This window comes from Monomorium pharaonis, chromosome 8, assembly GCF_013373865.1.
Source record: "Monomorium pharaonis isolate MP-MQ-018 chromosome 8, ASM1337386v2, whole genome shotgun sequence".
Lineage (NCBI taxonomy): Eukaryota > Metazoa > Arthropoda > Insecta > Hymenoptera > Formicidae > Monomorium > Monomorium pharaonis.
Window position 1 is genome coordinate 17,441,712 of NC_050474.1, and position 121,896 is coordinate 17,563,607.

Below are 121,896 nucleotides of genomic sequence, written 5' to 3' on the forward strand. Positions count from 1 at the left end.
TTCTAGTTGTAATTTGCACAATAACGTACTTTTACATTTCATTTCTGACATCAAGCACTGAAAATGGCTTAAAGGAAAGCCGAAACAAATTTACAACACATCGATTTAGTTTAATTAAGTTGTGACACAGCGGAAAATTGTTAAATTGTCCTTATTCTCGCGCACCGATAACCGCATTGATTCTCCACGGTTCTACTTCTTGCGTATTAAATTTTGTAATTATATGGAGTCCTTTCTAATTTTGTTTTTTTAAATTTTAGTTTTTAACATTTAAACACTATAAAAATAATATTCTGAATTTTTTTAATTATATGATTGTTGACATTTTTTTCTCAATTAATAATAATTCTTAACAAAAGTTATTGGTATTAATACGTTTATCTATTAAAAAAAATTTATAAATTAAATTTAACTATTTTTTATCTTGCAGTCACTTATTCACGTATCAACTGTATATGCGAACTGTTTTGTAAACCATATTGAAGAACGGTTCTACTCATATCCTATTAATCACAAAAATCTTATTATGTTTACACGTAATTTATCCGAAAATATAATCAAAAAAAAGATATCTAGGTATGTGTAATATGCAATATAATAAAAAAATTAAATGTATTAATCTAAATAATTACATTATTATTTGTGTAGAATTATGTCACAATGGCCCAATATTTATACATTCACGAAAGCAATTGCGGAAGGACTTATCAGAAATGAAAGCGGAGACTTACCAATCGGAATATTTCGGCCTGCAATAGGTAACAAAATAATTAATTGTAAAAATTAACAGATTCTTTAAAAATTTGTTAATCTATCAAGATTTATGGCTAAACCCGCGAGGTTAGCAAAACAATAAGAATCAGAAAGAGAAAAAGAGTATAAAAAACGTGTCTGACATAAAAATCACTTTTCAAAAATTAATTTTGCACATGCTGTAAACAAATTATTAAAAATTGTATAGAAAAAGTACTCCTATTGATTTACAAAAAAAAAATTACTAAAGAAACAGGTATAACTTCTTTATATTATTCTCCGTTTATCCAAAAAAATGTTAAACAATATAAAATTTAAATTTGTTTTTGTTTAATGGCTAGATAAAATCAGCTAAACGGATATGAAGTAATCTTTAGTTTTAGTCTCTAAATTATTATTTATTTTAATAAAAAATCTCTTTAATATGATAATAATGGAATGCACACATCAGAAAATAATAGTATAATGTAAAAATTGCCCAAAAATTATAAGTTTAAAACTTTTACAAAAAACTTTATTATAAACTGTTATTATGTATACTGAATGTAGACTGAATTATGTATACTTTCTATATGTTTAATTCTATATATTCAATTTTTATTTTTATTTGCATATTGATTCAAATTAAAAAAGAAACATTTTTTGCTCAATTAAATTATTTTAAAAACTGTGATTAAAAAAAGATTTTTTTAATATAAATATTTTGTTTGAAATATCCTAAACCGTTTTACTCTTCAACAACACCTTTTCTGCAATTCTAAAATTATCTTGATAAAATATTTATAACTTTTTATTCAAATAAATTTAAAATATAATTATATTGATCTTATATAAGATACATTCCTGTATAATTTATGTAATTATTGTTAAATAATTTGAAGTCATCTAACATAGCACTAATTCACGCACGCACGCACGCATGCACGCACGCACGCACTCACGCATGCACGCACGCACGCACTCACACACACACACACACACACACACACACACACACACACACACACACACACACACACACACACACACACACACACACACACACACACACACACACACACACTTATGTACGCATATATAATATTATTCTTCGCAGCATATCTTTAGTATGTCTATTTAAAGTATATCCTTTTTCAAACGATGCATATATACAATTATAGTAAGTTAATTTTCTGACCGATAAATGTTTTAAACATATTGATAAAGTTAAAATCGATTATTTGATCTACAGAGGATCTTGGTGTGAATATAATTTTTCTGTTATTTTTTTTAGTTTGTATAAACTGCGCGCCGACAATTTTGTTTCAAAACACATGATAAAAATATTTAAATATTTATGTGAAAGAGCTTCAAACATATGAATATTAAAAACAATTATAATTAAAAACCAAACTAATAAAACGAGCAATTTTGTCATTTAATCTTATTTTATTACCTACATATAGAATCAGTCCTTAAATTTTCTCTTATCTATTGTTAACCACTTTTTATATATAAATCTGCAAGAAAAAATAATCAAGATTTCTTATAGTTTTATCTAGTGCCAATGAGCCACTCGTTGGATGGATCGACAATATGTATGGGCCACTTGGCATTACCGTAACTTCATTACTTGGCTTAACAAGATTTCATCATTGTGATCCCAATGTCAAGGCAAATATAGTGCCAGTTGATTTCACCGCAAATGCATTAATTGTTAGTGCTTGGGATGTCTTTAACCAATCTAGGTACAATCATGTACTAAACAATGCCACTATTTTACGCATCAATTAATGCAATTAATTTGTATACAATCTTACTTTCATTATTTTAATTATTGCACAGACAATAGCAAACTATAATATAATAAACTATTGAACAAAATTAAAGGAACAAAGGTTTGAAATAACGTCAAGTTCGTAAAAGTTGAGCAAAAAATCTGAATGTTTTATATGACGTTCGGAGCAAACTGAACTGTTTTCTTGAAGTGTCGGCAATATTTTGATTGATTTTGTTTACATGCGCAGGTTTGATTTAGAATGCCGCCGGCAAGAAAGAGAGCGGTCGATGGACAAGAGCGTCAAAATTTTATTTGCTTTCAGCTTTCTCGTTATCATTTGTTTAGTTTGTGTTTTCTTTTTTTCAATTTTCCCCATTTCCGTGTTTCGTGAGTCATGTTTTGTTTCTCATTTGCGTTGTTTTTTGTACAGACGCATTGCCTTAGAGCAATAAATTTGTGTTCATAATTTTTTTGTTTTAATTTAACAATGTTTTGTTATCTCACAAACAACATAAAAAACAAAAAATGGAGATGTGAGAGAGTACATGGAAAAGTAATGTATTTTCAGGGGAAACAAAAAGGGCAATTAGGAACAAAAAGAACACAGACGAAGAATTAGCTGGAAGAGGCATGAAAGCAAAAAAAAAGATGCACATGGAGAAAATCTAAGGAGGAAAAAACCTAACACAAAGAAGGGATGAAAACAAGATGGCTGAAGAAAGAACAGGAATTTTTTTAATCTCAAATGCAAGTTGTGCCCAAAAACGATCACCTGTAGCTTGGCGCAACCACGACTCACTGTCCGATTAAAGAAGTAGCAGGTAGAGATTAAAAGGGGTGAATTTCGTGCGTGGTTAGGGAGGAATACCAGAGACCTCTACGGGCGCAGTTCGGCCCATTTCCAAATTTTCCAGACGCATGGAGACACCTGCGAGGGCTGATTAGTGTTAGGGGCAAAAAGGAATAAGGTATCAGAGCACACTAAGGACACCCTACGGGACACTTACCGGCTTATTGTTAGTCAATTTTCAAATTTTTTTCAGGCCGTTTTCCGCATTAGATTGCTTTGTACTTTCCAAACTGCAATCTTGTAACTTTTATTTTTGACAAGGAATTGCTTCGAGGGGCGTAACTCCGAAACTACTGGACTCACAGCAGGAAGACTTTGCAGGGGTCAAGTTGACACTTCGGGCTACATCATATAAAAAATTCAGAGTTTTTGTTCAACTTTTACGAACTTGGCGCTATTTCAAACTTTTGTTCCTTTAATTTTGTCCAGTAGTTTATTAATTTTACACACAACTGTTTCATTATAATTTTTTTATTTGTTATTGCATATTTATTTGTATTTAAATATTTATAATATGTAATAACAATAATAATACATAGAGTAGTCGAGCAAAACATTTTATTAAAATAAAATTGACAATAAACTTCTATTATTATATCAAGATGAGTACTTAAATATCTTAAATATTAAGGTATTACTATAATTGTAACACGTTGTAAATATTAATGTGATTGTAACACTGATACATAAAAAAATATAATGCATAATTTAACTAAATTTTAATGGATTTTTAAGGAGAGGCAGAGATACGTTAATTTATAATTTCGTATCACCAATTGATGGGCCTACTTGGAATGAATACACTCACACATTTCTCGACATAAATAAAACATATCCCTTGAGAAATGCCATATACATACCCTTAATGATTCACTTACGATATAAAGCATCCTATAAAATTTGTACTTGGCTTGGTCACTTTCTTCCGGCTTTATTAATGGATATTGCAAGCATCTGTATAAATCGTAGCCCAAGGTATCAGAAATATAAATATTACATATATTTAATAGACTAATAATTAATGTATATTTCTAATAGTCTACGTCTATCTAATCAAATAAAATCACAGTTATAATATAAAAAGTTCTAGTAATTTCTCATGTATTTCAGTATGTGCAAGTTGTATACAAAGATCGACAAATTTTCCAAAGCAATCAAACCTTTTTGTAATAAAGAGTGGACTTATTCTACTGACAATGTTCATGCAATGTGGGATCGTCTCGATGAGAAGGATCAACAATTATTTAAGTTTAACATGATAGAATTTAACTGGGCAAAATATTTTATCGATCAATATCAGGGCTTACGCCTCTACATAATCAAGGATGATGAGAGTACTCTAGAAATTAGCCGTATTAAATATAAAAGGTAACGAATATTTTTTTTTTAATTTTTAATTACTTCTATTAGTTTAATTTTATTATATATAAACAAAACTTTTAATTTCAGATTTTATTGGATACACCAAATGATAAAAGTTGTATTTGTTTTTGCTGTCTTTTGGATCATATTAATTATATTTAAGAAACTGTTTATATAATGGTAACATTAACATATTTATTATCTTATCACTTTGTTTTACTTTTGCTTTATGACACATGTAATACATTTATCATTTATGCATTTCTTTTTTTTCTGCAATTGCAATAATTTAATAAAATAGTAAAATAATAATTTAGCTATTAGATCAATATGTGAATAACATAGGAAATCAGTTTTCACTTAAAGCAGATCTTGATATTTAATCTCTTGCAGACTAATCTGGGTCATGTCAACGATTTTTTTAATTTTGAATTATTAGATGGATGTTGGATAGAAAAGATCGACTTTTGTAATTGTTAATAATAAAAATTTATCAGTCGAATGACATCATATTTCGATCCTTATTAAAGAATTCTCCCGCACCCACCCCGTCAGTAGAGGTGGAAAATCGCAAACCCATATGGTATAGTACAAGCTTGGACGTCGTTTTAATCAGATAATTGTTTTAGTTAATGTTACGATAAACTTGTAAAATTTGATTAGTGATGTCCGTTTTACACTATGCGCATCTGGGATTCACCACTCTCTTTCTTTTGCTTACAGAGTGTATGAGCGCAATGATATCATGTGTGCAATGTGCATGTGTGCAATAATGTCACGTGTGCAATGTGCATGTGTACAATAATGTCATGTGTGCAATGTGTATGAGCGTATTAATATCATGTGTGCAATGTGCATGAGCGTAATAATATCATGTGTGCAATGTGCATTTGCGCAATAATGACATGTGTGCAATAGTGTCATGTGTCCAATAATGTCGTGTGTGCAATGTGTTAATATTATCTCGTTATCTTATGTGTGCAATAATGTCATATTAAAAAACAATTTAAGAGGATCCTAAAGTCATCTGTTTTGCCGACATTCTGTTCAACCATTTAGTTTCAAATTGAATTTACAGAATTGAAAATCCTTTTACACAATTAAAGTACGTACACAAATAAACCCGAAAACGATTAGATCAAGACCAAAAATGCAAAAAAATGTTTAAAGTTTATTTGTTCATAAAAATACTCGCTTCAAAATATAAGTTGTGTAATAAAAGTTATTTTAGGGTTACATATAACATGTAACATGTGTGTGTTTATTGTATATATAGTATATATATAGACGCTTAATCTCTTCCTACATACATCTTATACAATAACACAGTTATATTTTTTATAAAATCACTTGTAGTATGTTTTTAATGTTGTTTGTAGTTTTGGTTTTATTTAACGCAGACTATCGCACAGGAACACTCTGATCATCGTATAAAAATCTAAGGCATAAATTGAAACATTGGAACATAAAGAAAGTGGAGATTAAAACAACATAATTATTGCTTTTTTCTCCTTTTTTCACAAAAATATTTATAAAAATATTTAATTATTAATTTGACTTTTGTATTACATAATGTCTTTATATATTTATTAAAGGATCAGTATGTGTTTTTTAAATTATTATTAAAGAAACTTTATAAAACTATTTATCTAAATGTTTTTCAAACATCACACATATCATTAATATTATTAATTAACTTTCAGGTTCCCGATTTGGATACTTGCAAACAAAAGTTGGACTTGTAAGTCTTTTGTCGAAATACAAGTTCAAGCTTCATTCTCGGACTCCGGTCCCGCTTACTTACATCTGTGATTACAGAATAATGGGGTACCATATAGATTGCTCTATTCCCAACAGTTTCCAGCGCACAGTACTTTTATTTAATTCTATTTGATGGCTTGTATCTGCGACAAGTAAATTTCGATTTAAAATCTTTAAATACATATTGTTACGTCCAGCCTTATAGGATTTAACTCTTTATTCGGTAGGAAGGATATTTCAGGGAGAACAGGTAAGGCAGGGAAGAACGTAACAAAACGTGTAAAATTCCCGTAGGCACACAGTTTAAGAGAGGGTATGTGCCTCGGGTCGAACGCACTTTTTATGACTCAAAAATATAGGTCAACGTGCCGATAGGGCCGCTATAACCCGTTTCGAGTCGTACGTCCGTCGGTCCAAGTTTCGAGTCAACGAATTGAATCGCTTTAACTCGGGATCGGACCAGATGCAGTCTTTGTTCGGGATAGAGGTCGTTATTAATTAAAATAAATGATAAGGTTTCACATAAAATTAACAAAAGTATTTATTCTAATAACAAATAAAAATGAAAATAAAAAGAAATACAAATAAGCGCCGAAGTCGTGATTTGACAATTTTGTAATAACGGTATAATTAAATTTAAGACGCATAGTGAGTATGAATATAGTTGTACAAATATTAAATAAGTATATAGTGGGCGGAGAAAGGGAAACAAAGAGATTTTTGTTTTTAATTCTACAGTATTAACGGTAAACGCGGAGCAAAGAAATAGACAAAGGGTTTATTAAATGGTTAGATGGGGTAAACATGGATGGATAAAGCATAGCGGGAGAGAGTGGGGGTGGAATGTCTTTGGATTCAGGGGAACTTATGGGAGAGTAACTTGAAGAAGGAGGAGATGAACTAGAAAAAGAATATGTTGGGAATATCTGAGGAACGTGTTCATGTTCTTCAGTAATTGGAGGCAAAGAGGAAGGTCGAGGAACATTAAGTTCTTCGAAGGTGGTAGCTGGAGAGGAGGGTCGAGAAACACTAAGTGGGAAATTATTTATAAAATAATAGGAACGTGTCTTAAAAAATTAAAACGGAAGGGAGTAGATGAGTAACGTAAAAACAAAGAAAGAAATTGTGATTGTAGGACTTACTCATTACTGGTTCTCGAATAAATCCGTTGGAATCGAAGGGATTTTTGACCGAATGGAACGGCACTAAAGTTTACTTGCGCACTGATTCTACATGATTACTAACTAACTCTCTTATTAACTAAACTGACTAAAAACTCTAAACGTAACTGAACGTAACTCACAACTAACTACTTTCAACTAACTGATTATTACTGACCATTATTACTACTATTACTACTATTACTAACTGACTATTACTGACATTATTACTGACTGCTACTAACTATTACTGCTATTCTCATTACTGACTATCTCTTCAAGATTTGGTATTATATATACAGAGTCTTACAGAGGGAGGATTCAGATGTGGGTGGTTCAAATATTCTAACTGATAGGACTCTTTTTCAGGATTGTGTGGTGGGTGAATTCTAAGTTTTCTTATTGGAGAAATAGTTTTTCCTTTTTGACCAATCATACGTTGAGTACTCTGTCGAAAGTTTCTCTGTTTCTTCCCACATTCTTTCAATTTTATCGAAGGGATGCGACCTATCGCGTAGGTTATCTTCCCTTTGGGTTTAAGAGATAAATAATTTTTTTTATCGTGCTAGACGTGCTACGGTATGGGTTGCAGATGGAGGAAACGGTTATTTATTTTTTGCTTATGTTTTGATACTTTATTGCTCATTTTTTGTGAGGAAACGTGAAACTTTGCTTAGATCCCATGTTTGTTTTTGAATTTCTATCTTCAGAATTTATTATTTGTTGACTCAATATTCAAAAGAAGTCGGAATTATCTACTTGGTCGTTTCGTCCATCTATGTTTGTCATTACGTTTCTAACAGACTAATCATAGACGCATAAAAAATTATCGGAGACCGTTGAAACGGAATTTCTTTTGTAAATTATTAGTTTTTCTGACGAAGGGAAATCGTGGAGTCTGCCGGACGTAACAATATTTTAAAATTTGTAAGGAAAGAATATTGAATTTTTTCTACTTTCCAACAGAGTAAACTTTCTTCTAAAAACATTTTTTAATTTGTATTTTTTTGGTTGTCTTTTTATTGTTTTTTTTTCATCATTTAGCCAAATCGCTCGCGATTAATCAGTCTATCTTTACTTGTGCAAATTTAATTTTACGCTGTTTTTCAACAATATTAGGTATTCGACGGTCAAAAATTTTCAAAAACGTAATATAAAACATATATAAAAACATTTAAATATATATATATATTATATTATAAAACAATAAATTATAAACTTTTAATACTGTCAATAAAATAACTTTGAAGATACATATATTCATTCAGACGAAATGTTGCATAATTAATAAAGTGAACGAACTTACCTTAAGTAAAGTTCGATTATAATTATAATTATGCTGTCTTGTCCGGATAGAATATTCCCTCCTCCTCTTCTCATTAATCAGATTTGTTTGCTTTAAAAGAATAAAAATGCGAGACGCCGCTCGCATAGCCGTAGAAGACGATATTCCTTCAAATTTCTTTTATCTTTGAATAGCCTGTTGAGGATAGTGCAGCGGAACGCTACTACATATATCTATCCAGACAAAACAGCATAATTATAATCGAATTTCACTTAAGGTAAGTTTGTCCAATTTATTAAACATATTCTATGAATTAAAAATATATGTGATTATATATAAACAATTTTTCTAATTTCTTTAAACTTAACTATTTTGTAAAAGAAGCAATGCAAAAATTATCTTTTTAATTAGTTTCTATCTTTTCAGTATAACTATCTTTTATTTTATATTAAATAGAAATTTAACAAAAAAAAGAAACTAATATAAATATACATGGACATATTTTATGTACATATATTTTATATGTTTTTATATAAAAATTATTTTCCGAGTAAAGAGTAAAAAAATAAATAAAAATTTAATTAATAATATTATTTATTTAGTAACAATTAGTAACAATTTAATTAAATTTATACATTTTTAAGAATAATTTTTCTAAAAAGTTTTTAAAATAAGTGCATTGTAATAATTTTGTCTTTATTAAAATTAAAGAAAAAATTTTACAACATTTGCGTAACTTTTAATTTGTAATAAAAAAACTAATTAATAGCAAATAATTTTTAAATACTCCCGTCAAAATTATTATGTAAATTATTAATATATTTATTCACGTGTGTGACTAATACGCTTTAATTATTCTTATATAAATCATATAAAAACTGATATTGATAAAGAATTAAAACTCAGTTTACAGATGAAATCAATTTCACATAAAATCGCTTTTAAAATAAAACAATCTGAAGCGTAAGAAGGAATACGTATTGACGTAGATGGTTATAGAGATTGTAAATTCGCGGATTCGAACTCAGCAGCTCTGCGACTTTTTACTGCATCGGGATTACTCCCGCACTGCGCACTGGTCGCATCAGGATATATTTCCCGCATCACCCGCACCAAAAGAAAAAAATTGCTCTGGAATCCGGCACTGCCATGATTTTTGTAAAATAAAGTGTTTTTTTTAATGTTTTTATTATTTAATTTGTAATAGTGTAAAAATTCGTTAAATCATTTCCGTGGTATAACAAATAACTAATTTTTTCTTTTCAATTATATACCTTAAATTATATTGGAACCTAGGCCGGATGTCACGCTTAATTCGCATTCGGTGAAACAAGAAATAGGTGAGAAAAAAAGAGAGTAAAGGAAAGAAATTTCATGTAGATTTTTATTATCGGCTTAAAACTGACTCAACATTAGTTGCCAAGTCTCTAATTAATTGTGAACTTTACTAACCAAGTATATGAATAATGGGAATATTCTGGAGTGACAACTTCGATCCAATAATCGAGTACTTATATACGGCTAAACATGGTAAACAATGTTGGGTCATTAATAATTTTTGTCGTTTTTTGAAATTTGAATTGTTTCTAAATATCTATATGCATTCTTTAGCGACTGGGATAAACTTTAAACGATGCGGATTTAAAGGGCGAAACACTAAATCAACTCCCGTTCGAAGGTCTTTTAAATAATCCACTGGTTCTACGTAGAAATTGTGAATCAGAGAGGCTATCATTGCCTTCATCTCTAATAGAGCAAATCGTTGACCTATAATTTTAAGTTACATGTAAGTATTACAATTTATTTATATGAAAGGATATCAAGGATAAACATCTTACCGATACAATTACGCGGTCCAGCACTGAATGGTATATATGAATAAGGATGACGATTTCTTATGTTATCAAGTAAAAATCGATCTGGATCAAATATTTCTGGATTTGGCCAAAAATTAGGATCTCTGTGTACTTCTAATATATTCAGATGTATTATTGTTCTGGCAGGTATTATATATGAGTCTGTAAAAAAGTTTTACAATAAATAATATAAAACATTAATTAACAGAAAAAATATAATCTAACAATTAGAAAGTTATTTAAAATTTCAGAGATACATATTTAAACTTTTTGATACATGTAATTAATTTGTTCACAATGTTGTGTGAACCACAAAAAACAATTAATTGAAAATATGAACATTCTGAAAAATATATACGTCAGGGGATTAACATTAGGTTACGTACTTAATTGTATATCTTCTGAATTAACTCGGGATACGAAAAAAACACTTGGGTACATACGCAACGCTTCTTTTATACATCTCTCTAAATATTGCAGATCTTGCAGGGACTGCATGGTAAGATTTCCTTGATTCTCCTTCATAATAGTATCAACTTCTTTTCGAACACAATTCTGTATTATTAATGTAAATTTAGACACAATTGTTTATTGTGTACTAATATTTTATGAACAAAGAAATAAAATTGTAAAATTTCTACGTTTAATTTATAGACGTTTCGATTAATATTTTCTAAGACAATACACGAATAATATATACTTAAATAAAATATATATTTAACGTATTTATAGAGGAACATTACTAATACTAGCATACATGTATTTGGTATTTTGTAGATTATATTTTTTAAATAAAACCTAAAAATAAAACTTTGAAAAGATGCATAAACTAACTAAATTAAACTAACTAAAAAGCGTCTTCAATGATATATATAGCAAATAGTATCTTATACTTTTGAAGTATTGTTTCAAATTTTCCATAATTAAGAAAGAAGCTCTTAGCTCGTTGGTTGAAAATTCTACTTTAACACTGTTTTTATGCGTATAAGTACAATTAAAATTATGATCAAAATAATTTCACAGCTACACAAAAAAAAGTGATCTGTCCAGACTCATGTATTCCTATGGATTTTGGTCTGCTGAATCCAAATCTGATGTCAGAATTGGTAGATTGGTTCGCTGTTTCGAGAAAAACATCAACGAAAGTATTTGTTTTGTAGATTTTCGAGCTTTTTTGAGGTTTCCTCGAAACAGCGAACCAATCCACCAATTCTGATATCAGATTTGGATTCAGCAGGCTTAAATCCATAACAATACATAGGTCTGATATACAGGCCAGACTACTTTTTTGTGTAGCTGTGCATAACCACATACGCAAAAAAATGTAGTTTGACTTGTATATCAGATCTATGTTATACTCTCTTATCGATTATATAACTAAGTTTCGATAATATTCATTTTACCGTTGCTTATTAATTGTTAGGGAAAAACCATTTAGATAATCTTACAAGTGTGTTAAAGCAATCTGAAGTGACATTTTACTGAAATATCTTTTTAGAAATGATACACATGAATTCTAAGTCTGATTTTCGTAACATTGGACACCATAAATTCAATATGCACACATCTTACGAAACATACCTTACGAACGTATCTTACGAAGAACTTGATAAAATGAGTTTTAAAAAGACGTAATAGACAGTGACACTACTTTTTTTTTCTTTTTATATGAGTTATGAGTCTGAACCAAATACAAAAATTAAAATTTACTTCAGGATCTTTGTTTGATAGAACTACCTTAAATGTACTGTCTTTTTTCAATAAATATTGTAAAAAATGGAGCTATGATCAACTTGAATTTGACATATGTTATTAAAGTCATTGGCCTGAATAATAATTTCCAAGAGATTTTAATTGTTTTTCCGTGCTTATGGCACAAAACAAATTCTTCCACATAGATTTTGCTTTTTGCACACCCTTCATCTTACACATGTATTTTATATGACACGTATATTTTATTTTATCATAACAATATAATAAGTCAAGATCAAGTAGATAGCGCGGCTCCGTTTTCATCAATACTTACTTCTTTTTTATAAAACGCTCATTCATAAAAGGTACCTGAATATCTTTGTGTTCGGCCAATAAACATAACGTAAAACATATCCCCATTGATACAGTATCATGACCCTGTAATTATATTGCTTGTATTTATACATATATAATATCTAGGCACGGTTGGGAAAATTATTTTGTAAAAGTAACTATGTTACAGTTACAGTTTTTTTATTGTAAAAGTAACTAGTTACAGTTACAAGTTACTGATTTTGATAAATAACTTCTTACAGTTACAGTTGTCTAAAAAAATTAAAAGTTGTAACTTTTTAGTTACATTTTTCTGAAATAAATGTACATTATGTTAAATATAAGAAATAAGAATCGTGCAGGTTTTAGTAACTGTTTTATATTATGTGTTTAATTATGTGCTTTATTATTTTATGTACACTAAATGAGAATTTCATAAAGGTAAAAGACTAAATTATATGTTATTGTTATTAGAATTTAATGAAATATAATGCTACGTCAATTGTCATACATTAATTCATAAATACATTCTCTTCGTCAATAAAATTTTAATAAAAATTCTTAATAATTTTTAATAGAATTTGATATGCATATATATCATCGTTAAGAGGGGATACTGGCTAAGGTCAAAATTTTCGACAACATTTTTTCGCCATAATTGATAGTAAAACTATTCAAGAATATACTCGTGAAATTTTAGAGTCCAACTTGAAGTATTTCAGAAGTTATAGAATAGAAAGTGAGTCAGCCTCGCGTAGGTATACAAGCGCCCGACCGGAACGGATCACGCGCTCCGCCCTTCGACGTCGAAAAACACCTCCGAATATACGAAAATCTTTCGAATGAAGAGCTTTGGACTAGAAGTTTAGACGCACACACACAAAATTCTAACGAAGCTTTTAACTCAACAGAAATGTGGAATATCTAGAACATTAGAATTCGTGATTTAAAATTGTACATGTCGCCTCCTATATAGCTGCAGGCATCTTCAACGAAGGATATGTTCCCACAAATTTAAGCGTATATTGACAAGATACTTTCGTCACGAATTTATCACGACGTCATTTAACAACAATTTACCGATTCATCAAAATTTTTCTTTATATTACTTAAGTATGTAATACAGTATCGTCAAAATTTTGGAAAGATTAACTGCACTTCTGTTTATTTCAAAAATCTGTAAAACTCCTTTTTTAAGCTTTATAAATCAGAATCCTCCCTTAAAATGACCTCGTCGTGGTGCCATTATAGTAAAGCTACCGATGCTAAACGTACGTTCTACAGAACTCGGAATACCTGTGTTATATTTAATAAAAAGTTTCTTAATTGTAGTGTAATCATTTAGCATAACATATTAATACTGCAATTATTCGATTTTAGAATCAATATAATTCTTCTTGTGTAGACTCAATTTCTTTCAGGTTGTTTAAAAATTTTAACCCATGTTCCCCCCAAAAGTAATTATTAAAGTAACTATCAAAATATGTAGTTATTAGTTACCCCCAAAAATGTAACTAACAATAAGTTAAGTTATAGTTACAAATAGAGAAAAGTAACGATGTTAAGTTACAGATACCCCAAAAAAATTAATTGTGACTTAATTAGTTATAAGTTATAATTCGTTATTTCTTAACCTTGCATTTAGGTAATGCAATAAGACAAATGTAAATAAAAATGAAGAAAGGTTTGTACAAGTGCATACCTCAAATGTAAAAGTATCGACTTCCTCTCTAATATCCAAATCAGTTAAAAGATTTTTTTGAGATGCCAGTATTAAAAGATCCAACATTGCAAGTCGTTTTTTTCGAACTAAATCAAATTATAAAAATCTTATTACAATCTTATTACATAATTCTTGTTTGTTTTACTTTTGTTAAGCAATATAAAATTAAAGTTTAATTTACATTACAAATATATTTAATTAACGGCAATGATATGTCATAATGTAAAATATTATAGTATTTAAATTCTATTAAAATAATAATATTTAATATTAGGTTATTGAATTTAAAATATAGCTTTGGCTGTCACGTACTTGTAGTCTTTTCATCATCTACCATTGTTTCTTCGTCAAAATTTCTCAAATATTGCCCATTGGTGCTTTTATGATAATCTTTTCTTTCTGCAATAATCTACACATATCAAACATCGGTTTTGTAAATTGTGTAAATGCTGAAGATGTTTTTATCAACGCTTACAAATTATATCTTATTATTCTTTTATATAAAAATTAAGAGATCTTTACCTTCTTAACTTTTCAGCACAATATAATATTAGTAAAAAGTATTTAAGAAGATAACATTTTTACCTTTTCGGTAAATCCGTGTAATATGTTCAGGATCTGTTTTTGTTCTTTACCTGTTGGTGATAATGAGAATATCCAGTCGGCATACAACCATGGCCTAAAAAGTCTAAATCGTATTACAGAATGTTAGGCATGTGAATTTAAAAATTCGTTCAATTTTGTAAAATATTTTCTTTTAATCTTAGCTTGCCACATCAATTTTAATTACCTTGACAAGCCAAAAATTGATATTTTAAACAAAAAATTTAGAATTCTGTAAATTTAAGCTTCTCGAGAGAAATATTAAGAGTTTTCTAGTTAATCTTTCAGATTTTGGATTAATAAAGCATATAGTACAATATATGGTATATAATTTTTACAAACTTTTTTACATATCTATAATTGTGAAAGAGTACGGACTTTTCGGGAAAAAAAAGAATCTTTGAAGTTTCATAGTATTTATACATGTTAGTACACAAAAAGCGAGAAATATTACATTGAATTTAACAACGCGTATATACTAAAATATACTTTTTAATTTCATATTATATGAAATTCAGTAAAATTATATTTAATAAAAAACAAAATAGTACCTCAAACACCGAAAACTTACATGTACCAGCTTATGTATACTTGAATCTACTTTGTGAACTTTTATACTACTATAACATAATTAAATTTGGATGCATTGTTTGGTATTATACTGTTATAATATTTCTATTCGTTTAATATAGGAATGTTAAAAACTTTAAACAAATTTTATATTGAAGTAAACAATGAGTCAAATATGCAAACTGTTAGTTGCATCGACGTAAAGTAATGGATTCTGCGATAGCAGAGAAAACATGTCCGAGAGAGAAAGACAGCGATTAGTAGGAATATGAAGACTAGAACCAGGAGACCGATCTCTGTGGTTTTGAGTGAGGCGAAAATCTGTTAGAAATGTAGTACCAAATGGTGGCGCTGACAATGCTGATACACCGGGATACACCGGAATATTGGTATAAGAAAACTGAGATAAGTACTCTAAATGTAAAAATTGCTAAGATTTTTATTATAAATTTACATTTATAAAATTGTCAAATATTTGAGTTCTTACAATTATTCGTCATTATACTTCATATTGTTTCCGGTAAATCATTGTCGCCACCATTTGGTACTACATTTCTAACAGATTTTCGCCTCACTTTTAGAGGCAAAATCAGGCTTAGTTCGGTCTTCTGGTTCTAGTCTTCATAAGTAGGAGTTAAGCGCTGTCGATCTCTCTCTAACCAGTAGCATAGTGGGCGCTAGAAAGAGAAAAAAATTGACTCATACCACGTCTTCTCTTTATCTTTCTGCTGGACACTTTTTCAAGAACTTTTTGCAGAGATCGCGGAGTTCATACTTTACGTCGATGGTTAGTTGTTGATGGGTGCTTTCTAGCAATGTGCACAGGCGACATTGTGTAACACAGGGTACAAACGAGTGCTTTCCAACAAATTGACACAATCGTACTATTAGCTAAAGCTAATTGTAAGTTTGACTCCATGTCATCACTCCAGATACCAACATTTTAAATTTTTGCATTTGGTATCACCTATTTTTATGTAGATAGAAATATATAATGATAGCAATTTCGAATTTCAGTTAAACGGTTAAATTATTTGCATTAAATATTTCTGAAAAATATAATTTTTGAGTGATTACAATTCCGATGTGTTTTTATAAAATCTTTTTGTTAATAAAAAACTAAAATTAATAAGATAAATAACACAATTTTATTAAAGATTGGTTTCTAAATAATGGAAGATATTAATGCATACTTTATTTAATTATTTATTACAACTGTAAATGTATATGATACAATAATCAATATACACTGGCACAAAAAAAAAACAAGACAAAAATTTTGACCGAATTTTTAGGCAATCTTTAAAGAGATGCAACTTTGCAAAAAATCATCCAAATTACATGTACTTTCTTTTAAATTAAGAAGACTTTACTTTAAAAATCCCTAGGCGAAAGTTTGATTTATTAAGTGTGAACCTTTTGTATCGCATAAAAACATGTTTTTTTTTTTTTATTAAAAAAAAGTAAAAGTTTGTTATCATTTTTCACAAGTTACTCGTTAAAATCTTGCTAATTCAGATTCTTAAAGTTTATTTTTTTTTAGGCAATTTAAAAAAACATGTCAATACGATGTTTTTTGTTGATTGCACACGAGTTTGAAATTTGCACTGCATTTTAGGGTATTTAACAAATTAATATAATATTTTTTTTAATATCATGAATTTTGAGTATCAATATAATATTGCACATTGATTTTATTCGTGTTTAACTTAATCATACCGCCGTCATCAGAGTGACCCGATATGCATCACGTAGAGATTGACAGTCGGATTTTGCACATCATGTGGCTCTGAAATTCATCGGTAGAAATTTGCACTTAATACTGATCTGAATATAACGAATAGCTGACGCGCCATTTTATTGAAGTCAACAGAAGCTTGTAGCAGCCTGCTCAGATCACACATAAATATACACATATTCATACATAAAAAATAAGTTTGGTTTTCATGCGATACAAAAGGTTCACACTTAACAAATCAAACTTTCGCCTAGGGATTTCCAAAGTAGAGTCTTTGCCCTTTAATTTTAAAAAAGTACATGTAATTTGGATGATTTTTTACAAAGTTGCATCTCTTTGAAGATTGCCTAAAAATTCGGTCAAAATTTTTGTCTCGGTTTTTTTTTTGCGCCAGTGTATATTGATAATTTTACTATTAATTATTACTATTTTTTACACACGTTAACCATGTTAACTATTAATATTAAATATTACATACTGTTATAATAAAAAATTTACATAACTTTAATAATTAATGATTATATAATTTTCCAATTACAGCAATAGAAGGATTTATTTGCAAATACTGCAGTGCTATTTCAGCTTTTATTACTAACCAAATGTTAAATAAATAAAATAATTTATTGTAAACCACTGTATTTCTTATTTAATAAGACTTATTGGAAAAAGCTCAATTTATAAAAAATTTTTTTTGAAATTAACTTACACCACAAATCCTTTGATAATTACTACTCTGCTCTTTAGCGGTAAAATAAAGCTAAACAGCGTTCCAGCTACAACTCGACATTGTGTAACATTGTATCACACAGTAACAACAATGTTTCATAGCTGGAAAACACCCAACTTAAACAATATGCGTAAGCAATATGCATAATATAATAAATACAATTATTTGTTTTAATTTATTCAATACTAATCTATATATTTATTACGTCAATTTAGATATATTAATTATTTACTGTAAATTACCTATGAGCACAAAGTTCTCCCATTCTGTAAACCGCTTTTCGATACTGTTGCTGAAATGCACCCATTCCTTGCAGAGAAGTGCCCATGGCAGTTTCTAAAAAATTTTAAGTTACATTCCCACCCTAAAATCACATATCGTGAAAGCTTAAATTTGTTCTTGCTACTAATTTGCCATTATTCCGTGCTTGGAAAGATTTTTTTCTGTTTTTCTCATAAATTTTCAGCTAGCAAAATAACGCAAACTTTGCCGCAAACTCAAACAAATCTTTGCAGCAAAATTACGAGACAAACGTACAATATGATAGCAAATTTGTGGCAAGAACAGGGCAAATCTTATCAAAGATCGACAAAAATGAAATATTGGACTGATCAGTTTAATATCATATAGTGTGAAATCATACTTGGTTCTCTGTTCTCGACGAGCCTCTTTTATTTACTTACAAGAGAGCCTCGCGAACCCGAAAATTCTGATTTTAATGAAACTTGGCATAAGTGTAAAGCGGGTAAATACATGAATTTAGAAATTATAAGTTGGTGCTTATAAACGGTTTAAAGGGTTGAAACCATCCTTTAAAAATTTAGAGTTTTTGCCTTTTCTCGATATATCTCGTAAACCAAACAAAATATAAAAAAATGTTTCATACAAAAGTTTTACAGTATAAGTACCTCTAGTTAACTATGTTATTTATTTTTCTAAAAAAAATTTTTTTTAAAAACAAATTTTTTTTTGCAAAAAAAATTTTTGGAAAAAAATAAATAGAATAGTTAAATAGAGGTATTAATGCCGTAAAACTTTTGTACAAAACATTTTTTTGTTTTATTTAGTTTACGAGATATATCGAGAAAACGCAAAAATGTCTCAACTTTGAAGCGTGCTTTCACCCCTTCAAGCCGGTTTTGAACCAAAATAAAACATTTCTAAATTAATGTATTTACCCCTTTACATTTATGCCAAGTTTTATTAAAATCAGAAAATTTTCCGTTTGGGCTTATAAATGGTTTGAAGGAGTGAAATCCTTCAAAAGTTGAGATATTTTTACTTTTTCTCGATATATCTCGTAAACTAAACAAAATATAAAAAATGTTTTATACAAAAGTTTTACAGCATAAATACTTTTATTTAACTACGCTGTTTATTTAAAAAAAAAATTTTTTTTTAATTAAAATAAATTTTCAATAAAATTGATTTTTATGTATATAGCATTTATAAAGTAATTATACTATCTTATACTATGTTTTATTTATATCATCTATGTGTATATTACGAATGTTATATATTATCTATGTTATAATACATTTATATCTGCATCCCTGTATGTATTAGTTTTCATCTAACAGGTGCGCAATATTAGAGTAGTCACGTTGCTTTCACACAGTTCATCAAATGATAAGTCATTCACTACATTTGTTATAATATCTTTTATCACATCACGTAATTGTATTTCTTTTTCATTTATAGGCGTTGGTGGAATATGTGTAATTTGATATAAAATAATTAACATATTAAGAACATTCGCAACATTTATGTGTAACATTATGCTTTGCATAATTAAAAACAATCTAAGAGAAAAATCAAACACACGTTAGACGTGGTGTATTGATCAAGCATACGTTAGACTTTATACTAATGTGAAAATGACGCGTAACATCATTAATAAAAATATCAAACTTTGATACGTGATTTCCATTTTATACATATATGATATATACCGTGACATGACGAATATAAAACTTGAATGTGAATTATGTGACGTAGACAAAATAAACTGTGTGAAAGCAACTCTAAGTGACTACTCTAATATTGCGCACCTGTTAGATGAAAACTAATACATACAGAGATGCAGATATAAATGTATAGTATTATAACATAGATAACATACACATAGATGATATAAAGAAAACATAGTATAAGATAGTATAATTACTTTATAAATGCTATATACATAAAAGTTAATTTTATTGAAAATTTATTTTAATTAAAAAAAATTTTTTCTTGAAAAATAAACAGCGTAGTTAAATGAAAGTATTTATGCTGTAAAACTTTTGTATAAAACATTTTTTTATATTTCGTTTAGTTTACGAGATATATCAAACAAAGGCAAAAACTCTAAATTTTTGAAGGATGGTTTCAACCCTTTAAACCGTTTATAAGCACCAACTTATAATTTTTAAATTCATGTATTTACTCCCTCTACATTTACGCCAAGTTTCATTAAAATCAGAATTTTCGGGTTTGCGAGGTTACCTTGTTAGTAGATAAATCCTTTTCACGAGAAATATGCTATCTCGGGGTAGATAGTGAAGTGGTCCTTGTTAAAACCCAATAATGCAACTCTGTTATATGCATAAAATATGCGTCATACTATTTGCAACAAGCCTTGCCAGCAAAAGCTAAGCTGTTTGCAAACACACCTTGTCGCAATTTTGCTACAAAAGTATGCTCGACAAGTTTTACTTTGTTCTTGCTACTAATTTGCCGTTATTCCGTGCTTAGCAAGATTTTTTTTGTTCCTTGCCATAAATTTATTGTCATGTCGTGTGGCAAAGTTTGCTCTGTTATTTGCGTAAATTTTGCATTTTATTGTGCCGGAACAAACTTTGTGATTTCTCTACGTATCATTTATGTACAAGTCTTTTTCTATTATTTCTAGCATTGTGTGGTAAAAACTTTAGTCTTAAATTTGCTCGAAACTTTTATAAGACAAAGTAAAGAACAATTACTTGTCATAAAATTGTTGTCAAAATTGAAACAATCTTTGTTGTAAAGCTATCACGATATGTAATTTTAGCAGGCTTGACAGGTTGGATTTATTGTCATGTTGTATGGCAAAGTTTGCTCTGTTATTTGCGTAAATTTTGCATTTTACTGATTTGGAGTAAACCTTGCCTTACACTTGTCGCAAATGTACTATTTTGCTGTGTACATACAGCAAGATTTTCGCTAGTTTTAAAACAAATTTGTTATTAATCCGTGCATAACAAAATTTAGCACTATTGACGTAAAGTTTATGTTACACCGTAATTTGCATCATTTATGATTTCTTTACGTAATATTTATGTACAAGTCTTTCTTTGTAATTTACAATATCGTATGATAAAACATTTTGTCGTAAATTTACGCGAAACTTTTACGAGACACAAAGCGAAAGACAATTACTTGTCACAAAATTGTTGTCAAAATTGAAAAAATCTTGCTGTAAAACTTTAACAAAATATGATTTTAGCATGCCTAGCTAGCTGAAATTGTTTTAATGTAATTACATATTTTTAAAATATCTTTTATTATAAAAATTAAATAATTTTTAATATCCATGTTTTGTATAAGAATTATATAATCTATTTGTATTATATTATTCAAGATAGAATATCTGCATAGATTTAAGAAAATGTAGTACCACATATTGCGTTCAATGTATGTTCACTAATAAACGGTACTAAATCTTTTGTAACAATGCCTCCCGCATTTTTCAATGATCTTGTCATACTTTCGCCCTCTTCGACTAAAATTTCGACAAATTGCTTTAATATATTAAAATGGAATGTAGGAGTTAATATCTTTCGCCGTGAATGCCACTTGGAGCCTAAAAAAAGAAAACATAATGTACAATCGTGTTATAATGTTACCACTAACATAAATGACGTTTACATATAATGTACAATTTTTTTGTTTTTTTAAATTTACTAGACCACAACATTGCGCGCGCTTCGCGCGCGCCACTTAGCATTTTTATATTGAACATTGCACTTTTTTTTCTTCTGTAATATTACTCTCACACACTTTATCATATTTAATGCCCTTCTCTATCTCACGCTCTTTCTCCCACTCTCTAAATTATTAATTATAATATTAATGATATTAATTATATTATTTTCATATTGTTCAATATTACTCTTACACTTTACTTTCTTATTTAATCCTCTTCTTTATCTCTCACGCTCTCCCACTCTCCTCCCTCCACCCCTCTCTCACTCACTAAACACAAATTAGTGATTATATTATATTTTCATGTTTCTTAATATCACTCTTACATACTTTATCTCCATACTTAATCCCCTTTAAATAAATTAAAAATTATAATATATTATATGTAATGTTACCTGTTAATTTTCAATCAATTTTCAAAACTTTCACTTTCTGGCGAACTCTTTAGAAAATTATTGTACGCGTCCGGAACTATAGGAAAACTGTGTTAAAATAAATAAAATTCTCGATATTCGATTAGCATTTCCCGTCAACCCTCAAAATTCAAGTTTTCCGGAAAATATAATTGTTTAAAAAATGTTTTAATTAATTATATCACCTGAATTCTATAGCAAATTATTGTACGCGTCCGGAACTATGTGAGAATTACGTTAAAATAAATAGATCAGTCGATATTTGATTAGCATTTCAGGTCTAGCTTTAAAAATTCAAGTTTTCCGGGCAAAATAATTGTTTAAAAAATGTTTTTATTAATTATAACACCGTAACTTTCCAAAAACTATTGTACGCGTCCAGAACTATATGAAAAATGCGTTTAAATAAATAGAACTGTTGATATTCGATTAGCATTTCACGTCTAGCTCTCAAAATTCAAGTTTTTCGGGTGAAATAATTGTTTAAAAAATGTTTTAATTAATTATATTAACGGAACTCTTTAGAAACTTATTGTACGCGTCCGGAACTATATGAGAATTGCGTTAAAATAAATAGAACTGTCGATATTTGAACAGCATCTCACCTTTAGCCCTCAAAAGTCAAGTTTTTCGGGAAAAATAATTGTTTAAAAAATGTTTTAATTAATTATAACACCGTAACTTTTTAAAAAACTCTTGTAGGCGTCCAGAACTATATGAAAATTACGTTAAAATACATAGATCTGTCGATATTCGATTAGAATTTCAGGCCTAGCCCTAAAATACAAGTTTTTCGGGCAAAATAATTGTTTAACAAATGTTCTAATTAATTATTTAACCTGAACTTTATAAAAACATATTGTACGCGTCCCGAACTATATGAGAATTACGTTCAAATAAATAGATCTGTCGATATTCGATTAGCACTTGTCGTGTAGCCTTAGAAATTCAAGTTTTTCGGTCAAAATAATTGTTTAAAAAATGTTTTAATCAATTATATTATCTGAACTTTATAGAAACATATTGTACGCGTCCCGAACTATATGAGAATTACGTTAAAATAAATAGATCTGTCGATATTCAAATAGCACTTGACGTGTAGCCTTAGAAAGTCAAGTTTTTCGGGCAAAATAATTGTTTAAAAAATGTTCTAATTAATTATATCACCTGAACTTTATAGAAACATATTGTACGCGTCCCGAACTATATGAGAATTACGTTAAAATAATTAGATCTGTCGATATTCGATTAGCACTTGTCGTGTAGCCTTAGAAATTCAAGTTTTTCAAGCAAAATAATTGTTTAAAAAATGTTTTAATTAATTATATCACCTGAACTTTATAGAAACATATTGTACGCGTCCCGAACTATATGAGAATTACGTTAAAATACATAGATCTGTCGATATTCGATTAACACTTGTCGTGTAGCCTCAAAAATTCAAGTTTTTTGGGCAAAATAATTGTTTAAAAAATGTCTTAATTAATTATATCACCTGAACTTTATAGAAACATATTGTAAGCGTCCCGAACTATATGAGAATTACGTTAAAATAAATAGATCTGTCGATATTCGATTAGCACTTGTCGTGTAGCCTCAAAAATTCAAGTTTTTCGGGCAAAATAATTGTTTAAAAAATGTTCTAATTAATTATATCACCGGAACTTTATAGAAACATATTGTACGCGTCCCGAAATATATGAGAATTACGTTACAATAAATAGATCTGTCGATATTCAAATAGCACTTGACGTGTAGCCTTAGAAATTCAAGTTTTTCGGGCAAAATAATTGTTTAAAAAATGTTCTAATTAATTATATCACCGGAACTTTATAGAAACATATTGTACGCGTCCCGAACTATATGAGAATTACGTTAAAATAAATAGATCTGTCAATATTCAAATAGCACTTGACGTGTAGCCTTAGAAATTCAAGTTTTTCGGGCAAAATAATTGTTTAAAAAATGTTCTAATTAATTATATCACCGGAACTTTACAGAAACATATTGTACGCGTCCCGAACTATATGAGAATTACGTTAAAATAAATAGATCTGTCGATATTCAAATAGCACTTGACGTGTAGCCTTAGAAATTCAAGTTTTTCGGGCAAAATAATTGTTTAAAAAATGTTCTAATTAATTATATCACCTGAATTTTATACAAACATATTGTACGCGTCCCGAACTATATGAGAATTACGTTAAAATAATTAGATCTGTCGATATTCGATTAGCACTTGTCGTGTAGCCTTAGAAATTCAAGTTTTTCAAGCAAAATAATTGTTTAAAAAATGTTTTAATTAATTATATCACTTGAACTTTATAGAAACATATTGTACGCGTCCCGAACTATATGAGAATTACGTTAAAATACATAGATCTGTCGATATTCGATTAGCACTTGTCGTGTAGCCTCAAAAATTCAAGTTTTTTGGGCAAAATAATTGTTTAAAAAATGTTTTAATTAATTATATCACCTGAACTTTATAGAAACATATTGTACGCGTCCCGAACTATATGAGAATTACGTTAAAATACATAGATCTGTCGATATTCGATTAGCACTTGTCGTGTAGCCTCAAAAATTCAAGTTTTTTGGGCAAAATAATTGTTTAAAAAATGTTCTAATTAATTATATCACCGGAACTTTACAGAAACATATTGTACGCGTCCCGAACTATATGAGAATTACGTTAAAATAATTAGATCTGTCGATATTTGATTAGCACTTGTCGTGTAGCCTTAGAAATTCAAGTTTTTCAAGCATAATAATTGTTTAAAAAATGTTCTAATTAATTATATCACCGGAACTTTATAGAAACATATTGTACGCGTCCCGAACTATATGAAAATTACGTTAAAATAATTAGATTTGTCGATATTTGATTAGCACTTGTCGTGTAGCCTTAGAAATTCAAGTTTTTCAAGCAAAATAATTGTTTAAAAAATGTTCTAATTAATTATATCACCGGAACTTTATAGAAACATATTGTACGCGTCCCGAACTATATGAAAATTACGTTAAAATAATTAGATCTGTCGATATTCGATTAGCACTTGTCGTGTAGCCTTAGAAATTCAAGTTTTTCAAGCATAATAATTGTTTAAAAAATGTTCTAATTAATTATATCACCTGAACTTTATAGAAACATATTGTAAGCGTCCCGAACTATATGAGAATTACGTTAAAATAATTAGATCTGTCGATATTCGATTAGCACTTGTCGTGTAGCCTTAGAAATTCAAGTTTTTCAAGCAAAATAATTATTTAAAAAATGTTCTAATTAATTATATCACCGGCACTTTACAGAAACATATTGTACGCGTCCCGAACTATATGAGAATTACGTTAAAATAAATAGATCTGTCGATATTCAAATAGCACTTGACATGTAGCCTTAGAAATTCAAGTTTTTCGGGCAAAATAATTGTTTAAAAAATGTTCTAATTAATTATATCACCTGAATTTTATACAAACATATTGTACGCGTCCCGAACTATATGAGAATTACGTTAAAATAATTAGATCTGTCGATATTCGATTAGCACTTGTCGTGTAGCCTTAGAAATTCAAGTTTTTCAAGCAAAATAATTGTTTAAAAAATGTTTTAATTAATTATATCACTTGAACTTTATAGAAACATATTGTACGCGTCCCGAACTATTTGAGAATTACGTTAAAATACATAGATCTGTCGATATTCGATTAGCACTTGTCGTGTAGCCTCAAAAATTCAAGTTTTTCGGGCAAAATAATTGTTTAAAAAATGTTTTAATGAATTATATCACCTGAACTTTGTAGAAACATATTGTACGCGTCCCGATCTATATGAGAATTACGTTCAAATAAATAGATTTGTCGATATTCGATTAGCACTTGTCGTGTAACCTTAGAAATTCAAGTTTTTTGGGCAAAATAATTGTTTAAAAAATGTTTTAATTAATTATATCACCTGAACTTTGTAGAAACATATTGCACGCTTCCCGAACTATATGAGAATTAAGTTCAAATAAATAGATCTGTCGATATTCGATTAGCACTTGTCGTGTAGCCTTAGAAATTCAAGTTTTTCGGGCAAAATAATTGTTTAAAAAATGTTTTAATTAATTATATCACCTGAACTTTATAGAAACATATTGTAAGCGTCCCGAACTATATAAGAATTACGTTCAAATAAATAGATCTGTCGATATTCGATTAGCACTTGTCGTGTAGCCTTAGAAATTCAAGTTTTTCAAACAAAATAATTGTTTAAAAAATGTTTTAATTAATTATATCACCGGAACTTTACAGAAACATATTGTACGCGTCCCGAACTATATGAGAATTTCGTTAAAATAAATAGATCTGTCAATATTCAAATAGCACTTGACGTGTAGCCTTAGAAATTCAAGTTTTTCGGGCAAAAGAATTGTTTAAAAAATGTTTTAATTAATTATAACGCCGTAACTCTTTAAAAAACCATTATACGCGTACAGAACTATATGAAAACTGCGTTGAAATAGACATAATTGTCAATATTCGATTTGCATTTCACGTCTAGCCCAAAAATTCAAGTTTTTCGGGCAAAATAATTGTTTAAAAAATGTTTTAATTAATTATATTACCGGAACTCTTTAGAAATTTATTGTACGCGTCCGGAACTATATAAGAATTCCGTTAAAATAAATAGAACTGTCGATATTTGAACAGCATCTCACCTTTAGCCCTCAAAAGTCAAGTTTTTCGGACAAAATAATTGTTTAAAAAATGTTTTAATTAATTATATCACTGGAACTCTTTAGAAAATTATTGGACTCGTCCGGAACTATATGAAAACTGCGTTAAAATAAATAAATCTGTCGATATTCAATTAGCACTTCACGTCCAGCTTTCAAAATTCAAGTTTTCCGGGCAAAATAATTTTTAAAAAAATGTTTTTATTAATTACAACACCATAACTTTTTTAAAAACTATTGACACACGTTTAATCGGCATCGCGGAAAAGCGACAACAATACTTCGAGAGATGCGAGTATTGATGCCATGCCCTTTTTTAGAAAGGATTCTTACTTCTCCCCCCCCCTTTCTCTCTTTCTCTCTCTCTCTCTTTCTCTTCCTCTCGTATATTTTTTATTTGGCTCTTTTTTCTTTTTCCCTGATTTCTTGTAATTATTTCAATCAGCTATCAAAAGTGACAGTTTGACAGCTGAAAATGACACGAAGTAGTTTGACAGCTGGAAATGACACGAAGTGAAGAAAGTCACGACGCACTTAACAACGAGATAGCGAGATAGCCAATCAGCATCTCGGAAAAGCGGCAACAATAAATTCGATTCGATTTAACATCTCCTTTTTTAGATAGGAACTAGAACATGCACGCGCTTCGCGCGCGCCAACTGTTATTTTTTTATTTGTTATTACACCCTGCATAAAATTACTATTGCATATAACATATATACAACTCGTTTATTTTTTAAACATTTCGGCCTTTGAAAAAAGGTTACATAGCTTAATTACATAATAACATAGGACTCTTAATGACTATTTACGCTTTTCTTTGTCATTTCTCGTCTTTAATACATTTTTCATCCATTTTGTACCTATATCTACCTCTGATAACATTTTCCTAACAGAGAAATTTTGTCTTCGCAATTCTGTAAATTCTTCTAATATTGGTTCTAAAGTCTCTACTTTTAAATTGTATAGCCTACACTTTTTCCTTTTTCCAATATCTATTCCCTAATGCCTCGTTTCCGCACTTAAATCTCGCTATCATAGACTAACTCCCTACTCTTATTTTACCCCACTAAAATATACAAAAGCTTCTCATCTATTTTTATTTCTTTGTACACTCTATTATATTTTGCCCATATTATTTTTTCATATCTTCCTTGTTTTTGTTCGTCTCTGTTTATCTTTCTAACCCTTCCAGTGAGAAATAACCATCAAATCGACATCAATTTGATTTGATCAATGCAATTTATATCAATTCTCCCTTAATTTGATATCAATTTGATGGGTTATTTTTCTAACTAAGTTATGTATATACATAAAGTTTTTTTATAGAATTCCTGATAAGTTTCAGAAATAGTTCCGTTGATTTATTTAAAAAAAATTGATATTTGAAAATATGAGGTGCTATTTTCCCCTGGCACCTCATTAATAAAAATTGAACGTTTTAACAGCAGTTATACTTGCACCCGTAATAGTTCTAGAGTTTTTGATAGATTTTAACAATAGTTCTGTATTCTACATTAAATATATTTAAACAATTTTTTAATTATACGGCTGGCACCGCACTAAAAAAGTAAACTACCATTTTATAGCGAGTTCCAGACGATTACATAGTATTTTTCAATAGTTCAGCAATAGTTCCAAAGCTTTTTGCAGGTTTCGTCGACAATTCCGGTCTTTAAGCATGTTTAAACAATTTTTTATTTGATCCTGTCTCGCACTATCAGATATGAATACTACGCTATGGTATTTAAACTTCAGCCAATTTTATGGTATTTGATAGGTATGTGTTAGTAATGTAATTGACATTTTTTAAATTTTAGAGTTGGGTTAGTTAATCTAATTTTTAACTAAGTTAATGAAATTTAATTGATTATGAAATGAATTCTATTATGTTAAAAGTTACGTAAATAAATACTAATTCTATTAAATTTACGTTAAGATTAATTTGTTTCTAGTTAAAGTAAAAGTTAATTTTGAGAAACTTTTTTATATTAAATTAAAAAGTCATATGATTTGTTTAAGTTAAATTACCAACATAATTACAATATTATTTGTCAAATATATTTAATTTTAATATAATATTTTATTTGTAAATCAACTTACAATGTCGCTCTATTGTTAACCAGTAATTCATGACATGTATAAATACTTATCCTTAGAGGTTTAGAAAGAGGTTACTTATAAATACCATTGTTTGTCAAACGAACTGTCGATAAAACCTACAAAAAGCTTTGAAACTATTGCAGAAATATATTGGAGAATGCTGTGTGGTTGTCTGGAACTCGCTATAAAATTGTAGTTTACTCTTGTAGTGCGGTGCCAGCCGTCTAATAAACAAATCGCCTAAAAATGCTAAAAACCGGAACTGTCGACAAAACCTGCATAAAGATTTGGAACTATTGCAAAACTATTAAAAAATGCTATGTACTCGTCTGGAACTTGCTATAAAATGGTAGTTTACTCTTGTAGTGGAGTGCCAGCAATCTAATAAAAAAAATTGTTTAAAAATATTTAAAGATCGAAAATGTCGACGAAACCTACAAAAAGCTTTGTCACTATTGCAGAACTATTGAAAAATGTTATGTACTCGTCTGGAACTCACTATAAAATGGTAGTTTACTCCTGTAGTGCGGTGCCAGCCGTCTAATAAATAAATTGCCTAAAAATGCTTAAAGACCGGAACTGTCGACGAAAACTGCAAAAAGCTTTGGAACTATTGCAGAACTATTGAGAAATGCTATGTACTCGTCTGAAACTCGCTATAAAATTGTAGTTTACTTTTGTAGTGCGGTGCCAGCCGTCTAATAAAAAAATTTTTTTTAAATACTTAAAGACCGGAACTGTCGACGAAACCTGCAAAAAGCTTTGGAACTATTGCAGAACTATTAAAATATGCTATGTACTCGTCTGGAACTCGCTATAAAATGGTAGTTTACTCTTGTAGTGCGGTGCCAGCGGTCTACTAAAAAATTGTTTAAAAATACTTAAAGACCGGAACTGTCGACGAAACCTACAAAAAACTTTGTCACTATTGCAGAACTATTAAAATATGTACTTGTCTGGAACTCGCTATAAAATTGTAATTTATTCTTGTAGTGCGGTGCCAGCCGTCTAATTAAAAAATTCTTAAAAATGCTCAAAGACCGGAACTGTCGACGAAACCTACAGAAAGCTTTGTCACTATTGCAGAACTATTAAAATATGTTATGTATTCGTCTGGATCTCGCTATAAAATTGTAATTTATTCTTGTAGTGCGGTGCCAGCCGTCTAATTAAAAAATTCTTAAAAATGCTCAAAGACCGGAACTGTCGACGAAACCTACAGAAAGCTTTGTCACTATTGCAGAACTATTAAAATATGTTATGTATTCGTCTGGATCTCGCTATAAAATGGTAATTTACTCTTGTAGTGCGGTGTTAGCCGTCTAATAAAAAAATTGTTTAAAAATGCTTAAAAACCGGAACTGTCGACGAAATCTGCAAAAAGCTTTGGACCTATTGCAGAACTATTAAAACATGCTATGTACTCTTCTGAAATTCGCTATAAAATGGTAGTTTACTCTTGTAGTGCGGTGCCAGCGGTCTACTAAAAAATTGTTTAAAAATACTTAAAGACCGGAAGTGTCGACAAAACCTGCAAAAAGCTTTGAAACTATTGCAGAACTATTAAAATATGCTATGTACTCGTCTGGCACTTGCTATAAAATGGTAGTTTACTCTTGTAGTGCGGTGCCAGCCGTCTAATAAAAAAATTGCTTAAAAATGCTTAAAGACCGGAACTGTCGACGAAATCTACAAAAGCTTTGACATTATTGCAGAACTTTTAGAAAATGTCATAAAGTTGACTGAAACTCGCCAAACAGTGGTACTTTACTCTTGTGGTGCAATGCCAACAGCCAAATTAAAAAACTGTTTAAATATATTTAATGTACAGAACTATTGCTAAAATCTATCAGGAACTTTAGAACTATTACGGGTGCAAGTAGAACTGCTGTTAAAATGTTCAATTTTCATTAATGAGGTGCCACTGGAAGTTAGCACCTCATTTTTTTAAATTTTATTTTTTTTAATATTTTATGTATTCGTATGGAACTCGCTATAAAATGGTAATTTACTCTTGTAGTGCGGTGCCAGCCGTCTAATAAAAAAATTGCTTAAAAATGCTTAAAAACCTGATATGTCGACGAAACTTGCAAATAGCTTCGGAACTATTACAGAATTATTGAAAAATGCTATGTACTCGTCTGGAACTCGCTATAAAATGGTAGTTTACTCTTGTAGTGCGGTGCCAGCCGTCTAATAAAAAAATTGTTTAAAAATGCTTAAAGACCGGAACTGTCGACGAAACATATAAAAAGCTTTGAAACTATTGCGGAACTGTTAGAAAATGCCATAAAGTTAGTTGAAACTCACCAAAAAGTGGTACCTTACTCTTGTAGTGCAATGCCAACAGCCAAATTAAAAAACTGTTTAAATATATTTAATGTACAGAACTATTGCTGAAATCTATCAGGAACTCTAGAACTATTACGGGTGCCAGTACTATATTGTTACTCCATCGCTGTTAGAAGGATAGAGAAGAGACGTTGAACCCCACGACAGTAACACATATTTATCAAGTAATTTTTAATTATTTTAATTATCTTTTTTGCCAATACATTAAATATAATTATAATTCTTTTTTTTATTTGTATTAATTAAAAAATTAATATATTGTTATGTAAAATGTATATTTTTAATTGCAGGTACGTTTAACTGAATACCATATCTAATTGTATATAATTGTATGTGGCGCCATATATAATGCTGTGTTAGTAGTGCATTTTGTATATAATTATATATAGCATTATATACAACTATATAGTCATATATAGCCATATATATTAATGTGGCTAATCTGGGTCCATATATAATCAGATATAGCACCATATCTAATTTTATATAATTGTATGTGACGCCAGATATAATGCTATGTGAGCATCCTATATATAATTATATATAGCATTATATATGGCGCCATATACAATTAGATATGCAGACTTGCCCGCTAGTTAGAGCGCGGCGCCGTTGATAGGCGGCGTAACTGTTTAAATATATTTAATGTACAGAACTATTGCTGAAATCTATCAGGAACTCTAGAACTATTACGGGTGCCAGTACTATATTGTTACTCCATCGCTGTTAGAAGGATAGAGAAGAGACGTTGAACCCCACGACAGTAACACATATTTATCAAGTAATTTTTAATTATCTTAATTATCTTTTTTGCCAATACATTAAATATAATTATAATTCTTTTTTTTATTTGTATTAATTAAAAAAATAATATATCGTTATGTAAAATGTATATTTTTAATTGCAGGTACGTTTAACTGAATACCATATCTAATTGTATATAATTGTATGTGGCGCCATATATAATGCTGTGTTAGTAGTGCATTTTGTATATAATTATATATAGCATTATATACAACTATATAGTCATATATAGCCATATATATTAATGTGGTTAATCTGGGTCCATATATAATCAGATATAGCACCATATCTAATTTTATATAATTGTATGTGACGCCAGATATAATGCTATGTGAGCATCCTATATATAATTATATATAGCATTATATATGGCGCCATATACAATTAGATATGCAGACTTGCCCGCTAGTTAGAGCGCGGCGCCGTCGATAGGCGGCGTACTCTCTCAGGAGCAAAGTGCAGTCGATCGGCTACATAAAGATCACTCGTAGCGTGGTTAAGGCAAGCAAAAATTAGCTTCTTGTTCCTGTCTGATGTGGAAGAGGACTGCCACTATTTTTATGATTTACTCATTAGAAATATCTATATATGGTTATTTATATATAAATATTTATATATCTGTATATGGTTACATACAATCTGATTGTATATAATGTTAATTATATATAATCATATATGATTGTATATAATTATATGTGGTTGTATATAATTATATATGGCTATGTGGTTATATATGTTTATATATGGTTACATACAATCGTATACGATTGTATAATGCCATTTTTTTATATGATTGTATATAATGTCATTTGAAGATCTGAAGAAAATAATGTTATTGAACTTTTACGAGAAAGAAATCTTGATATCTCAAAATTGAGTGTACCAATTTATTTGGATTGGTTGCAATTGAAAACTCACATTAATATTATCTCATGAAAAAATAATTTAGATATAATTATATATAATTATTTTTTCTCGGAAAGATGCATATATAGACTCAGTTGTTCTTATTCTTTCATATATGAAACTATATATGACTTTATAGGATTATATATATATCTATATATGATTACTCAACTTCAATAGGTACAATCAGATATGACCTGATATTATTATATATAATCATATAAAGCATTTGCATTTCTTCAGATATAAGCCGGCAAGAACAATGGAGTCCATATATAAAAATATATATAAATATATATAAATTATATATAAATTATATATAGTGCCCATAAATAATTTATATATAATTATATATGCTGGTATATATAAATCATATATAATTACATATAATTATATATAACGTCATATATAATTATATCTAAATTATGTTTTCCTGAAATAATATTAATGTGAGTTTTCAATTGCAACCAATCCAATTAAATCGGTACACTCAATTTTGAGATATCAAGATTTCTTTCTCGTAAATTCATTATTTACATTATACATAATAATTTTGTTTTAGTAAAATGAAATTGTATGTAGGCACATTGTAAAGCCTCTTGAATGGCAAACTGGATTTACATGTGTGTATATTACATATGAATCTGATCTGAAGAAAATAATGTTATTGAACTTTTACGAGAAAGAAATCTTGATATCTCAAAATTGAATGTACCGATTTAATTGGATTGATTGCAATTAAAAACTCACATTAATATTATCTTATGAAGAAATAATTTAGATATAATTATATATGACGTATTTAAATATATTTGATTGATTTTATTGATCTTTCGACTGATTTGTGAATGTATATGTACTTAACGTTTTTTTCTTACTTTTATAAGGTTTTGATAGAATTTATCTTCTTTTTGTAAAAATCAAGTGATAGTGTTCCTTACATAATTTTATTTAAATTGATTTATTTATTATACATTATTCATTTTTTAATTATAAACATATGTAGATGTACATAACATTATTAATATTTATATTGAATATACATGTATACGGCAATCATATTTGTTAATGCACATATGTTTAAATTCTAATAACAATATTAGTAAAAACACAATATAAACACAACAAATAACATTAATATAAATAAAATTATATATGTATATACATATATACAGGGTGACAGCTAACTGGCAGCCAATCTGTAATAGATAGATATATATAGATATACTAATAGATAGATGTATAGATATACTAATATAGAAATAAACATAAATATATATATATATATATATATTTACGTTTATTTGTATATTAATATATCTATTAGTATATTTGTATACATCTATCTATTAGTATATCTATATATATATATATATATACATATATCTATCTATTACAGATTGGCTGCCGGTTAGCTGTCACCCTGTATATATGCATATACATATATAATTTTAATTATATTAATGTTATTTGTTGTGTTTATATTGTGTTTTACTAATATTGTTATTAAAATTTATACATATGTGCATTAACAAATATGATTGCCGTATAGTCATGTATATTCAATATAAATATTAATAATGTTACGTACATCTACATATGTTTATAATTAAAAAATGAATAATGTATAATAAATAAATCAATTTAAATAAAATTATGTAAGGAACAAACTATCACTTGATTTTTACAAAAAGAAGATAAATTCTACCAAAATATAACCAAAATATATTTTTACCTTATAAAAGTAAAAAAGAAACGTCAAGTACATACACATTCAAAAATCAGTACAAGATCAATAAAATTAATCAAATATATTTAAAAAACTTCGAAAAATCCTCCAAAGAATAAAAATTTATTCGAAAATTATTTAAGAAATGAAAATGTTTACCAATTATAAATATTGAAACAAAAACTTAACATGTTCGAGTAGCATTAATTATATTCTTGTATACTTATCAATATCAATAACATAATATTTATACCTTCTTTTTTCTTATCTTATTTTAATCCTGATCCTTATCTTGTTTCCCGTTTCTTTCTCTCTTTCTCTCTTTTTTTCGTACCACACAATTTTTTTTTCTTAATTTTATATTCTCAACTGCGAGGTTATTTAATTCGCCATACAATATTTTTAGCAGTAATGCCTGTAATTGTCAACTATATATTTAAACTTATTATAATAAGAACTTAATTAATATACATACATTTACATAACAATATATCAATTTTTTAATCAATACAAATAAAAAAAATTATAATTATATTTAATGTATTGGCAAAAAAAATAATTAAGATAATTAAGAATTACTTGATAAATACGTGTTTCTGTCGTGGCGTCCAACGTCTCTTCCTTACCCTTCTAACAGCGATGGTGATACAAAAATGGTTATATCATAATATTATTATATTAAATTAAATATGTCATAATATATTGTATTAAATTTCAACTTACTTTGTTAAGCATCAGTTAAACGTATCTGCAATTCAAAACAAATACTCTCTGCTATTTTATAATCTTCCAGTCTAAGTAATTTTTTCCCGGTATTTTTCTTGCTTCTTTTTGTGTCTTTCCGTCTCTCGTTAAACAGTCAAACTGTCAAAAACTGTCAACTATAAACTGTCAAACTTCACACACGAACGAAGCGAGTCAAACGCGAGACAGCCAATCGCGATCGGAATAAAGAGGCAACAATGCAATTGCGATTAGCAGGCAACTTTAGGGTTACATGGCTATTTTATAAGAGGATATTAAAAATTAATTGTCAATTAGTATTAAATATTAAAAAAATACTTTTATGCTTATTAAAAAATATTTAATTTCTTTGACTTGAATGTACAAACAAACAAAAATCACGTTTAATAATTTCTTCTAATAATAATATGCAGTATAGTAATAAAAAAAGGGGGCTTCGCCACTCCTCTCCCGCACCCTTCCGTAGGGGTGCCTTGGAAAGTCGCATACCTATGTCACGCTATGTGGTACAGTACAAGTGGACGTCGTTTCAGATTACTGTTTTAGTTAATGTTAGGATAAATTTATAGAATTTGACTGGTGATGTTTTACACTGTACACATTTGAGATTCACTCCCTCCCTCTAACTTACAGAGTGTATGAGCGCAATGATATCATGTGTGCGTGTGTGCCATGTGTTAATATTGTTTTTTTATTTTATGTGCGCAATAATGTCATGTGTGAAATGTGTATGTACGCAATAATATCATGTGTGCGATCCTACTCTTATACCTTAATTATTTTCGTGTGTGCAAACGAAACTGTAGACAATCGGAGTGTAGGCAATCGGGAATGTAGGCAATCGAGCAGCTCTGCAAAATTTGTGTGCAAACAAAGCTGTAGACAATCGGGATTGTAGGCAAATGGGACCCCTCCCCCTCTAATTGTTTCGCGTCAGCACGAACTATCTTCACTACGCTTGGTGTCAGCCACTTGATTGGTGTGATTTGATACACGTATACATACGTTACGATTACGATTGTCATGCATAATTGAGTAATCACAATTCTATACAATTGAGCAGTTACTGAGTAAATATGAAGAAACAGTTTTTGAATAATAAGGTTTATAACTGATCTAGAAATGACAATTTTACAAATACAATAATTGGTGTATATTTAGACAAAAAAGTGACTTTTTTTTTAAAAACAATAATTGTTTGAGATGTGTCGAAGTGTTATAGAGTCAATAATTGATCATTGATAATTTAGATTTTAGATCCCAATTATTGATCAATAACTAAAAATTTGTATGGTGTTTTACTTTTTTTAAGGTCAGATTTGATTAAAAATTGATCATGTTGTTTTCTATGTCATGGAGTAAACGTAAAATTGCCGTTTCTCCACGATTTGCTATCCGGACAATAATGTTGTATATTTACTACTGTACTTGAGCACTGAAGTGGCGTGCAAATTAAATATGAAAATATTATAACACACTAAAGTAATTGTTATGATAAAGATTTGTTGCAAATAAGATAACAATGACAGCGTTACAAATAAAGTATTATTTTTAATCTTTATTATTATTATAAAGTATATACTTTTTTTATTTATAGATACTAATATTACGTTACCTCCACTAGTAAGAAGACCCATTCCTAACCAAGGATGTAATACCTCATACAATCGACTCTTATCGATGTCTTTTGTACTACTTAGTATTACCTAATAAATTATGAAAAGTATTATGATAAATACTATAACTTAATAATCTTAATAATGATAATCAATCTCTTTAAAATATCTTAACATATCACTACATTTAAACTATTGCTTTTCTTATAATTATAAAAATTTTCTTGTAAAATATTTTTTGTAAATAATCAAAAAATTTTTACATCTTTAGTTTATACAGAGATAACAGATATTGAATTTAATTTTTTTATATTTTATTACCTCCAAGTCATCAGGATGTCGAATAGATACAAGACAATAAAGAAACATCCACGCTTTAAAAATAGGATAATATTGAGTAGATAAAGTAATTAAATTTTTCCAGATTTTCTCTGAAAATTTGTGCAAGTATATCAAATATTAAGAATAAAGAAAAATTACAATTAGTTTAATTTAGAATTTCACATGTACTTTAAACTGATTTTTTTGCACTTTGGTTAGACCGAAAAGAAAACAAACACAATCAATCAGAAAATAAAAATGAATAAAAAATATTGTAAAATTCTCTCTTTCTTATATAATTATTCAAAATATTATGCACAGAGGAACATTAATATTTACATAATTTTAAAAATTTGTTTATTTATAAAAATATGTTGAAAGTTTTAACTTACCTCGTGAACATAGCGCTAAAAATAAATTACCAATAATTGGATAACCTGACGGTCCTGGTATTTTATGGTATAATCGTCCATATAGTCCATTGTGCACGTAATAATGACACGCCAAATATACCACAGGAATAAATAATAATAATATAATAATAAACATTCTTGTAGTAATAACTGTTTTATTCGAGTTCAATTTCCTACTGTCTCGTACTTTTTCAGTCTGGAGATTGCACGTAAAAAGTATTTTATATCTATTTACGATAAATAAAATAAATATGATATGAATCTTATAGTTATCTTGATAAGATTGATAAATTTATGTGTAAACACATTTGAAAATACTGTCCAACTAAATTCCAACCTGGACTAGATAATTCTTATATATTTTTTTTCGTTAAAAAAATATCGTAAATAAAATTGCCCTTTTTTAAGTTTGATCTTATAAGTGCCGATAATAGAGAAGTTATTGTCTTAATGAACTTAATAAGTTTATCTAAACACATTTGACAAGTAATTACTTGTGTTTTAAAACACAACAACATCAAAATACGTTAATTAAGAAGATATAAAAATATATAGTAAATATATTCTTTTTATTTCTAAAGTAAAAAGTGTATGAATGACTAAAAATTATATACATTTTACAAAAAATCTAATTGTCCTTTTTCTCAATTAAAAGAATTTGTTAATTTTATGAAGCAGTTAACATTATATAAAATGTGTTTAAAGTATTTATTAATTGTTATGTAATATATTTATTAAGTGTTATGTAATTACGTTTCGTTAATTTATAATTAATTTGGATAAATATTCCCAATAAATATATTCCTTACTATGCAAAGTTTTGTGACAAACTGATGCTTTCTCAAATGCGTTCGCTTATATTCTAAATTATCTGTTTACATGTTTTTTTTTTGCAATTCTGTTGATAACCATTGGACCTATGGATGTCTGGGCTGGCGCACAGACTTCTACATAACACGAAATGCATAATGCATAAAAGAATTAACCAATCAGAGGTTTTTATTTCTATCCTGGAGAGAGAAATAGACAACTCTGATTAATTAATTCTCTTATGCGTCATGCACTATGTGTTATGCAAAAGTTTATGCGGGAGCCCTATCAGTTGGTGTGATCTTGAGATATATACATACCATCGGCCACTTCATCGACGTAAAGCATGGACTGTGTAATCTCTAAAAAAAAGCTCTTAAAAAGTGTCCGGCAGAAAAACAAAAAGGAGATATGGTCCGGGTCAATTTCTATCTTTGTCTAGCGGTCACTGTGCTACTGGTTAAACAGAGACAGCGCTTGACCAATTGCTGGTCTTTCTCTTTCGGTTGGACATGTTTTCTCTGCCATCGCGAAGTTTATCCACTTAATCCCACTAACACATGAATGTAGCCTATTCGTGCGCAGAAGCGATAATCTGTTAATTTCAATGTCACGACAATTCTGTCAGTATAATTACATTAATAGTCGATAGTGGGGATTCCAAGATCTGTCACACATTCTCATTTAAATTAAAAACTCATCATAATGTTTTTCTTGTTTTGCTACTTGAACTTTTTTCGCGATAAATAGTAATGAATACAAGTCTAGCTTAAGATACAAGTTTCAAGTTCACATATTAAGAATTCTTGAATTTTATATCAGCTACGGTCGCTATTTATTATAACTGAATTTTATTTCAAGACCGTCTCAACTAATAACTGAATCCTTTTGTATCGTCGGTTTTCCCAGAGAAAATGCGTTTTACATGGAAACGGTTTTTGGAAATGTTAATTGATTCGAAATCAACTATCAAAATTAAAATTTAAAAGGGTAAATTTAGGATGGCGGTCATAAAGTACTAAAATATCGATAAATTTCAAATATGAGCCCGGATTAAGGTTTTTTTGTGATTACTAATTACAAACCAAAGGCAAGAAGTATAATTCAAAATAGCGTATTTAGAAAAATAAAAGTATTACGGAAGTCTGAAAGACATTGTTGCTTGCGCATATTTTGAATACAATAAAAACTATTACAATATTTATTACAATAAAATTTTAATCTTTTTTTATTTCTTTTACAATTAAATAAGATTTTAACTAAAAAGTCAATTTAATAAAATTTTGACATAATATATGATTATTCTTTATTACCAAAAAGATGAATTTTTTGCAAAGTTTACATTATATCTTTTTGAAAACGCAAGATTTCAAAGTGTGCAATAATTTATACGTGTAGATTAAACTTTCCTTTTTAAAACAACAAAAATAAAAGTCGGTAAGATAATTTCTTTAAAAGTTATGATAATTTCTGTAAGAGAAGCATATATTCCAGACGTACAAAAAACGCTAATACGGCTTTGTAATTGATGATATATTCAAATAATAATTGATTTTTAATATAAGACTCGACTATAATTGGTATCAAAGTCTTGAATTGGAAAACAATTCATAATTTCATCATTTTTAATCTTTTCCATGCTATGACAAATAACTAATTTTTTATTTTTAAATAATAAGGACATGTTATATAAGTAAATCATACATGTTTTATAAGTGTACAAAAAAAATTCATGTTTATTTTGTAACACTTAGTTGCTCGAGACGAACATAGTCAGGCTGGCCGAATATTGTAGAGTGTCTATATTTTATGGTATGAAGCGCCTCCCCAGGGCGATAGAGAGAGGAGATGATTATGGCGTACACCGTAATAAGAGAGAAGTTTCTCGTAACATAAGTTTAAAAAAAAAATATATATATATATATATATATATACGTGAAAAGTTGTTTGCTTGTATATTAAATATAATTAAGACGTCTTAAATAACATATTTAAATAAATTATTAAATATTTGACATTTTTATCGATTTACTTCTACTTAATATTATTTTTTTTAATGTTCCTTATTTATTATTATAATATATTATATGAGATGATAATGTAAGAAGAAGATAATAATAAATGTGAATTTTAAGCGACAATTAAAGAAATAAATGATACAATACCACGAAAGAATAGGAATTTATAGAAACAAATGCAAAATGCAAAATAGATGTATTATATTGCAAATAGGTAAAATATTTGATGAAAATACGACATATTAACAAGAAATTAATCATTCAAATTGGTTCATATGTGAATTGAGCAAAAGCGTTGATTTAAGAACATAATTCTGCGACGAGAAGTGAATTTCATAAATTAATTAATTATTGCAGAAATTCCGAAGAATAAATACTGACATTTCATAACATTCTCTTCTTCATTTCACCGAGTATTTGGTCATATACAAGCGTCTTCACATCCTTAGCCCATATGTAGTCTACATGATTAAATTTCTTGTTCGCTATTAAGGTTTTCCCGGAAGGATTGCTCAGCTCGCTGTACAACTTTTCTACATCCTACGAAAGAATTATAGTGTAAATAAAAATGTTCGCAGAAAAATGAACATATTATTTTACTTGACACTTTAATACCGAGATTAATCAAAGAAACTTAATTTTTTTAACTTTGTCATTACAATTAATCATCAACAGAAATCACTATCATGATCAAATGCAGCATTAGAAGTTCAAATAAAAAGGTATTCTAATTGTTCTGATAAATACCGAAGGTATTCGAGATAAGTAAATTGCTATACGTAGGGAAATATACGAACCTTGACATTCGATAACCAATCGTTTTCACTGTAATATAAGTGAACTGGAACTTTGACCTTGCTCAAATCATATTTCGCTGGACTTAATGAGTCGTATAATTTTTTATTACCGATTAATCCATAATCGTACTTTTGAAATCTTCCCGGTGAAATCATCCTTCCTGTTATCAGATTTTGATATATGTTTACAACTCCTTTTTCTCCTTTCGTATATCGTAAATTTTAAAATATGTGGTATTAAGATGTAATTTTTTTTTTATCTTGTAAAATAATATATAACATTCAAGTGGTGCTATGGATCAAAGAATTAAAGTTACAAGGTTCCTTTTTTCTTCATTTTACTATTTGATTTCGCTGGTATATCTTTTTATCTTTAATATATGTTTTTCTTCGTGTTCCTAATTTGTTTTATAATTTTACACATATACACAATATACCTTTTAAATTTATTTATTTAAGTAATATAAATTAAATTAAAAATTATTTAAAATGATTAAAGTATTTCTTAAATATATGATGTTTAATAAAACTGTTTAATAAACTCGAGAAAGTTAAAATACAATTACTAGACTGATTCTGCTAAAATATTTCATAAAGAACAGTAAATAAAAGTTTAACGTGAACGATGGTACGCAATTATATTTTATAAATTATTAAATATATAACAATGTAATACTTAATTTCTAGCCATTTTCAAAAAATTCAAAAAATAAAATAAATAATAAAAAGACCTATGTATACAGAGGTCTCAAAATTTTTCATCTCAAGCTTTACTAATAAGAAGATTAAATGTCAATTAAATTATCAAAATTGATTGATTTTAGATGACAATCACCAAACTGAATAGTAAAGTAACATGAAGTTGTTAGTTTACTATCTCAAACATAATAAAAATCTTTATCAGATTCAAACGTGTTTGGCTATTTATTAACAATTAAGGTCTGAAAACGCTATGTTTACTCTAAAGCATTCGCATAAATTTGATTAAGTAAGATAAAAAAATTCTAACAAATACTTCTGCGCGATTACTTTTTGCCAAAATGTAAAAGTGCGAGGAGAATCTCTAAGCTGTTAAAAGCTCAATGCTGTTAGAAAAATATTTATTAACAATTAATGTCTAAAAGCACTCCGTTTACTCTTGAAAAAGTTATGATCATTTGCCATATTTTATTATTGCTAGTTTGTTAAATTTTAAGTTTTTTTACTTTTCTTTATTCTGTGTAAAATTTCAAATATTTACTATAATATTTGTCATTCATGCAGTTTATTCAGAACTTAAAAAATTTTGTAACTTTAACCTTGTAAACCATTGTTATCTAAATGTTACATATAACTTTTACGATATCGAAAACTTTATGTCTTAATATCAAATTTTTCAAAATCCGCGAGATGCAGAATCTTCAGTTTGCTCTTGTTAAATATCTTTGTATACAACAATAGGGGAAAATCACATAGGGGCTCGTTAGCACAGTTATAATAATTTCAGTACTCAAAATTTTAACAATTAATTATTATAATTATTAGTAAACTTGATAACTTGATAATAAAACAAATTGGCACATTATTAAGATGTAAGTTACCTATACCACAAACTTCATATTGAATTAATACAAATGTAATAGAAATACAAAATATATAGATATTAAATATATTACATACACATTGATTTAAATTATTCTATTATAACCAATTAATTAATTAATACATATACAAAATTGTCAACTAGCCTCTTTTGTTAACAAGCCCCTATCTTCTCTATTTATTATATTGTAAAAATACAGAACCTCTATATATGTCTACCAAATTTATTGATATAAATTTACCAGTTTTGATGAGTTGCGCATAATGCATAAGTTGCTTTGCGGATGTACTAGCAGGAGCATGTCCTAAGATCACCGGTATAAGAGCCTAAGAGATCACAAAAATATAAATATATGTAATAAATGATATTAATTAATATAATAATATTACTGTTACGGGAGAAATCAGCTTAAAATTTAGGATAATTAGATTAATTAGGATTAGATTTAATTAGTTTGTATTAGAGTAAGGAACATGTTATTCGAGCGAGAGGTTTCTTTTATTACATTTTTTTTGTTTGTAAATAATAGTTTTTTCTTAGTTGTAAGTGTGTTGCGTTGATTAAATCGTTGATTTAATTGACGTATGTATATAGCGTTTGTACAGAATAGAATAGTTAACTTATTGTTAACATACATGTGTTGCGAGAGACCGATTGGATGGTGAATGCAGGAGAGCTGTGAGAAGCAATGCATTGTAAAGGCGTGAAGGAGGGACAGTGTTCACGGTTTCAAAAGTCATTTTTGATTGACAAGGAAGCTGTCCGATGTCTCTTGGCACGAGTCGCATGGACTCGTGGCCGTCAAGCCATTTTTGCAATCAACGACCTCGTGGGTTTAACAAACTCGGTGGTGAAGGTCGAAAGCGTGCACGGGGACCCCAAAGGGGGAACCCGGGGCCGTTCAGGCTACAGAGACATCGGCGGCGCGACTCACAAAAAACCGAAGGAAAGGGTAGAAAAGTCGAGAAATTGACCGAAAGGCCCTTCCTCCACGTCTAAAAACACCGTCAGGCCAAAAAGTGTGTGTGAGCCGAGAGAGGGGATATTGCGTTAGCAAATCGGACGAGCCCTTGCGTGGGACGTTGCGATTTTCGGGGACAGATGTTCGACGACTGCGGAGACAAAAGGTACGATCCTTAACCAGACGCATTCGAATTCTGAGAACGTCTCTACTTGTAAGCGTTGCTTCATAAAGTTGCAAAATATTAAATTTCGCTTGTCTTTTCCTGCCCACAATAATTACAAGTATAAGTATTGAATTACAACTAATAATTTCTAATTAATGTCTAAAGATGACGTTGCGACATAATATAATATATGTGCAAAATCTTGATAATACTAATATAGTTGAAAGTAATAAAAAAAAAATCACTCAATGAGTGTAAAAATAAATTTCTAAATAATATTTACTTACTGCATACATTTCTAATTTTTTTGCTTTTTATATTATGAAAAATATAAAAATATATGTCTTATTAATAAATACTTATGTGTAAATATACAGGGTGTTCCTAAACTAGCGCAAAATATTTTAAGACCCAAATTCTTAATTACAAATAACAGAAATAGACTAGACCGACTAGAATTTTGCGCACTTAGAGATGCTAGTGATAAAGATGCTTCCATAAACAAAATGATTTTGACAATAATGTCTTTGTTCAATAAATTATTAAAAAACATAAAAGCTTTATTAAGAAATTTATTACATAAAAGTTTAAAATGTTCTATCTGTCATTTATGATATTTAAACTCTTTTTATTTAAAAACAATTATATTATTATTTCGACATTTTCGTATTTGAATTTTCGACTTAAAATGTTATAAAGAATTTATCATTAAAACATTTTGCACCAATTTAAAAACACTCTGTATAGTTAAAGTTTTTTTTTAATTTTATAATATTTTGGTTCATCATATTTCGTTCATGACCATTTTTAGCTAAAAATCTATAAAAAGGTTGTTTAAATAAACTTAATATAAAATAGATTAAAATTATAATTAACAAAATAGTAACTTTTAATTATAAGTACAAAAACCTTTTTGATTAAAAAATTAAGTTTACAGCTGTCATTTGTTAAAGTTTTATTCTATTTTCAATGTTTACCTAATAGCAACAAACTTTAAAAAATTTTAATTTAAGTTTACCATGACCAGAATATCACTTCAACTATATATCATGTATTTATAACTTTTTATTTATAAAAGATATTAAGAAATTTTTTTTAAATAATTATATAAATATCTCTTAAAACTTTACTTTCACCTTTTTGGGAGACTAAAGCAGATTCGTTAACTTTTTAGAATTTTAGTGACAAAATAGTTTTAAACATTTAATTGTTGCAACTAACTATACATATAGCAATAATAGAAATAACCTTCTTTTACATTTTGGACTCATCGAACGATACTATAAATTGTATAGTTTTGTTTGTAATAATTAAAAATATCAACACGTAGAGCATAATTACGTACCTGTCCCAGTATCAGGACAAGTGCGCTAGCAGCTCGGGGCAAGTCAGCATTACATAAAATACATACAACTGTGTACTATAAAAAATGTTAAACTAAAAAATTATAAACATTTAATTGCTGCAACTGACTATACATATAGCAATAATAAAGACAACCTTCTTCTACATTTTGGACCCATCGAAAGATACTATAAATTGTATAGTTTTGTAATAATTAAAAATATCAACATGTAGCATGACTGCGTACCTGCCCCAGTATCAGGACAAGTGCGCTAGCAGCTTGGGGCAAGTCAGCATTATATAAAATACATACAACTGTGCACTATGAAAAATGTTAAACTAAGAAATTATACAATGAGATACCATATACAGTGTTTAAGTGCTTAAAATTTTATTTAAACTTTGAAACTAAGGAAAATAACACATTTTATGTAACATACTTGATATGCGCAGAACAAACTTGAAAATATGAAATAAATATAAACATATTATTATATATTAATATAAATTAACATATGCGCACAAAAATATGAAATAAATATGAACATATTATTATATATTAATGTAAATTAATATATACGCACAACAAACATAAAGTGTGCACCAGAGTTTCAGTGCTGCCAAAGAAAAATTAGCAAACCTCCGAAAATTGGAGATAAGTACTTTATATTAAAAAACATGTTTTCGATTCTAATCAAATTGTTTTTTTTTTTTTTGCAAGAAGTATATACACTAAGAAAAAAAAACGAAATTTAAATAAATATTTCTTGGAATAGTGCTAATAACATTATTTTATAGAAAATCAATAATATTTATTTAAAACAAGTACTAGTTTTCTATAATTTAGAAAATATTACTTGTTTAAAATTAATATTATTGATTTTCTATAAAATATGTTATTAGCACTATTCAAAGAAATATTTATTTGTATCTAGCAATTTTTTTTCTCAGTGTAAACACAACGATTTGAGTATCTACGCTTGCTGCGAATGTGTCCCAATCTCCTTATTCAGTTTGTCGCAAAAAATTAAAAACAAGTACGATTTTCGTACAATCTGACTCTTTTAATATCTGTCTTTCTATATGATTATCTATGTGATTATCTAGCTAAATAATTTATAACTTAAAAGCCACCTATATGGATAAGTTACCGTAGAGATTTTGTCATTCAAATATAGATGATGTTTTTCTTCTAATTAGCGGAATTTTACAAATTCATAAGAGTTTTTAATAATAACAAAGATATTTAATAGAAACTCTGACATAATTATTTAATAGATATTTAGCTGAGATGTTATTTTTTGCAATAATTTTTTCACTGTTTTTTCTAGGATTTAAGTAAGGGAAAAATCTCATAGTTGCTTATTAGTATCAAAAGATATTAAATTGCTGGGCAATTTAATTTTTAATTATTACTTATTCCAGCAAAAAACTGTGTTTTAAGACTAACAAATTTATCGGTGCAATACATGCTGGTAATTGTAAATTTAAATGATAAATTATACATCACAAACATCTAGTGACACGTAGTGGCAATATTAAATATATGTATATGTATTTCTGATATTTAATAGATCTGTCGAATCATGGATTTGGGCCACGTAGAAAATATATTCTATTTATGCTGGACGATGTAAAATGTGTCTATGAGTAAATATGCTGGTGTTATGTACATACCGGATCAAGTTGTTCAGGGTTGAATCCAGTCAGTAGGAACATTACATTCGAACATATCGGTTGGGTAATAGCTTTCTCTGAGCATATTAGCTGTGCAGCTCCTTTTACGATGTCGTTGTCAAGATTGAATTCGTAGAAACCGACTAATTTCCATAAATACTGCAATGATACATTGAAACCATCAGACAAGGAAAATATTTGATTGTGAGATCAAAGCCAATTCTTTTTTTTAATCCAGGAATCATGTACCTCCCCGAAAAGCGAGAACTGTGACATTAGTTGCAAAAGAGGACTTTTCATCCTGCCAGAGTAAACAATCGGAGCCATAATGTACGCCTCCTCGATGTACTTCTGATATTCAGGTAGTTCTGTCGCCATAACGAAAAAGGCAGTAGTGCCTTGACTATGTCCTATGTAGAACATTTTTTTAAGGCCAGTAGTCTTCACAATGTGGTCTATCGTCGCTGGAAGATCAATTGTACCGATCTCATGCCAACTATAACATGTAATAGGATAATATATGCATGAATTATTGCATTTACGTTCACAAAGACAAGGTATTAAAGATCAAAAACATTACTTTTGCTACATTTTAGCTATTACTATCATTTTTTACAAAATAAACCATTAAAACGATCTGTTTTTACAATAAATATAGATTTAAAACAAAATGTTTTTATCAGTATTAAGAGGATGCTAAACAGCCCGTCAAACTTGATCAAGGTTGATAACGTAGAGTCATTCATTTATCCTGGTTCATAAAAATATTTGCTTCAGAATACAAGTTATGTAGATTATACGTACAAATGAATGGTACACCGCAGTTTGGAATAGATTGAGAAATAAGACTATATTCGTCGATTTAAGCGTTTTCATAGATTTCCAGTGAAAGCGCTTAAATGAACAAAATTTGATCCAATACATAACTTTTTTTTACGGCTTGTAATCGTAATTTAACGAATATAGTCTTATTCCTCAATTTATTCCGAACTACGGTGTATCATTTATTTGTTCGTATAAGCTACATAACTTGTGGTGTGTGTATTTTGAAGCAAACATTTTTATAAATTTTAGTATAAGCTCTAGATATTGTCATCTCATAATGCTAAATACAATTATAAATATTTCTTATAATTATATCAATGATATTATAGAATTAACGAGTTCTAGTTAACATATACGTGCAATTAAAATTTCTGTTTAAATAAGGATTAAAACTTTTTGTCTTCAATAATAAATAATAAGAGAATGTTAACTGTTGACAACTGGCAAATAATTTTTTATTAAAAAACTTATGTTTAAATTTAAGTGTTATTAGTCTTATTACACGTTAGACTAAAGATATTAATTATTTCTATGTTGCAACTTTATTTATACAATATCTGTGTATTTAAATTTTATTTTTGTGTGTTGTGAATGTTGTAATTATTTTTTTGTTTTCTTTATAATTTTGATATACATATAAGTATATACATATAAATTAATACTAACCTAAAGTTCCAATAGTCTTTTTTCTTAATTTTGCTATCTGTGTGATTACGAGCATATGTACTGCCACGTGCATTACCGAGCCACACGTCATAACCTTCATCCGCCAGAATAAACGCTAACAACATCAGAATGTAAATAAAGACAAATTCGAGCGAGTATATGTAAAAACTAAAGTAAATGAAAATTGATAAAATATTAATGTCATTTTTTATAATTAATTTGAATATATAATGTAAAAAATTCGAATTTAAATTCTAAAGATGTAAAGACAAATTTTGCAATATATTGATAAAATATATACAACATATTATATAACAAATATTTTAATGTCTTGCTTTATAAAAAACTTAATATTTTAATAAATAAAAATAAAATAAGAATACTTCCATACTTTATTAAATACACAATATTATTAAATTTATGTTTGTCATATCATCAAAACATAAAATTAATTTTTTTTTCTTGATTCTTTTTATCTCTTGAAAAAATAACTTGATAAAATAAATATTACTTTTTTTTATACCTAAACTTTTCTCACGACCAGAAATAGTAAAAGCCGCTGAGTTACACATAATGCCGTGCATCACAAACACAATAGGTTTTTGCACATTTGATTTGGTAGAATTCGATTCGGTAGCTGGTCCTGTTATCCGATGTAGTTCTAAAGTGTAACCATCGGAAGTAGTTACTTTATGCATCTCTCCATTGTAGCCGTATTTGCTTATCAATTCCATCTGTAAAAAAGAACAACAGCTTTTAAATTCGTTTATATCATAGATATAAATATCATTAAAAACGATTAAAAATATAAATATGATTGAAAATAACGAAGTAGTTTTACTTACCGTGGTAAGTTTTGCATCCTCAGGAGCTGTAGGTAACTGATTTGGAAGTTCTGGTATCTGTTCTAATAAATTTAATTTCTGTATGTTATCTATTAGATCATCTAACAAATTAGCATTTATGGATGCCAGGATAGAGATGAGAAATATTGGTAGCAACATGGCTGTGCTCAACGAGTTCATTGCTGGCTGATGAAATAAAAAGAAATGAAGTGGATCCCCTAAAAGCACAGCTGATATATATACAGTGTTTATGTCGTATGCATGATGAATAACGTCAGAGTGTTTGAGGCTTTAGTTAATGCCATCTGTTAATTTGTCATAATTTTTGCTTCAATAATGAATAACGATCGGCGTAGTAAGCCGTAAATGACATCGTGAAAAAAAAAATTAAAAATACATGGGCTTTATCGTCGTTCAGATGGATCGATTGTTTACTTACGAGATGATACGGTTTTGTTAATTTTACATACAGGTACAAACAGATACCCGAGAAACGAGCTGTTATTTGGCGTTAAGTTAAGTGTCATCAAAGGTGTCATTTTGACGTCAGAGTACAACAAATAACGTGAGCTTACTACTGGGTAAATGTGCACATTTATCTTTTATCAGACTAATAATCTAATAAAAAAACTAAAGACTAAAAGAATGGCCTTTTAATGTTACGTCAAAATAAATCGAATAGCTGTATTCTTTACAACCCTTAATTTAAAAATTGCCAAAGTAAATTCTTAATATTAAGCATACGACTCAAAATTTCGAGATTGTCTAAGATTAATAAACTAAAATTTATTAGACTAAAAAATTCAAATCAAAAACAAGTAACACGTTAATATTTATATTTATATTCATTCACTTTATTTTACCCATAGAAAAATTTAAATTAAAGATAAGAATATATTAAAGGCCAAATAAGACGTCACACTACATAAGTGGTAAAAGAAAATAAATGTTTCAATAAATGTTTTAATTGTGTAAAATTTTTTTGCACTTGTATAAATATCCCATTGCGTTTAAAGTTACAAAAATAGAAACGTTATTACAATGCTTCTATTTATATAAATTTGAAGTATTAGTTTTAATAAAATTAAGTTGCTTTGTCCTGCATGTTTATTTACAAATTTAATTAATAAACGCGCAATTAAATTTCTTTCGTTAAAATAACGTGTAATATATATAAAAATATGATGTATTATATTAAAAAATCTGGATTTTATTTCATAATCAGTCAAAATGTTTTATATCTCACATATTCTTTTTCAGCCAAATTCTAAATTTAAATTTCCTGATTAAACGCAGTTTACTTAAAATTAATTGCGGTTAAATGATTATAATTATAATACTCATAAATCTTACAAGTGTTTCGATGTTATTGAGGAAAAATTAATTTAAAATTGCGTAAAGAATTTCGATCAAAAACATTCGATTATTTTGGCACAATCTTTATACGTCAAAAGGTATCGTCTATATAATTATGTAAGACTTTGATTCGTTGCGTGTTATTTACAATTATTTATTGGCTGGAATTAATGTCGGCACCTGAGAAAATGAGAAAAATTTAATGTCAAAATGTTAATATTTTTATCTTTAAACATGTGTTATACGTTTTATTATTACCGAATAAAATGATTTAATTCATAATTATTGTACCTATCTTTTGCTAAACCACTATCAAATAATCATGTTTTTTTTAAATAATATAATGATTATGTTTGTACATTAATTACAGCCATTACAGCAATTACAGCCAATATAAGAACCAATTATAAACGATATTTGCTTTATCTAAATAAGAACATTTTTCTTTAAATATAGATATACAGAATATTTTATAACATCTGAACTTAACTTTAAAAATAAATTTAGGACATAGAAAAGATATTAGAAAGTTCATATATACTAAAAACTAATTCAAATATCAAAATATAAATAATTCTTTGAATATTGAAACAAAGGAAAATACTAAGCATTTATTTGTGCATTTTATTATGTTATAATTTTATTAGGATAATATTATTAAAATAATAATTATCTAAAATTATAAAATTATAAAATTTATTTGGTAAGTTACGTTTTATAAGTTTTAAATGTCTATTTTCTATCTGTTATATAACATTAATAAATGTTGCCCCACAGTTCTATTGGGAATTTGAGCAGCATGGAAGCAACAACGGCAGAAATGATGTATGGTGAGACACTCTGATTGTCGGGTCAATTTCTGAGTCGACAGATGGCGGACGACAGGGATGACGCTACCGATTTCGTGAAAGAACTCAGAGACAAACTCAACGAATTACAACCGATACAAGGATCACGGCACTGAGAGCGTAAAACGTTTGTGTACAAAAATCTATCAACAGCTGATCGAGTATTCGTTCGGCACGACGCACCAAAGTCGATACTCCAAGCACCCTACAACGGGCCGTATCTCAGTGGTCAGCCGCAGCGAAAAGAATTTCGTCGTGTTCATTAATGGCAAGAATGTGACTATTTCCATAGATCGAGTGAAACTTGCGTGTAGAACACAAGGAAAATATGCCCGAGCGGAACAAAGAGGTGCGAAATAACAACTCAGAACAAAAGACGAATGAATCGACCGCCTCAAGACCTACGGAAACCAGGACGAGAACAAGTAGAAGGGTCCGTTTCCCGGAGCGTTTTCAGGTAGGACTTTACCCAATCAGCAAAACAATATTAAACAATATAAACTAATATGTAAAAGTTTGTGCGTGGAGATTATGGAACTCAGATTCACGCAAGTGGTTTATAACCTTGAATGCAAACAATGTAACTTTTAACACGTCAAATGCATGCACACATTACCTTAAATATTAAATTTAATTATATTATTTAAAAGCTATATACAAGCCCTTGAAATTACAATAAAATTAAAAAATTAATATCTAATATATTTTTTAAGATAACAAAGAATACACAACTAAAAATTTTTAGACTGCATGTAATACTGAAATGCAGTTTTAACCTTCTGCAGACCGACATACATGTTTTTGGTCGACTTTTAAATTTAAGAGATTTTTTTTGTCAATGATACGTGGTTGAATGGCGAAAAAGGTTGTAACACTGTCGAATCCATAAATGGATCTAGAAAAAAATGACAACCCTTAATTACAGTTTTTTTACTAAATACTGTTAGATATTATTAAAATAATTGTCTAACATCATTGTAGAATTCGTAATTATCGCTAAACGCTATACTGTGTTTAAGTTAATAGTCCAGTTTTTAAGTATTATTATTTTACAACAATTATGCAAACTTCAAAATTAAATTTTTTTAAATATTAAATAATATTAAAGTGCCGACATTCTTACGAAATCTGTTCAAAGAACAAATACGATCTACAAACAACAGAATTACTTATCTTTATTATCATTGATAATAATTACGTTAATAATTATTATTAGTAATAATTAGTAATAATAACGTCAATCGTCAGAAACGTCATCATTTAAAAAATTCCAACAATAGATTGTGAGAAAATATCAATAAGCATTGACAATAACCTAAGATAACATTAAGAATGCAAGTACAAGCTTAAATATGCCACATTTTTTGCTATAATTGAATTTTAGGATTTAATTATGTTTTTTTTTGTCTCTCGTGCCATCGCATTGCATTACATTGCACATAATTTTTGCAGTTTATTGCGTTTATGTAATGGACATTTACGCATACAGTGACACCTGAAAAACATAAACCTAAATACAGGTATATATGCCAGGCACATTCAGATTCTCTGTTAGAGCGCCCCACTCGATACGTTCAATAACCAATTGGAGATGACTGCAAATAATCCAACGCTCTTTTACCTTCTCAGTGCCGTTGTTGTAATCATTCCGTTGCAATTGGATGCACAATTGTCACCGAAACGATACCGCAGTGTTTACGGCAATGACGTTGGCGGACACGAGTTAAAAAATATATTAGAGCTAGGCTTTGGAGCCTTAAACTTCGTACAACAGGGCCAACGTTATATGAATCAAGAGATATCAGATACAATCCCACAGTTCGGAGCCGTGTACGACTTCATAGTAATTGGCGCCGGCACGGCCGGTGCTACGATAGCCGCGAGACTGAGCGAGATTCATCAAGTTGAGGTATTGCTGATCGAAGCTGGATCTAACGAGAATTTGGTCATGGACATTCCGCTTTTAGCTTACACGCTGCAACTAAGCGATGATATTAATTGGAAGTACAAAACAAAATCCTCTGATAAATACTGCCTCGGTATGACCAACAACAGGTGTAATTGGCCTAGAGGCAAAGTACTGGGCGGTAGCAGTGTGCTAAACTACATGATTGCAACCAGAGGCGCTGCTGAGGACTATAACCGATGGGCTGAGATGGGAAATGAAGGCTGGGCTTACAAAGACGTTCTCAAATATTTCAAAAAGCTGGAAGCGATAAAAATCCCAGAGCTAAAATCGGACAATATTTATCACGGTACTCGAGGACCATTATCTATCTCTTATCCACCATTTCATACGCTAATAGCAGAAGCTTTTTTAAAAGCTGGCGAGGAGCTGGAGTATCCACTGTTGGATTATAATGGGAAAAATATGATAGGGTTCTCGTATGTCCAGACCACAACCGTGAATGGTACTCGTATGAGTAGCAATAAAGCATATCTACATCCCGCAAGAAATCGCCGGAACCTTCACTTGACACGCGAAAGCATGGTGAGGAAAGTGCTGATCGATCGTCGTACGAATCGAGCAATTGGCGTGGAATTTATCAAACATAATCAAATTATCCACGTGTTTGCAAGCAAAGAAGTGATTTTGTGCGCGGGCGCAATCGGATCACCACAATTATTAATGCTGTCCGGCATTGGTCCGGCTAAACATCTTAGCGAGCTCGGGATTGATATTGTTCAGGACTCACCAGTTGGCGAAAATCTGATGGATCATTTAGGTTATGGAGGGCTGACATGGACAATAGATGAACCGGTAAGTCTCAAAATGTTTGACATCATAAATCCCACTCATCCATATGTAAAGGATTTTCTAACGCGACGATCAGGACCACTTACGATCCCGGTTGGATGCGAGGCCTTCGCTTTTATCGACACTAAAAATTTAAAAAACCGGAACGGTTTGCCGGATATTGAACTAATACTTATCGGTGGTGGAATAAAAGGAGATATTCTTTATCCGACCGTAATGGGTTTCAACAATCGAATGCGTCAGATATGGAATAAATATAACAACAATTACACTTGGAGCATACAACCGATCTTGTTAAAACCAAAAAGCCGTGGACGGATAAGACTACTGGCCAATGATATTAATGTTAAACCCGAGATCGTTGCAAATTACTTAGACGATCCAGAAGATGTAAAGACGATAATTGCTGGTATTAGAGCTGCAATAAGCATCGGTCAAACAAAAACTATGCAAATATTTGGTTCACGACTATTAAACGATACTTTACCCGGATGCGAAAATTACAAGTATGACTCCGACGATTATTGGGAATGCGCGGTAAGGACGGTGTCTATAACCTGCTATCACCTTTCTGGTACTTGCAAGATGGGATCGAGAAAAGACCCGACTGCTGTTGTCGATCCTAGATTAAAGGTATTTGTTGAAAAACTCACTATGTAGTGTTATTCTTAAATTTGAAACAAATATTCCTATTATATTAACAGACATATATGTGTGCGCGTGTGCACGCATACACGACACCACACACACACACACACACACACACACGCGCGCGCGCCGTATCAGACGCACATTTGATACAAAATTAAAAAATTTATGTATATTACAGGTAATTGGTGTTCAAGGACTACGAGTAGCAGACGGTTCTATCATGCCCGAGATTATATCGGCGCACACAAACATACCTATCCATATGATTGCCGAGAAACTGGCAGATATGGTCAAAGAAGACTGGAAATATTTGGACAAATCGCGAACGTAATTTATTGTGATATCGTATCAATAAAGAAAATAAACTTTAATAAAAGTATATAATTTATAATGTATAAAAGTAAAAATTTAAATCAGTTTTCGGGAAACAGACATTGCGAAAATACTTCTATAATTATTATTATAAAACGGTTAATATTTAGACAAAATAAATTAATGTCTTTTTAAATTAAATTAAAGTTAATAACTTATAGAATTAATTTAGTTAAAAGTTACAAGAATAAAAAACTAATTTATTCAAAATTTGCGTTAAGACTTAAATTAAATTTTAATTTTGAAAAGCATTATTTATATTAAATTAGAATAATATAATTTTTTAAAATTAGTTTATTTTAAATATCACAATAATTACAATATAGATCATCAAATAAATTTAACATTTTATTGGTAAAGTTAATTTATGTGTAAAATAACTAAGTTGCAATTTTTTTATATGGAAACGTATCTTTGTTTTTAACGTAGATAAGATACTTCATAGATTTACGTATTTTTTGTTTTACAAATTTCTAACTTAAGAAACACATTAGTAAGGTAAAGTTTAAAAACCTAGTTAGACATTATTTAAAAGTAATTAACAAGAAAACCCACGAGAGTATTCCCTTATAATTTTGGTAAGTTTTTAACATGTTGTAATCTAGATCAAAATAAAGAACACGTATTTTTTATACATGTCTTTTCGCACTTAGAAGAAAAAACACACCGTAAAAAAAAAAGTTTTTTCAAAGCAAATATCATGAAAACTGTAAGGAAAAAAAAAATGTTTTTCATAAGAGTTGAACAGCTTGAAAAGCACATTACTATTATAACTTTTCAAGTCATTCAACTGTTATTAAGAATATTTTTTTTATCTCTTATAGTTTTTATGATATTTGTTTCAAAAGAAAAGTAGCAATTTTTTTTCAAATGGTATTTTATTCCTTAAACGTTCGAAAGAACACGTATAAAAAATATACATATATCCGTTATTTTGATCTAGAGTACAATATATTAAAAACTCATCAAAAATCGAAGAACATTTTTGTGAGTTTCTCTGTAAGTTAAATTAAAAATAATTAACTATTTAATTATTTATTGAACTATTTACTTAACTATTTATTTTTAACTTATCGTGTAATTTTTAACTTTTTAACTAGTAATTATCCAACACTAATATTTGTAATAAACTTGGTTTAAATGTGATAACATTTTTTAGATAATTTAATATACAAAGGGACTTTACCACGCACACTGATAGAAAAATATGTTGTATTTGTAACTGTAATTGTATAGTAAAATAATTATAATTAGGAATAACATTTTTATAGTAATTATTACTATAATATTAGGAATAATAACTATATATTTATGGTAAATGCTTATAATGATCATTATATGGTACAACTAACTGTGTAAAAATCTCCATTTTGGTTATAGCAATCATATCATAAGTTGCATAAACTAATATTATGGTTATGAGAACTATAATATAGTTTAAACCAACATAAATTTATAGTCCATTATTTTACTATGCAATTATAGTTACAAATACAACATATTTTTCTATCAGTGCAGTCGCCTCTACCACAGATTTCAATAAAATTGTTTATCTGAATAATTCTTAGTAAAAACTTTTTATTACCCAGATAACATAGTGTTTTCTTAAAGAATTCATAAAGTAGTCTTCCTTTTTGAACAGTAATTCCTGAGGAATTCATAGAAGAATACTTTAAAAATAACGTAGGAAGTTACATGCACCATGATTCGAATTCCTCAGGACTTCTTAAAGTATTCATATAGAATTACTTGTTGGAATTTCTCAGAACTTCTTAAAGTATTTATTAGGACTTCTCCAAGTAGATAAACGGAATTAAAAAATTTATTTTCAAGATTTCTGATAAATGTTCCGATTTTTATAATATTGGAACGTTTCTCAGAAAAATTTAAAAAATAAAAAATTCTGATTAATTTTGTAAGAGAAAAAAGATTATATCATGTTTCAGCCAAGCCATAGTCGTACCTGTTAAAGCATGTTTAATTTCTGTAAAAACGGTCACCCATTCAAGTGTTAACCATCGCCAACGTTGCTTGACTTCGAAGACCGTACGCATCCTAACGCCCCGTGATGATCCATGAACTCTTCTTGTTTATGCATACATATTTATCAATATTTTGTTTTGTTAATTATATATAGCGCATTTCGTGTATAAAAGTATAAATTAGCATTTATTAAGCAATATATAATTATAAAAATGTAATTGAGATTATCCAAATACTCGAGTAATTTCTGATGAATACTCAAAGTATTCCAAATAATAAATCGCGAGGTATTCATTGCAATGAACTCTTAAGGAATACTTCAATGTGAACTCATTGCGGCTAATTCCTCAAGAATTCTTTATGTATTCATTTTTCTACTTCGCCAAGTATTCTTTAAAATAACTTCTTTAAGAATTTCTATTCATCTCTGTGTTATCTGGATAAGCAAATGAAAAAAAGCGTATTTTCAAGAAAACCGAAGTAATATAACATGTGTGTTATATTACAATTATATTATTGAGTGGGAAATTACAACTAACAAGCACGTTATATGTAATTTTGTGTTGGCTGGGAATGTTATTGAATAAAGTATTTATGTACCATATGGATTTTTGACTTTTTACGCGATATTCACCAACATCTCTTCCTATTTACAACGCGTGAAAGACGCTGCTTTACCAAAATACAATTAACATATACATCTCTACAAAAGATCCACGCTGTTCGTTTTCAATGTTTTTGCATTATCTAAATAGCGACATAAAATTGAGGGGCAAAGCCCCTCCCCCTGTACCCCCTTCCCGTATTTTTTTCTAACCTAACTCAAACATTTCAAATTCACTATTTGATCACAATTTCAAATCTAATGTCGCAAACCCTTATGGTAAAGTACAAGCGTGGACGTCGTTTTGCTCTGTAAGCAGGAGGGAGTGGAAAGTTGCAAACTCAGCTGATATACTCCTATACTAAATAATTATGTGTCTTATTTATGAAACTTTTTTTGTTAATAACTTTTTAACGAATCACGAGCTAAAATCTTTTCAAGGTCACTCGGGAGGATGACAACATATGTCAAGGCCAAGGTTATCGGGTCGGTCCCTTGACCGGTATGTTTACCTTCATTGAATATATCTCATGTATATTCTATGTATTTACATTAAATGTATGTATGTACATGCGATATACATTGACGTAGATACATTTATAGATGTACACAGAATATTATATAATTCGTACGTAACATTTGTATATGCATCCCAATAAACATTAAAAAATCCAATGTATGTTTTATGTATGTCTTATGTATATACATATACACAGTAAAAAAATTTGTGTTTTCTTATTAAAAAATATTTTGGTTAAAATTTTTCTGTCAAAATTTTACATATTTGCTTATTACTTTAACATTTGTTAACATATTGCTGTTGTGTTAATTTAAGTGAGGTGTTAAATTAGAATAACTGAAAAAAGTGTAAAAGTAACATAATGTATTTTTAATTTTACATAATAAATATTTAATTAAAGTTATATTTATTATATTTTGGTTGAAATTTTTATTCTGGAGTGTAAATTACTTTGTCTTTGTCTTCTTACATCTAAAATCATAAACCTTACAAAAAACCTTATCAATCAATTAATTTTATGTTGGACTGATTTGCCTCAATTAACTATACACACAAAATTTTTATCGATGATCCTGGGACAATCGAGTGGATTTTGTTTGCCTACATTCCCAATTGCCTACAGCTTCGTTTACACATAAATTTTGTAAAAGTGCCCGATTGCCTACATGTTACATGTTACATGTATTATGTTGCTATTAACATATGCTTAATATGTTAAATTAACAGAAAAATTTTTGTGGACAGTTTGGGACAGGCAACATCTGTTAAATTTAACATAAATTTTTTTACTGTGTATGAATATTTCATATTAAATGTAAATATATACAAAGAATGTGAAAAGTATTCTTTTCACTACCACCGCTACGTGGCGTTTTCTTGTGAATGAAGTGCACTTTTTAGTGAATAAAAAGGGTTCACCAAGCTTTGAATGCGAAAGCAAGATTTTTTCATCAACATATTATACTAGACTGATATCAGTATATAAAAAGGATCAAGAAAAATAAAGACAGAATTATGAAAACTTTTATTTAAAAAATAATATGTTTAAATTAAATTAAATTTATTTTGAATAAAATTGACAAAAAGACTCATTGAGAGAAGAATTACAATACGAGCACAGTATTGAACTAATATGCAATACATATTTTTTTAATATATCGTATAATTAATGTAATATATAATTACTTTCTCAATAATTGCTAATATTTAGAAAAAAAGCAGAAAGTTATTAATAATTATAGATAACTTTTCTAACAAGGTCTTAAAAAACCTTTTTAATAATTTCTTAAAATTATAATACTCCTACAAGAAAATATTCCCAAGTATCACTCTAATTTCCAATTGAAATTTCGCTCTCTCATAAAGAATTTCTGATACTAAGACAAAAAAATATTTTTGACATATTTAATATTATTATAACCTCATGTGCAGTATACAGCTAGTCAAACTTGATCGAGGTCGATAATGTAGAGTCATTTATGCACATCGTTAACCAAATTTTGTATGTATTTCTTTTGTAGATTTGGAAATCCTTTTCCAAAATTAAAATTTATGTATTAATGTCAGCTTATAAATTGAATTTCATACTAAAAATTAAAGAAAAATATTCAGATTGCTCTTTTTAGACACGAAATTTTCGTACTCATTAAACTTTTTTATTAGAATGTCTACGCTCAATCTGAAAGCGTAGTATTGTTCCTAAATGTTTGCTCTACTTGGGCCCAGGCTTGATTTGTGCGTACAAGGTCTAAAATTTTTACATCAGACACATTTTGTTACGAGTTGACGCCAGAAACCGACAATTAAAAAATTTTTTGTCGTTTTTCCTACAAAATTGTTTTGGCCTGGCTTTGTTATCATCTATACTTTAATTCTGGAGAAGGATTTTTAATTCTGTAAATGCAATTAAAAGATTAGTGAGAAATAAAATTATCGGGACAACTTTAGCATCCCCTTAAGATTAAGTCAATAATTTCTATTCTTCGTCCTCGGATTAAATAAGATTAACTTATTATCTTGAAACAAATGTAACATATATCAATTTAAGCTTATTTTAAGAAACGTCGTCGTTATTGTCGTCGTCGCCCGGCATCTGGGACAGATAATGAGGATTTGTACTGTTGCTTCTCGTGCAATAGATGGGTTATGAGTTGGCACGGACACGAATATTGACAAAAAGTGCGTGATGACGTGCGCAAGATTAATGGCCCGTTGGTTTTTAGTTTCTGACGTATGTTTATATATGCATATTACATCGTAGAAGGAAAAAATTTGAAGATTAGTATAACATTATGTGTTATACAATCAAATAAGTACATTACACAAAATTTTCATTTTTTTATAGAAATAAGTATTCTGAGATAAGTTAATACTATGTGTTGTGTTTTATTTTTATTACATTAAAAAAAAAGAGAAGGAAGAAACTTTATTTGGAATTAAAGTAAAAGAGAATAGATACAAAAAAAAAGAGTGGACAAGAGAGAGAGAGAAAAAAATTTGAAATAGTTAAAAAATAATAAGAAGGAAAAGTAAAGAAGTAAAATAAAATTATTTACACATGTAAAAAAGTTATAATTATTGTGTGCTAAAAAAGAGTGTTAGTGTTAAATGAGAGAGAGAGAGAGAGAGAGAGAGAGAGAGAGAGAGAGAGGGAGAGAGAGAGAGAGAGAGAATAACATTATGTAATATCTACACATGTATGTATGTATAGATATACATATAAGCATGTATGTATATGTGTGTGTATATATTATATATATGCATGTGTGTGTGTGTGTGTTTATCTCCCCGCCCCCCCTCTCTCTCTCTCTCTCTCTTTCTGTGACAGCAATGAATGACTGATAACAAATTAATGCTGACACGTTACTATCAAATTGCCGTTGTTAAACGTAAAATTTATATGTTGGTGGAGTTCAACCACCATAATGTTGTCTTACTTTGTACCAAATTAGTCTAAATTAGTTGCTACAATGATTGTTAATTATTGCTACATGACTGCCAAGACATTTAGCAATCAAAGTATTTACAACATTACAGCTGTCATTAAACTGGAATTATCTCGTTCAACAATAATAAACGTATAGAGGAAAGTCATTTATATTGAATTCGCTTTCTTAAGTGAGCTCCCCTTATTTCCCTAAATTAAATATTGCATTATATGAATACTTATAAAAATATCATCTGCTTATATAATTAAAAGAAATAAAAACCCATAGTTTTGTACATTTATAATTCATATATTCAGCTTTTTCTCTACTACAATCAAAAGCTTTATAAATAAAAATAAAATTTGTACAATATTCTGTTGTAAATTTCATAGTTTAAACAATAGTGAGTATATTATTGGTAATATTACATCATTTTACATGTTTATAGCTGTCTAAAGTCATTTTGTACATATTTTTCTCTTTTGTATTTTTTCATAATACATACAAAACATAAAATCCTTGTACCTAAACTACAATGTAACAAAGTTATTTTTGTTTAACAAACAAAATATAAGGATAACAATTTATTGTGTCACATTGAGTCCTTCTATGTCCCTTGTTAAAAAATATCCAATAACATCTGCTTATAATTGTAAAATCATTATTAACCTGTCTGGCTCGTTACTTTTCCTTTTTTTTGTTGTTCAATATATTAAAATATACCTTTTTTGTTCAGTTTTACAGTTTATTTTATAATTATATATATAACTTTTTTTTACTATGGCTGTATCTAAATTTACGCCGTAAATGTTATCATTACCGTTTAGTTCAGTCAGAGATCCACTTTTTTAAACACCCTTTTCGGCTCATATTGCAAAGACATTAATTACTACAAAATGTGTAACATTATTTATAGTTTTAAAAGAGCCGCTTTTTTTCAAATCGCTGGAAAAAGAACCAAAAGAAACCCGGGTTTCTTTCAAAAAATTGGTTTTTTTAGAAAACATTACTGCTTGCTGTATATATGCGAACAGAAATGCCTGACTATACTAACTATACTAATTCCAAGAGGTTTCTGAGTGTATATTTCTCTTTTCACATGTTTTCGTATTGGAAAAAAAGACACATTCTGAACTAGCGCAGTTAGTGTAACCAGACGTTATTGTTTACGAGTGTATGTTGCGCAAAGAATACGATAGCATCTCAAATATATCAGTAAGTGGTTTATGTATGACTACAAATTAAAACTAATTTTAACACATTATCTCGGGTTTTAACCAAGAACATTAATTGCGAATGAATAACTATAATTAACACGTGCCGAACCAAAATTGTATATAATTAAATGGGCAATCAGTGTAAATCATGCTAAAATAATTGATTCGAGTTTTTTTCTCAATTTTAAATTAATTTTTTTAAAACATCAAAACACTTAAGAATAACGATGACAATATTATAATTAAATAAATTAATAAAATAATAAAATAAAATAATAAAATAATAAATATGTTAATTACAAGTAAATTGCGTTTTTATTGGAATTTAATTTGAGATTTTATTTTAAGGATATGCGATATTAAATATTTGCACTAATTGAAAAATAAAATCCAAGTTTCCAAATTTTTCAACATGGTACATTTATATTTTACATAAATGTTACATTTATATTTTACATGTTGTTTTGCCTCCCAAAAATATGTATTCTGTTATGTGACAGCATTGTTCGTCATATCGATTGCGAAAGCTCAATACACGTGAGACTTAGAATATTGTACAGTGCTCCGTTTTCTCGTCTATGTTTATATTTTCTATGTTTTCGACCGACGAACGTGAGTATGCGAAATCGGAGCAGGAGTCGTTACTTGTAAGCGTGCGAGTACGGATGTAGACTCCATGGATTCTCAGAGGAATCAAGAATAAAGTATTCGATCTTTTCAACTATAATATCTTTCTCATTAATTCACTACGACACACTACACTATTTTTATCGATTTCGGACACATGTGGAATATAGCAGCTAGATATTATTAGAACTCAATTTCAAATTTATATGTATAGAATGTATTACAAACCGTAATCGATAAAAATTGATATTAATTGTAAGCACATGCACAATGATATTTATACAGGTGTAATAAGCTTTTTCATTTAAAACAAAATTCACGGAACGCCTATTTTCTTTTGTTATCGTGTGACGTCTTATTCGATTTTTTATATTTTTACATTTACTACATAAAATATTTAATCAACATAAATATAAATATTTGTGCGTTACTTACTTTAGATTATTTATTCTTATAGCTTATTAATTTTAGACAAACTCTCTGTGTCTCAAAAATATATAAACTAGTTCGATATATCTTTGATACTATGGATTTGTTTTGGCAATTTTGAAATCAAAGATTGTAAATGATACAACTATTTGCAATTTATTTTGCAGTTAGACATATTTAAAGGGACGGGTTTTGGATATTAATTTTATAAATTTTACTGAATGGTATTTTATTTGCCTTATTATTTTTTCTTTTTTAAATTTAATTTTAATTTGTCCCATTTTTAATAATATTTACCAACGTTTCTCATGTAGGCAATTTTTCTTTTTTAAATTGTTTTAATTTCTTTTCCTAGAAAAATAATCATATTTTGTATAATAACAATAGCAATATTAAAACTCTACGTTTTGTTTTTAATAAGTCTAAACTTTCTTTAAAAAAAAAAAGTTGTGATTTACAAAACTTAACAGTTTCTTTTTCAAAAAAAAAAAATATATATATATATATATATTTTAAGAAAAAAATCTAATCGCAAAAGTAAATTTTAAGACAAAGAATTGTTACGTATGTGTTAAAATTGTAAACTTCTCGATCCTTTTAAAATATCTCTAGACATACTTGTGCTTAAAAGATCAAATTTTTTTAGCGTTTACTACTTTTATTAAATTTTTAATCTAATAACAAATTAATGCACACATATTCAAATGACATTATTGTCATTATTTTAAAATAAAAAAGATAACTTTGACAACATTTTAATGCCAAAATGATGACAAATAACGTCAGTAGATTACCTGGGTGTTCTGTATGCACTTATATGCGAATTGTCTGTGAAATACTTCATAAGCAAATAGCCAATCCGCTTGCAAAGCGATAAGACATGGACCTGTATCTTTTCTTCGCGATTTTAATTATACCGATCATTATTCATTAGTGAAGCAAAAATTGTGATAAATTAACATGGGACATATGGATAAGGTCACATAAAGCCCAAGAACTCTGACGTTACTGATACACACATAAACTGTATATACATATAAATATGCCTTAAGTTTATTTTACTTTTTCTGATTTGATCGGCCTATGTACAAGAATCTCAAACCATGTTGCTGCCGATATTTCTCATCTCTATCATAATATCCACGAACGCTGGATGGTTAGATAGCCTGACAGATAAAATACCAAGATTAAATTCATTAGAACAAATACCAGAAATCTCGAATCTGTTACCTACAGTTCCTGAGGATGCACAACTTACCACGGTGAGTGAAATCACTTAATCCTTTTTTAAAAGTAAATTTAAGAAATAAATAAACAGTAAATTGTAGAAAAGTAATTTTTATTATATTCAAAATATGTATTTTTTAAATAATTTTTTTTATATTTCTTTTGTATTTACATTAATAATAAACAAATTGTTGACACACAGAAAATAAATACATAAAATAAATAAATAAAATATTTTTTTATTTTTTAAATTTTATACAGGTTGTTTTATAGTATGTATATATACATAAAACAGTCAGTATTTTAAAAATTCAGAAATATAGTACTGTTTACATGTTAAAATATTAGTAGAATTATATATGTATGTTTGTATATCTTAATACTGATTTACTGTAACTGATTTATAAATTTGTTCCATAAAGTTGTTATTTCTTAAACTTATTTCAAAAAATATGTTTATATTTTAATTATTTTAAATATTTTAAATCTTGCGCGCACATACACACACACACACATACACACACAATCACACACACACACACACGTCAATACATTTAAAAAATTGTTTTGATAAATTTTTATTAAATTTATATTTTAAGTTAAATATTAATATTATTATAATTAAAGTTTTATAAATTAAATAATTATTATTATACATTATATAATTTATATTATTATTATTATATACAGTTGGATCTGATAAAGAAATATGGTTATAATGGTGAGTTGCATAAAGTAACTACTTCCGACGGCTACATTTTGGAACTACATCGGATAACAGGACGAGCTAATTCCATTGATTCAAATGTACAAAAACCTACTGCGTTTGTGATGCACGGTCTTCTTTGTGATTCATCAGTTTGGGTAATTTCTGGTCGTGAAAAAAGTTTAGGTAAAAACCATGATATGTAAAAAATGATAACACTTTATTTTGCAAGTAATAAAAAATATTGTTGCATAAATGTTATTCATATACATTAATACTTAAATATAAAATGGCTTTCTTTGATTAAATATTAAGAAATATTTAAAAAATATTAAGAAAAATTAAATTACCTATTCTAATTATGCAACAAAAAAATTAACAGTTTTATGTGTATGCGTAAATTTATTTTTATTTATTTATTTATTAAATAAAAGATTAAATAATTTCTTAAAGTAAAATATTAAAAGGTTTTTTTTACATTATGTTTAACACTAACATGCTTTAATTTAAAACTGACAGCACAATTCTTACATTATTTCGGAATTTAAACTTGCAATTTTTATATTGTATTCAAATAAAGTTAAAAAGAAAAAAATTTTTCTTGTATTTCATATTGCTATTGCTTCTAGCGTTTATTCTGGCGGATGAAGGATACGATGTATGGCTCGGCAACGCACGTGGTAACATGTATGCTCGTAATCATACAAAACGCAGAATTAAAGACAACGATTATTGGAATTTCAGGTGAGAATTGATGTAATGTAATTGCAAATGTGTATATCATAAAAGTAATGCATAAGTAAAACATGAAATAATCACGACACATTCGCACACTAAAGATATATAAAATTGAAATTATCGCAGTATTATTACTGTATCATAGTAACCTCATTGAGTAATAAAATTGTACTGCAAAAATATTAATACTTTCAATCTATAATAAGGTAATAGAAGCTTAAGTTTAAACTTTAAGCATATAGGTCACTTGAACACAATTGTTTTATCTCTTTAACTAGCGTACTAATCATTCTGACTTCTGAAGAATATGATAAAATTTCGTAATAGTAATGACATAATTGCAACAGGTGTTCATAATTATATGATTATGACAATGTCTATATAAACGTAGATAAATATAGATAACAGCAATAAATCAAAGTAAAGATAAAAATCTTTTTGTGTGTTTTACATTTATTTATCTCCATCTTAAGACCAAGTGAGGATTAATTTCTTTTCAATAATAGTATTGAACTTTGCAATTATTGATCGACTAATAATTACAAAAATTGAAAACCGTGTTGATAAAATATTTTTCCTATAATTTCAAGATTTTATCAAAAACTCAAGATAAAACTTGGTTAAAGAAATAAAGTGCTAACATATTTTCGTAGAAATAAAATTGTTCTAAATAATAATAAATAAAATTAGTTATTATTCTTTGTGATTTATTAAAAAATAAATAAGAATTTAATTAAGAGAAAAATGTTAAATCCGTATCTATGTTAAAAATTTATTTTATTAATAATATCTCATTAAAAAAAACATTAATTATCTTTGATTATTCGATTACGACGTTTATTATTCGTTAACGACCACAAGAAACATTTTTCAATATATTACTGAGATTATGTAAAAATCAATACCTTTTTTTTTTATAATTAAAAATATAAAAAATAAGAAATTAACACATTAGATATGAAATAGTCACAAATATCAAACTGCTATTTTTTTTTAAGTTTTACCTTGAAAAAAGTTGGTTATCAAATTTCTAACAGATGCATTAATTAGTTTCTTTATTCCAGCCGTGTAATCAATTTTTTAAAAGATAAATATCGCGCAGTAATAAAATATTTTGTTTTAAATATTTCATAAATTGTGTGCTTCAAATTTGTTTCACACGCACTGTATTCACAATGATTTTTCATGAAAAAATAATTTGCTGGACAAAGATTTGGCTTAAATATACTGAAGTAATCGGTGAAATGTTTATTTTAGAGAAGTCGTATTACATAGATGGTATAAAAAATTTAGAATACCAGAATAAGTTTATCGAATTAAAAGAGAACAATAATTATATTAAAAATAACAAAATGCTATAAATCATAAATTTTCGTTATCAGGCTGACTTTTTAAACTACCTTCGTATAAAAGCTGCATGCATGTACAAGATCGATAATAATTTATATAATAATAATTAAAATATTATAGCAAGAATATGCTATTTTCTGATCTTTAATATATTTTTTTAAAGCAAATTATGAATATTTCTATTATATATTGTAGTTGGCACGAGATTGGCACGCGTGATCTTCCAGCGATGATAGACTACATAGTGAAGACTACAGGTCGTAAAAAGATGTTCTATATAGGACACAGCCAGGGTACCACTTCCTTTTTTGTCATGGCATCGGAACGACCTGAATATCAGGAATATATTGAGGAAATGTACGCTTTGGCTCCAGTCGCTTACTGCGGTAGAATGAAAAGTCCCTTTTTGCAGTTGATAGCACAGTTTTCCGTTAGCGTTGACGTATGTGTTATAACTCCTAATTAAAAAAAAATTACTTCTACTGATCTCAAATATTTCTAATGTTTTTGACAATCTTCATGTGCCATTATAGCTTTTCTGGAATATAGTTGGCTATCACAAATTCGATCCTAACATCGACCTCTTAAATGCAATTGAACAACTGGTGTGTGCGGAAAAAGCTGTTACTCAAGTGGTGTGCTCAAACGCTATGTTCCTAGTGACTGGATTCAACTCTAAACAACTTGATCCGGTATGCCTTTAATTCCAGTGTATTTACTCGTAGCATATATTATTTTTCAAGCTTTTACTTGTTTTATTTTTAAGCCTCTTATTTCAAATTCAAACATTTTTTAAATTATTCTAAGTAAGATGATTAAATTTATCCTTCGACTATATTACTTTATGTTATATTATTTTATGTTACCTTCGAACTGTAAATCGCGCCGGATGCAATTTTTTTATTTTAAGGTAAAGAAAAAAATTCATGAAGTATCTGTTAACATTATAATTGATAATGTTATAATGTCATTTTGTTATACAAAATTGCTCATTAAATATTTTATTTTTAATAGATTCTGGAATATAAACAAGAAAAAAGATGATTTTTACAAAAATATATTACTTCTTTTTCTATACAGAGAGAAAAAATATTTTTAAAGTTTTTCACTTTAATTAAAAAAAAAAATAGTGTTAATCGGTATCTGCAAAAAAAATTAAATTATTTAAAGTGTGTGTGTGTGTGTGTGTGTGTGTGTAAAGTGGATAAAGTATAGTATATTATAATATAGTAGTTTAACAAGCAATATATAATAATTGTTTATGTAAAAATTCTTACTACAGTATTTTTAATTACAGTAATGTTAAAACAGGATTATGCAACATTATTATTTTAATTTTAATTAACTAGGAATAATTATTATAATTTCTATTAAATTTATAACAACATTTATATTTATTTATTTATTTATATTTATATTATTATCTTCTAGGCTCTTCTACCTGTAATCTTAGGACATGTTCCTGCTAGTACAGCCACGAAGCAACTTATGCACTATGCGCAACTTATTAAATCTGGTAATCTCCTAATAATAATTTTATCATTACTACGCCTATTAATAATAATTTTTACATATATGCACTGATTCTTTTATCACAAAACTTCTATATAAAGATACCTAAATACAAAAGCATAAATACCCGTGAAAAAACATTTTATATAGATTTAACGTAGATTTAATATAAATTTTATTAAAATTAAATAAGATACTAATAAGGTTTTAATAAAAATTTTATAAGAATTTATAAGATTTTAATAAGAATTTTATATAGTTTAATATATAATAAATATTTCTTTCGTTTGTATGTATAATAATATATAATAAATATTTATTTTGTTTAATTCTTATAAAGACATTTAATAAGACTATATAATACTTAATATAGATCTGTACATAATTAAAATTAAATATTTATACAGTTATAATTAAAAACCGAGTTCTTATTAAAAAATATGATAATATTATATATATTTTAGCCACTGTAGAATATATATACCAGTGTAAAATAATGCAAATAATCTAACTTGCACATAAATTATGTATAAAGATCTGTCTACAAACACGCGCATATTATATCGCATATAATATCGGAATATTCATCATACTCTCATTATATTCTTTAAACTCATAATAATAACAATAAATTTGTCAACAGGAACATTTTTGTTACCGGGAAAATTTAAACAATACGATCATGGAATACTCAACAATAAGAAGATATACGGCACATTAAATCCACCGACATATGATTTGAGCAAAATCACAGCACCAGTCCATTTGTATTATAGTGAAAATGATTGGTTATCAAATGTCAAGGTTCGTATATATTTATATACAACAATTTACTTATTTTAAATATCTCTAATGCTCAAGTTAATTAGAAAATCTTTGTATTTATTGTTTTAATCACAATTGCCAGTGTTTTACCGACTTTTCTAAAATTGATGGAAATATACTACTATCCAATTTAAAAAACATTAATAGAAAATGTCTATATGCTTCTTAATAAAATAATATATTATGTAACAAGGGCGTAAAATCGACTTTTGTGCAGGAGAGTGGACCCGCACGTTCACACGCATGAGTGCAAAAGGCCGTTACGCCCATGTTGCATACCATATTTTTTGTCACACATCGATATGTAGTTTCTTGAGATTCTCGGCTTGGATTCTCGGAAATTGACAGGTCAGCCAAAGTTAGGCTCGCGAAAGCGACGAAATGTCATAGAGTAGGGAATTTTGGCTAAAACGTGGTCATAAATCGAGAAATTGTCAAAATTGCACAAAAATCGATTTTACAGTCAGTTTATTTTGGGGTCATTGATTACGAATCCGACGTGTAATTTTTAGAAAACAAAATAGCGGCCTCAATGATGGAGCGAATCATCAAATACTTATTCAAATTGATTGAAAATTAATATCAATTTTTGAGCTTGTTGATTAAAAATTAAATTCAAAAATAAGAAAATGTTAAATTTGTGTACAGGCAGAATTTATTGTTACATATTTTTTTTTACTTATAAACTAATTCGAATTGGAATCGGAATCCTCTTCAAAATCAGTCGAAGTTACGTCTGTATCCGAAGTTACGTCTGTATCTGGTCTTGACAGTAATTCTATTGCTTCAGGCGACAATTCCTTCACTTTTTTTTTAGGTAATTTTCTTAAACTTAATATATAAGGATTCGACGACACCAACAGCCAATTCAAAACATCCTCCATTGTTTTTTCACGTGAACATTTTTGTGAGAATCTCTCTCGATATTTTTTAATGGCTTTATTCCTGGCTTCCTGTGCTTCCTCCGATAGTTGTCCAATTGGTAAAAGAGCGGAAGCTATTACCTGAGGTGAATTAACGTGAATTAACAGTTTATGAACTGTAGTTGACATATTGTACCACGGATATTCAGATACAAACATCCTCGCGGTTTCTAGAGCATATTCCTTGTAGTCATTTACATTAACATTGTACCCAATTGAAATGGCTTATAGAATTATATGGAATCTTTTAATAATCTCTCTTCGTTTAAACCAGTTATTAAAGTAGTTATTTCGGATTTTGCGAAAAAGCATCGAGCAATATTTTCGTCGTTTGTGCCATATCCAGGCTTCGGGCGATCTACTATAAGCCCCAATTTAATTTTTAGACCTTTCTGAATGTTTGCTTTGCGTTTGCTAACTAGTTGTTTCTCGTCCTCTGCCTGTGCTTCGCACTTTTTGAGACTGAGTTTGTAAGAAAGATGCAATAAGCACTCAAACATACGAATCCATGCATGCAACGTGGACATCCCAAAACGTAAATTGGTTTCATTTACTTCTCTTTTCAGTATTTTGTCAATATCGTTAAAATCTTTTGATGTAGCACCACACAGATAGCATTTCAAAGCAGAAGTTGCAGACGTGACAGCATTACACACTTTTTTGTCAATCACGGTAAACAGCATTCGATAATTGACTGTCACTTCTACCATGTATCACGATTTTAAGTGGTTCTAGTACGGTAATCTGCTGTTCGATAAACTCCACTTCATTTACAGTAGGTTTTACACTCTCATTGAGGAACTGTAATCTGATAGGTCGACAGAAGCGAGGAGACGAAGGCCTCGGATTTTTCCAAATAATATTATTAAGTGCTTTGTTACTTTCGACAAATTCAAGTTGTAAAAGAACAAACGATGCTAAAAATATATTTACATCTGAATTACCTTCGTCACTAAACTCTTGTTTATATTCGCTTTGACCGGACCTTTCGTCGCATCCTCATTTACAAATTAATTCCGCTTTAATAACTGTTTTTATATCCAATGATTTTAAAGCTTCTCTCTCAGTAAGAAGAAGACGTCTGCATGTGTGATCTAATAAATCTTGTAACTTTATATCTGCACTATTTTCAGTAATAGTAACACTAATCGAGGTAGATAACATAATTTCTTGGCCGCTCGCACTGCTTCGTAATTCGGATATAATCGACAATTATTTTCCTTCATCGATGACCTGATGACATTGTATTGTTTTCTGGTGAGCTTAGCTTCCACCATGATCGAGAGAGCTAAATCTGCAGATAGTGTAGTTTCGACTTTCGCTTGGAATGCCGTTCTGTAACGTGAAGCTCTCATTGGTGAGGTTGTTGTAACATCTTTGACAACTTGTGCTGGATCTAAATTTCCGGAAGAGCGAAGGCTCATTTGCGTTGCATATGACGGGTCTTCTGTTGCAAAACTTCGACGGAGTTCTTCAGTTTTCCGCCGTTTTGATCGCTCACTAAAAGAACTAAAGTCCAGCGAGAAACGACCGCGGATGCTTAATTTATTTGACGTATCTGGGTATGTAGGAAACGACATGTTTTCTTCCAGCTACTTCTCGTTTTTTTTTTTAAGAAAGTAATTCACATTCCTCTTCGCCTCTTGCCATTTTATGCGCAGTTTGGAGAAGAGTTTGGACATAACGGATTTGGCATCCGAATGAATTTGAATGGAACGGTTACTGCGTTTAGACAACTCTTGTTCTAAATGTTTAATTTGATTGTTAAACACGTGGCTTAGGCAATTCTGCACGATAAAAAATATCTCTCTTCTTGTATAAGTTACTGATAGCTGATTTCTAGATTCTGTAAGAAATGCACATTATATATCATAATATATTATACAAGATATTAGTATTATAACTCAAGATAAATTCAAATTCTGAATACCGATTCTGAAAATTTTGTTCGTATTTAGTAAACACCTTATATAAGACTTCAGCTACGTTAACTTTTACGTAAACCGGATTTCAAACACAGTCTCTCTCTATTGTTGTGAGCAAACCGCGTACAGATGGAGCTAAGTGGGACTACCTGAGATGTCGAACACGCACCACCGGGATCTTTTTGAAACGTATACACTTTTAAAAAAATCGTACAAGGCTAGTAGATATTAGTAGCTGATTATTGTAAATTTTAATTGCTGATAGTAAAAAAAAAACGAACACGGGATCTCGCGGGATATACAACTAAAAGTTCTACACGAAGTAAATGTTAATTTAGAAAAATAGAAGTTCTTTAAACTGTTGATTACGCGTTGTAAAAAACACGGTAGGCGTTGTTTAAAAAATATTAATAAGTAAAATTCTACATACCTCCAGGAAGAGCATCCATTTTCCAAAACTTAATTATCACTTTTATTTAAAAAGTCATTAACGTTCAAAGTAGACTAAAAATATATATGAAACGCGTGAGAGACGTGTGTTACTGACGAAGGTCTACTTTCAACTGACATACCTGCTCGACCTAAAGTAGTGGAGATAACGGAACTAAGGGCAACAGAATTCTATCCGGAGCACAACCCTTCATCGATTACAATAAACCCCAAATCTGAACTTCATTTTTAAATTTTTTTATTCTGTTTATATATTTTTTCATAATGTTGTATGAAATATGAAAATATCGTAAAGCAGTAAATCAATACATTTCTCTGTTATTGACAACGAAAAGAGATTATAGACGTGTAATCTGTCTTTTTCATAACATAATTTTATTTCAAATAAATTGTCTATTTTCTTAAACAAATTTCCTTATAGTTCTTAAACTTTTTTATTTCTATTTTTATTTTTAATGTATGAAGAGAAAAAGTTGGTACGACCTTAGATGTGTGTGACTTCACATAATTTTTTTTAAAAAGAAATCTATATTTTTTTGTGTGAAACTTTTGTCCTTCGAAATATTCCTTGAAAATTTTACCTTTTTAGTCCTCTGAAGAAATATCTTGGAGGACAAAAGTTTCACACAGATGATTAAATGAGTCAAACAATGGTTCAGAGACTAGCCAACATAATTCTGCTGGAATAGAAGCTCGTAGCCAGATGAGAAAAATGTATTGCAGTGGCAGAGGACTACATTAAAAAATAACACAAATAATTTCAATTCATCTCTCATGGTTTATCTCTTTATAAAAATTAAATCAGTCTACATATTTACTGGACGTTCTTTGTAGCTATAACTTTGAAACATGATCAGATAGAACACACGTTTTTATGAATTTTTTTTATTGATTTAATATCCTTTATCTGGTAAAATTTATTTTATTTTACAAGAAACACCATGTATATATTTCTTTAAAACATTAACTTTTAAGAAATAAAGTCTAATTATAAGTGGTACGTATTTCCATTCAAAAGTTTTCTTATTATATATAGCATGTATTTCAATCGAATATAATTATAATACAAAAGCATTACAAAAGTAATAATACAAAATAGTAAAATTTAATTAAAATAAAAAATTTAAAGTTAAAAACTTGGCTTTGTTAGACTTCTAAATATAAAAAAATAGTAAAAGATCGTTTAGATTAATTAAATTTATTATCAAAAATGATCGTACAACTTCAAAAAAAATAATATGTATGTAAAAATTAGCTGAGGTAGATAAATGATTAACAAATACTGTAATATGTTTAAATATTGCATTTAATCAATCCACCGACAGAAGCAGAATTTATAAATTCTATACAACAGCTAAAATTCTAGCAGATACATTAATTAGCAATACATTTTGGTTGTGGCATCAAGAAATCTGTCTATATCAGTAAAAAAAATTTTTGGGTGATATTTAAAAATTATTTTTAATGTTTTCTTTATTTAGTCTAGTTAAATTTTTTTACCTTAAAACATTTATATATATATATATACTTTTTTTTTTTTGACATAATTTAAAGATTTTTATACTTTTGCTAATAAAAAAGAAACATTTAAATTAAGAGTTAAATAAGAGAATTTTTTAATATTACTTTTTTAAGAAAAATTAAAAATATTACTATTTGTGGATTCTTTTAGTACATATAACAGTTTTTTTTTATTTTTTATTATTAAAGAGCACATACTTGGCACCCTTTTTTACTATTTTTTAATCATTTTCCTTGTTTACATAAATGTATTTACATGTTTACATAAATTTTTATTTATATTATGGTTCTCTCTTCTATAGGATGTAGAAAAGTTGTACAGCGAACTAAGCAATCCCTCGGGTAAGACCATAATAGCAGACAAGAAATTTAATCATGTAGACTACATGTGGGCTACGGATGCGAAAAAGCTTGTGTACGATCTGGTCCTCAGTGAAATGAAGAAGAAATTATAATGAAATGTCAGTATCTATTCTTCGGAATTCCTAGGATAATTAATCGACGAAATTTAACGAGAGATTTTTGCCTTTCTTGACTGAGTCGACTGCTATTTTGTCTTAAGACAAGACGTTTCCGTCTTACATTATTTGATATATACCGGTTTTAATTATTAGTCTCTTGTAAAGAATCTAGTGTATGTAAGATAAACTATAGATTTCAAACGCGAATATCAAACGCAGCCATAGTCATTTATTATCTAATTTAATACAGAAAATGCATACAGTAATACACTCATGGACGGTATTAGTTTACTGTACGCAATTGTGCATGCATTTGTATTATACGTACAGCTTCTCTTTACAATTTCATGATATTGAATTTATTAAATAAGATTTATTAAAATCAGGACTTGTGCCTTTTCTGTTTTAAATTACGAAATATGAATCCACAAAACTTTATTTATTTATTTTGTCCTTAAAGGTTTAAGACAATCTCGATCTAACCATAATGACACGACAATAATTCAATATTTATATATGATGAAAATCTACTTATGTGACATTTCCGTATAAGAAAACAGAATTAAGACAAAACAATTTTGTTCGAGCTATTTAGAATATATTGACGAGCCTGAGAAGGCCAGCGCGATACTGGCGAGCAATTGTATTATTGTATTATATTTTCGACAAAGACCTCAGTCGGAATCTATCCGTCGAGAGACACACACGCAATAAAGAGCACGTAATTTAAGTAAGATATTCTATTCTACTATCTCTGACGGTATTTTCTTATACTTTAACTGAACGGCTACATTATTCCTGTCCGATCCACTCGAGATAAATGCATTATTCCTAATTTAACAAATTATAACGACGGGAATCAACAAATTTAAAAATCGAAACCACTTATCAACGTGTAATTATGCAAACCGTCACATTCCTTCTTTACATTTAAAATAATGAAACATATAGATAAGGTAAAATAGGATCCTCCATATAATTTATTATATAATACTATTATACATGTATATGTTTAAGTAAATATATATGTTTAAATAAATTCTTCATATTTAATATAATTCAATACATATATATGTACATGTTAATATATATTACATTAAAAGTTAAAGAATCTTTCGCAATTTACAAATAAAAATTATAGAAAAAATGTTTCGTGAGCGTACATGTGTAAAGAGAAGAGTCAGGTAATACTGGTGTTTTATTTTTAAACAGTAGGGAAACCTGCAGCCGATTCTAAATAATAAGAGAGGCGCAACCAATGTAATAGTTACTGATTAGTTGGCGCCATTTTATCTACGAGCAGTGAAAGGGATCTATCTTAGTGCTTTCTGTTTTGAATGAAATATAATTCCAGTGTGAAGTGACTAATCGAATGTCTTTTGCTTTGGAAACAATACAATGTCGATTTTATGTCTTTTCGACATTATTTTTCACTGAAACCGTTTTTTATTATTTCTAAATTCTAAGTACTAAATTTCTAAATCTATGTGTTCGTAAAATTATGGAATACAATAAATATTCTATACTTGAATGTCTTTCTAAGTTGACGCTTATATCGTTAGACGATAGCCATTTTCTCTCCTAGTAACTATATATATTCGTGCAATTGCGCCTCTCTTATTACGATTTATTGTAATGTGATGAGATATGTAGAAATATGTAAAAATGCATGTAACAGTATTCTAGTATCAACAGAAATTATGTATCAACGTTATCTCTCTGTAAAAATATATCGACTCTATATCATTATACTTTGTTATGCTCCTATAACTTAAACTTAAACAAAATCTAAAAAAAATAAAATAAAATTATGAACAAACTATGAAGTGTCTTTTATTAGATGATATATAGCAGTATTTATAATACCGTTTGAAAGATTTTGCAATAACATATATTGCAAATAATAAATATAAACATTTGAAAATTAGGTCTCAAAATTAGTTTTTCTCTTTCCTTTTTCTTTAACATGTTTTTGTATAAAATATTTACAAATTAATGAATATAAGATTTCTTGGAATTTCATCGCGTCTAACGAGCTGATTTCCACTCGTGCGACATAATACGCATCGTTAAGCTGCACGAGTAAAAATTAGCACTCGTTAGACGATAAAGTTTGTAATCGTGGAGTAAACAGAAGATAAGGAAGAAAAGAATTTGATGGATGAAGGTAGAATGTTAAAATACTCGACGACTGTGTAGAAAAAAATAGCTTGAAATTTACACATATACAGAAAGAGAGAGAGAGAGAAAGAGAAAGAGAAAAATAAGAATAGGAATGGTCACATTTTCATAGTATTTTTTTCAAAATAATACAAATTTGTTCAAAAAAGTGAAGAAAGTTTAAAAATGGATCTTTTAGAAATAAAATAAGCTTAAAAAACTTATACATTTTAATATCAATCAGCTGCACTATTCCACAGAATAATGCAGTAATTAAAATTTTTTTATTCTTTAAAATAAACTTTAATTCGTTCATCACATTCGCCATTTTATGTAAAAAAAAGATTTTTTGTAACTCAATTTTCTTTATTATCAAGATGAGTTCAAACTTAAATTTGAGCTTTAGTTTATTTTAATACCATGATTTTTTGTTGACTTATTGATTTTGGAAAAGAAATGGTGATAAAAGTAGCTGGTCTTTTTCTGCGCGTAAGTATATTTGTTTAACAAATATATATATTTGTGCCTTAATTGCTTACTTGTTTCAAATTACTTATAAACTTTTGCTTTTATAATTTATTAATATCAAATAATTTCCAATCAGTTCAACATATCTTTGATATAGCAAATTTAATTTCGCGATTTTGAAGTTAACAAAATTACACTGTTTGCAATTTATTTTTAAATAACATTAAAAGATGACTTTTTTGCAGTTTAGTTCTTTTTTTAAATTGTCAGTTCGATAAAAGATAGCTGTGCACACATAACTAGATAAATAACGTTATTTTTGACATTAAAATGTCATCTTTGTCGACATTTTAATGATAAAATAATGACAAGTAGTGTCAGCTGCTTACATGGATATCATGTATTGTTACAATATATACTTACATGAGAATGATCTAGAAAATATTATATTAATACTAGATTAAAATAAATAAGCAATCTATTTGCATAGCGTCTATGAATCTTTTACTTCTTTTCGCTATGTCAATTAAGACTTACTACGCCGATCATTATTCTAATGAGGCTAGCGAAGCAGAAATTATGATAAATTAACAGATGACACATAGATAAGTTTGCATAAAAATCTAAACACTCTGACGTTATTTATCATACATACAAACGACATAAGCTCTGCATGTACGTATAACTACTGCGCCTTTAAGAATATAATCCTCTTTGTTCTTTCATATTTCATCGGTCTGCAACGATCTTGTCGAGCAATCATGTTACTGCCGATACTTCTCTTCTCTATTCTCTTCTCCGCGAATGCTGGATGCTTGAGTCTGACAGATGAAAAGGTAAACCAAATACCAAAATTATATCCAGAATTAAAACAAATATCAAATATTACGGATCTGTTAACACCTACTTTACCTGAGGATGCACAGCTTACCACGGTGAGTAAAACCACTTCTTTTTGAAAAGTAAAGAGACACAAAATTAACACAAAAAATTCATCTACACTGTACTCAATGTGAGGCAAAGAATATCAGACATTCATGATATATAATAGCAAATTTTACTATTTTAAAATTTTATTAGATAAATATTATTCTTTTAATTATATTGTCTGCTTAAAATGTCTACTTTCTACTTGCAAACGTGTCCTACTGCTTTTTACTATAGAAAAATACGCCGTCAATTAATTTGTCTAAATTCAATAAAATTTTGTATACAGAAATATTTTTTTAGAAGAATAATATACATAATAAAATATTAAAATTATATACCTATGTATATAGTTCTGTAACTAATTTAATAGTGTAAATAATCTCTTTATTATTTTTAGGGTTTTTAATTCAATACTAAAAATATGACTACATATTATAAAACATCGTCGTGTGTGTGTGTGTGTGTGTGTGTGTGTGTGTGTGTGTGTGTGTGTACGCGCGCTTGTATATATATATTTATTTAAAAATTTTTATCACATTTTTATTGAAAATTTTGTATACTAAATAATTAAGTTTTATATTAATTATATTTAACGTATTGTAATAATCTTCTCTGACTTGCCAATTAAGAAAAGTTGTCACGCTATGCATTTTATTACACACTCAAAAAAATAATATTGCAACTACAATAAAAATTGTATGTGTGACAATTAATCGAGGTAGATAAATGATTAGCAAATACTGTGATATATGTGTGTATATGTATTGCAGTTATTGTTAATTAACTAATTAATAGAATCAAAATTTATACGTAACAGCCAAAATTCTAGCAAATACACTGGCGAAAAAAAAACGAGACAAAAGTTTTGACCGAATTTTTAGACAATCTTCAAAGTGATGCAACTTTGCGAAAAATCATCCAAATTATATGTACTTTTTTTTTAATTAAAGGGCAAAGACTCTACTTTGAGAATCCCTAAACAAAAGTTTGATTTGTTAAGTGTGAACTTTTTGTATCACATGAAAGCCAAACATGTTTTTTTTTTAATAAAAAAAAGTAAAAGTTTGTTATCATTTTTCACAAGTTTCTCGTTAAAATCTGGCTAATATTAATCCAGTTCTTAAAGTTCATTCTTTTCTAAGCAATTTAAAAAAAATACATGTCGATACGATGTTTTTTGTTGATTGCACATGAGTTTGAAATTTGCACTGCATTTTAGCGAATAAATACAGTATTTTTAAATATCATGAATTTTAAATATCAATATGATATTGCACATTGATTTAATTCGTGTATAACTCAATTATACAGCCGTCATCAAAGTGACCCAATGTGCACACGTGGAGAATAACAATCAGATTTTGCACATTATGTGGCTCTGAAATTCATCGATGGAAATTTGTACTTACTAATCTAAATATAATGGATAGCTGACGCACCAATTTTACTGAAGTCAACAGAAGATCACATTCATCTATATGCATAAATCCACACATACACGTAAACATACATATACACATACATAAAAAATAAAAATTCAAATTTTATTTTAAAGAATCACCCTTTTCAGGACCACATGATGTGCATAATCCAACTGTCAATCTCCACGTGGTACACATCGGGTCGCTTTGATGACGGCGGTATGATTGAGTTAAACACGAACAAAATCGATGTGCAATATCATATTGATACTCAAAATTTATGATATTCGAAAAATACCGTATTTATTCGCTAAAATACCCTAAAATACAGTGCAAATTTCAAACTCATGTGCAATCAACAAAAAGCATCATATTTTCTTTCAAATTGCTTAGAAAAGAATGAACTTTAAAAATCTGGATTAATATTAACAAGATTTTAACGAGAAACTTGTGAAAAATGATAACAAACTTTTACTTTTTTCAATTAAAAAAAAACATGTTTGGTTTTTATGTGGTACAAAAGGTTCGCACTTAACAAATCAAACTTTCGCCTAGAGATTCTCAAAGTAGAGTCTTTGCCCTTTAATTTAAAAAAAAGTACATGTAATTTGGATGATTTTTCGCAAAGTTGCATCACTTTGAAGATTGCTTAAAAATTAGGTCAAAAATTTTGTCTTGTTTTTTTTGCGCCAGTGTATAAGAATTAGTGATACATTTAGATGTAACATCAAGAAATCTGTCTACATCAATGAAATATTTTTTGAGGTGCATTATTTATATTATTATTACAGATGGAACTGATAAGTAAATATGGTTATAATGGTGAGCTGCATAGAGTAACCACTTCAGACGGCTACATTTTGGAATTACATCGAATAACAGGACGAGCTAATTCTACCGATTTAAATATACAAAAACCTATTGCGTTTGTGATGCATGGTATTTTGTGTGATTCAGCGTCTTGGGTTATTACCCGTGAGAAAAGTTTAGGTAAAAAAAATTCGTAATATACATTTAAAGTGTTAAAGTACTTTATAGTAAAAAATATTTTATATTTATGTTAAAACCGATCCTTGTTAAAGTTTTGAGTTAAAAATTTTTGAAAAAATTAATTTTTTTAAAAATCACTCGAGAATGGCGTACCGTTGTAAGGATTAGTGTAATATAATTATATTATTTGAACACTTTAAATCTCCATGATTTGAATATCCATAAATTGTGTTATTTTAATATAAAAAAATGTTGAATCCTAATTTAACACAAAGTTTTTAAATAACATACATATTATAATTAAAAATATAATTTACAAGTAAAATAAATAAATAAAATAAGAAGAATATTGTTCCAAAACATACATTTAAAAATTAATGAATAAAAAGTATGTGTCAACATATTATATATATTAATTTTACTAAAAAAATGTTTCCACACTTGGTTTCCAAATTGTGTAAAGTGTCACATATTTTTTACATGATATTTATGTTACTTTCTGACATATTCGTCTTGTTAAATTAACATAAAAATTTGAATAGATTGTTTGAAACATGACATATGTTAATTAAAATTAACACAAATGCTTCAACTGTGTTCAGCTTTCAAATAATAAAAAAATTACTGTTTAAACTTTGTTCGACCATTTATATTTAAACATAAAATTGGTTTCATAAATAAAGAGTCAAAAAGAATTTAATTTCTGATTCCAATCATGCAACAAACATAAATTAATAACATTGCCCAAACAGGAAAACGTGCAGTAAAATTTGTGTAATAACCAATACAAGAGCTAATTTATTTTTTAACATAATTTTTTAATATAATATTGCAATAATTACACAAATAAACTTAAAATTTATTTATTATACAATGTCGTAATAATTATGCAAAGTAATTTCACAACTTTTTCAATACAATTTACAATTAATAATTACAAAATTCGTTTTCAGCAAAATATATGCGTTTTGTAGAATTACTTTGTAACAATTATTGCGAAATTGAAGTAAATAGAAGAATGTAATAATTGTACATTTATTGTAACATTCTTTTATCTAAACCCGTGAAAAAAAATGTTATATAGATTTAATATAGATTAATATAAATTTTATTAAAATTAAATAAGATACTAATAAGATTTTAATAAGAACTCGGTTTTTAATTAAAACTTTATAAATATTTAATTTTGATTATATACAGATCTATATTAAGTATTATATAGTCTTATTAAAGTCTTATAAATTCTTATAAAGTTATATTAAAATCTTATTATTAGTATATATCTTATTTATAATTTTAATAAAATTTATATTAAATCTATATTAAATCCATATAAAATTTTTTTCACGAGAATGTGTGTACGTAAACTTATTTGCACTTTAAATAAAATCAGATAAAATATTAAATCTTAAAATAAAGTATTGATATATTTTTTACATCTTTATTTATATTTAATTAATTATATGAAAATCATTCTTACGTTATTTTAGAATTCAAATTCTAATTTTTATATAATATTCAAACTTCATACTAATTCAGAAAAAAAAATTTTTCTTTATTATGTATTGTATATTCTAATATTGTTATTTTAGCATTTATTCTGGCGGATGAGGGATACGATGTATGGCTTGGTAATGCACGTGGCAATCCGTATGCTCATACTCATACAAATCCCAATATCACTAAAAGTGAATATTGGAACTTCAGGTGAGATATCTATACATGTGCATATGTATAGTATAAGTGCATGCCGAAATAGAAAAAAGACACGAAATGATTACGATAATCACGCAAAGCATAGATAAACAGTTAAAGTTAAAACTGAAATCAGTGCACAAGTAAAATGCGTGAAAAAACAACGTACACTAATTGTCATTGATAGGAATAAAAAACATTTTGTGAGAATTATCGTCATTTTTAACCTCCGATTTACAAATTACAAATATAGAGTGATTTGTAATAGTAATTACTATCAAATAATAAACCAAAATATATAATATTTACTGAAAAATTCGATAAATTTGTAATATAACGCTCTCTAATTTTCTTCTAACTTTGTAAATTTTGTATATTTTTATATACATAAAATTTTTTAATTATAAGTACATCTTTTAAAAATTTGTGGCCAGGTATTATAAAGTTTTTTTTTTATATTTCGAAATTATTTATAACAAATTTGATTGGACGCATTAGTGCATACTGAGAGAGGGGATAAAGATGGAGGAAAGAGAAGACAGGTAGAATTGTGGGTCCCGGAATTTTTTGGAATAATGTTGGTGTGAAGATGGTGGAGTAAAGGAGAAAGTGCCTGGAAAGGAGGTGGACGGTAAGAGGAAGACCGGACATTGGAAGGAAGGAAGAGGAGAAAGTTTGAGAGTCGGAAAAGGGTGAAAGAAAAATGGGAGCAGTGAAGGAGGAAGAATAGTGAGAAGAGAATGACAGAAGAAACGGGAATTTAGCGCACAGGGGCGCTAAATTAAACCTTCAGCACACGATACAATTTTTCCGTGCTAGCACGCATACAAGGCATCTTACGATTAGGTTACGATTGGTAATATAATTCGAGCCAATCAGGACACGTAATAAGATGTCTCGTATGCGATCTGGCATGGAGGGGTCGTGTGCCGAAAGCTTTAGAACGCGCATAGGAGAGAGAAGCAAGATGGGGATGCTGATTAGCCGAATGGAGCGCAGTGATTGGAAGAGACGTGAAACATGGAAGAACCGGGAGAGGGCAACAGTAGAAAATGAGAGAGAACGGACCGCATTGATTGGAGGAGGGAGTGATACATGGAAACAGATCGAGATATCGAGATCTATGAGGTGAATCAAACACGAGAAAAGAGGTTAGAACAGAAAGAGAAAAGGCGAGTGAGATTGTAATGAAGAGTAGAGGCAAAGCAGAAGACAGTAAAAAAATCGAGATGGAAGAAGTGGAGGAGCTAAGAAGAGAGGTAAAGGAGATAAGGAGAGATGTAGAGGAGATGGTAAAAATATTAAAAGAACTGTGTACGGAAGTAAAGGGTCGGAGAGAAAGAGATGTGTGGACGAGCACAGAGGAGTTGAAAAGAACGGAAAGGGAAGAAGAGTGTGGAAAATTGAGAGGAGTGAAAGCTGCGGACGTGATTAATATAGAGAAGGGTATTAGAGGAAGGAGTGATCCAGAGAAGGAGAGGGAAAAGGTTATGGACGGAAGAAGAGTAAAGGGTGAGGAGAGGAGGCGAGACGAAGATTTGAGACTGAGGGGTGAAATGAAGGAAAGAATGCAGAGGCGAGGAAGTCAAGAAACTATGATGGATATAGCAGAGAGCAGGAGAGACGAGAGGTGGAGGCTGACGAGCGTCGAAGAGAGAGAACAAGAGAAGAGGGAGAGAAAGAGAGAGAGTGAGGAGATGGAGGTCAATAACAGGGAGAGAGAGGAGAAGAGGCAAGATGTGAGCCTGAGATGGGAGGATGACGCAAGGGAAAAGAACGCAAAGGGAAGAAGACATGGAATTATGGTGGAAGCAGTGGAGAAGAGATTAGAAGAGAGGAGGAAGATGCTAAGTGAGGGTAAAGGAAAGAGGGAGGAGAAGAGGGGAGGAGTGAGTAAGGAGGAGGGGCAGGAAGATAGGGTACGAGAGAGAGAGAGAGGAAGTGAGAAGGTGGAAGATCAAGAATAAGGTTAGTACGAGGACTTGCAAGAAGAAGAAACGGAAAGCGAGAAGAGTTCGAGAAGAAAGAAAGATGAGGATGGAGAGCAATGGCGGCGCAGGAGAATAGGCGAGAAGGAATATGAGGATTGGAGGGCTAAGCTGAGGATGAATGGAGAGAGGATGAAGCTAGAGGGGAAAATATGGAGATGGATGGAAAAGACGGAAGAGGCAAGGAAGAAGAAGAGGGAAAGGAGTATAATCTGGAGAGGAGTTGAAGGAGAAGACCAGGAAGCGAGAAGGAATTGCATAAGGGGGATTATGGAGAGTGAATTGGGAAGAGGGGTAGAGGAAAGAAGAGGAGAGGCGGGGAGATGGGTAATAATTATGGAATTGGAAGATTTGGATGATAGAGAGAAATTACTAGCGAGGAGATGGGAGATAAAAAGAAGATGGGGGATAGGGATGGATGAGGACTTATCAATGCAGGAGAGGAGGATGAGATGGAGAATAGTTGAGGTGGCGAGGAGGGAGAAAGCGAAGGGGAGAAAGGTGGAATTTAATAATAGAGAGATATGGGTGGAGGGGAGGAGATGGGAATGGGAGGAAGAAAGGAAAAGGTGGATGGAGGAGATGAGTTTAGATGAGGAGGGGAAGTAAGGGAGGGAAAGGAAAGAGGGTCAGGGGCTGGGAGAGACTTAGAGGGGAAATGAAAGGAAGGAGGGTACGATTTTCAAGATCGCACAATGGCTAGGGCGCGTAAGGCAGAAATTACATATAAAACATATTTGTATGTTCTGATGAAGAGACTGTAAACCCCGAGAGGTAAATAAAGATTTAATTTTAAATTCATTAGTGCGTACTGGTGCATAAAAGTAGTCGTAAATGTACCAAACAAGAGATAATATGTGATATATTATTTTCATACTTAGATTGATACAAGGTTAATAATTTTTTTATTGCCAAATAGGAATTTATTTTTTCTTAATAATAAAGTTTTTTGAATGATAATTATATAAATTTTTAAAAAACCGTTATGTATAATATTTTACACTTTAAGATTTTTTTAGAAACTTATCACACTTAATAAAAGAAATGTAGTGCTAAAATGTTTTCATTAGAATGTCGTGAAATATTTTAACAGATTATTATTTCTTGCGTTTTCCTAACAAATAAATAAGAAGACGATAATCAAAGAAAAATCTTGAATTTAAATTTATCTTAAAAAATTTGTTTAATTAATAAAGTTATTTTATCAAGAAAAAAATTTAATCGATTATCTTGAATTATTCGATTACAGCAAACACTCAAGAAATGCTGAACAGATTACGAAAAAAATCAGTATCCCTATCTTTATATATAAATATAACAAATAAAAAATGGAAAACCCGTTGTATATAATCTATATAAGGCATGTTGACGAGATTCTACTCTAATAATGATAATTAAAATATTATAAGATTAATGTTTCTTGATCTTTGCCCCATTTCCAATTAAATGCGGTAAGCGTTTATAAACATTTCTATTACATATTATAGTTGGCATGAAATCGGCACGCGTGATCTTCCAGCAATGATAGATTATGTTGTGAAAACTACTGGTCGTAGAAAAATGTTCTATCTAGGACACAGCCAAGGTACCACCTCCTTTTTCGTCATGGCTACAGAACGACCTGAATATCAGGAATATATCGAGGAAATGTACGCTATGGCTCCGATCGCTTACTGTGGTAGGCTAAAGAGTCCCTTTTTGCAATTGCTGTCACAGTGCATTGCTAACAATGACGTACGTAGCTCATAGATTAAAAAAAAAGACTTTTATTGATTCCAAATATTTCTTCTGTATCTAACAATTTAAATATGCATTGTAGCTTGCCTTCAAATTACTTGGTTATAATGACATAAATCCTAACAGTGACTTCATAAAAGCATTTGAAGAATTGATATGCGCGAAAAACGCTATTACTCAGCCTGTATGCTCAAATTTGGTATTTCTAGTGGCTGGATTCGACCCTGAACAACTTGATCCGGTACTACTTTTTCATACTAGCATATTTATTTATGGGCATATCTTTTTTTTCAACCTTTATATTTTCTAAATAACATCATATTTCAAACTCGAATATTTTTTAAATTATTCTAAGTATGATAATCAAATTTATATATTATATTTATTAGAGTTATATTTATACTAAATATATGTGCAGTATAAATATATATCTATATATAATAAGAAAGACAGTATGTTACTTTATCAAACAATAGATTTTTATATTACAATATTTTCATTACTACGTACTTCTTATTATGTTACGTTTATATTAGTATTAATCGAAATTACATCGTTTAGCAACTTTAAGCATTAATTGGGAGGTAATGCTTAATTCTAATAAAATATTTATTTAATAATAATTACAATTATATTATTATATTAACTAATGTATATTTTATTAATAATATTATTATTTATATATTATTCTTAGTAATATTATATTAATTATTGTCAGTTCTTACACATATTTATATTACACGTATTATCATCTCCTAGAGTGTTATACCGGTAGCCTTAGGACATGTTCCTGCTGATACAGCCACAAAGCAATTCGTTCATTACGCTCAACTCATCAAGTCTGGTAAATCTTCACTTATATTAATAATAAATTCGCGACAGATACGTAATGCACTATTGTAATTTTATATTTGCAAAGCCATAAAAAAACTATAAAGCTCTAATATAAAAATACCTATAAAAGTACAAAAAGTATAAATATGAGTATTTCGATCGATAAAATATATAACATATATTGTGCAACATATGGTAATAGTTTTTTTATTAATCTGTTTTTATTATTTTTTTATCGTTAATATTTTTATATAGAGTTTTTAGTATATGTATAAAGAATATTAAGTATACTAATACTGAATAATGCAACTAATTAAACTTGTTATATAAATATATAATTTCGTTAAGACTCTATAAAGAACGCACCACACACACACACACATACATACATACACACACACACACACACACAAAACTAATCATAATATTTATAATTCTCAGATTCCGTAAACATTTTCAATGATAATGAGTGCAAATTTGTCAACAGGAAAGTTTTTCTTTCCGGGAAAGTTTCAACAATATGATCATGGACTTAAAAATCTGAAAATATATGGTTCATTACATCCACCAAAGTATGATTTGAGCAAAATCAAAACATCAGTCCATTTATACTACAGTCAAAACGATTGGTTAGCAAATGTTAAGGTTCGTATTTCTCTACATTTCTTTAGTAACTTATTTATCTTAAATATCTTTAATGTTAATCAAGATAATTAGAGTACTTTTTTATTTTTCGTGTTAATGACGGTTTCCAGTTTTTGACTAGCGTTTTGCAAATTTTCCTGTGTCTAAAATTGCTGAAGAACTAGCTCTGCTATCCATATTTTTAAACTTTTGAAAAAAATTGTTTAAATTTTGCCAGTAATCTACTATAAGCTAATTTCGTTATTGCCCTTTAATTATTACTAATACAGGTTTCTATTTATTCTTTAAAAAAATTATTTTAAGTCTGATTTTCCTGTCTGGAAATTTATTCAAAAGTCGGAGTCTTTGTCTAAGAACCAAAAAGCTAACAATTATAATTCTAATGTTAAAGTGTAGCATTAAAATATTTTTGTTTATGCTGAACTGTAAAGTTACCTGTTAGAAAAATTTAAATTTTTAACCTCAGCAATAAACCGTAAATAACATTGTATTTTGTTAATGCAAATACAATTTTTATTTGTTATATTTTTTTGTAGGATGTGGGGAAGTTGTATAGCGAGCTAAGCAATCCCTCCGGTAAAACTTTAATAGCAGACAAAAAATTTAATCACGTGGACTATCTATGGGGTAAAGATGTGAAAACTCTTGTGTACGATCTCATACTCGGTGAAATGAAGAAAAAATTGTAATGAAATGCCAGCATCTATTCCTACGGAGATTAATCTGTATTATGGAATTTGATTAAAGACTTGCTTTTCTCATCAGATGGAATATTTTAATCAATATTTACATCTATATTCGATATGTACTGATTTGAGTTATTAATTATAGTTAAGTAGTATAGAGAGGAGAGTTCTGAGCCATGGGGCTCCGAGCGGGGTGCGGGGCGCGGGGAGTATTTGTAGGCGCTGCGGGGGTATGACGTCACGCGGGGAGGGGTAAGGGTCAGGATGATATCATCCAGACCTTTTAAAAAAATTCCGATTTTATGGGGAAAAACTATTCTTGTGAGATAACAATAGATTAACCGTTACAGATATCAGCCTTCTACCCATAATTTATGGATTTTAAAAAAATAACAAATATAATCTATTGTTATCTCACAAGAATAGTTTTTCCCCATAAAATCGGAATTTTTTTAAAAGGTCTGGATGATATCATCCTGACCCTTACCCCTCCCCGCGTGACGTCATACCCCCGCAGCGCCTACAAATACTCCCCGCGCCCCGCACCCCGCTCGGAGCCCCATGGCTCAGAACTCCCCACACAGAACAAAATATCTAATAGATATCTAATAAATATCTACATATCTATATAATGTCCATATCTATTATGGATAACTAGTAGACATCTAATAGATGTCTTAAATATCTATATCTTCTGAATAACTAGCAGGGATATCTAATGGATATGCACACATTATCTACATATCTATGTCCACCAAACAGCTATCCATTAGATATCCATGCATTGTCCACATATCCACGTCCACCAAATAGCTACCAAGGATATCTATTAGATATTCACGCGTTGTCCACATATCCACGTCCACTAAATAGCTACCAAGGATATCTGTTAGATATCCACGCGTTGTCCACATATCCACGTCCACCAAATAGCTACCAAGGATATCTATTAGATATCCACGCGTTGTCCACATATCCACGTCCACTAAACAGCTACTAAAGATATCCATTAGATATTCGGTCGCCGCGCACTCGCCAGCCGAGTAGTGCGCGGCGTCGCCGATAGAGCGGCGTGCAACTCGGAAGTAAGATGCAACAATCACGCTATATAAGGATCACTCGCAGTGCAAGAAACAAGTCTAAAATTAGACTTCCCCAGCGATGAGAGTGTTTCTGTGGTAACTACAGGACCTCTCAGAGCATGTTTGACGGGCCTTCACCCACTTTTGATGATTTTTTATGACATCCTCCCACACATAACGTAATATGTATTACATATCTAATGGATATCCTTGACAGATATTAGGGATATCCATGAATATATAGAAAATATCCATTAGACATGCTATAAATATCCAAATGTCCGCAATATAAGATCTAGTAAATATCCATAGGATATATAAATCAATATCCAATCGACATCCATAGCAGTATCTAGTGGATATTTATGTAGATATCCACTGGATATTCTATAGATGTCGACTGGATATCGATCTACATATTCTATGGATATTTATTAGATTGCATATTGCGGACATCTGGATATTTATAGCATGTCTAATGGATATTTCCTATATATTCATAGATATCCCCAATATCTGTCGAGGATATCCATTAGATATGTAATACATATTATGTTCTGTGTGGGTCTCCTCTCTATACTACTTAGTTACATATATTGTTATTGTGTATGGGTTCGTTTTTGTAAAATATTTTGTTTATTTAAAACGCGATATGTATATTTTGCATTTTGCACTCATTCTTATACAGTCTAATAAAAGCGTGCACAGCTTAACTTGTAGAAAAATATTATATATTTTATAAAATTTTTATTTAAAGTACATTAATTTATTTGTTTTAGCTTGTTTTATTTTATTTTGTCAAGACGTAAAACGTTTATATTAATAATAATAATAATGTATCCAGTCATCTTCTGTAAAAAATCACCATATGTAAAAAAATAAATATACTCCAACAATATCTGCATCTCTTATAATTGACTGATAATTTTGAAGCATATTATGCACTAAGTTTTCGACGTATTCTTGTGGCAAAGACTTCCTGTGCGGAAGTCTCGAGTCTTGAATCTCCTGACTCCTGACATAATTATTTTAAAACAAAGCACCGTCCTTTCATTCCGATGTTTATATTTAATGTACGCCCAAACATTCTCATTAGAACTAGCATCGAGTAACTGTCAAGTCAATTCAAATAATTAATGGAAATTTAGAATTGCTGTTTCTATATTGTATAAAATTTGCTGCAATATTTTGGATTGTTATCCCTCTGTAAAATCGAATCTTCATTCTTTTGCTAAACCAATTTTTGGCAAATAATACCAAAGCTTTTTAATATATTTCTAAGGGAATGTTGGAGTAACAGTCAAACTAGAATAGGATCAAGCATACAATCATTGGAGCACATCATTAATAAGATTTATATGTATTTTTTTTTGTAGTTTTGGAAATTTTTCCTTTTTCAAAATTGAAGTATACGTAAATATTAATATCAATCTGTAAATTAGACTTTATAGTAAAAACAAAAAAAATTTCAAATTTACAAAAAAAAATACATACAAATTACAAGTTACAGTTATTGCTTATCGGTGAAACAAATAAAACTGTTTCCAGCATTCCCATTCTTTTGGCAATTAAAATATCAGTAAACAAGTACAGTGTCCAAAATTCTTGTTGTGAAAAACAGCTTCAAATATGCATCTTTATTATATACTTAACGGTCCAATGTACAAGTTTATTGGTGGAGGTAATTAAACTCCGATAAGGTAATCAAGTTGTATTACAATCCGTGCTCAAAAATACTTTATCAGTAAAAATAACGTTACTCCAATCTTAAGTAATATATAATCTTAAGTAATATAACCAATTAAGAATCACTTTTTCTGATAGTTTTCATTCAATAATGGCTTCTTTACTGACTGTGGTCAGTCATTTTACATAATAAACAAGGAATTAAATAACATTGCTTTCTTATAATATTTTCACACAAAGTAGTTAAACTTTTTTCTTCTAAACAAAGTGATATAGTTTCTTGTCGCCAGTAAAATTTAAAAATAAAAAAAATAATATTGTCGACTAAACGTACTGGCCAGATTTATTAATTGATGCTAATTACAGTACATTTTGACCTTAATTTTAAATCCTTTTCCAGTGTATAATTATAAGTAACGCCGATTTTTTATACACAATATTGAAGCAATGCAAATACATCATGGTCAAAAATATAAAACGTGAAATAGCAGGAGAAACATAGTGACACGTGTATGCGCTGACTTTGTAATTATGTAAGTCCAATGACAGTTGTGTGCACAGTTATAATTATACTTACCTCAATTTTCAATTCATTTTAATGTTAACATGTGCTAAGTAATTTGAAATGCATTGGTTCAATATTGTGTATAGAACATCGTTGTTATTAATTGTACACTAGAAAAGGAACTAGAACTAAGGTCGAAACGTTTTGTAATTAACATCAATTAATAAATCTAGCCAGTCTAGTAGACAATATAATATATTATTCTTTTCCCTTTTTTTTTAAATTATACTTATCTTTATCGCAGTGACAGTCCTAGATTTTTTAAAAACAAGTTTACTATATTTTTGTTTCTTACAATTTTTTTGCAGACTTCCAGCAAATCATCGTTCATGTATCTTTAAATCGATGCAACCATTTTAACAAAAGATTTTGATTTTTCCATGCTAATGACTACTTGCTAATAATATTTTTGGCTCCTTTGGATGTAAGCAGAGAAAAACAACTTCATAACGCGATGCGTAGGGAAGAGATGCCTTTTATCAAAATAAGGTAAAATATTCGAATATAGCTTTTATCAACTGCGAGTTGTATCATCACGTTCTTATTAGACTTACTGTAAAAATTCATTAGATGCGCAACTCTTACGCTACAATCACTACATATTTATGTAAAATTTTAATTAAATAATTATATAATTTTTTATTATGATTATATATAAAAACTTTGTCTTAAAAGATAGTAAAATGTTTAAAAACTAAATTTAAAATAAAATAAACTTAAAAAATAGGCAATTGCACCAACTATAAATTATGCAATAATCAGAAAACTTTCTCATTTCTTAAAATAAAACTTTCTTTACTATTTTGTAAAAGATTGTTAGAATTCAATTTTAAGCTTAAATTTCAGTTTTTATTTCTCTCAATATGATAATTTTTATTTAAGATTAAATTCTAGTAAGTTATTAATTTTCATGGATGTTAAATTATATAATATATATGTTGAAAGAGAGATGACCCATCTTTTTTGTGGATGAATATATTCAAATAATAAACATGAATATTCATGTTTTATTTATTTCAGATTACTTATAAATTTTCATCTTGATAATTTATTAATATTAATATTATACTGTAATTAATAATTAATAATAAAACTATGCTTTATAATTTATTAATATAATCTATTAATCTTAATATTAATACTCGGATTCTTTATAATTTTGATATAGCTTTAATGTGGCAAATTTTATTTGACAGTTTTGAGATGAAGAATTACAAATAATTTAATTATTTACGATTTACTTTCAAGTAACATTAAAAAAGAATTTTTTCGGTGTTCAGTTTTTTCTTTAGTTAGTCTGTTAGTCTGATGAAAAATAAATGTACGCACATGACTAGATAGATGACGTTATTTGTTATCATTTTGACGTCAAAATGGCATCTTTGACGACATTGTAATGCCAACGTAATGTCAGCTGGTTACCTGGTTATTATGCATGCTCCTATATGTGAGTAGTCTACAAAATATTATATCATTTCAAGAGTAAATAGCCGATTCACTTGCACGACAATAAAGTCTATGGATCTCTTACTTTTTTCGTTATGCTAATTACGGCTTACCGCGCCGGTCATTATTCACTAGTGAAGCAGAAATTATGATAAATTAACAGATGGCACGTGGATGAGGTTGCATAAAGCCCAAGATACTCTGACGTTATTTATCATACATAAACGACATAAGCTCTGTATATATAACCTGCGCTTTTAAGAAAATAGTCTCTTTTTTCTTTTCTATTTCATTGGTCTGCAACAATCTCGTCAAACAATTATGTTGCTGCCAACATTTTTCATCTCTATCTTGGCATACACGAACGCTGGATGGTACGATAGGATAATAAATATAATCCCAAAATTAAATCCATTAGAGCGGATACCAGATTTGTCAGGTGTGTTAACACCTACGTTTCCTGAAGACGCACATCTTACCACGGTAAGTAAAACCACATCTTCCTCAAAAGTAAATTTAAGAAATAAACTACAAATTATATAAAAATAGTTTTTTTATTTGACTACAAACGATCAAAGTACACGCACCAATATTCTGTAGTTCCAGCAATAATAAGATGAAAGCAATCAATCATTAGAAACAACAAGTTCTCATCTAGAATTCACATATGTCTCAGAAATATGACGAATGTATTTCTCGCCGATAATTTGACGTAATAACAAGAAAACTCCACTATTCTATTAATTTTTTAAATATTTTAATATCAAAATAAAAGATTAAATAGTTTATTGTTAATTAAATTGATAAAAATTAAGTATAGTAAAAACCAGTTTTGCCAAAGATTTAATGCAAAAATATTTAATAAAATGACAGTAAATTATATATCTTATTATATTGTTGTTCGATTGGCCCTTTTATATATTTAATCATACCAGTATAAAAGTAATTTTCATTATGTTCAAAACGCGTATTTTTTAAATAATTCTTAAGTATTTGTTTAACAATTAAATTGATATAATAAAAGATTTAATATTAATATAAAAAATATATAATAAATATATGAAATATGTAAATAAAATATTCTATTTATTTTTTTATTCTGTACAAGATGTTTCAAAATATATATACAACATGTGTACAAAATTAGAAATGAAAATTCAAGACATAAAATTAACACAGAAAGTTCATCATATACAATATACATTATAAATCAGTTTTCAGTTAACTTAACAAAACACATAACTGTATTAATATTATAATAGGTGAAAAATGCTAAATATGTACTTCTAACTTTTTATAAAAGTAACAAATTTTATTAAGTGCATATTATTATATTTTCTTAATTACACTATTTGTTTAAAATATTTGTAAAAATGTATTTTGTACTATAAAATGCTGTCAATTAATTTGTTAAAGTTTAATAAAATTTTAAATAAAATACTTTAAAAATTAATATTTACCTAATACAATTTAAAATAATGATTCATTAAACTCATTATTTATTGAATATAAAACAATTTATTGAATAAATATAAAAATAATAACGAAGTAAAGTAACGCTAAAAGTAACGGCCGATAATTCGTTACCGTTACTGCAAAAATGTAACGTTACCAAAAAAAGTAATAGTAACGATAACGACGTAACAAGTAACGCGTTACTTCCCAACCTTAAATATTTTATGTTGCATATAAAAGACTATTATATATAGTGCATTAAATACCATTATATTTATATGTATATAATAATATATATATAATATCTAATGCAATATATGGTCTTCTATTCTTACTAATAAAAAAAACCTATCTGTTGCGTTTTATTATAATTATTGTATAGTTTTGTATACATTGTACAGATGGAACTAATAAACAAATACGGCTTCAATGGTGAGCTGCATAGAGCGATTACTTCCGATGGCTATATTTTAGAACTACATCGGATAACGGGACCAGCAAATTCTACTAATTCAAATGTACAAAAACCTATTGCGTTTGTTATGCACGGTCTTTTTTGTGACTCAGCAGGTTGGGTTATTTCTGGCCGTGAGAAAAGTTTAGGTAAGAATGCAAGATATAAAATGTTAAAATACTTAGAACACATTTGTGTTCTTCTACACTGAAAAAAAAAAGTAATATATTCAATAAGATATGTTATTGCGGGCTGCCAATTAAAAATATACTCAATACAATAATATATGCTATTGCAGTATCAACATTGTACTTGCATTAATAGCAAATATTATTGTATTGAGTATTTTATGTAGTTGGCAGCCCGCAATCACATATGTTATTGGCTGTATTACATTTTTTTTTCTGTGTACTACCTTTATAAAAATGTAATACTAGACAGTATTAAATTGGCCAGTAATTACTTATTTTTAGTATTAAATACATATATTAACAATAATGCTTTCAATACTAAAAATAAGTATTAATTTATAATCCAGTATTACATTATTATAAAAGTAGAACACATTTACTGTGGACTGAATTATTAATATAAAAAATTCTCGATAAAAACTGATTTAATGCAATAAGGTTAAACTATAACGTGGATTTCACATGCTGTCAGCTAATGCTGAAATTCATTTTTTATATACTACTATTATGATTTATAACAAAATTAAATTTAATTGTTATGAAAAATCCACGCAGTCCGGGAAATATTTGAATTTTTTATCTCAGCATTCACTCTTTCAGAAAAAAGATATTATTATGGGCATGGTCGATAGAATCTTTCACCTTTCACATCCCGAATTCCACCAGAAAAATTTTAATTTAATTGTTGACATTTTATTAAACAACAATTCCTCATTAGATTTTATTTTTGAAACAATGATTTTCAAAACTAAAATTCTTTCCACGCACTTTGAAGTTCAATCCGTTGAGAGTGACTTAAAAGACAAATCAAAACGCATCCAAATTCAAGAAATTAATTTGTATAAGTTATTGTTTTAATGCGGCAATTGCTAAAAAATTTATAACACAATAAATAATAATTGTGCATAATAAACTGCTGATAAATTCCATTTTTGTTTAATATTGTTTTTCAATTTTATGAATCTTACTTTTAATTCTTGTTAATGTATTATATAATCTAAATATTTTATGTTCAACTAATTGTACAAAAATCACTCATAGGCTATTTTAAGATTAAAATTCAATTTTTTATATTATGTATATTTAAACAAATTTAAAAAAAAAGCATTTTTCTTTATCATTGTATTCCAATGTTGTTATTTTAGGGTTTGTTCTGGCGGATGCAGGATATGATGTATGGCTTGGGAATGCTCGTGGTAATGCATATGGTCATGCTCATACAAATCCCAATATCACAAAAAACGAATTCTGGAATTTCAGGTGAGAATTGATATGTGTGCATATGTATGTGTGTACGTCGAAAAAGTGCATGTGTGGTACAAGAAGAATACGAATAATTACGATAAATACGAATAATTGCACATGACATAGTTAAAACATAAAATTTAAATTATCACAAATCATGTAAAAAAATACAACGTATATATACACATTAATGTAGAAATTAATATCTTCCATCTAATTTATAATAAGGTAAGAAAAACACAATCAGAATTAAACTCACAATCAGAATAAAACACCAAACTGAATATATAGATCAACTTGAACGCGATTAATTTATCTATACCTATATCTGTATCACTCGTTCTGGTTTTCAAAAATATTTCATAGTAATGACATAATTGTAACAGATATGTATATAATTGTAATTATTATTGTATTATAACAACATCCAGTTCTAGATAAACATAGATAACAATATAAAAATCAAGATAGTAAAATTCTTTTATAAGTATTATAGTCTTTCATGATCGCATGAGAATTAAGTTCAATGTTAACATTAAAATTTGCAGTTTTTAAACGACTAATAATTATAACAATTTAAAAATGTGTTAATAAAAAATATTTTTTATTTAAATTTAAAATTTTATTATAAATTTAAAGTAAAAACGAATAAAGTGTTAAAATATTTTTGTTCTAATTATATATGCTGTCTAGAAATTTTTTAACAGTAAATTAATTATTTTGCTAATAAATAAAAAAAAAACAATAATCAGAAAAAAATATAAAATCCGTATTTAACTTGGAAAAAATTTTTTATTAATAATATTATTTCGTTACAAAAAAAAGTAATAAACTTCACAAATATTAAAATATAACAAGTAAAAAATAAAAAGCACATTATATATAAAAGCTGCAGCTTTTATATTATATTAATTAATTATATATTTTATATATTATAATACATATATTATTTAATTATATTTATTTAAAAATATTATTTCTTTCTGTATATAATAATAATTAAATAATATAGCAAAAATGCCACACAGCACAATATATCTGATATAATCAGATATTTTTGTGTTTACAATTTTAAATCAATTTTAAAATATCTTATTGTCGGATATTCGTAAAATTCAGAACATCATTGTAACTTAATATCACTTATTGTCTATTAAAGGATATCTCTGGAATATTTGCATATTTTATGATCGATATTATAGTTATTTTATTTAAATTTTATTTGCTTTATGCTTATTTTAAAATATATTTTGCAACTAATAAGATAATTTATTTAACATACCTAACATAAACTTCAGACCATCTTAAACTTAAGAATTATAGAAGAAATTCTTAAACTTAAGAAAGATAAGATTAAATATAAAAATTAAATATCACATTTGAGATAAAATTATCATGACTTTTTAGTATCTTAAAGATATCTCAGAAATATTTTTAAAATATGTTGACAATGCTATGCAACAGATATTCTAACATATAATATAAGATATCTTTAAGATATCTCTGTGATATTTTACTGTGTGGGATGATTTTTTTCAATCTTTAATACTTTGCCTTCTTTTTTAACCAAATTTAGCAAATTAGGAGTATTTTTATTACATATTATAGTTGGCACGAAATCGGCACGCGTGATCTTCCAGCGATGATAGATTATGTTGTAAAAACCACTGGTCGTAGAAAAATGTTCTACTTAGGACACAGCCAGGGTACTACCTCCTTCTTCGTCATGGCGACGGAACGACCTGAATATCAGGAGTATATCGAAGAGATGTACGCCATGGCTCCAATCGTTTACTGCGGCAGGATGAAGAGTCCCTTTTTGCAGTTGATAGCACAGTTCTCAGTTGATATCGACGTACGTAACTTCCAAATTATAAAAATTACTTCTACCAGCTCTAAATATTTCTTCTGTATTTGATAATTTGAATGTACCATTTTAGTTTTTCTGGGACTTGATTGGTTATAACGATTTCAATCCTAATAATGACTTCATAAAAGCATTCGAACAATTAGTATGTGCGAAAACAGCTATTAGCCAACCTGTGTGTTCTAATTCGATATTCTTAGTGGCTGGATTTGACGCTGAACAACTTGATCCGGTACGCCTTTTTCAAATATACTTTAAAGTTCTTTATATCACATTTAAACCTTTTTTAAATTATTCTAAACAAAATAATCAAATTTATATTACATGTATATATAAAAAAAAGAAATAACAATATTGTTATTACATTGCTCTTAACTATTTTGTCTTAAAGCTATATTAGTTAAGACAAAATTACATAATATTATATTGTAATGTCAATTTTAGGCATTAACTAAGAACAATTAATTTTAATTAAATATTTATTTGCTATATTATATTAATTTAATATCAGTTATTAAACATATATTTATATTGCTATTATCACCTAGGCTTTTCTACCGGTAGCCTTAGGACATGTTCCTGCCAGTACAGCAACAAAGCAACTCGTTCATTACGCTCAACTCATCAAATCTGGTAAACCTTTATATTAATAATAAATTCACAGATGCTCTGTTGCAATACCATAAAAACTATACATCTAAATATACACACATATTCATACATGTATAAAGATACTAAAGATACAAAAGCACATAAATTAAGCACTTCAATTAATAAGATATTCAATATATATTGTATAAAATATAATATTTTCTGCTCAAACTGTTTATATTACAAATTTATCATTAAATAATTTTGTGTAAAAATTTTAAGGTGTATAATATAAATGAATTTGCTCTCTAGCACATATATATATAAATATTATATACTATATCTATACACACGTGCATGCACGCACTCACGCACGCATATTCACATCATAATATCTACTTATACTCAAAGTCCTTACATATTTACCATAATATCTGTCAACAGGCACGTTTTTCTTTTCGGGAAAATTTAAACAATACGATCACGGAATATTAAAAAATTTGAAAGTGTATGGCTCATTAAATCCACCGACATATGATTTGAGCAAAGTCAAAACACCAACCCATTTGTATTATAGTGAAAATGATTGGTTATCAAATGTCAAGGTTCGTATACATATATCTAATATTCTAATACATACAGCAATTCACTTCTCTTGAATATTATCGATGTTTGTCAAGCCAATTAGAGTATTTTTTTAATATAATTAATAATGGTAAATAGCAGATAAGGGACATTAAAAGAATAAAAAAATTCATTAAAAAATGTATTCTATAAGATCTTGTTTTACTTGTGTGTCCCAATAATGTGATATTTCTTATCTTCATAAAAGATATATAAATTCAAATCAAATAAAAAAAAATTAAAAATAATTTAGAAGTAATAACAAATTTAATCTAAACGTTACTACTTTATTATATTCGAAAATCTAGCAATGCCAAATTTTTTTTGAAACACTTTTTCTATCCAGCTTAATTAAAAAATTTATATATATATATTTAATGTTATTAAGTTAATAGATAATGTAAAATGTGATTCATTACTTTTTAAAGAAGAATTTAAAATATATTATTACTTGTGAGTTTTCTTGGTACAGTTTTTTTATTCAATAGCATACATATATTTTTCCATTATTTTTCTTACACAAATATATGTTTTTTATTTATATTACATTTTGATTCCTCCGTAGGATGTGGAAAAATTATACAGTCAGTTGAGCAATCCTTCTGGTAAGACCTTAATAGCAAACAAGAATTTTAATCACGTGGACTACATGTGGGCTAAAGACGTGAAGAAACTTGTATATGATTTGATTCTTAATGAAATGAAGAAAAAATTAAAATAAAATACTAGCAGTTACCTATTTTTTTTATTTCTACAATGACTAATTCACTCAATTGACGAAAAATTTGCCATTTTTATCGATTGGATTATCTTGTTTCAAAATCGATGCTTGCATCCAATATAATTTGATATATATCGGTTTGATTTATCAATCTCTTGTTAATGTGTTCGCCTCGTTAAAAATTATTTTGTCAGTTTAAAACGTGATATGTATATTTTGCACTTGTACTTATTATTATAAATTTCTTACATAAATTCGCTTGTATATTATCGGTATTGTTATATTGATTATTACTATCTTATAAAAGTGGATCCTTAATGCCTAATAATAATTTTGCGTGAATTTTACAATTTCTTGTTTATGCAAATTGCGCACTGAATATTTATCGGTCTTATAACAATCCTGAACTAAAGTTGGAATATGTAATATCACAAATTAAATTGACTTTTAATAATTTTTTTTTAATAAATATTTTATGTATTCTAAGATAATTATTAGTAACAGTATTATTAAATTCTTTTATCCTTTTACTTATTTACAATGCTGTTTCTTCTTTTTCACTTTTAATCTTATCTCCCCTTCTTCTTCTTTTATTTTTTCCTCTTTTATTCGTTAAAGTTACTTTTTCTTTCTTTAACGTTGGCAATTTTTATTTAATATGTAATAAATTGTTAGCATTTTACAAAGCAAACAGATGAATAACGCTCCCTTTATTATACCATATATTTTCCTCAATGTTTATAAATTGATATAAAATAGAAACAGTATAGCATTTCGTAACTGATATGCTTCAAAGTTTTACGTCCTGGAAAGTGAATAGTAATTTTTTTAATATCTTTCTCTTCCCCTCTCCCTAGAATGTAATGGTTATTTTTGGAGAAATAAAATTGTGATAACCCATACAGCACAAAAGCTTGCAGCAACATTGCTGCAACGTTGCAACATTGCGTATTGCGATGTAATATTTCAGAGATATTGCAAAGACATTATTTTATAATATTACTTCAGCAATGATGCAGCAACATTTTAAAATATTATTAAAATAGTGAAAATAGATAAAATTAATATTCAATACAGTTTGAATAAATTAATATATTACAGTAACTTTTCAAAAATAATGTAAAAGTGATCGTTCTATATTATTTAAAATTTTTCATCTATAGAGATACATGCATTCTGGAGTAGTTTTAATTTGTGTGTAAAACTTATTATGTAGATTTGTGTATAACAGAGTACAAGGTTATTCAAAATTATTTTAAATAACTGTATTTTTTAATTTAACAAATACAGAGTGATTATAGTGACATTAACTAAACAATCATCCGATTAATTCATTCGGTTTTAAATAACTATATTTTGAATTTAACAACAGAGTGATTACGTCAACTAAAAGATAAATTTTGTAAGTTTTGTTTCTCTCATCTTATAATGTACTTATATAAGACAAAAGACAAAACTTGCAAAGTTTATCTTTTGGTTGAAGTTTCACTAATCACTCTGTATTTGTTAAATTCAAAATAGTTATTTAAAATCAGATGAATTATTTTGAATAATCTTTTTCTGAATAATATTGCATACGTATTTTACTGCAATATTGCTACAATATTACGTAACAATATTTCTAAAAGCGGACATTTTACCATTGCTGCAATCTTGCAGCAACCTTGCAGCAACATTTCACAACGTTTATGCAATATTGCAATCTTGCGTTGAAATGTTGCCACAATGTTGCTGCAATCTTTCTGTGCTGTATGGGAAATATTCTTAGAGACAAAAAAAAGTTTTAAACTTTATTTATGTTAATGATTTTAACATTTAAATTGCATGGGAGGTTTCCGATAATTCGCGGACGTGATGATATTTTTTTATTTTGTTCCCCTTGAGGGTTCCTTACTTTGAAGTTTTCGATTTAAGGCTTTCTGCCCTGAGGCCTGGGCAGCGACCAGCAACGGTGCATAGGTCGGCACAAATTTTCTATAGGTGGAAAGACCGTAAGACTTAAGGGGTGGAGCTTAAGGAGTTATGATTCCCTCTTCTCCTAAAAATAAGGAAGAGAAAGGGCTTGGCAAAGATGGTCCAATACGGTCGAGAGGCAAGGAAGTCTTTAATAAAAGAAGCCTATCAAAAATCAGGAGCTCGAATCTCCTTTTTCGTAGAACTCCTTTTTCAGGCGTTTAAGCTGCCACCTGCGTCCACTAGCCTCGATCAGTCAAGACTCCTTCAGAGATAAAAATGGAAATTAAAATTGAGTAATTAAAGGAAATGCTGGAAACATGCAGGTCTATTTTACCAATTAAATACAATAATTTTAATTGGTAAAATATCGCAATAATTCTTGTAACAAGAATTTGCTTTATTGCTAAACTACGGAATTTATTTCTTTAATTATCTAAGGAAATTATTCTTTATCAGTATTAATATAGTGCGCTGTTTAATTTCGTTTCCGAGAAATAAAACGATGCCACTTTAGAAGGCCTATGTTAGCATTAGTCATCTCCCCCCCCCCTCCCCCTCTCTCAGATATTGAATCGATTGAAGAGTTATCTAATGATAATGACATGATGATGACTGATAATGATTTCATTCAAAATATTACTACATGGATGAGACAATTTAAAATATTACGAGAACCTATAATTGATTTAGTGAGGATTTTAAATTTATATACTAATGTAAGATTTCCTAAAGAAATGTGTCAAGGACAATACTGGCATAGTGCGTTTAAGAAACGCAGTCATAAATATTTTGCATAAAAGGCAATATTTACAATTACATATAGATAATAAAAGAGTTAATCTCTTCATAAATGTCGACGGTGCACCTGTTGGTAAATCAACGCAAAAGTGTCTGTTATATTCAAATAAGATTATTAAAAAAGCTGATGTTATCGGTGTGTACTAAGGAGAAGAATAACCAGATAATTCACATAAATTTTTAAAATTGTTTGAATAAAGTAATTTCATTAATTAATAAAGGTATTGATTTCAATAATTATAATTATAAAATGCGAATCAAAAGATTCATATGTAATTCACCAGTTAAAGCGTATATTTTAATAATTAAAAGCCATAATAATTGCACAAAATGTTGTATTCATGGAGATTATATTGAAAAAAAAATGTTTTTTGGAGTACTTGCAATTTTACGTACTTAAAACTAATAAAATGTTCAAAAATTTTAATTATAATTTAGATTGTCAAAATAAAAAACCAAGCTCATAAACATACAGTACTTAGAACTAGAGTCTAACATTCCATTAGATTATATGCATTTTGTATGTTTAAAAGTAATGCAATTAATAAAAATGTACGACTTTCATCCAATATTATACGTGAAAAATGTGATGCTTTAACAGATTTAGTAAAATTTAAACCATCTGATTTCAACAGAAAACCAAGAGCTCTAAAATACATAAAATGTTGCTATAGAAAGTAACAGAACTTTGGTTATTTTTATTATATTTGGGACCAATAGTTTTGCGTAAACATTTAAGAAAAAATCTTTACCATCATTTCCTAGAATTACATGTCGCTTTTGCTTCATCAGTTCTTTCTCTTTGTGTAATACATCTTATGCAAAACAATTATCTCGATCCACGTGTATAACTTAGATTAATAAAGTTATCCTATTGTGGCCATGTTTATCTATAAAATCCAAATTATTAAAATTACCTTACAATAATAAAAAGCAGATTTCGTTTTTTTCTATTTTCCATACCACAATTGATGATAAATAAGATTTACCTTTCGTAAATAAAACTTAAATATTCAGAAATGTTTCTGAATTATTGCACTTGCAATATTTCTTATGCAGTATTGCAGAAATTTATATATTTCCTGCAATTTAATTTTTCATTACCTACACAATCCTTCAGAAATTTTTCAGAAATACCTTAAATGCAATGTTGCGTTTAATATTTTACAGAAATATTAAGTGTGTAAGGTAAATCTAATATTACTTTATAATATTCCAAAAATATTTTTCAATATTGCATTTGTCATATTTTTTTTATAGGATTGCAGAAGCATATAAATATAAAAGCATTTTATCTTTTCTCAAAGATTTTAGAAATATTGCATTTGCAATATTATAAAAACATGGTGCAGATTTATTTTTAAAATATTTCAAATGCAAAATTATCATTAAAATAATGAAATAATTTCTGTACTATTTTCAAATATTACAATATTTCAACAACATTCTCAGCAAACGCCAAGTTACATGTAACGTGCCTGTTACTTGTAATTTCCCACTCAATAACATAATTGTAATATAAAACACGTGTGTTATATTACAATTACATTGTTGAGTGAGAAATTATAACTAACAGGCACGTTACATGTAACTTTGTGTTTGCTGGGAGTAAACTAAATTTAAAAAAAATGTAACGATTAATGATTAAATTAAAACAAATACAATTGCACTTATGTAAAAATCAATTAGTGATACAAAAGAAATGAGCTATGAAATCAGGAATCTCTAAAATCAATTTTTTAATCAGAGATAAGAGACTTTCCTATTTGCCTGCATTTTATCAGTATCAATTAATTACGATCAGTTTCTTTGTTCCTTTCAAAGCGATCGTATCAATGGAGATCGCTATAAACAGATACTATTGTGAGCATCTGTGCACCTGTGCGCAAAAAAAAATCATAAAACGCTATATCATTTGATGGATAAACAATCGGTTCACATGATAAGAGTCTTTCTTCTTCGACACTTCAATCACAATGTTTGATATAATCAATCATATTGTCAAATCAGAAGTTACGTCGGATTACGATAAATAGCATTTGATAAGATCGCATAAAATAGCAAACACTCCGTGGTGGTATTTTTTCAGTAAATAAGCAGCGCCGTATATATACGCTGCAGGGAGAAAAATCGCGCACAATACGGTTTGAGCCGATCGAGTCTCGCGTAACGATTTCATAAAGTGACTACAATGCAGCTTCCGATCGTCCTTCTATTCATCGTGGCGTCCGCCAGCGCGATGCCGCACTTCTCGAGCAACGAGCTATCGAATATCCTAAGTGAGACAGAAAAGATCCCGTGGATCGAGGAACTCGACGATCCAAAACTTTGGACAAATCAGAAGTCGCTTACCACTGTAAGTGCAAAATGTCGAAACTAAAGTAAATAAAAAAAAATAAAATTCACAATTTCAGGAAATATGTACAATTTTCCGTCGGTCAAAACGAGATGACTTTTCGAGTGACACTACAAAGATGTTCATATGCTCTAAAGATAGTGTTGTATACCATTTAAAATTCTTTGTAAATTTATTTGAAATTTCTTCATTAAATTATTTAGACTATTAATTCTGTGAGGATGATTGTAACACGCAGATATTTACATATATAGAGGAAAGAATTTGAAACACCGCTTTGTTTTTTGACTATACTTCTTAAATGGTTAGGAAAACACTTTTAAAAATACTAAATTAAATTAAAAAGTATCTTCTATTAAATAATATAGTGATTGTTATAATAACCGTTTCGGTTATTTTTTAAATAATTATTGTTTTTGTGATACATGTCAAAAAGAGCATCTGAAGAAATGGGTGCCTAATTTAGAACCCGAATATCAAAGTACTAATGTTACATTTTATAATTTATACATCTTACCTAAATTACGTAGTTCTATAGACTCCATGTTACTCTGTTAGGTTCGTCTAAGGAACATATTTTCTAATAGGCACGCTTTTTTCATTGTCTCTCGTGAAATCTCGCCTCGGAACATTTAAGTTATTCTACATACAGGTTATATATTAAAGTTACGATCGCGGTCTAGCTATACTACGGTCACGGCATAGTAACAGTTATCATTACTAGACCTCACGGAGTGTTTCAATTTACGCACACACGACAACTATATATTTACAACTGCACCACAAAATAAATATAAAAGAGAAAAATAAAAAGAAACACTTTTAGGAAACTACAAACATGTGAAATGATGGTAATAATGTTATTGTTAATACACTCACTATTGTTTAAACTGTGCAATTCGCAAGAGAAAATTGTGCAAATAAAACGCTCGCTTTTGATGAATTTGTTTTTAGCAGATTTTATGTAGAAAAAGAGCATGAATTACTTGTATGAAATATGGGTTTCTATTTCTTTAATTAACCAAGCGGATTATGTTTTTATCGTTTGTTTATCGTTTTAATGACGATCGATCTTTTTTGGATCTTTACCAATCTCCTGTTTTCAATTAATCTATTGATATCTGAAAGTCGTAATTATATTGTACAGATGGATCTATTCAGTCAATACGGTTACAATGGTGAACTGCATAAAGTGATGACTACCGACGGCTACATTTTGGAATTACATCGAATAACAGGACGAGGTAATTCCGGCAAATCACAAGTGGGAAAACCCGTAGCACTTGTGATGCACGGCCTCTTATGCTCATCGGCGTGTTGGGCTGTTTCCGAGAAGGGTTTAGCTTACGTCCTTGCGGACGCAGGCTACGACGTGTGGCTAGGAAATTCACGAGGCAATGTATATGCGCGCGAGCATGCACTTCCAGATATTCGAGAAGACGTTTTCTGGGACTTCAGGTGAGGATAACGTGTGTAAATAGCGAAAAACAAAATTATTACAGCATTAGTAGTATGTTTGAAGATAAGATTTACGTAAGAACAAGACGATAGAAACTTGGATACACAAGAATGTCAAATATCTTTAATCTTATCTTTAAATGTACGCTTTATTACCGTCAAAATGAAGAAATTTGAGCACAGGGCTGGTGAAATTTATTATTTCTAAATTTATCAAATCACGAATAAAATGCCTAGTGTTCTTAGCTGGAAAAATTCTCCGGAAATTTTGAGAAAAAAATAATTTTTTCCTTTTTTTTTATTTTTATTTAAGATAATATCATTTTTTTATTATCAGTTTTAAAATTTCTTTTATATTTAAAAGCTGTAAAAAGTAATTCATCAATAAAGCTTGCTTGTCGCATTCGTACATTTCTGTATTCTTTGAAAAAGTGAAAAAAATTATATATTTTAATTAACTGTACATTATTTATAAATTAAAAAAAACAAATAGTTGCCATATTTCCTTTATGTATAGTGACAGAAATATATCAATAACTAATTATACATATACGATACGGTGAGAAATGATACATGTATATCAAAAATATGCAAAACAATTACGGCAATCACGTTTCAAGATAAAATTAATCCGCTATTATCTTAAAAAAATTTAATCGCGCTCTTTCAATCATTCATATTTCTTCGACTTCGATCATTCGATTACGACAGAAATTACTTTCGATATAATTAAATAATATCAGAATAATCTCTAATTTCACTAATGATAATAATACAAAAATGCTATAAAAACAATTTAGACAGCATACAATATTTATAAAAAATTTATAAAATATTTCTAATAATTTAATTATTTAAATATTTTTATCATATAAATATTTATCAAAATGTTTCATACTTTTGTAATTTTTTAGATTAAAAATGACTATAAATATTTATTATAAATATAAAAATATTTATAAAATATTATTATAAGATCAAATATTATATTTATTTTTTTTACTTACCATAAAGTAATAAATAATGAGATGATATTTAGATATTTAGCCTATGTTTTAATAACACGTTAAATAAAGATTTTGTGACTTTTTCAAATATATAAAATATTTATGTAATGTTTTTGAAAAACAAATAGAATAATAAATATTTATAAATAAATTTATAATAAATTTATAAATTATATGTAAATTTTTGTATAAAATTTATAATAAATGTTTATAAATTTAGTATAAATATTTACTATAAATATCGTGTGCTGTCTGAAAATTAACATGCAACACTTAATTAATAAAAATCCATCTATTTTTTTCCGTCTGGAACTTTTTGAAAAATTATAATAAATCTAAAATACATAAGAATACAATATATATAAAATATAAGATTCATAAAAACTGCAATCTTTGTTACGCAGCTTCCATGAGATCGGTGTGCGCGATATTCCAGCCATGATAGACTACATCGTAAAAGTTACGGGCCAAGAAAAAATGTTTTATATTGGTCATAGCCAAGGAACCACTGCTTTCTTTATAATGGCATCAGAACGGCCGGAATATCAGAACAAGATCACAGCTATGTTCGCCCTGGCACCTGTAGCTTATTGTGGCAGAATGCCAAATCCAATTCTTCAATTTATTGCCAGATTTTCCGGTCCTATAAATGTACGTGTAATTCCAATCTCGAGACAACCTCTCTAAAAAAAAATCAACGCAATTTTCCTTTTTTTTTATGGACATCTCGTTATAGGCACTGATGGACTTAATTGGTATGCACGAATTCAAACCTACGGGCAAGGCTATGCAAATATTTAAAAACATTGTTTGCGCTGAAGATGCTATCACGCAACCCTTGTGTTCAAACATACTCTTTTTGTTCGGTGGTTTCAACAAGGACCAATTAAACACGGTATGATATCTATAACGTACTTTCAGTTGTCTTATCTAATACTATATGTAACGTTAAATTAACTCTCCGACTCTAACAGATCTGAAACGTCCAACCAAAATAATTTTTGCATGTAACTTTAAAACCGCTAAGCTTGCATATTTATTTCCTATCCTAAAAAAAAATATTAGATGATGAAGGGAACACTGTAAAACCGTGCAGTAAAATCGTTGTCAAATATCAGACTGTCGTTAAATATCAAACAGACAAAATTTAAAATAAACGCGTACAACCCATACTTATAGATGTGAGTTTTTTCTGTAACAATATTATTAATTATTTATGCTAAACATTATTTGTAATCAAAATAATGTCTTTTTAAAAGATTTTGATAAATTATTGCTTCTTTCCTTAAATAGTATAAAAATAAAATTTCATACGGTAGAAAGTTAAAATAAAAATTAATTTAATTTTTTTCGTATATTTTAGATTCGTAATAACATTTTGTCAAATATTAAAAGAAACAAATTTGTTTTATCAATTAAATGCAGTAATTTTTGTCAAAATGACTACATCTTATTGCTTTTGTAAATTTGGAAATCTTTCTCTATAGAATAAAAGTATATGCATTATTATCAGTCTAAATTGCAAAATTTATGTTGTAAACAAGGAAAATTTTATAAGTCATAACAATATTTTCTTAATATAAAAGATCTGTAATTTGTATTCGTGAATTCGAAATTCTAAACACATAAATGACAGGAACAAACAATGTGGAATTCTTAAAGTTAGACTTTATAATGCCTTGATTAAGACGAAATTGTTCTATAAAAATTTAGCTTATATACGCGTAAAAAGTGAGCATGAAAAATTTTTTGTTTTCGGTATAAAGTCCAATAAGTTTAAGAAACTTTAAAAGAATTTGTTTTCTGTATAGGAAAAATTATACATATATTTTTAAAGAAAACCTTTTTTTCCTATACTTATATTCAGAATTTGTAAAAAATAAAATATTTAATAAACAATTTTGCAGAAAATGACTATCACATTGTCAATCATAATTATGACGTGTCAACTGTGATGTTGACAGATATTTCGTGATTTTTCTTTTAATTTTTTTCTTTACTTTAAAATAAAGAAAATAGTGTCTGGCGCAACAGACCCATAGTTGTAGTCCGAAAGTAAAATAATGATATACATTCTAAGGATTAATAACACTTTCTTTTATAATTGTGTATTGTTTGAATTAACAATCATTGTTAATTTATTAATCTAATAGTTATTCATGATGTTGCTCTCATCTTTACAGACTCTTCTACCAATGATCCTGGATCATGCTCCGGCTGGTGCATCCACGAAGCAAGTAATGCATTATGCACAACTCATAAAGACCGGTAAGCGTTTATTCTTAATATGCCTAATTATACTTGTAAGTTGACAAAACATTTATCATTTAAATTCTATCAAAATTGTCATAAACATTTTATAATTTTATAAAATTCCAAAAAATTTTTATGATATAGTTTTGATAGAATTATTATAATACAAAATATAAGATATATACATATATATATATATATATATATATATATATTTATTTATTGTTATATAGTTTATCATGATCCGGTCTTATTTCCAATAATTATACCAACTTTTTTAATGCTCTTGCTATGGGCTGGAGTGAGTTTCAATAAATCGTTATATTTATTTTTTTGCATAAACAAAAACCGACATAAAAAATTATATAAACTTTTTCGTAACTTTTCGTAGAATCAATTAACATAATCAGTTTTTTCTTATAGTAAATTTTTAACAATTCGTTGCAAAATTTATTTTTGAAAAGTACTTTTTTTCTCAATAATAGTTTATATAAATTATTTTTGTGCTTGATTCTATTTCCAATTATTCTTTTATTAATTTTACTAATTCTGTTCAGAAAATTAAAGGACGCATATGCATGAGAAGGTTTCTATGTAGTTGTGTACATTCGTACATGATTGATACCGAGGACGTTGACCGACTCCTCGACGCGACTCACGTCTGATCTTGCTTTGTTTGACCCAATTTCTCTTGACGACGCTACAAACAGACAGTCAGATTTTCATTCATTCTTTCTGAGACGAGGGTCAGAGTAAGACGTTCATTCAGATTACAATACACACGTATTGTAAAGGTTTTCGTTACGTGCCACGTATCTCGTGCAAATTGGTTGCACATTCAAAGTAGAGACTTACCACGGCCAAGTACACTGCATAATCAGTTTCTGCAGACCCTACGGGTTGCTGAAAGATAGAGTTCGAGTTCAATTCCTGCAGTCACCACGACGAGCAGAAAGAGTGAGAGAGAGGGACATTCGACCCTAAATTCTACGGCCTATCGAGAGAGTGAGAGAGAGGGACATTCGACTCTAAATTCTACGGCCTGCTGAGAGAGAGAGACCAGGAGATCGAGCTCCAGGTACACGGAACCTCTGTAGAGAGTTTTCAATTGAGTTCTTGAGAAAGTTTTCATCCTGTTTCGGATTAGCACGACGGCGAACCGACAGGACAGAACTCAATTCAGAGGTTCCCATTCAGCTGTACTATTCAGCAATTATTCAGAGACATTTTCATACCGTCGTACTTTCGAACGTAATCTATTTAGATGCGTTCACATGTTGGCGTCACTATCAGACGTATTCAATCAACTGTTTAGAGACATTTTTTGATAAATGTTAAACATGTATGAATCAAAAGTTTTAGTGTAACCTTCTTCTGCATATGCGTTAATTACTTGAAATATTGTAAATTCATTTGAAATACTATTGATGTAAAAATCTAGAATCACTGTAATGTTCCGTAATTCTCATTACGCTTATCATTCTCAACTAATTTTATGATTCATTTGTAAATATTACGATTATAATATGATTGCATAAAGCTTATGGTATGGAATGCATGATTATTAATTTGAATAACCGTTTGACGTTATTGTATGAATAATTTTATAATTTATTAACCCTAGTAATTTCTGATTGTTGTGTATTCTTATATGTATTCTATTCTATATGTGTGTAATTCCATATGTGTTATTTACTATATTTGTTGTGAACGTCCGTCATTAACCGAATTGTCATAAATTAATCAGAATATTCATAGATTATTCAGACTTGTCATAGATTAAATTTTATATTCTGCCAAAATTATTTTAAAGTTATTAAATTTTTCTGCCACCTTTATTTGACTCTGTAATCATTTTCAACCGGCGTGCTTGTTTATTAAACATTTTTTGGTCCTTCGAGCCGGATATATATAAAACAAAAAAAAAAAAAAAAAGAGAAGAGAACGGAGAATTATTGAAGATGAGGCTCAGCCACGTGCAAGCTCACATTGAGCAACAGTTTATTTTATCTAAATTCATAACGAAGGCATATGATAGTTTTGTTGGTGACGGATTGTCAGATGTTACTACGAATAGAGTAAAGTCTCGCTTGTCGACCTTGAAAGATGACTGGGAGCGTTTCTGCTTGGAACACAAGGCAATATTAGTAGCAATGCACGAATTAAATGACGATGATCGTCTTGTTATTCAAAGTCACGTATATTTTACTACAAATCTTTATTCTCAAACTCATGAATATTACGTTAATGTAGTTGACAAAATAAATTCTTTACTCGAGTCTGAGCAGGAAGGCGTTCCTAGTACACCGTCTACTCAGGTCGCATCATTCTCCTCTCCTGAAATTCCGGCATTCTTTCATCATGCGCGTCTCCCACGACTTGATCTCCCAAAATTTAACGGAACTCCGTCGGATTGGCTTTCATTTAAAGATTTATTTCAATCGCTTGTTATTTCAAATCCGACATTGTCATCCGTAGAAAAGCTTCAGTATTTGATAATCAGTCTCACTGGCTCCGCCGCCTCAATATTAAAAAATACAACGTTATCAGCTGAAAATTTTCAGAGATCATGGGATGCACTAAATTCATTTTATGAAAATAAACGTCTTCTCGTTCACGCAGCAATGAATTCATTGTTTTCAATCAAGCGCATGACGAAAGAATCTGCCGTGGAACTAAAGAAATTATATACACAAGTTATGCAAATTTACCGAAATTTCGAAAGTTTAGAACGCCCTGTCTCGACATGGGATGATTTTCTTATTTTTGTCGTGGTGCAACGTCTCGATTCCGAATCTGTTAAGGCTTGGGAGAAACAATTAGGATCATCCAAGGAGCCGCCTACTTGGCAACAATTTAGTGAATTTCTCATTTCTCAATTGTTAACTCTTCAAGCATTTGAAAATTCTCGATCTGGTTTACTCCCACTACAGCCAAATTCAAAAGCAGTCAAATCTCATTATCAAGGAAAGTCAACCGAAAATAAAGTAAATAGTTCATTCATCTGCCCTATCTGCTCATCAAATCATTATGTATCTAAATGTTCACAGTACACTTCGAAATCTGTTCCGCAAAAAGTCGCGCTTATCAACAAGCACAAATTATGCTTCAATTGCTTAGGAACGCATCGAGTCTCGGCCTGTCAAATAACAAAGCGCTGTCAGAAATGCGGACGGCGTCATCATACATCAATTCATAAAGAATATAATAAGTTTAATTCATCTAAACACGACACTACTAAAAAATCCGTCGAATCATCGGATAGTTCGACACCTTCAATTTCCTCTGAAGCTCAGACTCTTCATTCCAGTTGACTAAATAATAACATTCCGTGTGTTCTTCTTGCTACGGCGAGGGTGCTGGTTATATCACCTACCAAAGAAACCTTCGAAATCCGAGCCTTACTTGATCAAGGATCGGAAATCTCTTTGATTTCAGAACGTATCGTTCAGCAACTTCGACTTCCTCGAAATCACTCATCAATTTCTTTGGTAGGAATCGGTGCACAACATTCCAATAAAACTAAGGGTGTCACAACTATTAAATTAAGAGATCGTTTTAATAAGTTTGATTTTTCAATTCAAGCACACATTTTACGTAAACTTACTACATCAATTCCTTCTACTCAAATTAACAAACCAATATGGCCGCACCTAAAAGGACTGCAATTGGCAGATCCGAATTTTCTTTCCCCTCGGTCCATCGATTTAATTTTAGGCGCCGATATATATGGACATATTATTGAAAATAAAGTTATCAAGGGACCCCCACATTCACCCACTGCTCAATTCACAAAACTTGGATGGATTGTGTCCGGTCCAACAGACACTAACGTTTCTAGTAATACCTCGCACAGCTACCATGTATCTGTCGATGATGAACTTTACAGATTATTACATCGTTTTTGGGAAATAGATGAGATTCCTTCCGTAAACACTTCATCTTTATCTTCCGCTGATCAAGAGTGCGAAAATCATTTCGTATCTACACACAGTCGAGACGCTCATGGTCGATACATCGTTAAACTACCGTTCAAACGGTCTCCTGATCAGTTAGGCAACTCACGAAATAATGCCGTTCGATTAAGTACAAACTTATCCAACAAGTTTTCAACTAATTCTGTTTACGCCCAGTTATATTCAAAATTCATGTCCGAATATGAAAGCTTAGAACACATGCAAATAGTCCCTGAATCTCAACCTGAACCTCAACCTGTGTATTACCTTCCCCATCATGGAGTTATGAGAGAGCACAGTCTCACCACCAAACTCCGGGTTGTTTTCAATGGTTCCAGTCGAACTACCTCCGGCGTATCGTTAAATGATCTTCTTCACACAGGAGCAAAACTCCAAACAAATCTATTTGATGTTCTCGTGTGGTTCAGGAAATTTCATTGTGTCTTTGTCTCTGATATGGAGAAGATGTACAGGCAAATCAAGGTTCATCCAGAAGATTGGAAATTCCAACGTATTCTGTGGTTCAATCAGAGCAACTGTCTTCGTACATATGAACTAACTACCGTCACATATGGACTAGCTTGTGCTCCTTTTTTGGCACTTCGTACTTTACTTCAACTTATTGAAGACGAAGGTCAAAACTTTCCTCGTGCCATTCCATCGTTGACAAAAGGGCGATATGTCGATGATGTATTTGGAGGCGCAGATTCCATCGACGAAGTTCAACCGATCATTACTCAATTAAATCAACTCTGCATGGCGGGCGGTTTCACTCTCCGAAAGTGGATAAGTAATTATCCTTCCATTCTTAAAGACATTCCAACTGAACATCAAACGAACCTTACATCGCTAGAATTCAAAGATAGTACAGTTTTTAACGCATTAGGATTATGCTGGCAACCAGCAATTGATGCCTTTCAATTTACCTTAAAACTTCCTTCTACAAAACACATTACGAAACGATCTATCTTGTCCACCATTTCAACATTGTTCGATCCCCTAGGTTTGCTATCTCCAATCACTATTAAAGCAAAAATACTCATTCAAGAATTGTGGGCCATTAAACTCGATTGGGATGACCATCTTCCTATGATGGTAACCAACAAGTGGACCACGTTTCTCAATACTCTTCAAGAAATGACTCATCTCACGTTTCCTCGTTGGCTTGGATGCAAGTCAACGGATAAAATCGAAATTCATGGTTTCTGTGATGCTTCCCAACAAGCAGCTGCTGCCGCTGTATATCTTAGATCTACAGATTCAAATGGCATCATTTCAATAAATCTTGTGGCTTCAAAGACAAAAGTCGCTCCATTAAAGAAACTTACGATACCCAGACTCGAACTTTCCGGAGCTGTTCTGTTAGTAAAGTTAAGTTCACACATATTGAAGGTACTTGAAATTGGAAATATTCCTATTTATCTGTGGACGGATTCTGCCATTACATACACGTGGATTAATAATCATCCATCTCGATGGAAAGAATTCGTTCACAACCGAGTGTGTTACATTCAGGAAACCTTACCTTCCGCACGTTGGAAATTTGTTCCGGGTAATGAGAATCCGGCTGATCTTGCTACCCGAGGATTGACTCCCATTCAATTATCGGAACACCCAACATGGTGGACCGGACCCCCATGGCTGTCACAAAATTCCTCAAAGTGGCCACAGCCACCCAAGGCACTTTCTGTTAACGAAAACCTTGTAGAACGTCCAGTTAAGATTTTCACAACTAATCTCACGCCTCCACCACTTTGGGATCTTGTTCATAAATATTCCACAGTAATGAAATTGTTCCGCATTACTGCCATTTGTCAGCGTGTACTTGCTCGAATGCGCAAGCATCCACAATCATCATTAACAATCCCACTAACCACACAAGAAATAGACAATGCACGATTTTTCTGGATAAAACATATTCAAAATTCTTCATTTGGTCAAGAAAAAAGACTCCTTTCGAGCGGACAATCATTGCCTAAATCTCATTCACTTGCTAGACTAACTCCCTTTCTTGACGCTACCGGATTACTACGAATAGGAGGTCGCCTTCAGGCCTCATTATTACCTCCGAACGCAAAACATCCTCTGATTCTTCCGAGAAAGTCACCGTTAACCTCGTTGATTATTTTAGACTCCCATTTACGAACAATGCATGGAGGAACACAACTCACGCTTAATTATATCAGAAACAACTATTGGATCGTTGGAGGGCGGGCTCCTATACGCTCTTTTATTTTGAAGTGTGTAAAATGCACTCGATATCGACAAAGTCGAGCTCAACAACTAATGGGACAACTTCCATCTGAACGAATCACACCTTCGCGTCCTTTCTTGCACTCAGGCGTTGACTATGCTGGCCCTTTCACTATAAAAACCTGGAAAGGAAAAAATGCCAAAACGTATAAGGCATATATGGTTTTGTTCGTTTGTTTTTCGACTTCGGCAATTCATCTAGAATTGGTCACTGATTATACCACCGAGGCATTTATTGGAGCATATAAACGTTTCACCTCTCGAAGAGGAATATGTGCGACGTTGACTAGCGATTGCGGAACAAATTTCACAGGAGCAGATTGCGAATTGAAAAGATTATTTTCTTCCTCAACAAAGGAACTAGGCGAGTTGGCATCCGTCCTAGCGAACGACGGCACTCAATGGAAGTTTCATCCTCCGGCTGCTCCTCACTTTGGAGGAAAATGGGAGGCTGGAGTTAAGTCCGTCAAATATCATTTAAAACGCGTAGTGGGAGATACATTGCTCACGTTTGAGGAGATGAATACGTTGCTAACTCAAATTGAGGCAGTACTCAATTCACGGCCCTTGAGTCCTCTTACGGATGATCCTGATGACCTTCAGGCCTTGACTCCTGGGCACTTTCTCGTGGGAAATGCACCTTCAGTCATTCCCGAACCATCGTTGGAGACAGTAAAGTCTTCACGACTTTCTCGATGGCAATTGACCCGTCAAATGTTGGATAGTTTCTGGTCGCGATGGTCCAGGGAATGTCTGCAGCGCTACTATTCTATTCATAAGTGGAATCAACCATCTCCATCTCTGTCAAATGGCTCCCTTGTGCTAGTCATTGACGAGCGCTACCCTCCGTCTAAATGGCCTCTAGGGCGCATAATTCAAACTCACCCGGGCCCTGATGGTCTTGTACGAGTCGTGTCCATTCGGACACAAAAATCAATTCTAAAACGACCAATTGCAAAACTCTGCCCATTACCTATCAACAATGATAATCTCTAATTTGTTCATTAACGGAGGTTAATGAAGGCGGGCGGTAATGTTCAGAAAATTAAAGGACGCATATGCATGAGAAGGTTTCTATGTAGTTGTGTACATTCGTACATGATTGATACCGAGGACGTTGACCGACTCCTCGACGCGACTCACGTCTGATCTTGCTTTGTTTGACCCAATTTCTCTTGACGACGCTACAAACAGACAGTCAGATTTTCATTCATTCTTTCTGAGACGAGGGTCAGAGTAAGACGTTCATTCAGATTACAATACACACGTATTGTAAAGGTTTTCGTTACGTGCCACGTATCTCGTGCAAATTGGTTGCACATTCAAAGTAGAGACTTACCACGGCCAAGTACACTGCATAATCAGTTTCTGCAGACCCTACGGGTTGCTGAAAGATAGAGTTCGAGTTCAATTCCTGCAGTCACCACGACGAGCAGAAAGAGTGAGAGAGAGGGACATTCGACCCTAAATTCTACGGCCTATCGAGAGAGTGAGAGAGAGGGACATTCGACTCTAAATTCTACGGCCTGCTGAGAGAGAGAGACCAGGAGATCGAGCTCCAGGTACACGGAACCTCTGTAGAGAGTTTTCAATTGAGTTCTTGAGAAAGTTTTCATCCTGTTTCGGATTAGCACGACGGCGAACCGACAGGACAGAACTCAATTCAGAGGTTCCCATTCAGCTGTACTATTCAGCAATTATTCAGAGACATTTTCATACCGTCGTACTTTCGAACGTAATCTATTTAGATGCGTTCACATGTTGGCGTCACTATCAGACGTATTCAATCAACTGTTTAGAGACATTTTTTGATAAATGTTAAACATGTATGAATCAAAAGTTTTAGTGTAACCTTCTTCTGCATATGCGTTAATTACTTGAAATATTGTAAATTCATTTGAAATACTATTGATGTAAAAATCTAGAATCACTGTAATGTTCCGTAATTCTCATTACGCTTATCATTCTCAACTAATTTTATGATTCATTTGTAAATATTACGATTATAATATGATTGCATAAAGCTTATGGTATGGAATGCATGATTATTAATTTGAATAACCGTTTGACGTTATTGTATGAATAATTTTATAATTTATTAACCCTAGTAATTTCTGATTGTTGTGTATTCTTATATGTATTCTATTCTATATGTGTGTAATTCCATATGTGTTATTTACTATATTTGTTGTGAACGTCCGTCATTAACCGAATTGTCATAAATTAATCAGAATATTCATAGATTATTCAGACTTGTCATAGATTAAATTTTATATTCTGCCAAAATTATTTTAAAGTTATTAAATTTTTCTGCCACCTTTATTTGACTCTGTAATCATTTTCAACCGGCGTGCTTGTTTATTAAACAAATTCAAAAATATTGTTTTGCGACTGTTATGTTTATCTTAATCCTTTCTATCTTCCCAAGAACAATTGAATATACACCTTATAAAAGATGTACCTTGGACATACATGAAAAGTGTATACATAACTTTTATTTCAATTACTAATCTCTTTCTACTTGCAGGTATTTTAACATTTACGTCGGGAAAATTTAGACAATACGACTATTCATTAGCCGAAAATTTAAGAAAATATCGTTCAATCCACCCTCCAAAATACGATTTGGGAAAAATCAAAGTGCCAGTGGCATTACATTACAGTACCAACGATTGGCTAGCTCATGTCAATGTACGTATTTAAATATACATACATATATGCAGTATATTTGTGCGTATGTGTATGTGTAAGGGTAATAGTTTGTACAATTTTAAATATATTTCCTAGGATATTTTTTTCTCGCACATGCATAAATACATAAGCTTTCCTATATTTTTTGACGGAACAAGTATCCCAAGAATATTCAAAATGCAAAAGTTGAATTACTATATTAATCAAACAAATAGTTGCATTACATTTACATTTTGTTTTCATTATTTGTAGGATGTCGACAAATTGGAAAAGGAGCTTAGTAATCCATATGGGAAGTTCCGCGTACCACATGAAAAATTCACTCATTTGGACTTCATGTGGGCTAAAGATGTCAAAGAACTTTTATATGACAAGGTCTTAAGTTTGATGACACATTTCCAATGAAGTACTGAGGTTTATTTTTTAGACTTTGCAAAGAAAAAAAATTTACAAGTTTAATTTTATTTATCGGAATCTTAACATAATTTATTAGGATTAATATTTGATAGAACCATCAATTAAAAGTATCAGTCTATTTTAACAGATTATTTCATGAACTTTTGATAATTCTCGAAATATTTTTTGCGTCTTCATAAAATATGAAATTTGTGATGTCTAAAAATTAATAAGATATTAATAATTTTTTCCACTTGACTTCCTAAGAGATATTTTTTAAGGTTCTTGAATGACTCGTTGCGATTATGTTAGAATATAAAGCGAGAAATTAATGTGCTTAAAACGTTGCATTTTATTAGCAAATAAAAGTATATTTCACAAAAAATATAACTCATTTTAGCACATTTGTAAAATGCGCTGAAAAATCTGACAGAGCCTGTTAACATTACAACGGAGTTTGCTCGATTTCTGTTACCAGTTTACTAATGTAAAATGTAAATAGGTTCTGTCGATAGAATGTTAGCAGAATGGCTCAGTCGAGTTTAGTCTGCTAACATTTTTTTTTATTCTGTTGCCAGTTTGCTAATATTCTGCCAACATTTTGCTGATTGGGTAAGGAGCTTGGAGCCTTAAATTAATGATATATTAGGTCGGTATTCATAGTTAAATCTTAATAATATTTAAGCATTTTAATAATATTTAAACATATTAGCATTTTAAGACATTACTTAAGACGGTCTTGAAGTAAATATCAAACTGTGAATACCGACCTTAGGGATATACTGTTATAATTAATTTTAAATTTAACTTCTAAATTTAGATGACTATTGACATGGTGATTATGAACTAATAATATCTCGATACCTATCAAGATATTATATTATCTCCTATTATTTCAATTTTCAAGTATAGAGAATGTGATAAGCTAAAGGTCTTTATTCTGTGAGAGATCATTTATAATATAAACTTGCCTTAATTTGCAAGTAATTTTTAAAGACTGAAAGATGTGTAAATAGGTTAAAAAATTTATTGTTATAGTATACAGCAATAAACTAAATAAAAAAATATATAATCATATTAATAAATGTAATAAATATAATATTTTCAATATTATTCATTACAAATAAAATAAAAAAATAATTTACTCAAATTTTGCAAAAAAAAATTCTCTGAAACTTTTTAAGTTTTCCGAGAATTTTATTTAAAATTCCAAATAAAATTAGAAAGAATTTTCTATAATGCAGCTTTGAAATAACTTTATTTTATTATGGATAGTGTATAATTTTGTATATTAATTAAATATCGTAAAATGACATCGATAGTGACGTACTAAAAATAAACTTCTTTTGTTTTTTATATAAACTACCATTCTACCCTACATTTTCATGCGTACTTTAATTCTGTAATACTTTTACAATGCTATAAGGCTAA

At 29.1% G+C, this 121,896-nt stretch overlaps 7 protein-coding genes across 13 annotated transcripts in view; 5 read left to right on the plus strand and 2 right to left on the minus strand.

Annotated features, from left to right (window-relative positions):
- The window catches only part of LOC105828442 (fatty acyl-CoA reductase wat-like), a 10,440-nt gene extending 4,565 nt beyond the window's left edge, over positions 1-5,875 (plus strand). Inside the window, exons 6-11 of the mRNA XM_036290913.1 lie at positions 431-576; positions 649-758; positions 2,285-2,480; positions 4,098-4,337; positions 4,473-4,730; positions 4,812-5,875. Coding sequence (XP_036146806.1) covers positions 431-576; positions 649-758; positions 2,285-2,480; positions 4,098-4,337; positions 4,473-4,730; positions 4,812-4,902 — 1,041 coding nt within the window. The 3' untranslated portion in view covers positions 4,903-5,875. The remainder of the gene's footprint in view (positions 1-430; positions 577-648; positions 759-2,284; positions 2,481-4,097; positions 4,338-4,472; positions 4,731-4,811) is intronic.
- A 4,421-nt stretch (positions 5,876-10,296) lies between these two features.
- On the minus strand, positions 10,297-38,465 carry LOC118644171 (cytochrome P450 4C1-like). 3 transcript variants are annotated; one of them, XM_036291054.1, is made up of 12 exons: positions 38,219-38,460; positions 37,827-37,936; positions 37,505-37,595; positions 21,810-21,995; positions 18,415-18,508; positions 15,120-15,222; positions 14,847-14,943; positions 14,514-14,620; positions 12,848-12,916; positions 11,230-11,341; positions 10,769-10,948; positions 10,297-10,697 (listed from the first exon to the last, which is right to left on the minus strand). In XM_036291054.1, exons 1-12 carry the CDS (start codon positions 38,373-38,375, stop codon positions 10,525-10,527), a joined length of 1,479 nt encoding a protein of 492 aa, XP_036146947.1. In that variant the 5' UTR covers positions 38,376-38,460; the 3' UTR covers positions 10,297-10,524. The 3 variants fall into 3 exon arrangements, with proteins under 3 accessions (XP_036146947.1, XP_036146946.1, XP_036146948.1); XM_036291053.1 differs by having other exon boundaries at positions 11,173-11,341; positions 38,219-38,459; XM_036291055.1 differs by lacking the exons at positions 10,297-10,697; positions 11,230-11,341 and having other exon boundaries at positions 10,798-10,948; positions 38,219-38,465.
- Positions 38,466-41,449: 2,984 nt separating this feature from the next.
- Positions 41,450-50,158, minus strand: LOC105833014 (lipase 3). The gene is made up of 8 exons (XM_012674405.3): positions 49,931-50,158; positions 49,609-49,819; positions 49,086-49,200; positions 47,844-48,090; positions 47,595-47,753; positions 43,688-43,772; positions 41,865-42,025; positions 41,450-41,607 (listed from the first exon to the last, which is right to left on the minus strand). Exons 1-8 carry the CDS (start codon positions 50,108-50,110, stop codon positions 41,452-41,454), a joined length of 1,314 nt encoding a protein of 437 aa, XP_012529859.1. The 5' UTR covers positions 50,111-50,158; the 3' UTR covers positions 41,450-41,451.
- A 3,513-nt stretch (positions 50,159-53,671) lies between these two features.
- On the plus strand, positions 53,672-56,018 carry LOC105833015 (glucose dehydrogenase [FAD, quinone]-like). The gene is made up of 2 exons (XM_012674406.3): positions 53,672-55,525; positions 55,722-56,018. Exons 1-2 carry the CDS (start codon positions 53,726-53,728, stop codon positions 55,872-55,874), a joined length of 1,953 nt encoding a protein of 650 aa, XP_012529860.1. The 5' UTR covers positions 53,672-53,725; the 3' UTR covers positions 55,875-56,018.
- Positions 56,019-64,730: 8,712 nt separating this feature from the next.
- LOC105835374 (lipase 3) lies at positions 64,731-77,680 on the plus strand. The gene is made up of 8 exons (XM_036291290.1): positions 64,731-65,484; positions 66,140-66,341; positions 66,785-66,899; positions 68,439-68,685; positions 68,777-68,935; positions 69,675-69,759; positions 70,399-70,559; positions 75,702-77,680. Exons 1-8 carry the CDS (start codon positions 65,326-65,328, stop codon positions 75,852-75,854), a joined length of 1,281 nt encoding a protein of 426 aa, XP_036147183.1. The 5' UTR covers positions 64,731-65,325; the 3' UTR covers positions 75,855-77,680.
- Positions 77,681-78,879: 1,199 nt separating this feature from the next.
- Positions 78,880-101,608, plus strand: LOC105837534 (lipase 3). 5 transcript variants are annotated; one of them, XM_036291086.1, is made up of 8 exons: positions 78,880-79,324; positions 81,631-81,829; positions 83,422-83,536; positions 87,000-87,246; positions 87,332-87,490; positions 88,009-88,093; positions 100,441-100,601; positions 101,186-101,608. In XM_036291086.1, the coding sequence occupies exons 1-8, from the start codon at positions 79,250-79,252 to the stop codon at positions 101,339-101,341; spliced, it is 1,197 nt and encodes a 398-aa protein (XP_036146979.1). In that variant the 5' UTR covers positions 78,880-79,249; the 3' UTR covers positions 101,342-101,608. The 5 variants fall into 5 exon arrangements, with proteins under 5 accessions (XP_036146979.1, XP_036146977.1, XP_036146980.1 ...); XM_036291084.1 differs by having other exon boundaries at positions 78,891-79,423; XM_036291085.1 differs by lacking the exons at positions 100,441-100,601; positions 101,186-101,608 and adding exons at positions 88,571-88,728; positions 89,265-89,492 and having other exon boundaries at positions 78,925-79,423.
- Positions 101,609-105,833: 4,225 nt separating this feature from the next.
- LOC105837535 (lipase 3) lies at positions 105,834-121,478 on the plus strand. The gene is made up of 7 exons (XM_012682402.3): positions 105,834-106,451; positions 107,599-107,909; positions 109,321-109,567; positions 109,653-109,811; positions 111,100-111,184; positions 119,906-120,069; positions 120,322-121,478. Exons 1-7 carry the CDS (start codon positions 106,287-106,289, stop codon positions 120,472-120,474), a joined length of 1,284 nt encoding a protein of 427 aa, XP_012537856.1. The 5' UTR covers positions 105,834-106,286; the 3' UTR covers positions 120,475-121,478.
- Positions 121,479-121,896: the final 418 nt, after the last annotated feature.

Bases quoted from the DNA above. Each gene is read 5' to 3' on its own strand.
- LOC118644171 (XM_036291053.1), bottom strand. From the start codon at position 38,375: ATGTTTATTATTATATTATTATTATTTATTCCTGTGGTATATTTGGCG. The intron at 14,621-14,846 runs GTACGTGACAGC...AATTTGATTTAG, and splicing joins AGATGATGAAAAGACTACAA to TTCGAAAAAAACGACTTGCA. The intron at 11,342-12,847 runs GTACCTTTTATG...TTAATAATACAG, and splicing joins CCGAACACAAAGATATTCAG to AATTGTGTTCGAAAAGAAGT.
- LOC105833014 (XM_012674405.3), bottom strand. From the start codon at position 50,110: ATGAACTCGTTGAGCACAGCCATGTTGCTACCAATATTTCTCATCTCT. The intron at 49,201-49,608 runs GTATAAAAAAAA...TGATGTTGTTAG, and splicing joins TGGTCGTGAGAAAAGTTTAG to CGTTTATTCTGGCGGATGAA. The intron at 43,773-47,594 runs GTATGTACATAA...GTGATCTCTTAG, and splicing joins ACCCTGAACAACTTGATCCG to GCTCTTATACCGGTGATCTT.
- LOC105833015 (XM_012674406.3), top strand. From the start codon at position 53,726: ATGACTGCAAATAATCCAACGCTCTTTTACCTTCTCAGTGCCGTTGTT. The intron at 55,526-55,721 runs GTATTTGTTGAA...TGTATATTACAG, and splicing joins TTGTCGATCCTAGATTAAAG to GTAATTGGTGTTCAAGGACT.
- LOC105835374 (XM_036291290.1), top strand. From the start codon at position 65,326: ATGTTGCTGCCGATATTTCTCATCTCTATCATAATATCCACGAACGCT. The intron at 69,760-70,398 runs GTAATCTCCTAA...ATTTGTCAACAG, and splicing joins TGCGCAACTTATTAAATCTG to GAACATTTTTGTTACCGGGA. The intron at 70,560-75,701 runs GTTCGTATATAT...TCTCTTCTATAG, and splicing joins ATTGGTTATCAAATGTCAAG to GATGTAGAAAAGTTGTACAG.
- LOC105837534 (XM_036291084.1), top strand. From the start codon at position 79,250: ATGTTACTGCCGATACTTCTCTTCTCTATTCTCTTCTCCGCGAATGCT. The intron at 87,247-87,331 runs GTACGTAGCTCA...TATGCATTGTAG, and splicing joins AGTGCATTGCTAACAATGAC to CTTGCCTTCAAATTACTTGG. The intron at 100,602-101,185 runs GTTCGTATACAT...ATTCCTCCGTAG, and splicing joins ATTGGTTATCAAATGTCAAG to GATGTGGAAAAATTATACAG.
- LOC105837535 (XM_012682402.3), top strand. From the start codon at position 106,287: ATGCAGCTTCCGATCGTCCTTCTATTCATCGTGGCGTCCGCCAGCGCG. The intron at 106,452-107,598 runs GTAAGTGCAAAA...TATATTGTACAG, and splicing joins ATCAGAAGTCGCTTACCACT to ATGGATCTATTCAGTCAATA. The intron at 107,910-109,320 runs GTGAGGATAACG...TTTGTTACGCAG, and splicing joins GACGTTTTCTGGGACTTCAG to CTTCCATGAGATCGGTGTGC.